This window comes from Solenopsis invicta, chromosome 6 (assembly GCF_016802725.1).
Source record: "Solenopsis invicta isolate M01_SB chromosome 6, UNIL_Sinv_3.0, whole genome shotgun sequence".
Taxonomy (NCBI): domain Eukaryota; kingdom Metazoa; phylum Arthropoda; class Insecta; order Hymenoptera; family Formicidae; genus Solenopsis; species Solenopsis invicta.
The window spans coordinates 12,302,499-12,446,677 of NC_052669.1; the positions used below are offsets into that span (position 1 = coordinate 12,302,499).

The window sequence follows — 144,179 nt, forward strand, 5'->3', positions numbered from 1 at the left end:
GATGGCGCTGTAGATGTTTCTTACTAAAGTCACTAGATTTATAAAGTACCGCAATCATTCCGCCATTTTGGCTCCAACATGCGGCACATTTAAAATGTGCATATGTGTATAAATGTATTTAAATAAGAAAGAAAATCATAAATTATATAAATTAATTTTATTTATAATGGTTCTTATTCACATATGATTTTATTGCAACGCTTTTACTACTATATGTGTTTAATATGCGTTAATATTATATATGCGTATTCTGTATGCGTTAATATTAATATATTTTTTTTAAGATAAAATGGATGCGTGCTATAATAAATGTTTTGATAAGTTTAAAAACAATATTGTGGCATGATGGCACAAAGTCTGTACGACAATTATTTAAAAACATTTCAATAAAGTCTAAAGGTTTTAATTTATTCGGAATTAGGCATGTTTTTAAACGTTTAATATCGTTTCATTTCTTAGAGTACAACAATAACACAACAGATCTAACGCATCTCACGGAGTCTCACGGTAAATAATTGCACTTAATACATACATACATACGTAGATACATACATTATGAAAGTGTGCACTCTTTACACTTTCCGACGCCCTTTTGGCTCCAAAGCCTTATACATTGAGTCTTATGAATTGCGGTACTTTATTAATCTAGTGACTTTATTTCTTACAGCCTAAAAGAGCCAACTAGCAGTCCATATTTATATAGTCAAAAGGCTTGTTTTCTATTCTTGCACTAGACTGCACTGGAACGTTCCTTCTTGTTTTCACTAACTTTCAAATATATATCTATTTCACTTTAAGTGCACACTAATTCAGGGAGTTCAGGAACAGAAAACAAACAGAAAGCTCGGTGTAAACTAGGCCCAAGAGACAACATAGGTTACGTTCCGTTTCACGTTTAATGCGCATGGCACATTATTTTATCCTTGTAATTCCCCAAATGTTAAACAAGGGCAAACTGATACATCATGCGCATCATGCGTGAAACGGAACGTAGCCATAGTGTACTAACCGGAGTTTTTAAGATATAGAAAATGTTAGGGAGAGAGTTAGGAAATGCTTCAACCAAAAAATTAAAAAGAGCACGAGCGTTATTTCTGTAAAAGGGGCAATAGAAGATAACATATATGCCCTGATAGCCACTTGTCTGTGTTGTTGCTCTAATGTTGTTGAAAACAAAGGGCATTAGTTTTCAGCAAATTTAGAACAAGGTGTGTGTCTCATTTCTCTTTGGTTTGACATCATATGAATTCAGCACGTTTTGCTGCCAATATGTTGCGTATTTGCTGTCAACGGTTTATCGCTATATATAAAGAGCAACATGAGAGCAAGTTGCCAACAACATGTGTTGAGTCATAAATTTCAGCAAAAATTCAACATGTCGAAAACGGTTAAATATATGCTTTGTACTTTTTTTCAAATATATAAAAAATAAATAAATAAATCTTTTTTTCTGCTGAATTGTCACCACCCTGCCAAAAATGTGCAATAAAATCGATTAAAAAAAAGTAATCCGAATCGATCGAGATTTCTACACCAAAAATATGGTATTAAGACCGATTGAAAATAAGATCGGAATCCAGATAGATTTATTAAAACAGAATACATTAATGTAAACTTAATAAATGTTTAGTTTACAAAAAAGTATTTTTTATATCCTTTTCGTTAAAACGAATTAAATTTAAATTAAATATTTAATTTATGTACAAGATTAAATAACAATACAAAATGTTATTCATGTAAAAATGTAAAATTTTATGTGGAATAGCGTTTTACACACAAGCCATGTTTGAAAAGAATGAGAGCGAGTATTTGTCTCGAGCTTACAACAAGCAAGTCCTAAAAGCTTACGGAAGTATAAGCTGAGGTGTCCGCCGCGGTGGCACCTAGCCATAACGCCTGTGGCCGCACTTGACTCACGAGAAAATCTCCCGCGGCGTGGCCGCCTAGCGGTGACGCCAGCACTTATTTGTTAAATTCATTTCAATCCGATCTGATAGCCAAGTAAATAATTAATTTACTCCTGTTTATTTATTACATTACACACGCTCGCGCAAACACACAAGCACATACGCACACGCGTGCATACACACACAAATCATTTTCGACATTTTAATTGACTACAAGACAATAATTAATATATTTAATGTTTATAACAAATACACGACAAAAGCACAGCATCATTATCTTTTTTTATTATTGTCACGTTGCTCTTATGTTGTTGAAAATGATTGATAAAACAAAATGTTTTCCACGAATAGAAGTCATTTTGTTGGCAACAGAATAAGCAACAGTTGCTTTCCGTTTGCTTTGAATCTGCTGACATAAAATGTCTCAAATCTGCTTTCATGTTGTTGAATATGTAGGACTTTGCGTTAAGTTTTCAGCAAATACACAGCAACTAGTGGAAAATTCATGCTCAGCATTAAGTTGCCTGATTTTGCAAAACATGCATGGCTATCAGGGTGGTTAATGTCCTCCTTGCCTTCTCCGCAGTAACAGTATGCTGTGTGAACAATCCCTGATAGCCACCTGTCTGTGTTGTTGCTGTAATGTTGCCGAAAACAAAGGGTATTAGTTTTCAGCAAATTTAAAACAAGGTGTGTGTCCCATTTGCCTTTGGTTTGACATCATATGAATTCGGCACGTTTTGGTGCCAATATGCTGCGTATTTGTTGTCAACGGTTTCTCATACAACACAGAAAATTCCAGCAACATTGCAGCAACGTTGCAATGTTGCAGATTGCAATGCAATATTACGAAGACATTGCAGAAACATAAATTAACAATATGCCTGCAACATCACATGGCATATGCCAGTAATATTCTAGAAACATTGCAATATCATAATTTTTTAATAAAGTAGTGGCAATAAAGAGCCAAAGCAGAATATTCGCGTATAATAATATATTAATTTAACTCATCTATAATTATTCATCCGCTTTTAGCAAACTAAGGACGGGCGACGTTACTAAATTTTCCGCTGAATCTCTACATTCCCTAACAATATAACTGTCCATATATCGACTGTAAGTCGACTCATCCAAGTCAGGCTTTCAAAGTTGACTGCAAATCGACTTTGCATAGACGTCTGCAGACATCCTTCAAATGTTGACTCTAAGACGTCTAGAAAAAGACATGCGGTCCAGTGGTGCTGTGTGCATCATCGTATTGTTAAGAAACATAAATATTTATATCAATAGATGAAATAGGTCCATATATGAAGAAACCTCGATCTACAGCCCAATGAACAAACAATATTTTTTAATTGTTTTTTTAATAAAAATTTTTTTATATTTAATTTAATTATTGTATTATATCCCTTACGGAAATAAACTATTGGAAAACCAATAATCACTATTGACTTACAATAGTGATTATTCATTCTCTAATAGTGTTTATGTAGCATCTAATGATTGGATTATTCGCAATAATCGTTTCCTAATAATTTTTGAATGAGTGATTATTGATTTCATAATGAGATTATTTGCAATAATCATTCCTCAATAGTTCTTTTATGGAATAATTATTGATTTCATAGTCAGGTTATTTGGAATAATCACCAGCACACTACTTTTAATAGTTAATATATACATGATTATTAGTTGACTATTCACAATAAACCCAATAAGAACTGGATTATTTTATACGTTTATTAAAGTATGGTATAAAACAGCAAGTATGGTATAAAACAGGTATAAAGTATGTGGCAGATATGTATATAGTGTAAGCGGCGAAACGCAGCGGCCGCCCGATGGCGCCAGTTCGCGGAGACGATCGCGAGATTCCCGCGCGTTCGCGCTGTGCGTACACCGATCGAAACGTCACGTCTTCGTCACCGCGCGTATCGACCAATCTGATCGATTGATCATCGACCATCCTGCTCCGGAATTCCGGAGTAACGAACAGCGGCGAATACTCTTGGTTCCGTCGGCGTTGGAGCAAGACGCTCCTTTCGCGAGAGTCCTGTCGAGTCGATTGTCGTCCTATAAGGTCTGTTAAACGTAACGTCTGTAAGAACTCGTCTGAATAAACGGGAGTGAATCTGAAGTGTGTGTCGATCAGTATCCTGCTCCTTTTTCCCGAGCATCCGATTACGGTAAGGAGCCGGTTAAGCCATCTTGTCAGTGGAGCACGCGGTCTCGCTCGCGAACCGGAGTAGCGCGAGTGCGGGGCGTCCGCTGCCGTGTCGTCGTCGTCGTAAGTAGCGCGGTCGTCTCGGATCGAGGAGAGCAATTCGGGCGCGAAAATGAAATTAAAGAGGATAAACTTTCAATAGGTAAAACGGTTTTTATACGTTAGTGCAATATACGTAATCGTTTATAATAATCGTTCTTATTACATATGTATAATACGGAACGTATTTTATACGTTGAAAAATGGTTTATAAAATACCAGAAATGTATTTACGTTTATAACACGTATAAAAATACTATGAAATACTATCATATACTAATTGAACGTTTTTTAAATACGTTTATGATTTGTAAAAGTTGTCCCTTTAAATAACGTATCAAAAATAGGATTTAATATCCAGGTATGATATACTTTTTAAATATGTTAATAAAAGTTTAAGCGTAAATTATATTTGTACGTTTTTATTGCAGCAATATTTAAACGAATAATAAACGTATTTTATACACATTCGGTATAGCTAATTAAAGGTTTATTGAAAACGTATATTATTTATGAAATGAAAAACATTTATAAATCATTTCAGAAATACCGAATACGGTTAAAATTTAAGACATTCAATTATTAATAGTTATTTTACACGTAAAAACATATTACGGTGCTCTCAAAAATCGAACGATTTGCTTTGGTTTTAAGTCTCAAACATAGACTTTGTACTATGTCTATGCTCTCAAAATTTTTTCGCGACACCAGCCTTCGCGGCTTGCGCGGCTTCCACTAGGTGGCCATGCCGCGAGGGATTTTCTCGTGAGTCGAGTGCGGCCACAGGCATTATATCTAAGCGCCACCGTGACCGTCATTCTAAATCGCACTTCAGTGAAATTTTTGGTAACTCATTGTTGTAACTTCAAGACGAATTTTGCTCTTGTTTTTTTTTAAATGTAATGTATGTGTGGTTCGCTGTTCTACATAAAATTTTATATTTTTACATGTAAAAATAACAATTTGTATTGTTATTAAATCTTGTACATAAATGTTTAATTCAGATTTAATCTTTATTTAATCCTTTTGAACGAAAAAGAAGAAATATTCTTTTGGAAACTATAATTTATTACGTTTAATTTATTGATTTATCAATACATATTTTATATGACTATATAAATCGTAGTGACTATTGGGCTCAAATAATTTTTCAATAGTTTTGTGTAATAGTTTGTCCCAATAAACTATTGCTATATATTGATAATTATTAGTTAATTAATTTATTGATTACTACCACTAATAAATTATTAGTCAACTGTTATGCATTTTTTAAACATAAAAAAACTACGCACATTTTTAAATTCACGAGCAACTAATCTTTTTTTATCTTCTGTATCTGGCATCTTTATTATATTTGGAGCAATATAATTAAAATATTTCATAACATTTGTTATAATAGAATGAAAACCCAAATAGCACACAATATTTATGATAAATATTAATAAATATTTATCATAAATATTTTTATAAATATTATAGAAATATTTTATACATATTTTATATACATATGTCGGAAAAAGATTATAAAAATCTTTATCAAAAATATTGTTAAAATATTTTCTAAAATATTGGTCGCGACTTGGATGAGTGACCGCTTCGGAATTTCTGAAAAAAATTCCTAAGAAACTGGAATTTTTTTGCGAAAATTGTTTTTTAAAATAAAGAAATATTGTTTTACTCACTGAGATTATATGGTGTAATATAATATTTATGCGGATATTTCAAACATTTTCAAAATAATTATCATAAATCATAAATATTTTTGAAACATTTATGATAAATATTTATGATCAGTCTAATCTACGGCCATAAAAACATTTATTAAATGTTTTGATAAATGTTTATAAAATATTAAAATAAATATTATAAATATTTAGTAAATATTTTATAAATATTTTGTGCTATCTGGGAAGTAGATTCTGCTACATTAAATCTAGATACAATGTCCCGTATCACACATTTGTTTTCTGCAAACCTGTAAATATAATATTATTAAATACTTATGTATATACATTAATTACATAAATATATAAAAAACATACCATAAGAGGGCTAATAGCTGTACATCAATATTTATTGTTTTACGCCCACCATGCTCTGTTGTTGTATATAAATTTCCAAATTTAAATACATATTATTTAATATATCGAACGTGCTTCGTTTCAAACAAAAATGTCGCTGAAACTGATAACAGATGTTTTAAATCTAAAATAACAAATATTTAAAATATGTTGAAATTTCGTATAGCATACCTCCTTGTCACATTATTCCTTAATAATTTCCATCATATTTTTTATTTTTGAAATATTTTCACATTTCATTAATATTGTCTTTATTTCTTCATCGCTGGAACTGCTTGAACTATCTAATAGTTCGTCTAATAACAATATTTTTTTAATCATATTTTTGCCATTACATACGTTGTATCAATTTTGTACTAAACTATAATGCTCAATGCACACAGCACGCGTCAACGCGTTACGCGAGGCGAGGTAGCCAATCATTTTTTCGCTTTTATGGAAAGAAATAAGAAAGCAAAAGAATGATTGGCTATCCGCCACGCGTAACGCGTTGACGCGTCCTGTGTGCATTGACCCTAAGTACGGAACGCACTGAACCGCACTACCGAAAATCTCGGTGCGGTTCAGTGCATTCTGTACTAGTGTAGTGCGTTCAATCAAACATAAAAGTATCACTGAACTAGAGTAATGCAATTCAATCGAACACGTTTTTACTAGCATCTTTTTAGTGCATTATCAATCGAACACACCATAGTTTCTGAACCAGTGGAGTGCACGTCAACCGAATACAACACACTAGCCGTTTGTTTTCTGTTCCTGAACTCCTGAATTAGTGTACACTTAAAATGAAATAGATATATATTTGAAAGTTAGTGAAAGCAAGAAGGAACGTTCCAGTGCAGTCTAGTGCAGGAATAGAAAACAAGCCTTAGAAGAGGGCGCACTCAGTGCGCACCAGTGCGCACTAGTGTATCCAATCAAATTCGCTATTAAATTTATGATTATTGTTGGCTTGCAAAGATCAGCAGAGAGATTATTTTAATTTCTTGTATTTTAATTATTTATAAAATAATTGTAATCATCCACTACAGCACAGAAAGATTCCAGGAACATTGTAGAATGATTTCATTGAAACATTGTAATATTGCATTTTGATTGCAAAACGTTGCTGCAACATTGTTGGAAGACTGCAGCAACATTAAGATGTCCGTTTTTTGAAATATTGCATTGGAACATCCCATTTTTCCAAAATATTCACATAAATATTATTACACCACGTAATTCCAATGAACAAAACAATATTTTTGTAACATTAAAAAAAAACATTTTTTGCAAAAAAAAATCTCGTGAATATTTTTTGGAAATTTCCAAGCGGTCACCCATTCAAGTCGCGACTTTGGTGAACGTTGCTTGACTTCCGTGATCGCTGCGAATTGATCCCTGATGATGACTTGTAAACACTTTATGCTGATATGTGTTTATAACTGGTAGATCAGGTTAATACACGTTATCGAAATAATGATATATGTATAATTACAGCTCACTATTTATATAAACAAATATAAAGTTATAGTTTTTTTTACTAATTTTGCAAATGCAAAATAGCATCTGGAATAACTTTTCTGTTATTTGTTTAAATAAGAATATAATTAGAAAATATATATCAATATAATACAATAATTAAATTAAATATAAAAACTTTTTATTAAAAATACAATTAAAAAATATTGTTTATTCATTGGTCTGTAGATCGAGGTTTCTTTATATATGGACCTATTTCGTCTATTGATATAAATATTCGGCGGGTCCCGATAGCGCACATCCCGATAGCACACAAACCACTCACAATGGCAGATGCCTAGAAATTTTCCGTAGGTTGGGTTAGATAAGTCAAGTTGATTGGTTGGTAGGCTATCGGAATGTGCGCTATCGAAACCCTCCCCTTAGAGTCAACATTTGAAGGATGTCTGCAGACGTCTATGCAAAGTCGATTTGCAGTCAACTTTGAAAGCCTGACTTGGATGAGTCAACTTACAGTTGATATATGGACGGTTGTACTGTTGGGGAATGTAGAGATTCAGCGGAAAATTTAGTAACGTCGTTCGACCTTAGTTTGCTAAATGCGGATAAATAATTATGGATGAGTTAAATTAATATATTAATATACGCAAATATTTTGCTTTGGCTCTTTATTGTCACTACTTTATTAAAAAATTATGATATTGCAATGTTTCCGGAATATTACTGGCATATGCTATGCGATGTTGCAGGCATATTATTAATTTATGTTTCTGCAATGTTTCCGTAATATTGCATTGCAATCTGCAACATTGCAACATTGCTGCAATAATGCTGCAATTTTCTGTGCTGTATGGGTATATGGACCTATTTGTCTATTGATATAAATATTAAAAAATTATGATATTGCTATGTTTCCGGAATATTATCGGCATATGCCATGAGACATTGCAGGCATATTGTTAATTTATGTTTCTGCAATGTCTCCGTAATATTACATTGCAATCTGCAACATTGCAACATTGCTGCAATTTTCTGTGCTGTATGGGATGGACGAGATCCGGTAGCACACGGTGCGATAGCACACCAACCAATCATCTTGACTTATCTAACCCAAACAATAAAAAAACTCTAGGCATCGGCCACTGTAAGTGGTGGTGGGCTATCGGTCCCGTGCGCTATCGGGATCCGCCCGTATGGATTATTGATTAAAATATTATTTACTAACAATAATTTTGATTTTAAAATAGAAATTAAAGAGCACAAAAACTTCCAAAGACTGAAAATTAACTGTAAAGTTTGTTTGTAGGATAAATTTTTTGATATTGTCACTATTGATATTTTTTTAAAAAATCTTATTTGATTTTGTATGAAATAAGTATGAAATTATATTATAATAATATTTAATAAAAATCTAGCATTTATAAACATGCCAGCTAAGCTATTGTAGCCTCTCCAACTACTTAAATAGAATAAATTTTATCATGCACTATTAGTGCACATAAACGGATATAAACTAATTTACTTACAATTAATTATTTAAAATTAAGAAAAACTTTCGATTTTTAGCTTCACGGAATTTTTGGAAATCCATCTTTTGCTGAATTCCTATTTTAAAATAAAAATTATTGTTAGTAAATATTATTTTAATAATACATGATTAGAATTATTTTAATAAATAATACGTTATTAAAATTATTTTATAAATAATTAAATTACAAGAAATTAAACTAACTTCTCCGATGGTCTCTGCAAGCTCCCCGTAGGGGTCTGGAGTCGTTTCGGGGCCTCCCGAGGCTCTGCAACGACTCCAGATACAGGAATTGGCGTTCCTGCGGTTCCCGAGCTCGCTAGGGGGTCTGCGGTCTCTCGTAGGCCGTAGACTCAGGGACTTCAGCCACCCTGGCGCCCCAGCTGGTATACCGTAATCCGTCACGTGCTGAAATTACGTGCGGGACGGACCGGTGGCCCGGGCCTCACCGCCCGGGCTGCGAGGAGTAAACCTCTATAAAAAATCCAAGGGTGGCGTCCGTGGCGCGGGGGGTCGTTCCGTGTAACAGCGGGGCGCTGCTTCGTGTCTCGGGCACCAACGTATTTAGTCGGTTGGTAGCGTTGCTGCCGTGGCGGTGGTGCCGGTCCGGTGTGGTCCCGGGCGGGCGCTTGCGCTCGTCCGGGGCCCCCCCGGGCCGTCTCTCCCGTCTTGGTGGATCCGCCTACCCATGTTGCCTCGGGCCGATGGTCCCCGGACATCGGCCTGAGTAGGCTCCGGGGCGAGGGTGGGGTTCCCTTCGTTAAAAAAGACCCCATTATGAAAACACACATGGGTAGAAAGAATAAGAAGGTACCGCCCAGGGGTGAACGGACACCCCAGGGCCGGCACGGGGGGGCTATTGTCCCGGGTCCCCCCCTGTCGTCATCGAACGACGGGCGGTCGAGCGGAGTCGACGCGGGCTCCGCCGACCATAGGGCTACCGCGGAGACCAGGGTCTACGATCCTGAGTACGACCCTCGCATCGCGTACTCGGCTTCGCGATGGAGGTACCTGCGGAGACTCTTCCGCATGAACTACGGGTACGACCACGTGCCCACAGATAAGGAGCTGTGGGAACTACACATTTTCGACGTGGAGTGGCGAGACCGGGAATGGGTGGAGTACTGGAGCTCGGGCGAGTCCGGGCTGACCGGTTACTCCTCCACCGACGACGAGACACAAGTCCCCCTCTCGGGGAGCGGCGGTGGGGTTGAGCCGGCTCGGCGAGCCGTGGCCCCTCCCCCGCGCGCCGAGGAGGGGACTACCCCGCTGTCCGGCGGGGGCCCAGGGTGGAGCCGGCCGATAAGGCCGAGGCCCCCGTGCCTCCCACTGGGGAGACGTCGGCCCTGTCACCCGATGGAAGCCGCGAGGCGGAAGTCGGTGGACGGGGCCCTGTTTGCGGGGCGCGTCGGGCGCGCTCCCTGTCTCCGGGCCGGCTGCCCGGCGGACGCCATGAGGCGGATGCCGGTCAGCCGGGCGTGGGCGGGGGCGACGTCGGTCGCGCTCGCGCTCGCCGATCCGCATCCGCGGGGGTGGCCGGGGGAGCGAGGGTGAGCCTAGCTCACCCGATGAGTCTCTTCCGGGCACCACCGTGGATGTGGACCGGCCATGTGATGAGGAGGTTTCGACCTCTAGGGGCGCGACAGAGGCGGTCGCCCCTCCGCCTGAGCCTCCGGAGGAGGTAGTGGTCACACCGGATATCCCGGGCGTGCCCTCCGAATCCGGGACTCAGCGCGGGAGGAAGCGGGCGCGTGGCCGTCCCCGGCTCGATGGGAGCGGACCTTTCAGGTCTCCGTCTCCCCTCTCGGACGGGGCGGACATTGAGGACCGCCTCCATGGAGTGCCCATGGAGGGTTTTCGCGCACGGCGGCTTAGAGCCAATGTGCTAAGAGACTCTTCGGAGGACGAAGATATGTCGGGGGGGTCAGATTCGCGGCCTAGGCAGCGGATCAAGATACCCCCGACACTATTTACTCCCGAACAGCGTCGCGAGCTGGATCGGGAGATCGGCGTCATCTCTCGCAGCACGACGACCGACCTGGCCGGCTTGGCCGACGGTTGGCTGCGAGAGGTGGAAATTGTCCGGAACAAGTGCACCAGGCTAGGGATGCATGGTGCCTTGTCCGGACAACTGAAGAAATGCACCCATCTCGCCCGAGAAGCGGTGATGACCCTGGCCTATCGGGCCATGGGCCGCCTCGGGCGGGATGAGGGGCAGGAAGATGTCGCGGCAGCGGTGCGCGAGGAGGAGATAAGGTCCCTCCGCGCCGAGGTCGCGGAACTACGGGGGCAGCTGGGGGTGGCGAGACGAGCACTTGTGGGGCCCTCGGCTGCGTCCCGGAGCGACGGGGTGGACTCATCCTGCCCCCCGCCGGCCCTGGCATCCGTCCCTGTTCTCGACCCCTCTTCTTTCGAGGAGAGGGTGCTTGGGCTGCTGGGGCGGATGTCTGGGTCGATGGGGGAGTTGGAGAAACGCCTGGCGCGGGTCGAGGATGAGGCGTATTATGCCTCCTCCCCGGCTGGCGCTGGTGCGAAAAGAGTGAGGGGTGGTCGTCGGGGGGACAGGGCTCCGCGGGAAGAGCCCCCTTCCCCCGAGCCACCCAGCGGCCCCGCGGACCCGCCCGCTCGAGCTCCGTCCACGGACGGACCGAGTTGGGCGACCGTGGTGGGCCGCAAGGAGAAGAAGAGGGCTGCGGGGGGGGCGCCGACGAAGAAGTCGGTCCCCGCCCCCGCGCCCTCGAAAACCGGCCGCGGGCGCTCCCTCCCACGACCGGGTGTTGCCGGTGCTGGTGCCTCGGCGGGGGCGGGTGCGGCATTGCCGCCCCCGCCTCCGCCGGGGTCGCAGCCCGGTAAAAAGAAGAAAAAGAAGGGGCCGAAGGGGGGTAAAAATGGGGGGGGACGTCTCGTGCGGCGTCCGCTGCCCCGGGTGCGGTGGGGAGGCGGATCCCGCGCTCCTCCGTGGTGGCAATCACGGTGGAGCCGGGGTGTGCCTCCTACACCGAGATTATTAAGAGGTCCAGGGCGGCGATCAACCTGGGGGACGTATTCCCTCAGCCCACCCTGGGCCTCAAGTTCAGGGTATCGCAGGCCGGGGGTGTCTTGCTAGAGATCCCCGGCGCGGATAGTCGGCCGGCGGCGGAGCGCCTCGCGGCCGAAATGAGGCGGGTGGCTGGGGGCCCGGGGATCCGAATAACCTGCCCTATGCGTAGGGTGGGGGTTCGGGTGTCCGGGTTCCTGGACTCCACCGAGCCGGAGGAGGTGGCGGTGGCGCTGGCATGCGCCGGAGCATGCAGCGCCACTGATATTGTAGTCGGTCGAGTTACTCGCGGCCGCCGGGGCATGGGCTCTGTGATTGCGCAGTGCCCGGTCGCGGCGGCGGCGAGGCTCGCCAAACTGGGGAAAGTGGCCCTGGGTTGGGCGGCTGCTCGCGTGGAGGCGCTTAAGGCGCCTCCACAGCGATGCTATCGCTGCCTGGCTCAGGGCCACATGCAGCACCGGTGTCCCGGTTATTTTGACCGGTCCCGGTGCTGCTTCAACTGCGGCGGGGAGGGTCACACTCGGGCTCAGTGCGCGAATCCGCCGTTCTGTCCCGAGTGTGCCTCCCGCAACAGGGCAGCCGGCCACCGACCGGGTGGCGCGGGCTGCCCCAAAATACCCCCCATGCCTCGGAGGGCCGGGGGGCCTCCTCCCTCCTCCCCAGATCTGGGGAGACAGGAGGAAATGGAAATGGAGCGGCCTCCGTCATCGCCGGACGCTGACGCTGCCCGCGGCGCTCAGGCCGTTGGGGGCGACGGTCCGGCGGTGGCCGAGGCCGCCAAGGGGGGTGCGTCTCCCGCGGGCGGGGTCCCAGTAGATGGGCCCCCGGCTGCGGTGGATGCTCGGCTGCCGGGGTCCACCTCGGACACTTCGGAGTCCGGGGAGGAGCCCCCGCCGCCCAAATCGCGCGCGGTCGATGAGACCGGCGCGCCCAACGCAGTCAGCGTGTCGAGTCACGCTTCCGGGGAGAACCTCCCCGTGGCTAGGGTAGTTCTGTCTCCCCTCCCCCGCCAACTCCCGCAGAGGGAGCGGAGGGGGAGTAAGGCCACGAGGGAGGCGAGGCCCAAGGGAGGCGCGCCCAGTGCGCCCTCCCCGGGGCCGCCCGTCCTCGGCAAGGGGAAGCGGCGTTAGTGCCGTTCCTCGGGTGCCCGTCCCTAGCTGCCCCTAGCGCTCGGGGGATGCGACGGGACGGGGCCCAGGCCGATGGGGCCCGGCGCCAGGCGAGATGCCCCTCCCTGGCGCCCGGCCCGGCCACGCGAGCGCCGTGGACGGGAGGTGGTGGGGCGGGCGGCGGCGACCGCTCGTCCCTGGGCGTGGGGCTCGCACCGGCGATATGTCGGGAGCGGCCCCATGGCCCTAAATGGGCGCGGGGGTGCGTGATGCTTCGCTCCGCATCCCCGGGGTCGGGCTAGGCCCTACCGGCCGACGTATCTCGGCTGGGCCAGCAAAGCCCGACTCCCAACCCGATGAACTGGCGCGTCGGGGAGCTTCATGCTCCGATCCCCAGTGGAGGGACGTTGGCGTATGTCTCTACAATCCCGGTCCCTCCACGCAACGGGGCGAGATGGGCTCGGTGGGTTTTTAGTGGGTAGGCGGGCCGGGCCTCGCCAACTTTCTGCCGCGCAAGCGGTCTGTGCCGGCGAGGGGTACCGCGTCCCGAGTCCCACACTCCCGTGGTCTAGCCAACCCGGGGTACTATGAGTATTTTCCCCCCGTTAAAAAAAAAAAAAAAATGCTCTCTGCAAGCTAACAAAATCACAAACACAACTTTTATTACAGAACTCAGCGTAGTTACCCTGATAGCCATGCATGTTTTGCAAAATCAGGCAACTTAATGCTGAGCATGAATTTTCGACTAGTTGCTGTGTATTTGCTTACGAAAACGTAACGCATAGTCCTACATATTCAACAACATGAGAGCAGATTTAAGACATTTTATGTCAGCAGATTCAAAGCAAACGGAGAGCAACTGTTGCTTATTCTGTTACCAACAAAATGACTTCTATTCGTGGAAAACATTTTGCTTTATCAATCATTTTTAACAACATAAGAGCAACGTGACGGTAATAAAAAAAGATAATGATGCTGTGCTTTTGTCGTGTATTTGTTAAAAACATTAAATATATTAATTATTGTCTTGTAGCTAAATAAATGTCGAAAATGATTTGTGTGTATGTGCGCGCGTGTGCGTATGTGATTGTGTGTTTGCGCGAGCGTGTGTAATGTAATAAATAAACAGGAGTAAATTAATTATTTACTTGGCTATCAGATCGGATTGAAATGGATTTAACAAATGAGTGCTGGCGTCACCGCTAGGCGGCCACGCCGCGGCAGATTTTCTCGTGAGTCGAGGGCGGCCACAGTCGTTATATCTAGGTGCCACCGCGGCGGACACCCCAGCTCATACTAACGTAAGCTTTTAGATCTTACTTGTTGTAAGCGAGACGAATACTCGCTCTCATTCTTTTCAAACGTGACGTGTGTGTGGAACATTGGTCACATAAAATTTTATATTTTTATATGTAAATAACAATTTGTATTGTTATTTATTCTTGTACATAAATTAAATATTTAATTTAAATTTAATTCTTTTTAATGAAAAGGATACAAGAAATACTTTTTTGTAAACTAAACATTTATTACGTTTACATTAATGTATTCTGTTTTAATAAATCTATCTGGATTCCGATCTTATTTTCAATCGGTCTTAATACCGTATTTTTGGTGTAAAAATCTCGATCGATTCGGATTACTTTTTTTTAATCGGTTTTATCGCACATTTTTTGCAGGGTAGTGACAATTCAGCAGAAAGAAGAATTAACTTATTTATTTTTTATATATTTGAAAAAAAAGTACAAAACATATATTTAACCGTTTTCGATATGTTGTTGAATTTTTGCTGCAATTTATGACTCAGCACTTGTTGTTGGCAACTTGCTCTCATGTTGCTCTTTATATATAGCGATAAACCGTTGACAGCAAATACGCAGCATATTGGCAGCGAAACGTGCTGAATTCATATGATGTCAAACCAAAAGCAAATGAGACACACACCTTGTTCTAAATTTGCTGAAAACTAATGCCCTTTGTTTTTGGCAACATTACAGCAACAACACAAACAGGTGGCTATCAGGTTAGTGTTACCAACTTTATTATTAAAAGAAATATTTTCAATAGAACTTTCGGAATACACCCAGTGACCTAGTTTACATCGTTAAAACTTTGGTACTCGTATTAAGTTTGGTGCGCACCAATGCTTTAATACAGCCCTTGTTTACACCGAGCACTTGATACGTGTACTAACTAGTAATTTTCTATTAAATTGTCTTGATTTCGGCAATAAATTTAAAAAATAGTATATTAAGTTGGTATAATATGAATCAAGATAATTAAATATATGGATTATGTATACACGTATTGTCGACAGTAAGATAAATTAATAGAAAGTTACGAGTTAGTACGCGTATCAAGTGCTCGATGTAAACTAGGCCACAGGCTCGTTTACATCGAACGTACTAACGTTTCTTACACAACATTTTTTAATATGTATCGTTTCAGAGAGACCAAATAAGATTACTTATCATAAGAACGGTCAATTAAGATTATATTCAATAGGCCTAATCCGCTACAAAATACGTTTCAGTGTTTATGGCCTAGTTTACACCGAGCACTTAATACGCGTACTAACTCGTAACTTTCTATTAATTTATCTTACTGTCGACAATGCGTGTATACATAATACATATATTTAATTATTTTAATTCATATTGTACCAACTTAATATACCATTTTTTAAATTTATTGCCGAAATCAAGACAATTTAATAGAAAATTACTAGTTAGTACGCGTATCAAGTGCTCGGTGTAAACAAGGTCAATATCATTATTTGTATTATTTGGTACGCGTATCAGTTTGGTACGATACTCTTGCTTGATACGTTCGTACCAATTTGATCCAACATCGTTTACATCGTGAGTACTAAAAATTTAGTACGAATTTGATACAAATATAATGCTTAATACGCGTATCAAGTGCACGATGTAAACTAGGCTATTGTGAGTACTAAAAATTTAGTACGAATTTGATACGAATATAGTGCTTAATACGCGTACCAAGTGCACGATGTAAACTAGGCCAGTGTGTGCCAAAGCCTTCAAGCTAGAGGTCCTCTAATCAGAGTCGCGACACGAAACAGCTGTTTTGATTGGTCCGCCATTTCTTGTCAATTCCCGCTTCTTTTCGAATACCTATATTTATACAAAAATTCTAGAAAACAATACCAAGCAAAATATTTGTTTATTTACTTATATTTACGTTATTTTTTAATTCAGGTATATAAAAAAAATTAATATTTTTAAATGTTCTTAAAATTTATTTAAAAAACTTGTAAATATAAAATATATTAAATCTATGACTCAAATGCTATGCATAGCCATAGATTTTGAATCATAGATTTAACATTTTTTGGCAGTGTATTTTTCATGACAAATTTTTAACCTAAAAACGGCAAAACTTGTAACCATTTTTGCATATAATTTATGACAATTTAATATGTGGTTTGTTTTGACTTTACAAAATTTTTAACTAAAAATAATTTATGGTTAACTTTTTTCATGCTATTAAAATAATTACTATAATGACGAAACATTTGTTCAAGTTTTATAAAAAATTGAAACGTTTTAATATTAACGAAAATCCATACAGCACAGAAAATTGCAACAACATTGCAGCAATTTTGCAATGTTGCAGATTGCACTGCAATATTACAAAGAGATATTCACAGAAACGAAAATTAACAATATGCCTTCAACATCTGATGGTATATGCCAATAATATTCCGGAAATGTTGCAATATTATAATTTTTTAATAAAGTGGCAATAAACAGCCAAAACCAAATATTTTTGTATAATAATATATTAATTTAACTCCCCTGATAACCATGCATGTTTTGCAAAATCAAGCAACTGAATGCTGAGCATGAATTTTCGATTAGTTGGTGTGTATTTGCTGAAAACGTAACGCATAATCCTACATATTCAACAACATGAAAGCAGATTTGAGACATTTTATGTCAGCAGATTCAAAGCAAACGGAGAGCAACTATTGCTTATTCTGTTACCAACAAAATGACTTCTATTCGTGGAACACATTTTGCTTTATCAATCATTTTCAACAACATAAAAGCAACGTGACGATAATAAAAAAAGATAATGATGCTGTGCTTTTGTCGTGTATTTGTTAAAAACATTAAATATATTAATTATTGTCTTGTAGCCAAATAAAATGTCGAAAATGATTTGTGTGTGTGTGCGCGCGTGTGCGTATGTGACTGTGTGTTTGGGCAAGCGTGTGTAATGTAATAAATAAACAGGAGTAAATTAATTATTTACCCAGATAGCCAAATGATTGCAAATTGTCGGCAACTTGCAAATATCGCTCATAACCCATACAGCACAAAAAATTGCAGCAACATTGCAGCAATGTTGCAATGTTGCAGATTGCAATGCAATACTACGGAGACAATGCAGAAACATAAATTAATAATATGCCTGCAACATCTCATTGCATATGTCAGTAATATTCCGAAAATATTGCAATATCATAATTTTTTAATAAAGTAATGGCAATAAAGAGCCAAAGCAGAATATTCGTCTATAATAATATATTAACTTAACTTATGCGTAATTATTCATCCGCATTTAGCAAACTAAGGTCGGGCTACGTTACTAAATTTTCTGCTGAATCTCTACATTCCCTAACAGCACAACCGTCCGTATGTCGACTGTAAGAGTCGATTCATCCAAGTCAGGCTTTCAGAGTTGACTGCAAATCGACTTTGCATAGACGTCTGCAAACATCCTTCAAATGTTGGCTCTATGACGTCTAGAAAAAGGTATGCGGTCCCGTGGTGCTGTGTGCATCATAGTATTGTTAAGAAACGTAAATATTTATATCAATAGATGAAATAAGTCCATACCCATACAGCACAGAAAATTCCAGCAACATAGCAGCAATGTTGCAATGTTGCAGATTGCAATGCAATATTACGGAGACATTGCAGAAACATACATTAACAATATGCCTGCAACATCACATTGCATATGCCAGTAATATTCCGGAAACATTGCAATATCATAATTTTATAATAAAGTAGTGGCAATAAAGAGCCAAAACAAAATATTTGTGTATAATAATATATTAATTTAATTCATCCATAATTATTCATCCGTATTTAGCAAACTAAGGTCGGGCGACATTACTAAATTTTCCGCTGAATCTCTACATTCTCTAACAGTACAGCCGTCCATCGACTGTCTATCGATAACTAAATATCGACTGTAAGTCGACTTATCTGAGTCAAGCTTTCAAAGTTGACTGCAAATCGACTTTGCATAGACGTCTACAGACATCCTTCAAATGTTGACTCTAAGACGTCTAGAAAGAGGAATGCGGTCCCGTGGTGCTGTGTGCATCATAGTATTGTTAAGAAACATAAATATTTATATCACTAGACAAAATAGGTTCATATATGAAGAAACCTCGATCTACAACCCAATGAACAAACAATATTTTTTAATTGTTTTTAAAAAAAATTTTTTTATATTCAATTTAATTATTGTATTATATTGATATATATTTTCTAATTGCATCTTATTTAAACAAATAACAGAAAAATTATTCCAGATGCTATTCTGCATTTGCAAAATTAGTAAAAAAAACTATAATTTTATATTTGTTTATATAAATATTTTGCTTTATTTATACATGTTTCATTTTTTCACAGGTCATCATGAGGGATCAGTTCGCAGCGATCACGGAAGTCAAGCAACGTTCACCGGAGTCGCGACTTGGATGGGTGACCGCTTGGAAATTTCCGAAAAAATATTCCCAAAATTTTTATTTTGCAAAAAATGTTTCTTAAAATGTTACACAAATATTGTTTTGTTCATTGGAATTATGTGGTGTAATAATATTTATGTAAATATTTTGAAAAAATGGGATGTTTCAATGCAGTATTTCAAAAAGCGGACATCTTAATGTTGCTGCAATGTTGCTGCAATCTTCCAGCAATGTTGCAGCAATGTTTTGCAATCAAAATGCAATATTACAATGTTTCAATGAAATCATTCTGCAATGTTCCTGCAATCTCTCTGTGCTGTATGGGTATATGAAGAAACCTCGATCTACAAACAATATTTTTTGATTATTTTTTTAATAAAAATTTTTTATATTTAATTTAATTATTGTATTACATTGATATATATTTTCTAATTGCATCTTATTTAAACAAATAACAGAAAAGTTATTCTAGATGCTATTCTGCATTTGCAAAATTAGTAAGAAAAACTGTAATTTTATATTTGTTTATATAAATATTGTGCTTTAATTATACATATTTCATTTTTTCGATAACGTATATTGACCTGATCTATCATTATATACACATATCAGCATTAAGTGTTCACAGGTCATCATGAGGAATCAGTTCGCAGCGATTGCGGAGATCAAGCAACGTTCACCGGAGTCGCAACTTGGATGGTTGACCGCTTGAAAATTTCCGAAAAAATATTCCCGAGATTTTTTTTTGCGAAAAATGTTTTTTAAAATGTTACACAAATATTGTTTTGTTTATTGGAATTATGTGATGTAATAATATTTCTGTAAATATTTTGGAAAAATGGGATGTTTCAATGCAATATTTCAAAAAGCGGACGTCTTAATGTTGCTGCAGTCTTCCATCAATGTTGCAGCAATGTTTCGCAATCAAAATGCAATATTATAATGTTTCAATGAAATCATTCTGCAATGTTCCTGCAATCTCTCTGTGCTGTATGGGAAGTTGTCAGCAAAGCAACAGAAGAGGGTATCCTCTTTTCAGTATGTTTTTGTCAGTAATAATTTTCAAAATATAATAATGACAAGTTTCCAATAATCTATTGGCAATAGACTTTAAACTCAGTTTTCAGCAACTTGCTGGCAACTGGCGCGCAACACGTCAAGAATCCTTAAAATCTAAACAATGGGTAGGAAACAATTGTTGCTGTTAGGTTGCCCTCAGATTGCAGACAATGCAAGAAACTTGTAGAAAATCCGTCGGCAATCTGATGACAACAATTTTCAGCAATTTGTGAACAACTGACGTGCAACATATTGTGTTTTTAAATTGCCATCATGTTATAAACAATAGGTAAAAAGATTTTTAATCCTTTTCATATCCCTTCTAGAAATTCCATGTAGATCTTGTTACAAAATCTGTGTCATATCAAGACTTATGTTCAACAGATAGAGCAGATTGGTGAGCGCTTAGTGAGTTCTTAACATTATTGGTTTTTACCTTTAGTTCTTCGCTGAATCTAGAAACCATTCATAATAAAGAATCACTGAGCGTTCACTGATCTGTTTTGTCTGCTAAGTAATTTTCTGTATAGGTATTCTTAATATATAGGTATTGGAATTTAACACAGGTTCCATAACGCGATCTATATGGTACTCATAGAAGGAATATGAAAGATATAAGGATATAAGGATTGTACAGCAATAATAATTAAGCTAAGAATTGAAGTTAGAATTATTTTGTGATAAGAATCATATATTTGAAGATTCTGTATACAATAAGCCAACATTTTACTTTTGATACTTATAATTTGAACACTTGCTGTATAGACAGAGACAGTATTAGAGAGCATGAAATAAAACTTTACACTACATAAAGTGACAATGTGTATATATTATATTATACATATTATATTTTTAAAAAGTATTAAAACTAAAAACAAAACAAAAAATACTTTAATCAAATTGAAACAATAATATATAGGGTGTCAGGTAACTACCGTCCGTGGTTTCGTGGATTGATAGATCAAGTAAAACTGAGCGGAAAAGTCCTGTACCATTTTTTAATATTTGTCACAGTTAACGAAAAAGAAATTAATAAAGTCTGCGAATAAGCGCGTATCACCGCGCGCAAGGACCGCCCGCCGGTCGCCGAGACGTAGGCAGCCGCGGCTGTAGGCGCGCCGCTGTGCCGTGAGGAGGGAAAAACAGCTACTTCTTTTCCCTCCTCACCGCACAGCGCCGCGGCTGCCTACGTCTCGGCGACCGGCGGGCGGTCCTTGCGCGCGGTGATACGCGCTTATTCGCAGACTTTATTAATTTTTTTTTCGTTAACTATGATAAATATTAAAAAATGGTAAAGGACTTTTCTGCTCAGTTTTACTTGATCTATCCCAGCCAGAAATGATTAGTCGAATCGACGTCCATTCGACGTCGATAACATTGGTCGATCGACGATCGAAATGTGTAGTCGATTCGACTTAAAAATGGGCTTAAATTTCGACCAGTCATCGACAAGTCAATTTGATGTCGATTTGATGTTGAATTAATACTAATTTCCAGCATGAAATGACCTATCAAATCGACATCGAAATAATATCATTTTGATGATTTTGATGTCGAATCGATGTCGAATTGACGTCGATTTTGTCATCATTTCTCACTGGGAATATCTAGAGATGAGATTATAACAGGTAATATTAACATGAACTTGAGTAATATCGAAATGCTATTTATTACTGTAATATATTACTTTAATATGTGAATAAAATTTTAGTGAAAATATAAATGCATATGTGTATTTGCCAAACAAAATGTAATTAGAAATGCTTATCTGTTTCTTTGAATTTTGTATCACGTCTTCCAAAACTTTCATCATCTTGTTTTTTATATAGAGCATTCTTTAACCATTGCCCTATGTATAATGATAAATCCGTAACAAATACATTATGTCTCTTGTTATGAATTGCGCCTAGAAATAAAATGTTTTGTGTAAAATTACTAGACACAAATAAGAAATATTTGAAAACAAAGTATTTTCCTACTATTATAAAAAATACAAATAAAATTTATAAAGTAATATGTATTCACCTATAATCACTTCCCACAACAGTAATTTGCAAAAAGGTCTCTTTTGATTGCCATCGCCTCGAAAATTGTATTTACATGCAAGAGAATTACTAATAGCTGCAGCCATAACTGAATACAATACTTCACTATCATTCACTTTAAATTCTTCTTTGGCTTTTACTTTCATTTGTGAAAAATAATATACCTAATATAATAATGTAAATAAAAAAAAACATTATTTAACTAGAACAAACTATTTCACAATTAAAACATAAAATCAAATCAACATTGTAAAATATTCAAAGACCTTTAGCTCTTGAAGAATACACCAATAACAGTGAGCGCTCACTCAACTGTAAGACGCAACCATTCGAGAGACACAATTGCAATTCGCGCCAAGTCTAAAAGCGTAGCGTAAGTGATGCATACTTATATTGCCGTACGCTGCCGTTCGATAATAGTAATAGTCGTAATTTATCAACCTTGTTTGCACGATAACGTGGACGCATTTCGGGAATATATTTAATAATAATATAATAATATAATAATATAATAATAAAAAAAATAATAAAAAAATCTTTTTTCTCATTTTACATAGAAAGCTTATAAAATTTGACAATATTTAAGGTTTTTAAAAATTCCTTTAGAAAAATTTCAAATATGATGAATTCTTATAATAATTATAAATGTTAAAAGATATAAAAATTATTATAAATATACATGTGTATGAAAAATATTAGTGCAGCTTAGTGATATATTCATTTTAAATGCCCGGGAAAAAATATTTTATATATAAAATACGTCCAAACATAAATATATACGATTACATATACTTACATGTAATTTATATTAGTGTTATGTATCTTTATATGTAAATAAATATACATATAATTATATAAAATTGTATATAATTACATATAATATAATTATATATACGGACATATTTTACATATAAGTGTACATAATTATATAATAATATATAAAAAAATTTTTCCCGAGTGTCATTCTTTTATAACAAATGTAACAATTTTTAAGATCCATTTATTGCTATTAAAAAGTTGTTAAATCATGCAAATGATGTATGCATCTCTACACAATTTGCAGATCAAGATTATATACAGGCTATATGTTGATTTAATTGTGTATGCAAAAGAACACATATCGCATTCCGATATCTCGACTTTTTAGTGCATAAAAACAATGTAATAAAAAAGTAAAATATATACTTTGCCTTCCAATTTATGTTGATCTACGTAAAATTGAATAAAAGTTGTAACAAACCGCCTCCGCGCGACCCCCCCGACGGACCGGTCATCGTCCGCAAAACGCCGGCCGAACATCCGCCGAGCGTCAAACGAGGCGCTACGCGCCGATAAACGACTTCAAACGCGCCAATGCGAGCAGCGAGGCAACCGCACGTCGCGGTGACCGCGCCGCGCACGCGCACCGGCCCCAAACCGGCACGCGCTAGCGACGTGCTCACTCGCCTCCGTCCGCCCACCACGCAACCGATCTCGAGCGGCGGGGACGCTGGCTCCGACACGAACCGAACCGCCACCGAACGTTCCCGACGTCTCGAGATGCGGGTATAAAAGCGCCGGAGCAGCGAGATGCTGCGCTTCTTCTCCGCCGACTGCTCGGACCGCTACTCCGCCGACTAGTCTCCGAAGAAGTCTCCCGAGGTAGTCCTGGGGTCAAGTGTCTTGGCCTCTGTCGAGCGTTCTCGACGGCTACCGCTCTCGTACCCGTCTCTCCTCGCCGAAGCTGGGCTCAAGCGTCTTGGGCTCAGGCAAGCGTACTTGCCCGACCGGCTTTCCTCGACACCGATCCGATCCTACCGCGGCGGCTACAGAAAAACGGGGTAAAGCGTCTTTGCCTCCGTCGAGCGTACTCGACGTAGCCGTCGCATCCTGCCTGCGAGCGAGATCGCAACATAACAGCTGCGGATTTAAAGGGACGCTCGGCCGAGCGCCGACCCGCACCCCGCTTCCGTGCTGACGACCGCGAAAAGCCGAGCACGCGAACTTGAAAGGCCGAAAAACACGAGGCCGCCGGCGCACCGAAAAGAACGCCGACCGCGTAAACAACGCACCTGCCGTGTGAATAAGCGGCAACCGCGCCGACGACGTTCCCCGCGCCGAAACCGTTGCCCGACGGTATTCCCGATTGCCGCGATCAAGATAGCCGTCACCCCGCGCGCGATACGGCCGACGACGTATCGGCGGTGACGCACCCTCTGTAAATACTAGCTTTAAGACAATTGTATTCGTCCCTTCACTCAATAAAACTTGTACATAGTTTACACGTTCAAACACACAAGTCTAATTCTCTCTTAACCCGGATCGTGCCCTGGAATTCCCGACGAGCTACGTCCGTGCGCGATATCTATCCAAGAAAAACGGGTTGTTACAAAGTTAATAGAAATTTTACAAAAATATTCGCAATTACTCAATAAACAATTTTTATGACAAAGTAGAAAATGATAAAAATATTGACTAGTTTTCGACCATTTATCGACGCATCGACGTCGAATCGACGTCGATTCGACTAATCATTTCTGGCTGGGTATCAATCCACGAAACCACGGGCGATAGTTACCTGACACCCTGTATATTTAACAACATAAAAAAGTGTTATTGTACAAAGTATACAATGAAAACGAAGCAGACGATTTATATAACGCAGACATTGTCTGCGTTATATAAATCGTCTGCTTCGTTTTCAAGACGTTTGCGATTACCGATATTCTCCGGATTCTCCTCTCTGAACATGTTTCTTTTTTTTTGCTTAATTACCCGAAGAGATTCTGAAACATTTTCTTGTAACAAATTTCGAGTTGGTGATGGAAAACTTGAATTTTGTAACACTGCTTCTGTAACAGAGGAGTTATAAAATATATTTATTAAGATTATAATTTTTTATATATAAAAAATTTTATTTCCTTAAACAAAATGTCGACTTCTTATTGCAAGCATAAACTTTGTTAGACGTTAAGGTCGTTTAGGCTAAAAATTTGAAAAACTTGATTTTTTATTCTTTGCATTTTTTTAAGGAATAGAGTTTTGAAAATGTATCAGTGACATCGGATTACCGATACTTCCGACATTCCCAATTGATCAGCTTTTTAGCCAGGAACGTCATACATTATATATACGTACTGTATATTGCTTGAATAAACTTGCTTTTATATAGTGATAGCTTTTTCTTCTTTTCATTTTCCCACCACGTAAAATGTTCACTAATTTCTTTAGAAAGACTCTCGGTCATGCAATAATGCACACAATCCTTTAGCGTATATCCGCCTAACCATTTAAAGTAGGCAACCTGAAAATGATCAAATTTAATGTGCAGAATTATAATAAATATGAACAATACATGTAGAAGTGAACGGAAACTCACGATCTCATTAAAAACATTTTCATTATTTTCGAACTCTTGAAACGCTTCGATCGACTGAAATGGTAGAATTTGCGGCTTTATTGGCATTCGGTGCTCTATGTGGCGTGAAATAATATTGTTTAATTTTCTGCAAACAAAAATGATATGTTATCTTACAAATGTACCGTTATGACATTTAAAGGGGTATACCTATGCTCTTCAAAAACTAAAAAATATAGTGTTTTTCATGATTTTTCATTACAATGGATTGGTGATTTTTTAAATGAATTAAATGTATTATTAAAAACAACGTCGTATATAGTAGTAATATTATCACAAATACAAAACATTTTTTTGATATGTTTTTTTAATTACTTTTTTATGCTTTTGAAATTAATATCTAAGCTTCTGAAACCTTACTTTGCTTTGTAGTTAGCAAAAATATTTATATAACATGACAGCATTTCATAAATTTTTTGATAATGTAATAAGTAGTTGAGAAATAATTCAATGATGATTAGTCAAAACTTACTGCAATTGTCGGTCTACTTGGTCAAAGCGTGCATTCAATTTTCTGTACATATAGAATACAAATATTATTTGTCGAGCGTACAATGCGTTGCATTGATGCCTGGGGTACCGATTTTAGGGACCACGTTTCTTTCTTGGTTATTTTTACATTCATGACCGAATGCTGCGGTAATCGTTGACGCAGCATTCGGTCATGAATGTAAAAATAAAAAAAGAAACGTGGTCCCTAAAATCGATATAATACCACAGGCATCAATGCAACGCACTGTACACCCAGCGTCATTAATTCTGTTCCTCAGAAAACTTTCCAAAGTGAGAAGTCTCCATCTTTTTTCATACTTGCACTTCTTGATTAATGAAACAAGTAGAGCTTATTGTTCTTTACGTTAATCATGAACTGTAAATATGTAGAAAGATAGCGACTTCTCAGTTTGGAAAATTGTCCGAGGGACAAAATCGATAACGCTGGGTGTACATGTAGAATATAAATATTATTTATCGAATATTCTTTATAAAATATATGAATCTTCATACATTTATGCATCCTTCCTGTACTGCCATATTGAATGTGTTTCTTCTCAAAGCATTATTTTTTATTGATTCGCTGACTGGTAGATTTTCGGAAACTTGTATATTTTTTTCAGTACGATTACTGAAGGTTATTGGAACATTGGTTGGCGTTTCATTAGACTGGCTGCTTAAGACCATTGGACCGTAGGCTGGTGTTTCATAAGACTGGGATGGCAGGTAGCTCGTTGTCGATGTTGCGATCACTGGCAAAACAGTTCCTGGCTGAGCTTGCATGAAAGAATTTCCACTTGGACAAAATGATTCTTCCGTATAATTTTTTCTATTATCTGTATACTGCGCATATACTAAACTAGATAAATTATTTGAATTGCTTACTGATGTAGATGGGACAGCATTTGGTTGAAACGTTTGTAGAGGAGCGTAATGAAATCGTTCTTTGTCCACCTTAACATTTGACGGAGCTAAAGTTGTATGCTTTTCGCAAGCGGAATGAACACCAGGTTTGGAAGAACCTTGTCCTTTATCCGAACCCAACGATTCTGTTTCGGAAGAACAGGATTCAGAATTTTCCGAATCCCTTGCTGTGTCGTTGGTTTGCATTTTTTTTTATATCGACGATTTTTTTATATCATGGCTTAGCATTTGTTCCATAGACTGTTCATCACATTTTTTAGATCTTTTATATTTGTTAGAGTCACTTGAGGTGCGTTTGTACCGTCTGGGCGGTTTTATAGGTCGCTTTGGATGCTGTGTACAACTGAAATAACAATTTTATTACAATAATATTTTAGTTGCATTGTATACATAAATAATGTGAAAAAATATAACAATTAAATTGTCAATAAAGTTTGTAATAAGACTTCATGGTTTACGCTACTGATTTTACGTAAACGAAATGAGTACATGCAATTATGAAATATTCAAATTTTTAGCATTACCCGGGAAACAATTTTTTATATATGATTATACATAATTATATATAGATCAAATATGGCCATATATAATAAAATATATATAATTATATACAATGATATGTAATAATGCAAGATTTGGTATATAATTATATATAAGTAGTATGACTATGCCGGTTCTAACTACGGAGTAACGAGGGGGGATGAGGTGCGCGGGGGAAAATGTAGGTGCGGCGGGACTTACCCTTATCTGTTTACATAAACAGTGATAACCGTTATCTATTTATGTAGATAGTAATAACCGTTATTTGTTTATGTAAGTAGATAGGGGGGGATGGGGGGGGGACCCTCATTGCTTCCGAGTTAGAACCGACATAATATATATAATTCGCGGGCCTGACGTCACCGCAGGGCAATATCGCGGGCCTGACGTCACCCTTGAAATTCGCGGTGATTATTCGCGGAACTGTCTTTTGTCGCCGCCGCCGCCGCCGCGCGAGACAAAGGATATATATAAAAATATTTTTGAGACTCACCTTCTTCACTTGCCTCCACCCCCATCGATAGCGCAGCGGCCCGCCGTCACCTTTCTGCCGCTGCCGCCGCCACTACCCCGCCGCCACCACCACCACCCCATCACCACTCCACCACCACTCCACCACCACCACCACTAATTATGTCTTTCGTCTTTCGTCTTTGTCCTCCTTCCCGCCACCACCACTAATAGTCCTCTTCCCCCTCCTCCTCGTGGAGGATGAGTTGTACCGTTGAAATTATATGTATTAATATAAAATCTGGTAGAATAGAGAAAATCTCGTAGAGGTTATTAGCGTAAAGTTGGGCTCCTTCCTCTTCTTCTTCAGCTTCCTCTTCTTCAGCTTCCTCTTCTTCCTCGCTTTCCTCGTTGTATACAGGAGGAGGAGGAGGAGGGGGATGTCCGTTTAGGACAGCTCGTGTTGTTTCAAGCACTTCGCGTAGAATATCGTTGGGGAAGCGGGAGAAGAGATTGTGCAGGTACTCCTGCATTGATTCTTCTCCAAATTCCATATTTATTATTATTACTTTCTATTACGCACTTAAGATCACTCACTTGCGGCGAAGTACCTCACGGATTGAGAGCACGGCTACGACTGAGGAACAAAGGGCTGCGAGAGAGTCCTCCGTCGCAGCGCGTATTTACAATTGCGGCGTACGTTTCATCTTAATCTTTGACCGTCATTCAATACTTTTTGAGAGTAGACGCAACTGTATGCTGATTAATGCAATATATATCGTCACCGTTGCCTTTTTACCAACACTGCCGCCACTACCGCCGCCGCCACCACCACCACAACCACCACCACCACCACCACCACCACCACCACCACCACTATTGTCATTGTTGTCCCCGTCCCCGACTTCCCCGTCCGCGGCTTCCTCCGCGGCTTCGTCCTTGTCCTCGTCCTCGTCCTCGTCCTCGGGGGGAAGAGGATAGAAAAAATATTGGATTGTCATCCCCCTCCTCCATCATGTCTACTTCTTCCTCCACTTCTACCATCACCACTTCCTCCTCCTCCTCCTCTTCTCGCACCACATTTTCTACCCGGATCTGTTGGGCTTCCTCCGCATCCTCTATCAAGATGCGTCGGGATATGTCCCAAAACATCATCACAATAAATGATGGGAGTAAGGTGAAAATGTTAAATAAATTTCTAATATATATATCGTCTTGAGGAGGAGGATGTCCGTGAAGGACGGATTCCGCGGCAGCGATAATTCTGTCCAATGTATGGACGGGGAGAAGACAAAGAACTCTGTGCAGGTAATCCTGCATCAACTCAAGTTCATTGCAGAGTTCTGAATTCATTTTTAACTCACTTATCACTCCCGATAGTATTGAAGCGAGAGCGCGATCAAGACTGAAAAGCAAAGGGCTGTGCGAGAGCATCTTCCGTCGCAGTGCATATTTACAGTTGCGTCTAATCTCAAAAGTATTGTATGACGGTCAAAGAATAAGATGAAACATACGCCGCAACTGTATGCTGGCTAATGTATACAATATCGTTGCCAGCACAACTCACCACCGTTTGTCACTCCTCGTTCCGAAAAGTATCTATCTTTTTTTTATATTATATTTTATATTATATACTGTCTCTCGATAGAGAAGCCTGACGTCACTTGACGCGAGACCACCGTTTTATAATGTGGAAATGATGAGAGAAAGTAATTTCTGAGCGTATGTTTAAATGCATTTATTTTATTCAGTGTACAATGCATCGTGTACAATAATATCAATAGCATAAGCAATTAATTCACACTCGATCTGCGAACTCTTATCATAAGATTTGCGCAACATATGTATAGCTTCGCGTTTATTCACGACACAATTTTGACGCAAAAAGTTTACGAAATATTTAAATTTCTCAGTCACGATAGCGATGCTTTGATATAACGTAAAATATACATGTTCAATGCAATGCTCCAAGGTCCGTGGATTGGCGTTGGAGGGGAAGGAAGGTCGTTGCATAGCCGCCATTTTCGAGACAGCGAGTCAGTGTTAGTGTATGTACGTAGATAGTAAGGTACTACAGCTATTAGTTGTGTGAGTGAGCGAGTGTGCAGTAAAAGTATGGCCGCCGCCATTTTCGTTCCACATCGTTGAAGTGGATGCAACGACCTTCCTTCCCCTCCAACGCCAATCCACGGACCTTGCAATGCTCTAGCTCGTATAAGAATAGCACGGTTGCAGGCTTGAGATAAATACATGCATTGTGCAACGTTAATTTAACAATACTTTGTTCGTTCAGTTTAACAAGTTGCATGGTAAGGTCGTGTATCGTTAACGATGATGTTGTCTCCGTTGACTGGACGAATCGCTCGATGTCAACACGTTTCTCGATCAGAGTTCTCCATGTTCTGTATGGTAGAATAATCCGGTTGCAGCGTGTATCGCCGAGCGATATCTCCACAGAGCATGAATCTGATGTCACGCTGATGTCAATATCAATCCATTTGTAGGATGTTAAGGTTAACGAGAACTTTCTGCCTAGAATGCGCGGCGTATACCGCAAATCTGAAGACGTGCTGAAAAGAAATGGAGATGAGTGAAACGTACAATAAAAAGTAATTGAATAAAAAAATATAATTTGTATGTATACAATGATACTTACGGTTTATCACACGTTTCAATCGGAACGTAATAAAGTGCCATTGCGCTTATTTCAAGAGCGTTGCGTTGTCTAAACCGTTCGAACGAGCAACTGATGCAAGACTGATTGCAAATTGTGACGCTTCTTTTTTGCGATTAATGTTACTGAAAGTTTTGAAGAAGGAGAAGGGGAAATCCCTCCCCTCTTTTCAGTAATTTTTTTGTTATCACTAGAACATGTCACGACACGTTTTTTCACGGTCCGTTGCACATGACGTATTTTTTTGTGATTAATGTTACTGGAATTTTCTAAGAAGGAGAAGGGGAAGTTTCCCCTCTTTCCAATAATATCATTGTTATCACTCGAACATGTCACGACACGTTTTCGCGGTCTGACAACGTGAAAGAAACGTATAAGAACGTAGATGAAATAAATATGATCTGTTTTCAAATACATGATCCCCGATATGTGGGGGTAGATTGTTTTTCGCAAAACGATAATGATTCAAGACAGGTATCAACTGCGTGACTTACGTGAATCAAGCACCCCAAACGTGAGAGGCAAGGGGACTCACGTGAATCAAGCACCCCAATGGGATGAAATTCTCGTCACGTCCACGTCGTTCATTCTGGATAATGCTAAGCACGGGAAAATGCATACAGTCAATCTGGACATGATTGATCATCAAACATAATCAATCCAGTTAATAAACAAAAGCAGAGTACATAAAACTTTGACTCCCCTTTTCCTCCCCCATACACATACGCATGCACGTATGCATACACCCACACACAAGATTAAATCCGACTAAGTAACCACCACATGGTACATCTTGAGTAATGCTGATGCTGGCGGTAGTGTAACTTTCAAGCCGCACAACTCGGAAAGTAGTCAACGAAAATAAACATTCTTATAGTGTTTTGGAAAGGTCTTGACACCAGCTATTAGATTCTGGAATCAAAAATAGGGTGTTCCATTTAAAAAACTTAATGTGATTTCGATCTGACCTTGGCGACGCCATCCAAGGTCAAACTGATAAGATCATTGAATAGATCTTTTGAAACCCTACAACTTTCGTCTGAACATATTTTTGATTGTCCTAATCCTGCGAAGAGAAAAGGGGTGTACGGGTGGTCTGAAACACCCTGTATATAATAAAAAATATATATTATGTTGAACTATGTTTGCAAATTTCTTTGTTTCATAACAATGTTTTTCTTATCAAAATCATTTTTTATTATTATTAAATCATGACTTTTACTTGCATTAAAGAATAAATAAGATTTCGTGATAATAGCTTTTATGCAGCACTTACGAAGCAATACTGTATACTAGATACTGGATACTAATAAAACTTAGAAATAAATTTATTATTTTTTTAAGAAACTATGATTTTAAGAAATCGTAATAACGTTTTACATTTTAATATTAACATTATATACATTTATATTTAAATTATTGATACTGTGTATGTATACCTTGTATGTCAGATAGGTAACATTCATCGTGCCATTCTTGATGACGCTCCATCATTGTAGGCTTGGTTTTCCCAAAATTAGCTGACGAGATGCCGGACAATTTTTTAGATTTGTGTTGCTTTTCTACAAAAATTTAAATAAAGTTACAAATAGGATTTCCAAGTGAATATATATACACATAGCTGTATTACTCAAGTCAAATAATTTTTCATACCGTTCAAATCATTGATCCGTTTCGGAGTAGAGTCTACTGCAAAACAAACAAAATTATACACAATTGATAGCAATGATGATTGTTATAATTAGAAAAAAAGTGACCAATCGCAGTCAAATTTAAAGAGAATATTTGACTGTAATTTATCAATTCTTATTGCTTGTGACTTATAATACTAACTAATAGCTTACTGTAGAAAGCAGTGTTGCTAGGTCTACCGTTTTTTCATTGTATTATTTATAATAATAATAACTTTTTCTAAATATAAGTTTTATGTATTACATGAAACTTCTGAAATTTATAATCTACCGCTTTAAATTTCAAATCAACCGCTTTTTAGACGTGATACCTACTGGTCAATTTCTCAATCATATCATAAGATCCTGACAACACAGGTAAAAAAGCCTTTACATAAACTTACAAGTCTTTTCATAGTTGGATGAGAATGTAGCACACTTATTCATTTGTGATTGTGATGCCTTGGTTAAATTACCTTCGCATCGTTGCTTTGATTTAATGTACGAACATTTTGGTAGGGATATCGTGGAAAATGTTTTTGGTGTATTTTCTGCAAAAATTAAAATAAAATTAAGAATAGTATCATCAATAAAAATATATGATTAATTCGTGCAAAACAACCCTACCTATTGTATTACTGTAAGTGTTTATAGTTACATTTTCAAATAATAATTTGGTAATTATGTAGAATATCCCCACCACCTCCGATTTTGATAAAATTAGACTCATTCGACGCGTTTTTGCCAGAAATGAACAAATCTGGCAAAAAAAGTGTCGGATTTCCTCGCAAACCGAGATATCACGCACTAAAGTTGACAACTATTAAGGTTAGGATATCTGTCACACCGACCAGATGTAACTAATTTTATTAAAATCAGAGGTGGTGGGGGTATTTTACAAAATTACCAGTGTTTTTGATATGGATGATTGTAAATGATGTCTTACCTTTACGTTGTTGGGAAATTGGTGGCATATTACCTGTAATACAGAAATTGATATATATAATGATCAGAAAAATAAAAAACCACTTTACATATAAAACTAGTTTGCTTCATAAAGATTCAAAAAATATTTGTTATAAATGACAGCTCATAAGATATTTCAATTAAAAGATATCTTATGATATGTTAGTTATACTACGAACATTCTTTAAATCTTTATGAAGCAAATTGTTTTATAGGTTTTTTTATTTTTGCATTAATGTAAATTACAAATATATGTATCACAAATAAATAGTAGTTTCTTTTTTAACTTACAGGAACTGGCATCAGAGGTGTCAGACTCATCGGAGGAGAGTTTTCTAGCTTTTTTCGGCCGTTTGGATGGTTCATCAAATGCAGCACGCATAGCATCAGTATCAGCATCCGATGAGATATCTGCTGATTTCTTCTCGATTTTCCGAGCTCCTTGAAAAGAATCTGTCAAACATAATGTAACACATATGTATGTTTAATGCAAAACATTATTTTAAACCACACATATTTTTAAAGTAACATTTTTTGCAAATCATAATGCAGAAACGTATAAATCTGTCAAATTTAATAATCTAATATAATTCAAATACTATGCGTATGCAAAACTTCATGCCTGATTTATCATTAAAAATCATTATATATTTAGCATGAATTTATATGCACTCATTTAATATAATATTTATTGTTCTAGATACATAATGTGTAACTCAAATGGGCCAATCAACTGTTTGTATGGAGTTAAACTCCATGTATCGTTGGGCTGTATTTTCTTTGATATTGCTGTGGTGACAATGATACCTTTCGGTGGCCACCAAATCACTGAATCGCTTTCGAAGACCCATGAGTTGGGTACAACAGAGCACCACTCGTCGCCAATAACAACGTACCACACCTTTACAAATAACATTTTTAGAGCAGCATCAATACGTTCATTATCTGTACTTCTTATAACATGCATATTTTAATACTATAATATGAAAATAATGTGAAAATAGTATATAATGTTACAAAGATCAAGCTGTTATTGAATTTTCTATTCAAATAATTATAATTTTAACAATAACGTATGTACAATATATATAATATTTTACTTTTGTTTTTAATTGAAATTAAAATTTGTGATGTAATAAGGGAAATACGAGGTATGTTGAATCATTTTCAAAATTCATTTGGAATGCTTTATTTTTTATTAAAGAAACTGGCCACATTTGTAAGGCCGATAAGCCTGTAACAACATATATACCTAAATTTCCTGAATCACAAGGATAATTAGGTAACGTTGAAATATTTGTAAACTTTTGACCAATAATTGTTGGAATTTCACGATAATAACCAATATTCGAAATGCAAACAATGCTTGTGATATTGTTTTCCTCGATGTAGCAGCAGTTATTATATTTTTTTGTTGTCAAGACAAACGAAGAAAATTTTATTTGACCATGTGCGTTACAGCAACCTAATGGTAAATTGATCTTTTTCTGCAGCTGAGGATACTGCTGATTATAAAACCGCTGATTTTCTGCAGGAAATAATGATTGTTCATTTAACCTGTTACAAATTTGTTGTAACGGTTTATCAAATTTTCTGAGAAGTTTTTTTAGAGTGAAAAGATAGTTTTCAAATGGGAAAGCACTAAAAGAATCTAGGGGTCCCAATCTTTTTGCATCAGCAGGTAAATGTATTAAAGTATGCATGTTATAAGTAACATTTTGTGGTCCATACAGAATGCTCATGTTTTGAACAAAATATACCAAAAGATCATGTGCATATTCGTTGTTCCTTTCATAATCGTCAATGCTACATAAAATTCTCATCGCACAATTTAAGGTATTAAAATGTAGATATTTTTCATTAGGTAGCACATTTCTAAGAACCAGCGGTTCTAAATATAGAAGAAAAGTGCGATGTTGAGTCGCTTTCCATCTGTGAAAATCATCCAAATCAAAATATTTTCGAGCGAATTCTGTTGGAATACATTTTGACACAGTTTTCAGTGCATCAGACAAAACATTAAGATGACCTTGCATCACTCTGGAAATTTTTGATCTGTCTAGCCATAATTTCAGAAGTTGCTTGTTTATACCGAGACAAGAATTATGCATGTAGTCTACAGGAAAATGACTCACCATTGGAACTGAAATCACTTCAAATGGCGATAAAACACCTTGAAGGTGATGTTCAGGTTGCGATCTGTTAATAAAATCAATATCGGTTCGGAGTGGAGCATTAGTATCTAAAAAAATCATTCGTCTATTTATTGTTTCGCCCGTTACAGTGCATTTCCCACAGGCAAAGTGTCCATTGTGCGATTTTGTGCAAGTAACATATGCTCGAGCTGGAGCATCACAAATGACAGCACGGATATTGATTTGTCGGGGCTGTTCGTTGATAAAGAATCCATTGTTTTTTAAATTTAAATATTCATCACAAATGGTTGAAGAAATTCGCATAAAGGAGCTTTTTGGTAACCATGATAAACACCGATGACGAATGGTGCAAATGGCAAATCAGAAATCCTGCCTAAAATCGGCCAAAGCTGACTCTTTGAGCTTTTCGAAATTGGTAAGCCATCAATATTTATGTCCAAATGAATTATATCCTGATAATTAAAAGCATGAGGAAAGCGACTACCAATTGATGTAAGCGCTTTTAATAAGCCGTAGTGAAGATACTGACCTTTGGAAAGAGTTTTAATATTATGAGTACCTGGTCTTGGGGTATTCAAAAGTGTTCGCGCATCCCGAGGTAAATCATTATGCCCATGTCTTGACAGAATTTGTAATAATGATGTTAATGCATTTTGATTAATTTGAAATTCATTTGCCCATTTACACAGTTCACCTGCCAAAGGCAAATGCATATTTTCCGGATGCGGGTTAATTTGAAATTCGTCATCACTGACGATGCTTGTGTCGTATGATAGTAGATATAAGGGGCCGGTTCTAACCCAATTTGGGGTGGGGGAAGTCACGTGACACGGGAGGAAGAGTGGGATGGGGAAGGGAGTCCCCCCCCCCTTATTAATTAAATTAATTAAATTTATATTAATTTTATATCAAACTATTAATTAAATTAATTATATTTATATTAATTTTATATCAAACTAATAATTAAAATAATTTTTATATCAGATTATTATTTAAAATAATTTTTTATATCAAACTAATAATTAAAATAATTTTTTTCCAAATTGTTATTTATTAAACTAATTTTTAATAAATTAATATAAATTTTTATTATGTTTATATTAGGTTAATATTAACCTAATATCAATTTAATATAAATTTTATATTAATTTATTAAAAAATTAGTTTAGTAAATAACATAATTTGGGAATAAACGTATCACTCTCTCTCTCCCTTTCCCCTGCGCGTTCTCACTCGCACACGTTACAGCTATTGTACATGGTTTTCTTTTTCTCTCGCCCGCACACATTGTTCTCGCTTGAATATGGTGTGACTAATGTTTTATCTTTTAAGGGACAATAGTTGAATAGGAAAGATAATATTGAAGACATCGTTACAATATTTCAATTTTTTTCTTATTTATTTGTCATGTAATGCATCATGTACAATATTATCTAAAGCGTAAGCTAACATTTCACATTCTAAAAGCGAAGTTTTATCATATTTTTCTCGCAAGAGTTTTGCCGCATCGCATTTATTATTAACATAATTTTGGCGTAAAAGGGTTACAAAATGTTTATATTTTTCGCTCACTGTATATGTATATTGATATAAAGAGTAATATATATGCTCGACGCATTGTTCGAGCTCAAACAGAAAAAGTACAGTTTTTGGTTTCAAATACATGCAAGTATCGCGTAATGTTAATTTAACAATATTTTCATTACGCAGTTTAATGAGTTGTACAATAAGATCTTGAATCGATAATGCTGAGGAAGGAGAAGTCGACTGCACGAGTCGTTCAATGTCCGCACGTTTCTGGAACAGTGCTGTCCACGTTGCATGAGCCAGAATTATTTGATTGCCTCGATTGTCACCAATAAGTATCTCCACAAACGATGTTGGTCCTACGCTGATTCTAATGTCGAGATATTTATACGCTGTGGACGTCAATGCCAATCTCCTCCCCAAAATGTGAGGCGTATACCGTGGCAATGTTCTGTAAATAAAAAAATATGGATAAGTTAGTTGCAAAAACGGAAACAAAATATAAAAAATGTATAAAAATTATAAATACTTACACTTTTTCACACATTTCGTCCTGTTGAAGCGGCACGTAGTAGTCCATCTTCTTCTCGTATATATTTTTTTCTGAAAGTTTTCAACTGTTCACTGAGCGACTGATGCGGTAGAGTTTTTCTTGCTTCCTTTTTATTATATAATCCCCTCCTTTATTTTATAATCCCCTCTTCTACTTTGTAATCCCCTCCATATATTTAATAAAATAAATTTTTTACGACACTTCTTCGTATTTAGTACAGATTATCATAATGAAGGTCCACTGATGAAGTTTCATTATGTCAGAAAGCTTGCCATGAATCACATGGTTGCGTGTATAAAGCTTTGAGATTGTATCATGATCACAGTTACTATTATAATTTGATATGTCTATAAATGTATGATAATTGTATCTACCATGTAGGGAACAGCAAAACAATCTATTCTTATCTTCGCTGTAGTCTCACAAGGGGAGACTACAACGTGATACCAATCGATTTTGTCGAAACTCCGTGTATCGATAGAGTATTATGTCAAGTGTTTCAGGGTAAACGGATAAGACGCACTTCTCAAGCGTTCGCGAGAATATCGAGATTAAAGAACCCCAAGCGCTATATTAACACATGGTGTAGAGCATAAAATCGAAGAGCGCGTAGCTCAGCGGTTAAGTACTAGACTCGTAACGGCAACGTTGCTGGTTCGAGTCTCGATATTTTTTTTTTTTTACAAGGAAATGTAATTATTAACATATTATTAATATATTATTATTAATACATAAAACTTACAACATATCTGTATACACAGTTTTTAAAAGAAGTGTTATCACCGTATGTAAAACATGAGAAATTTCTTTTATTAATAGATTCGTGGGGCGGTCAAACAAATCCTGCATTATATGATGACATTTTTCAAGATGATAACAATGTAGGAACATGTACAATTAAAGTTATTCCTCCAAAATGCACACCGCTATGTCAACCGTGTGATGTGTACTTTTACAGACAAGTTAAAAATCTTATCAAGCGCCTACAAAATTGTTCATTTTTAATAGAACAAAAACGTGAAATAGCGTCTCGTGAAGATTGCATCAAAATTCATGCAATTGTACATCACCAACTGTCTGCTCCTATTTTTGAAAACATGTTACGATATGCATGGTTTGCATCAAAATTAACAGATGAGAGAGAAGTTTTCATGAATGTCAACGAAGTATGTTTTCCGTTAGACATTTTAAAAAAGTCATGCGATTGTAAAAATGTAGGTTTTATACGATGCGCACATTGTCGTGCGAATTATTGTTTCGCTTGTTTTTATGATAAATATCATCCTTCAACATGTACTGTTCCATCTACTTCCACCGATGAATAAAATATGTTTTACATTAATTTTTTATGATTATTTATTTGCATAGCACTGACCATTTACTATTATTTTACATTTACATTTATTTAATTTTTTCCTTCGTAATATGTAGAAAAATGTGCTTTTTTAATATGCAATGAATGAATAAAATGTATTTACATTTATTTTCTGTGTATGTATTAATAATAATATATTAATAATATGTTAATAATTACATTTCCTTGTAAAAAAAAAAAAAAAAATATCGAGACTCGAACCAGCAACGTTGCCGTTACGAGTCTAGTACTTAACCGCTGAGCTACGCGCTCTTCGATTTTATGCTCTACACCATGTGTTAATATAGCGCTTGGGGTTCTTTAATCTCGATATTCTCGCGAACGCTTGAGAAGTGCGTCTTATCCGTTTACCCTGAAACACTTGACATGATACTCTATCGATACACGGAGTTTCGACAAAATCGATTGGTATCACGTTGTAGTCTCCCCTTGTCAGTATTCCTAATTTATAGAGCTAGCAATATCACATCGTACATTCTGGAAAATTCTTAAAGTGATATCATTTAAACGTAGAAATTTCTCATAGATATTACTTATTGAAAAGAAAATCTCCAAAGAAGTTTTATTCAACTTAGTCATAGGAAGAAAAAATAATGGAAAATCTATTGTACCATTTTATCTTCAGATAAGAAATCAGCTCTTTTTAAAATTGATATGATTTATCTTTATGGGGTGCTTTTCAATGCAGACCCCCACAAAACATGAAATGGCATGTGAATATCTGCTTTTAAAAGAAAATTTTAATAAAATTGTAAAATGCAAGATAATATACTATTGCAATGGTTTTTAAAATAATATTGTATTATATCATTTTATCTTGAGATAAGAAATCAGCTCAGATTAACATAACTTATTTTTATGGGTTACTTTTCTATGCAGGCCCTACTATAAAACATAAAATTATAATGATATATGACTATCTCTTAAAATTAATAAAAGCTGAAAAAGATTTGTTCCATGTCGAATGTTATCTTTCTGAAAAACATTGAACTTATTTTATCTTGACAACGTCAAGATGAGTCATACATTTTTTCAAAAATGTGTACTTTAATTGTCCTAACTCAGTATAAAACCGAGAAGTCTGAGTTACTCTCGGTCAGTTTTGAGTTGAAAGTTTAATGAAAAATTCAGCAAGAAGTTTCATCAGAAGATCAGTAAGAAGTTTTGTGAGAAGTTCTATAAGAAGAAGATTTCAAATGTTAGTTTTTCTTTTTTTCTCACGAAGATGGAACAAGAAGAAAATATAGTGCTGTAAGAGGAAATAGAAGATGAATTAATGGATGATTTTGATGATTTTGATGAAGATTTTGACGAAGATTTTGAAGTAGAAGAAGAAGAAGAAGATTTCGACCACGTTCTTTCTGACGATTCCAATTATGAAAGTGATACTGATGAAGAAACGTTTGACAAACAGCTTCAAGGAGGAAAGTTTCAAGATTTCAAACAGACAGAGATAAACACCTTTGATGACTCTAAAAAAATGTGCGTGATATATATTTTTTTCATCGAGAGAGACTACCCACATCATAAATACTGCTCCAAATGTGTAGTAAGTTTGCGTGCAGAATTTGAAGGTGCCTGTGCTGTTCGTAGACACAGGATTCGCAAAGTTGCAGATATTTACAAGAGATATTGTACAGAATGTGACACTCCGTTGTACCAAATTATGCCATGTAATTTGTGCTACATTTGTACAAATTGAACTATTTAAAAATTATATATTTATCAGTGTTTATTTTTTTTGTGTGTTTTTTTTTCTCCGATTTATTCAAAAATGGAGCATCTCGAACAAATGGAACTTCAATTATTGGAGCAGTGCCGTGCTATTACTACCTTGGTGCAGTGTTTCGCGTGGCTGCAACGATGTGAAGAGTGCATCGAGCAGCTCGAAGAACTTAGTCGCGCTAAGCGTCCTCGGCTCACCGTTGGATATAGACAATCTGTGGTAGCGAGGATCGCGCGACTCGCGGGTGAAAAGACTCTGTTAGAGAGACGTTTTGTGCACGTTGGTAGTGATTACGCGGGTACTAGTGATAACGCGGAAAGACTCGTTTGGCGAGAAATTGATACCGCGTTTAAGAATCATGTTCTGACCGGTGCGGTAATTAATTCTAAACACATTGAACCGCGCCAGTTTTTTGAAGATGCGCGGGAAATTGTGATCAAGCGAGTTGGGGATGCTATACGAGAACATAATAGTGTAAAAGTGAACACCGTGTTCACTGGTGAGTTTACGAACATTTGTGGTGAACGTGACAATAAAAATGTTGCCACTAAAAACTGTGAACTTTATCACACTTTAAATCTACACGAGTGGTACGAGCAACGCGTCATTGAAGTCACGTTAGCGATGATCGATGAGTTCCAGGAACGTGATAGCGGATGGAAATTGTTGCGAATCTTAAATTTGACGGTGAACATTAACAAACATAATCCCTTGCACGCGGGGTGTAACATCACATTACCACGTGAAATAATGCTGAAACGAGCAGTGATCAACGTGAAATCTAAAGACAATGCGTGTTTTGTGTGGTCAGTCGTGGCTGCTCTGCATCCAGTCGAACGTCATACGGACCGAACATCTTCTTATCCACATTACGCCACAGTACTTCACTTCAACGGTATAGAGTTTCCAGTGGCGCTAAAAGACATTGCAAAATTTGAACGTCTGAACAGTGTCTCGATCAACGTGTACAGTGTCGAAAAGGAAGGAAAGAGTTTAAGCGTTCTTCCGATACGGCTCACCAGCGACAAGAAAGAGAGGCATATCAACTTGCTGTACGTACAAGATCCACGAAACGATAATCTTGGCCACTATGCGTGGATCAAAAATCTGTCACGCCTCGTGGGCTCACAATTAAGCAAGAAACAGCATAAAAAATACATTTGCAATCGGTAAGTATAATCATAAGAAGAAACGCATATTTTTTGTGTACAAAAAAATATTTTAAAAGTATTTAAAAATTGTTTCTTTATTTTTTTCACAGATGTCTGCACTACTTTAGTTCCTGTGAAAAATTGGAGGCTCACACAGTGGACTGCAAAAAAGTGAATGACTGCGCCATCCGACTGCCGAACGAGGAGGACAAGTGGCTTGAATTTAGTAACTATCGCAACAAGGAGCGCCTACCATTCATCGTGTACGCGGATTTGGAGTGTGTTCTGCGTAAGATGGATCCAGATAGAGAGGCATCGTATCAGCATCATGAGGTATTCAGTGTAGCATATTACGTGAAATGCTCGTATGACGATGCGTTATCATTTTATCGGTTTCGTCGTGGTAATGATTGCGTTCCATGGTTCATTAATGAATTAAAAAACTTAGCACATAATGTAAATAATATTTTATCGACTAATGTCCCCATGGAATTAACACGAGACGATTGGGCAAAACATAACAGCACCACGCACTGTCATGTTTGCGAAAAACCGTTTGCGCTGAACGACACGCGGGTACGCGATCATTGTCACCTTACCGGTCGTTACCGTGGCCCTGCCCATTCAAACTGTAACTTAAATTATAAAAATTCACATTGCATTCCCGTAGTTTTTCACAATTTAGCTGGTTACGATGCTCATTTTATTATTAAAGAAATTGCTACCGCGTTCGAAGGCGGGATCGATTTGCTGCCTATAACAAAGGAAAAATATATTTCTTTTACTAAACATTTTAAAAGCACCAAGAATAAAAAAAATAAGACAGGCATAAAATTAAGATTTATTGATTCATACAAATTTCTCGCTTCTAGTCTTGATAAATTAGCATCATTTCTAAACAAAAATAAACTACGGATAATGCAACGTGAATATTATAATTTATCCACAGCAAATTTTGATTTGCTAACGCGAAAAGGCGTCTTCCCATATGAATACGTTGATTGTTTGGAAAAATTAGAGGAGACCGAGTTACCACCGCGCGATTCATTTTTCAGTACATTAACAGGCGAAACGGTGTCGGAAAACGATTATGCACACGCCGTTAACGTGTGGCAGCGGTTCTCCATCCAAACGCTCGGAGACTATAGCGATTTATATTTGAAAACCGATGTATTGTTATTGGCCGATATTTTTGAGAACTTTCGCGACAGTTGCGTTATCAGTTACGGACTCGATCCCGCATATTATTACACATTGCCCGGTTATACGTGGGATGCAATGTTGAAATATACACAAATAAAATTTGAACTACTGACGGACATTGATATGGTATTATTTATCGAGCGCGGTATACGTGGTGGTCTAAGTCAATGTTCCAATAGATACGCACAGGCCAATAACAAGTACATGTGTTCGTATGACCTATCGAAACCGTCGTCGTATCTAATGTACTATGATGTTAATAATTTGTATGGTTGGGCAATGTGTCAACCATTGCCCTACGGTGAATTTCGATGGATCAAAGACGCTGAGAACTTTGACGCGAGCGCAATCGCTCCGGATTCGCCTATGGGTTATATTCTCGAGGTGGACTTGGAGTATCCGCAACATCTCCATGACATGCACGCCGATCTACCGTTCTGTCCGACGCGCGATAAGCCGCCCGGAAAGCGGCAGGATAAACTTCTAGCGACGGTTTATGACAAAAAGCGTTATGTCATCCATTACCGCAACTTGCAGCAGTGCATGCGCCACGGTCTTCGTGTAACAAAAATTCACCGCGTACTACAATTTGCACAATCTCCATGGCTTCGTAATTACATTCAGCTAAATACAGATTTTAGAACTCATGCAAATAATGAATTTGAGAAAAATTTGTATAAATTAATGAATAATGCGGTATTCGGTAAAACTATGGAGAATGTGCGTAACCACGTCAATGTAAAATTATTAACTAAATGGGATGGACGGTACGGTGCGGAGGCAATGATTGCGAAACCGAATTTTCACAGTCGTAGCGTCTTTTCGGAGAATCTGGTCGCGATCGAATTGCGTAAACTCGAGGTGAAGTTCAACAAGCCAATTTATATGGGTATGTGTATACTCGACGTATCCAAGACATGCTTGTATGAATTTCATCATGAATACATGGCACCATTGTTTCGCGAGAAATGTAAAATTATGTATACGGATAGTTTAATATATAACATTGAATGTGATGACGTATATGAAATTATGAAGCGTGATATTAATAAATTCGACACGAGCGATTACGCAGTTGAATGGGTGCGTTCCGTTTGGACGCTTACACGCTTTAAGCACTTATAAGCGGCGCTTTCATCGTTCCATTTGGCGCTGTAAGCGCTAACAGATCGTTTAATGACATCATCATTGACGTCATTATTCCCGCTCAAATACGCTTTTTTCATCGAGGTAAGGCAGCAAAAGCGCGAGCGCTCACTTTTCAAATGTTTCAAGTGAAACGTGAGCCTTTACGCTTATTGCTTCCTTTAACCTCGTTGGAATCAGAAAAAAAGATTTTTCTGATTCGAAATTAGTATTAGTTCACCGCTATTTGTGGCTTATATATTTACTTGTGAGTTTGTTTGAGACCAGGTACGTGTTTGTCCATTACAAAATTTTTGCAAGATTGCTGATGGAATCACTTATAAATTTGTGTTATTCCACTTTTGTTAAGATTCCTCTTTTATATTTTGATTTCATTTTTAGTCTTCGAACTATCGAACTTGAGAAAACTTCTGTGGGACAATTCTGTGAAAATATGGCTTCTGATAAAGTAAAAATTTTTTTACAAGATGCAGAGAACAATGAAGTTTTCTCTATTTTAGTGACTCCAGAGGAAGCAAAACGTTTGGAAACAGGTAAAGTTAAATTATTATGAAATTAATATTGCAAAATATTTAAAGTTAAACAATTGGCTAATTCCATCACGCCCCGACTGCGCGATCCGTGTCGGCTGATACAGAGCTGAAATATTGATTTTATGCTCTTTATCACGCATTTACAGCTTTCGCACACTTAATATTTAATAATGTTCTTAATATTTAAAAATGTAGAAGATATTTGTAAATCATGAAAGATGAAATTAATATCGCAAAATATTTAAAGTTAAACGATTGGCTAACTCTACTCAACTCCTGAAGGTTCATTTACCCACCACCACTCACAGCGGCCGATGTATAGAGATTTTCCATTGGCCAAGCGTGTGAGTGATCTGTAGGCAAGTGAAATAAAATTTAGTTTATAAATAAAGTTTAGTTTCTATATATAAAAAAAATAAAAATGAAAAAAAATAACAAACTCATAACTGCTACTAATAATAACTACTAATATTATAACTCATTATATTCCCGATATTAACATTATTATTATTTTTTTTAAATAGATATAATTTTTGCAACTGAAAAATTAAATGAGGCAAAACATAATAAATATGGTAAGTCAAAGAAATTTGTCAGCTTTAATAGTTTATGACATGTAATATAAATAAAATATTTATTTTACAAAGATATTTATGATACAATTATTTTTTTAGATGATAACAGCGTAAAAAATATTGGAATAGAATCTTCATCACGTGACCAGAATGAAGAAGTTGGAGGTATTTTTCATAAATTTTTTAAACGCGTAAAATTTTTAAATTTTATAAAAAAAAAATATTTACAGCTTTTAAGTGGCCGCACGAAGCCATTCTTCTATTAATAGAAGAATATAAACTAAGGCAAACAGATTTTACCAGCGGAAAAAGTTCACAGAGGAAAATATGGGCTTCAATTGCAGAAGAAATGAAAAAACATGGGCATGATGTAACTGGACCGCAATGTTTGTCGAAGTTTTCCGGACTCAAACGCACATACAAAAGTATAAAAGATAATAATAAAAAATCAGGATCAGGAGCAAGAATGTGGCCATATTTTTCTGTAAGTTACTATTAAATTAATTAATATGCAATATAATCAAATAACTGTTTAAAGCTTTGTATACAATTAGCCCAAGATCTCGGATAGAAATTGAATTAACCAATCGTATTAATAATAGAGTAATAATAATAGAGAACTATAAATAAGAATATTAATTAATCATTTAATTATATTGAATATTAAGAGGCAGTTCATGATTAATATAACGACTAGAACTTATTGGTTGTTACGTTAATCATAAACTATAAGTATGTAGAAAGGACTTCTCAGTTTGGAAAATTTTCCGAGGAAAATATTTGGAATATTTTAATTTAATTTTAGAACATGGATGAATTATTACATTCTAAACCATATATGTCACCGTTGACGACTTTGTCTTCAACGGGAAAAAGGACTGAAAAATCTTCAGAATTTAATAGCATAAGTGATACATGTAACGATGTAGCTGGACCAAGTAGTAGTAGAGTTAACTTGGACGATGAAAAGCCAGTGCATAGTAAGTTTATACCTATTGTCTTTTATGTTTTACTTTGTAATTTTTTTTATAAAATGCTATGTACAACGGGTAGGAGTCTTTTGACTACTTTGCAATTAATCACCAGCCACACTCATAGTGCTTAAACAGTGGAAAAACTCTAGGCACCAGCTGCTGTGAATGGCTGTGGTCAATTGCAACGTGGTCAAACGGGACGTTCTGATATACAACATAAGGACAAGGCAAAGCAATAGGTGTGAATCCTGATTCATATAAAAAAAATATGTATTCTGAATCACACTGTTTTTTAGTAATGTTATGTGGAAATATTTTTATTTTATGCAGAAAAATCTCGGCAAATGTCAACTGTCGAAAAATATATAGAAGATCTTCGACAAGAAAAAAAAGTTTTAGAAGACGCTATGGAGAGACGTCACAGAGAAGTGATGCAGTCACGCGAACAATTTCTCCTTTCTATGGAAAAAATGCTCGAAATTATGAGCAAGAAGTAATTAAAAAATTCGAAAATTTAAAAAGTATGATGTTTAAAATAATTAATAATTATGAAAAAAAGTTTAAAATAAAATAGGGGTAATAATTATAAGTAATAGCGATAAAAATTAGAATAAGTTTTTCATTGTGTGTTCTATTTGTGTGAATTTATTGAATAAATCAATGTAACTAATTTTGTTGCACCTCTTTTGTTGTTCATTTTATTCAATGTATATATTTTATTTTAATTGCAAGTAAACCGAGTTCCTTTAACCGAGAATATACACCTCTACGAGATATACACCAAAGCCCAATCTGTTCAATCTGACCTTTTACTTTTTAATTTTTTATTGAATACAAGAAACGCCAAGACAGTTTTACAAGATGTTATTTATAAGTTTATTTGTAATTAAAAATAAACATAAACAAAAACATAAACATAAAAATTTTGATTAAGATCATATATCTTATGCATTTCGAATAATTAAGTTATTGCAAATTTCATCTCTCTTTGTTTGAGCTCTATTATTATTTCTTAAGTCTCTTAATGGATTATTATGTGGATTATTACATTGATTATCTTCGCATATATCAATTAAAAGATCATGGTTTAGCAAACATATGTTATGTAAAACGCAACAGGCAATAATAAATTCAGGAATTAAATCAACTCGTTCCATATCTAGAATTGATAACAAGCTTCTAAATCTTCCTTTTAATAAGCCAAATGTCCGTTCAATAACCATTCGAGCAGATGAGTGGCAAAAATTATAATTTTTTTGTCTATTTGTGAGATGTCCATTATCGCGATATGGTGTAAGCAATAAGCATTCATGAAGAGTATATGCTGCATCACCTACTAAGTGACTATTATTAGGAAACTTTTCAGGATCTTCCAAATAATTATAGACTTCAGACAAACGAAATACTCGTTGATCATGGACAGAACCAACATTTCCGGCATAACAATGAATAAATCGTCGCTCATGATCACAAATAGCCTGTCAGTAACAAAAACTTAATTATAATTAATTATATAACTGTATAACTATTATTTCATAAAAAGTATTAAATTAACGTAAATTACTTGTAATTGTATACTATGATGCCCTTTTCTATTGATATACGTTTCGGGACTGATATGTGGAGCAGTTATATTTATATGTGTGCCATCTGTGGCACCTAACACTTTAAGAAAAGCACTTGTTGTAAAAAATCCCTTCATTACATCTTCTGCTCTGTTACCTTCTGGCCATGTAATAAAAAGAGGAGATAATTTGGCAATTGCTTTAGATACTCTTCTTACAGCGCGTAACGCTGTGGCTTTACCCACATTGAATTTTTCACAAATTGATCTATAAATTATTAAAGAACATTATGTTTACAATTAAATTGTATTTACAAATTAACAGACAAGTATAAATATTTTAATGACGTACCGATACGAATCTGGTGTAGCTATTTTCCAAATTGCAATAAAAAACTGTTTTTCTGCAAATATACTTTTACGTCCACTCTTTGTTCTTAATAATGAAGGTTTTATTAAATTTTATATCAAGTTAAATGTACTTCGTTTCATTCTGATGATAAACAAAAAGAAATTAATTTGAAAAATAAATGTATGTGATGCTTATCGGAAAATGGTGGAACTGGTAAAGTTTAATAATAAGATTTTAATGTTTTTATTTATATAGACAGAAGCATTAAAATCCTATTATTTTACGGGTTCCAAAAATTACGACCTGCATAATCTAACCTTTATAGCATCTACAATTCAGACTTTACTTTTTAACACGAAAAAAAGGGAAAATATCTATTCGAAAAATTTAATTTAAAAGAACAGGCTTATTTATATAAAAATAAGACGTACCTAAAATGTGATTTGAATAACTCATCGTTGTATAATGGTATAACCTTTTCTACATAGTTTTCTAGCCGTAATATTGAACGTTTGCAATATTTGTTAAGATATATAATATTTATTAATTCTTCATCATAATGCAGATAACTTTCGTCGTCAAAAAATAATTCTAATGCAATTAACATCAAACATAGCAAACATAATTCATACGACGGCATTTTGAAATGTATGCTCACGCAGGCTCATCAATGCTCACGAATCAAAAGAAACGATTTTACTTAAGCGCGTATAAGCGCTCAAGCGTCAAACGGAACGATTGAAAATAGCGCTCAAAAGCGTAAGCGCTTACAACGCGTGAGCGTCCAAACGGAACGCACCCAATGTGTACGGTATTCCTCTCGCTAATAAAAAAGTGCCGGGGCTAATGAAAGATGAAAATAACGGTCTGATTATGACTGAATTCATAGGGCTTAGAGCAAAGATGTATGCCTTGCGCGTTGATGGTAAAAAAGATACAAAGAAAGTCAAGGGAGTTAAGAGTAACGTTGTAGCAAAATCGATAACTTTCAATGATTATACGCGATGCTTGCAGGATGAAATTGAAATGACGCGACAACAGTCATGCATAAGATCTAAATTACATGAAGTATATACCGTGCTTGAAACTAAGATTGCTCTAAGTCCATACGACGATAAGCGATATATTGTACCCGGTTCTACTAACACTCTCCCATGGGGGCATTATAAAATACCTCAATAAAACACTTAATTTGCATAATGTATATATTGCAAACATTATAAATAAAATACTGAATTTTTTTTTAATATGTATGTATATATTGCGAACTTTACAAATAAAACACTAATTTTTGTAAATATTGCAAATATTATAAATAAAACATTTTTTTTATAATATGTTTTAGAAATAAGCAACTCATTTTGTATTTTATATCTTTATATATTTTAATAAATGTAAGCACAAAATGCTTTATAATGTAATAATATGTTTATATATAATTTATTTACAACACACTATCCTTATGTATCCAAGAATTATGTGATTCATCGAATCCCAGCCATTTCACATAAACCTCATTTCCACTTTTGCGCAACACTTTTTCAACAAGATACACATCAGGATTAGCGACACGATGCAACTCGTATTCGTAGAATCCTCCGGCAACAGGTTTTCCACGGTAGTCTTCCAGGAGATACGTCACAGGATTTGTTTTCTGCACTTTGATGATTCTAAACACCTCCGTCGTCCAATTTGGTGTGTAACCTTTCTCAAAAGTTGTTTTGAATTTACTCACACGTACCGAATCACCCACTTTGAATCGCGCTGATTTGGCAATCTTAGGGTGGTTGTACACCATGGTTAAGAGTTTTTCAGCATTTGTGGGAGTAACATCGATGGGTCGCATACCAATAGTTCGGTGCTTTCTCATATTGTACTCCGATAAGAGACGTGGCAACAAATCGATCCATTTATAGCTTCCATTGAGTGTAAACTGTTTCCACATGTTGTTCTTCAACGTACGGTTGAACCGTTCGACCACCGACGCCTTCATTACAGAGTATGTAGAATAGTGATTAATGTCATGTTTTTTCAAAAGTTCTTGCACGTTTACGTTGTAAAATTCTTTTCCCATGTCGGTTTGCAAATTTTTTGGACATCTTCCATCGCCTCGAATTATCTTTGCTATCGCTGTAGCCATCTCAGTTCCACTCTTAGTTTTCAACGGCACGGCCCATGCATACTTGCTCAGCACATCGATAACGGTGAGAATGTAGTGGTAATCTTTGTTAAATCGCGTATAAGGACGCATCTCGACCACATCTGCCTGCCACAGATCATCGTATCCGTAAACTATGACATGTCTTCGCGGGAAATTTTTTCTTGCAGGGGAATGCAGTTCTTCCACCAGCCGTTGTTTCTCGGAACTTTTCTTCTTAGACATGTTTGATCACGATGTATGACACACGAATGACGCAGAGATATGATGTTTACTCTCTCTTCTATTTTGTCTTATCAGAAAAAAGCGTCATTATTTCAGGCTTATGTAGCGCAGTTTGTATGTTATTTTGGAACTCTATCATCCTCTTCTCGAATTCTTCCTGTCGATTTATCAAAATTTGTATGCTTTGTTGTATCGTTTGTTTGCAGCATCATCATCGTCCACAGGTAGAGCTACACGTCGAATCTTGCGCGATCTTGCATCAAAATCGGTTGCGATCACGCAAAGAGCATTGTCACGCACGTAATTTCTGAGTGATCCATTCCATTGGTAGTATGGCTCCGCTCCACTTTTTCCGAGTGATATTCCAAACTTGTTTATTGGCATTTCGACGTTGACTAAATGATTTTGTATCGTGCGGTTTTAATTTATAATAAGGCCGACCTCGCAAAGTTCTTCGATTATTGACAGAATCTCATTATCATGAGCGTTGTTGCCAGCTCGACGAGAAGCGTCGAGCAATCGAAGGCGGTCCACTAGTTCGTTAGGATCGTCCCAATGAACGTAATCGATCTTGTTATCAGTCAACCTCATGGTGGATGATATCACGCCTTTACCCTTTTTTGTACCCATAAGCGGAGCGATGATTTGCTTATATTTGTATCCCTTGTTACCCATGATGGGATTATCGGCGCTCCAACTACGTCTATGAGCATTCGTTTTTAACAGTATATTTTTATACGTTTGTTTGTCATCCTCGGTAATAATAGCTTTATCGGGAAGTCTCTTGAAAATCAACTCGTATAATCCTGGTGTACCATTGTACTTTACTTTACCTATGATTAATTTGTCATCTTTGTTGATGTCAAATCGTTTGTCTCCGAGCCTCATACCATCTTTCCCGAAAAATACACCGTACACATAATCAACCTCGTTTTGTTTGTCGTTAGCAAAGAGCAGATCCACGTACTTTCGTCCCAATGGTCCCAGCTGACTATACAACACATCACGCTCTTCTGGTAGTTGCAAAGCCTCTCTGACAGACGTTTCAAATGTAGATTTCATTTTGACATCTTCTTCCTCCGGTATGAATGGTAGTAGTGGTGGGTTTTGCGGTTTTATCGGTGTAGATTCAAACGTTGGTTCAAAACTAAACGTTGATGAATCCAAGGTGTCCTTGTCGTCGCCATAGTCATCATTCAATTGTATCTTGCGTTGCTTTCTTGGTGGTGGTGTTAATTCAAACAATCTATCACTATTACCGCTAAACTCATGTTTTCTTTTAATGATTTTTTTCGCAACATTAGCTTCTTCCTTAACATCTTTCACGACATTGACTTCTTTCTTAATTTTTCTTTTCACAGCATCAATGACTTTTCTTTTAATCGGCCGAGAGTTCTCGGTGTCTTTAACAAAATTAATATTGTTCTTAATTGGTTGAGATTTCTCAGTATTTTCAACAATCTGTTTTAGAGGTTCGACGATGGGTTTAAACTGTTTCTCCAACGCTATATCTTCCTCTATTTTACCAGTTTTCAAAGCATGATATTTTTTACGAATCAAATCGCTCGTTTTTGCAATCTGCTTTGCTATTCTCTCACGATCCTCGATACTGTTGTTGTTGTTCATATTGGAGGAGAAACGTTGCTTACTTAACGTATCGTCAACAACTAACCACGTTACGGTACCGCATAATCGTTAAATCCTTTTCTGTATCGCCCGTTGTTAAGCGCACTATCCTTGTCTATTACTAGGAATCCATACTTTTGTTGCCAACAAGTACTACACAATTCACAAAAATCTTCGTACGACATGTCGGTGTTTACATGATCGTTGTATACATGTTTGAGGTTGGTACCATCTTGTTTGAATAAGATTAACAAATTCGCATTGTCACGTATAAGATGTTTCGGTATCTTTGCATACGTCTGACAGAGATAGAAGCTGTCAACATCCATGTGACGACCCATTGCAAAGTACTCTTTTATAACATCTTGCTTGTCACATGCCACGTCATCAAAGATAAAAATGGAATTTGGAAGCGCCTCGTTCGGTGGAACGACGTCGTTGTTGTTGGAAAATGTAAAATAACCAATTTCATCTATCGGTGTCAATAAGTTCTCCAAGTATTGATATTTTGGTTGTTGCAGTGATTTTGAGTACACATACACGTTCTCGAAGCGCACACCATGTGGACTTTCCATTAAGCTTATCAACACGTTTGTCTTGCCACAGTTTGATGGACCACAGATGATACCGCGTATAGAAATCGGTAACATGTTTCCATGCTTACGCATCTTTTTCTCAGACATTAACTGTATTTTATCATCAAAATTTATCACTTCAATCACCTGCAACTGTCGCACGAACCGCATATTTGTTCTCTCTCTTACACTCTCTCTCTCTATAACGATAAAAAAGAAAATGAAAAACGATACCGAAAGCTGGCCTATTTATAGAAGCGCGTTGAGCGAAAGAGCTTAGTATACAAAATGTTTTGTGTTGGATAACTGCTACAGACTCAGTTTAACGATTGATAAAAAAATTGTGTTGAATGTCGAAGAAACGTAAAGGTTGTGGCTTATTGAACAGCGCGATAAATGCACTTCCTTTCGAATTGCATATCCCCGGATGTCAGTTTTGCGGTCCGGGAACGCATTTAGAAAAGCGATTGACCAGAGGCGACCGAGGCATTAATCCGTTGGACGCGGCGTGTTGTGAGCACGATATAGCCTATTCGCAAAGCAAAGATCTCGCTAAACGACACGTGGCCGACGATATACTCGCAACAAAAGCGCGAAATCGCATTACTGCAAAAGATTCGACTCTCGGGGAGAGAGCTGCTGCTGTAACCGTTTGGGCAGCTATGAAGGCTAAGACAAAACTCGGCATGGGTTTGAAAAAAAAAAAAATGAAGAAGAAAAAGAAGGCAACGACGAAAAAACGAATACTTCCGGTGGCGAAACGCGGTGGTTTCCTACCAATTCTACCGTTGTTGGGAGTCCTTGGTTCAGTTGCTGGTGGAGCGGCGGGAATCGCAAAAGTGGTTAACGATAATAAAGCGGCACAGCGTCAACTGGAAGAACTGAAACGCCATAATCGTGTCATAGAAGGTGGTGGAGTTTATCTTGCTCCATACAAGCACGGACGAGGAATCTCGAGAAAAAAAAAACGTCAAAAAAGAAGCATTAAAAATGCCAAAGGGTGCGACTACCAACGTACAACTGCAACAACTGGCAAACTGTATACGCATTCCATATTTCAGAGGTGTTTTCATGCGTACCACCTTACCAACAGATAGAGTATATAGAAACGAGAGCGGTATCGTGAATTTGGACAATGCTAAGGGACCTGGCACTCATTGGGTGGCGTATGCAAAGAGAGGGAATCGCGTTATATATTTCGACAGTTTTGGTAACCTTCGTCCACCGAGAGAATTGGTGCGACATCTAAACGTCACACAAATTGAGTACAATCGCATGGCTTATCAACGTTACAATCAAAACAATTGTGGACAACTTTGTTTGCAATTTTTACAAACCGTTGAAGATCAGTTTAAAAATTGACATTGCACTGCTTGAAACTCAGTACTCGCTCAGACATGTCACTGACGTTTACACTGACAGGCAAAAGTAGCATCTTCGCGGTAAGCTACTTTCCAGCCGTAGATTTGAGCGACGATGATTACGAGCTCGGCTTGACAGACTTTGAAACCTACTACACAATACCTAATGTAAACTCATCAAATAATAAATTTTACTATGACAAGGATGATAAGGAAATTATCATTCCCGAAGGATCGTATGAACTGCGTGACATAAGCAAGTATCTGAAACGTGCAATTTTACAATCTCATCATCTTGATGTCGATGGTATTTCAATTGCAACGCCGGTTGTCCGCGGTGATATGGTGTTCGATGACGATGAGAAAGGAGAGTTCCCGATAATGATCCGCGCAAATAACAATACGATGAAGAGTGAGGTCAACTGTGCCCATCAAATAAATTTTACCAAACCCAATAACATTGGCTCGCTGCTAGGATTTTCATCGAGTCGTATACTAGAGCCTCAACAGTGGCATGAATCAGATGCACCGATAAATATTATCAACGTAAATATTATTCGCGTAGAATGCAATGTAACCACGGGGGCATACAGCAACGATAAGTGCGTGCACACGATACACGAGTTTTCACCGAGGGTGCCACCAGGATATAAGATATCGGAAACGCCATCACAGATCATTTACTTTCCAGTCATCGCACGGAGCATTTCAGACTTAACGATTCGCATTGTGGATCAAGACGGTCGATTGCTCGATTTTCGCGGAGAGGAAATCACTGTTAGACTGCACGTACGGAGACAGAGACGATAACGTGACATGCTCGTGTTCAACGAGCAGGTAAAACAATCAAGAAACACAAGTTATAACAAAGAGACGACAACGACGACGACGTCAATCAAGAATATTCAATTGTCTGGCAAAAGGAAACTCATCACATCAAACATACAATTTTTGAAATCATTGGGATTCACTGTACGAAATGGTTGATATCTTGAACGTTAAAGGTGAACCGATCTTTGACGATCGCATCATCAAGATGGAGACTCACACGTATAATCCGTATGCTAACACGACATTTGGGAATAGCGATGAGATAAGGATACCAATACAGCAGCAAGATTTATATACGTTACCGTGTGAAAGTTTTCTCTACATCGAAGGAAGATTGACGACAAAGAATGCAAATGCTAATACGCCAGTGCTTGGTTTTAATTGTGTAGGGTACATGTTTGATGAAATTCGATATGAACTCAACGGTGTGGAGATTGATCGCTCTAGAAACGTTGGAATAACTAGTATGATGAAAACTTATGTATCAATGTCGGAGTTAAACATAAGAAATCTATTACATGCTGGATTTCCATATGGGGATAGAATAGAAACATTTGATGGATATTTTAATTTTTGTGTACCGCTTAACGTGCTATTGGGATTTTGTGAAGATTACAAACATGTAATAGTTAATGCTCGTCATGAGTTAATTTTGATACGAGCGCGCAATGATAACAATTGTCTTGTGGGAGATCCAGCGATGGAACCGAAACTTGAATTATTCAAAGTGCAATGGCGTATGCCTCATGTTATGTTAAATGAAGTCAACAAACTATCCATGTTGCGAACCTTGCAGAGCGGGCGATACCTGAGTGTGAGTTTCCGTTCATGGGATCTATATGAGTATCCCTTATTGCCAAGTACGACGAAGCATTCCTGGGCAGTTAAGACTGCAACTCAGCTAGAAAAACCACGATATGTCATTTTTGTTCTGCAAACTAATAGAAAAAATATTATGAGAGCTGACAAGAGATACCTCAATACCAGTAAAATAACCAATGTAAAACTTTATCTAAACTCTGAATTTTATCCTTACGATGATCTGAATCTAGACTTTGGTAAAGGCAAATATGCTCTCTTGTATGACATGTATGCACGTTTTCGTCCGTCTTATTATCAACATAAATGTTTGGAACCGATGTTTGACGTAGCAGCATTTAGATCTTATGCTATGGCTGTCATTGACTGCTCGCGACAAAACGAGTCTATTAAGAGCGCTACAGTTGATGTGAGATTGGAATTTGAATTGAAAGAGAATGCACCGGCAAATACTAGCGCCTACTGTCTCATTATACACGATCGCGTGATTGAATATTCCCCATTGACCAACGTAGTGCGCAAAATCATGTAAAAATACTGCCATATAAAAATCAAGATGTTTTGTAATAAGAAGCAGTCTCGAAAAATTACTCGTTATGGTCGTGCCAACATTTGTAGACCTGCAAGGTTTTATTGTTAGAAGAAGATTTGTCGTGAAGGAAGTGGCGGTATTGAGACAGAAGAACGTTCTCTCACATTACATTTTTACAAATTCTATACCATGGGACGCATTGCTAAAATCCGAAAAGTCTTGCGTTTCTTGGTTGACTGCTTATCACCATGGATTGCAATGGCACGATGGGATGGTCCCGTATTGGATGGCGAAAGATCTGATTACGAGAGCTGTGTATGGAATGATAAAGAATGATGACATTGATGGTGACGACAGCGATGACGACAATGAAGATCTTGTATATGTTAAGGGATATGAAAAACAAGAGTGGTTGAAGGATATGCTGGATGCTGATGCGAGAGATAATGTAGTCATCAAGACCATGGATGCTGATTATGAAGACATAGAATCTTTGAATAAATTAGATGCTACTAACACTATGCAATGTGGAAAACATGTTAAGAATTGCGCATTACAAAATGTATTTAAAATGTATAATTGGTGGTCACAACGCCAAAAGAAAAATAGTAATATTTGAAAAAATAAAAATATAAAATACATAAATATATATATTTTTTTTCTTTCCCTACCCCGATAGTTAAGAATCAATAGTGGTATAATAATGATTCAATAGTAGTACGATTATGGAACAACGCGGTTCGATAGACGTTCGATCATGGAACAATGTGGTTTGATAGACGTTCAATTGATGTTCAATTATTGATCAATGTGGTTCAATAGACGTTCGATCATAGAACAACGCGGATCAATAGACGTTCGATCATGGAACAATGTGGTTCGATAGACGTTCGATCATAGAACAACGCGGTTCGATAGACGTTCGATCATGGAACAATGTGGTTCGATAGACGTTCAATTGATGTTTAATTATTGATCAATGTGGTTCAATAGACGTTCGATCATAGAACAACGTGTGCGAGCGAGAACAATGTGTGTGGGCGAGAGAGAGAGAAAACCATGTACAATAGCCATAACTTGTGCGAGCGAGAGCGCACAGGAGGGAGGGAGACAGAGAGAGACAGAGAGAGAGAGAAAGAGAAAGAGAGAGAGTGATAGAGAAAGAGGGAGGGAGAGAGAAAACAATGCGTTTATTCCCAAATAACTGTTATTGGCTAAACTAATTTTTTAATAAATTAATATAAAATTTATATTAAATTGATATTAGGTTAATATTAACCTAATATAAACATAATAAAAATTTATATTAATTTATTAAAAATTAGTTTAGCAAATAACAATTTGGAAAAAAAAATTATTTTAATTATTAGTTTGATATAAAAAATTATTTTAATTAATAATCGAAAATAAAAATTATTTTAATTAATAGTTTGATATAAAATTAATATACATATAATTAATTTAATTAATAGTTTGATATAAAATTAATATAAATTTAATGCGAGCGAGAACGCGCAGGGGAAAGGGAGAGAGAGAGTGATACGTTTATTCCCAAATTATGTTATTTACTAAACTAATTTTTTAATAAATTAATATAAAATTTATATTAAATTGATATTAGGTTAATATTAACCTAATATAAACATAATAAAAATTTATATTAATTTATTAAAAATTAGTTTAACAAATAACAATTTGGAAAAAAATTATTTTAATTATTAGTTTGATATAAAAAATTATTTTAAATAATAATCTGATATAAAAATTATTTTAATTATTAGTTTGATATAAAATTAATATAAATATAATTAATTTAATTAATAGTTTGATATAAAATTAATATAAATTTAATTAATTTAATTAATAAGGGGGGGGGCTCCCTTCCCCATCCCACTCTTCCTCCCGTGTCACGTGACTTCCCCCACCCCAAATTGGGTTAGAACCGGCCCCTTATATCTACTTATGATGAAACACTATTAGAATTGTGTGTGTCAGAGTGACTAATATCTGATGAAGCATCATTGACCTGCATCATATCTGATTGATCTTCAATCTCATCAAATTCTAAAGCCAATGAACATGATGAACCAGCGATTGGATTATCGTCAACATTTGGAAGTACAGCCGGCTGAGAAGCTACTTCACGATCCAAATTGTAAGAAAGTAAAGTTCGCCGGTTTTGTTGACGTTTCGACAAATTAAAAAATTTTTTGAGCATTTTCAAAGACAATAAATAATCTTAATAAACGTACAAAACCTACAAAATTAGTCTCTGACTTTATTATTTTAAGTGTGAAATAACACGCCTTTAATTAAAATTTAAATGAATTGTATTACAAAAAGTACACACCATTTATAGTTGACTTGGCACCGACTCGACACCGTCACGTGCTCCGGTTTCCCAATACACACATTTGTTATTTTACTCCGGTTTGTCTCTCTCTCTCTCTCTCTCTCTCTTTCTCGTTCACAGTACTGAAAATGAAAGCAAATTGCAGTATTGTACTTTTACAAAAGACGACTGGCTTAATAAATATAGATTAGCTTTAATATACGATTCTTACACACGAACCAAACTCGGCACCGACTCGACACCGCTACGTGCTCCGGTTTCCCAATATGGCACACGTATACTCCGGTTTCCCAATATGGCACATGTATACTCCGGTTTATCTCTCTCTCTCTCTCTCTCTCTCTCGTTCACAATACTGAAAATAGAAGCAATTAAATTAACACTGCAGTATTCTAGTTTTACAAGAGACAACTTAATATAAATTAGCTTTAATATACTATTTAATTCTTACACACGAAATGAAATCGGTGCCGGCGAGCAACAGCACACAGAGAGTGAGTCTGTTTCTTTTTTACTCCGGAAACGATGAGCTTCGAGCACGCGCAATGCGCCGATGGATTGGAGCAATCGCGCGTAACTCTCGGCACTGAACGGTGGCGTCATCGGCCGACCGATTTTATTTGTCGTTTACAAATATAACTGCACTGTTAATTTAGCAAATGCTAAAAGTAATTAACTTATAATTAACTTTTATAGTTGCAATTTTAAAATGTCTTTTTCAAGACGTCTTAAAGTCGACATTTGAAAGACGTTTGCAGACGTCTATACAAAGTCGACTTGCAGTCAACATTTTGATGTTAATCATGTTCAGGGAAATCGTATTCTCTGCAGTGTCATTAGAATGCATGAATGCTTATCTTATTTACCGAAAGATATAAGAACATTATGTACCCCACGCGTTTTATCCAATTTATTGATAAAAGTAAGCCCCGGTGAATATCTGCACATTGGTGTTGAATAAGCTTTGTTACGAACACTGACACTTACTCATCCACAATTAATACCTACTATACTATATTAGAAATTGACATCAACACCGATGGTGCGCAACTAGGTACACACGGAAAAAATCAAATTTGGCCCATTCAATGCCGAATTGCCAACATACCTAGAAGTATGCCGGAAATAATTGGCATTTATAAAGCACCGTCAAAACCTCACAGCGCTAATCAGTTTTTTGATACTTTTGTCAATGATTTCAACGATGTAACACAAAGTGATGGAGTGAAATTTCAGAACAAGATAACCCTGATAGCCACTTGACTGTGTTGTTGCTGTAATGTTGTTGAAAACAAAGGGCATTAGTTTTCAGCAAATTTAGAACAAGGTGTTGTCTCATTTCTCTTTGGACATCATATGAATTCAGCACGTTTTGCTGCCAATATGCTGCGTATTTGCTGTCAACGGTTTATCGCTGCACATAGAGTAACATGAGAGCAAGTTGCCAACAACATGTGTTGAGTCATAAATTTCAGCAAAAATTCAACATGTCGAAAACGGTTAAATATATGTTTTGTACTTTTTTTCAAATATATAAAAAATAAATAAATAAATTCTTTTTTCTGCTGAATTGCCACCCTGCCAAAAATGTGCAATAAAATCGATTAAAAAAAAGTAATCCGAATCGATCGAGATTTCTACACCAAAAATATGGTATTAAGACCGATTGAAAATAAGATCGGAATCCAGATAGATTTATTAAAACAGAATACATTAATGTAAACGTAATAAATGTTTAGTTAAAAAAGTATTTTTTATATCCTTTTCGTTAAAACGAATTAAATTTAAATTAAATATTTAATTTATGTACAAGATTAAATAACAATACAAAATGTTATTCATGTAAAAATGTAAAATTTTATGTGGAACAGCGTTTTACACACAAGCCATGTTTGAAAAGAATGAGAGCGAGTATTTGTCTCGAGCTTACAACAAGCAAGTCCTAAAAGCTTACGGAAGTATAAGCTGAGGTGTCCGCGCACTTGAGTCAAGTGCGGCCACAGGCGTTATGGCTAGATGCCACCGCCTGTGGCCGCACTTGACTCACGAGAAAATCTCCCGCGGCGTGGCCGCCTAGCGGTGACGCCAGCACTTATTTGTTAAATTCATTTCAATCCGATCTGATAGCCAAGTAAATAATTAATTTACTCCTGTTTATTTATTACATTACACACGCTCGCGCAAACACACAAGCACATACGCACACGCGTGCATACACACACAAATCATTTTCGACATTTTATTTGACTACAAGACAATAATTAATATATTTAATGTTTATAACAAATACACGACAAAAGCACAGCATCATTATCTTTTTTTATTATTGTCACGTTGCTCTTATGTTGTTGAAAATGATTGATAAAACAAAATGTTTTCCACGAATAGAAGTCATTTTGTTGGCAACAGAATAAGCAACAGTTGCTTTCCGTTTGCTTTGAATCTGCTGACATAAAATGTCTCAAATCTGCTTTCATGTTGTTGAATATGTAGGACTTTGCGTTAAGTTTTCAGCAAATACACAGCAACTAGTGGAAAATTCATGCTCAGCATTAAGTTGCCTGATTTTGCAAAACATGCATGGCTATCAGGGTGGTTAATGTCCTCCTTGCCTTCTCCGCAGTAACAGTATGCTGTGTGAACAATCCCTGATAGCCACCTGTCTGTGTTGTTGCTGTAATGTTGCCGAAAACAAAGGGTATTAGTTTTCAGCAAATTTAAAACAAGGTGTGTGTCCCATTTGCCTTTGGTTTGACATCATATGAATTCGGCACGTTTTGGTGCCAATATGCTGCGTATTTGTTGTCAACGGTTTCTCAGTTTCTCAGTCACATTTGTCAACAGTTATGTTAGACTGACTTAAGTATAGTATTATTTTTTATAAATATGACTATGGATATAATTATGAATGTGTCAAGGTAGTCCCCCCCAAAATATGTCCTTATAATAGCCCATTTATACAATTCCCGCCAAAATGTGTTCCTATAATAGCCCATACGTACAATTCCCTCCAAAATATATATGTTCCTTCATTAACCCATTGTTACTAATAAATACATATTCATACCCTTGATATACAGTATACAGGTTCAATCGTTTGTAGTTTTGAGAAAAACGGTTCAAAGATAATTGTTAAACATAACTATATATTCAACTTAAAATCAACATTGTTAAAAGGTTTGAAAATAAAATTAAACACTTTCTAGCATTTTAGAAACGAATTACGTTCATAACTTTCATTTGTTGTAAATTGATAACTCGGTTGCAAGAATAGCATGCAGGGGAGTTGCACCTGTCAACTGTTATGTTAGACTGATTTAAATATTTATTTAATATAAATATGACTATGGTTATGATTATGAATGTATTAAGGTAGTTCCCGCCAAAATATGTCCTTATAATAGCCCATTTATACAATTCCCGCCAAAATGTGTTCCTATAATAGCCCATACGTACAATTCCCGCCAAAATATATATGTCCCTTCATTAACCCATTGTTACTAATAAATACATATTTATACCCTTGATATACACTATACAGGTTCAATCGTTTGTAGTTTTGAGGAAAACGGTTCAAAGATAATTGTTAAACGTAACTATATATTCAACTTAAAATCAACATTGTTAAAAGGTTTGAAAATAAAATTAGACACTTTCTAGCATTTTAGAAACGAATTACGTTCATAACTTTCATTTGTTGTAAATTGATAACTTGGTTGCAAGAATAGCATGCAGGGGAGTTGCACCTGTCAACTGTTATGTTAGACTGATTTAAATATTTATTTAATATAAATATGACTAAGGTTATGATTATGAATGTATTAAGGTAGTTCCCGCCAAAATATGTCCTTATAATAGCCCATATATACAATTCCCGCCAAAATGTGTCCCTATAATAGCCCATACGTACAATTCCCGCCAAAATATATGTCCCCATATTAATCCATTGTTACTATTAAGTACATATTTATGGCCTTAAAATAGATTGTATAGGTTCAATCGTTTGCTGTTTTGAGAAAAATGGTACCGAGATAAATGCTAAACATATTGTAAGTTTATTTTCAAAACGTAAATATCTGCAATAGTGATGTAATTGAACAACAGTTAGAAAGTACTGAAGACCTTAGCGAATTTATAATTATTACCATAGTCATATTTATATTAAAGAATTCCATATGTAAGTCAGTCTAACATAACAGTTGACAGGTATGACTCCCCTGCATGCTATTGTTGCAACCAAGTTATCAATTTACAACAAATGAAATTTATGAACGTAATTCGTTTTTAAAATGCTAGAAAGTGTCTAATTTTATTTTTGAAGCTTTTAACAATATTAATTTTAAAGTGAACATGTAGTTATGTTTAATAATTACCTTTAAACCGTTTTTCTCAAATCTGCAAACGATTTAACCTGTAGAGTCTGTATCAAAGGTATAAATTGTATTTATTAGTAATGATGGGTTAATGTGGGGACATATATTTTGGCGGGAATTGTACGTATAGGCTATTATGAGGACATATTTTGGCAGGGATTATACGTATGGGTTATTATAGGGACATATTTTGGCGGGAATTTAATATATTCCTAATTATAGTTATAGTCATATTTATATTAAATAATTCCATATTTAAGTTACTCTAACGTAACGGTTGACAGGTGTTACTCTCCTGCATGTTCTTGTTACAATCCATTTATCAATTTGCTACAAATAAAAATTATGAACGTAATTTGTTTTTAAAGTGCTGGAAAATGTCTAATTTTGTTTTCGAAGCATTTAACAATGTTAATTAAAATTTTTTTAATAAACATTAATTTTTAATGTTACATGAATTGTATTAAATCCATTAAAATTTATGAAAATGTATCGAATTATATTGAATCTGAAATAAATTTAATTACCCACCAATATTGCTTACAATGATTTTTCATAGATACGTAGTTGAGAGTAAAGTACAATACCATTCCGGGTATTTTTTTACATGGATGGCTACTTTTGTGGACTTTTAAATTAAATTTTCGAAGTCCTCAAAATTACCCATACATGCAAAACGGTTAATATTATGCAAAATACAGCATAATTACTATCTATAACTATTAGGTTACTTTACTGAGGTCACATTATATTGATTTAAACAAAAATTTAATTTTATAGATCCATGTCTTTATAATAGCCCATAAATGAATATATACATGTCTTCATATTAACCCATTGCTGCCAATAACTAATATGTCCTTGAAATAGACCATATAAGATAAATCGTATCTATTTTTAAGAAAAACGGTGTAGATGATTGCTATATCTATCTATACTAACTAAACACGATCTAATCTTTCTAATTATATGCTTATAGATAGACTTTTTAAAATGTCCTCAAAATATACCAAAGCTATATATATATATATAATTATATAATATGTATTTATATATAAAAGATGCATAATTATATGTAATTATAATATATACAAAATACGTATAATTATATCTATTTTAATACGTATGGACATATTTTATTATACATATAATCATATGTAATTATATATATATTTATATATAATTACATATGATTATATGTATAATAAAATATGTAATTATATATATATATATATATATATGGGGCATTCTCCGTCAAAAAGGCCACCCCTGCTGCCCATTTCAATTTTTGAGATAAAATGTTCGAAAAGGGCTTAAAATTTTCGTTGAAATGTCTATTTTTCGATGCCGTTTGGCCTTTTGGAAAATTCAAAATGGCGGACCTAATATCACGGCTAGAATGAAAAAAGCCTTTGAAAAAATACATAATAACGTGAATAAATGTGCAAGATATGACGTAGCAGAGGTCTAATCCTTATGTGTAAGTGTGTGAGTGTGTGTGAGTGTGTGTGTGTGGGGGGGGAGGTGGGGGGAGGGGGGATACGCGCGCTCATACGCGTGCGTGTATAAATGAATCACGTAAAAATCCTTGCTCAACATGGTCTGGCTATCAAGACATTTGCATATAAAATTTCGAATCATTTCATTATTCTTGTCCTGAAAAAGTACGTCACAAAAAACCTACGGTACAGAAAATATTGTTCTTTAAAAAACATTTACTCCACAGAATAATAGTAAGATTACTTAAAATTACTTTGAAACTTATACTATACTTATATTCCTCTGATCTATATTAGTCACTTTAACTTTTATGTTTGAAATGCTTGATTTACGCGAATCCCTTAGCCTCTCACATTCGGAATGCTTGATTTACGTGAGTCCCCTTGCCTCTCACATTCGGAGTGCTTGATTTACGTGAGTCCCCTTGCCTCTCACATTCGGGGTGCTTGATTTATGTGAATCCCCTTGCCTCTCACATTCGAGGTACTTGATTTACGTGAGTCCCCTTGCCTCTCACATTTGGGTTGCTTGATTTACGTGAGTTTCCTTGCCTCTCACGTGTGTACGTGTGTGCGTGTATGTGTATGTGTGTTTGTATATGTAGATAGATGTTTCATGAAATATTTTTTTATTTTTATCCTATATTTCTTACTTTTGTTCTCATAACTGCCATAGTATTCCATTTGTATCATTGGAATACCTTTTGATTAGTACTTTATTCTCGTCCACAACTATAAACCCATGATTTTTAAGAATTTGCGGTACAGGCGGTGCAGTTTCAAATCTCTTCTTAAGTTTTCTTTTTACCTTCTCATGGTCAGTTTTTTATAAATAAAAAATCTTTATGTTCTTGAAATGTTTTTTAGCCCAATTAAAAAGAACTTGAGATGTTAGTATTGCATCCTGTGGTTTAGCAACAAGACTTGCTTTATATGCCTCTCTTTTGAAAGTAGCACCAATGCCATCATAAGCACTTTTACCGTGAGCAGTCGCACTGTAATGCCATTTTGCTTGAATATTGAAATCATGTTTATGATGCACTAAGTTAGCAATCTGAAATTTATTTTTAAAATGCTGTTTCGCCCCATCCGTCATGTATAATACTCTTTTAAGATTTTTGACATTTTTTAAAATCTCTGGAATTAATAATGTTTGTACAGTGTAAACGGCAGCGGTATCGTGTTTCAAACTCTCTAATAAAAATACATTACTCTTGTGCTTCAATTCAGAATTTTCTTTATAATAGTAAATAACAGGAAACACAGTACACTGATCATTGTTGAAGTGAAATGCTTGTGAGGCATTTTGACAAACATATGAATAGTTTTCAGAAAAATCAAACATGACAATTACTTCATCTACACAAAGATTCTCTTTTTTTCTGAAATGAAAAGCATTTGTTGTTTGGCGATAAATGAATGAGATTTCAGAATTTGTAATTTGTTGCATAACTCGTTTATGAACTCATCAACTTTTAACTGTTGCGTTAATAGAGTTGATCGATCAGTTCCGGTCCATAAAGAACATTGAACATGGGAAATGACATGAATCGTCCAATAGTTTAGAAAGCTTTGTAGAAAGTTCGGTAGTACCTGGGCATTGATCACATTTATCAAGATAGCAATCAGGATTCGATTCCTTACATATAATTTCATTCAAACAATCTTTATAATTGGAAAGTGGCTTGTCTATATTTTCTGTTAGTTTCCGTACATCAATTGCATCAATCATTAACTTGACATTTTCATGGATTGTGCAAACACAAACGGAATGTGTTCCAGAAGCCCCAGGGAGTATGCAATTTCTAGGTCTAAGTTTAGCAAATGTACTAAAGCTAACATCATATTTTGGGTTGGATTCTTTAAATAAGGCATGCAGTTCTTTTAAATTTAATAGTAAAAAACGTTTTTGCACTATTATCCGTTTATTATTATTTATTAAGGAAATGGCATTCTTCATTCCAGGCATAATCCTGCTGTTTATATCACTATTATAAAACTCAATTACTTCTTCAACAGTAGTTTGCGGTAAAACTTTCCTAACTCTTTTAGTAGTATCAGCTAATATGCCATGGTTGAATTTCAATTCCTTAGATTTTTTTGCTAAATATCGTGATGCACCAAATTCTTTTACTATTTTTCTCACACTCCAAGACGACGGAGCTATAGTGAGAATTCGCATCCTTAAAGGATCATTGTGTTTCAAGGTGGAAAATTTTTGTTTAAGACCATCAAGCATTTCTTCCAGTTCAATTTCTCTAGGTGATCGAATGTTATCTTCATTATAAGAAATCTCTGAGTTATCAATATCCATTGTTAATGAGCTTCCATCACATTCCATATTTGTGACACAATCATTAGATTCATCTAAAGACATATCAACATATTTAGTCCTACTTTTTTTCCTACATGCACAACAAATTTTAGAATTAGTCGGTATCTCAGGAAATTTGTCCCGAATGAATTTTGGTATCACTCGTAAATCTTTACCACAATGTCCTTTTTCACCAAGTTTCTTGAATGGATTCATACATCTATCTGTACGAGATTTAGCCGACATTTTTTATTTTGGATGTGGTACAGGTAAGAGATAATTGGAATAATTGTAGAAAAAGTAAAAGTCGATAAAGAAGAGACAAAAACGTGAGTTGAATATTCTATTTAACATAAAAAAACTTATTGATTGACTGAATTGCAAACTATAATTAATTAACTCGATAAATTCTGTGACTAATAAATGTATTGTGATGAGGTTCTCTAATCCAAAACAAGACGAGAAAATTTGAAAAATGAAAAAATATTGCTGTGCCTTTTATTCCATATGTGTAATTTTTTATGTACGAGATATAAGCACTGCCACATCCATCTAGCGGCGATACCGCGTACTACTTGCAGGTGTACGACTTTAAAGATAGATCTTTTGGGTTCATGCAGTGAATATGTCGTCAATATATTCGATTGACTTGTTCGCTATCGACTGTCAATCTTATGTATTTTGATCAACAGATGCTGCTGCATTTTTACGTGATGTTTGCTAACACTATTTGCAATAAAAAAACTGCTTGGCGTTTGTTAACAGTCTGTCATCAATATGTTCGACATTTGCTTACTGTTAACCACTCTGTCATATATTTTACCAAGATTATTGCATATTAACAAAAGTGTGCTACCATAATTGACTATAACAAAGTATGTTTTCTGTTTGCGGTTTTTCTACTAACTAATCTGTTGCCAACATTTGCAATTGTAAAAAATGTTATGAGGGATAATATAAGTTTCAAAGTAATTTTAAGTAATCTTACTATTATTCTGTGGAGAAAATGTTTTTTAAAGAACAATATTTTCTGTACCGTAGGTTTTTTGTGACGTACTTTTTCAGGACAAGGATAATGAAATGATTCGAAATTTTGTATGCATTTTGTATGGTCTTGATAGCCAGACCATGTTGAGCAAGGATTTTTACGTGATTCATAGGACATGAATTTTCTGGATATATAACACAAATTGAAAATTCTATTACACGAATTGCTAAGTCGTGTAATTGCTGCTAATAATATCATAAATGCAATTTTTATGATTTTTTCTACTGTAATATTTTCTATATTGCTAAAATTAGAATGTTCTGTACTATTTATAATATTAATGATCAGCCTTATTAATTTATATTGCCATATTTAATGTATCTCCTAACGTCTATTTAGATCCCAAATGCTTTTTTTTATTCAGGGATAGGTAAGGCTTTAATTATTTCTCTTAGTAATTTAGCTGAGCAAGATCTAGGATTAATTATTTATTAAATCAATTACTTAGCAGCAATTACACGACTTAGCAAGTCGTGTAATAAAATTTCTCTCCCCCCCCCCTCTGTCTGTCTGTCTGTCTGTCTGTCTATCTATCTCCCTTTGTGTGCGTAGGCATGTGTCTAATTTTTTATATTTATATTGTATTACCTTGTGTGTTATTACTGGCGGTGGCGTGCTCGTGATCGCGGCGCCCGGTGTCTCATATTTTGCGAGTATCCCATGAGACACGGCGTCGGCATACGCTGGGATACTCGTTTGACAAAATATATCTTGGAAGACTACGTTCCGCCGATGGTAGCAGCGGTGGCGATGATGACGGCGGCGGCGGCGGCGGTGGCGGCGATGATGACGGCGGCGATGATGACGGCGGCGGCGGCGGTGGCGGCGATGGCGATGCAGGCGGTAGTGGCGGAGGCGGTAGTGGTGGTGACGGTGGCGGTGGCTGTGGCGAAACATGTTTTTTTTTTGTATCACCACAGCCAGCGCATTCAGCCCTCGAAACTAATCGTGAAATGACGCCTTCACTTTTTGCTGAAATACAAACACAAACATTAAAAATTAGAAAAAGATAAAAAAAGATTTATTTATAACTCGACTTCTGAGAGGATTCCTTCTTCAAAATTTTACTGGTAACTCTAATGTTATTCCAAAGGTGTGTGCAAATTTAAAAAAAAAGGACTCTCTTAGAAGCCGAAATACAAATTATTGAAGTCGACAATTTTCAATTCATAGTCCAGTTGTATTCGAGCGAATCGATCAGCGAGAAGATACCGCGAGGCGAATGTCGCGGATGATGAGAGATTTAACACGCCTCGCCATTTCTTCTCGATAGCTTTTTGTCTCGCTCGTGTACAACTCGGGCACAGGCACAAGGCTCAAATAAATTTATTTTTTTTTTTTATTGTACAGTCGTGGTCATTAGAGTTGCAACACTTTTTCTTCGATGGATTTTGGAATGTAGACTTGTTCATCGAGCGGCAAACGTAATTTGTTCTTACGTGCAGATTTAACAAATTACGTTCGCCGCTCGATGAGCAAGTCTACATTCCAAAAACCATCAAACAAAAAGTGTTGCAACTCTAATGACCGCGACTGTGCACTACTATATATGTAGGGTAAGGTCTACTTACATTTCCTCGTCGTCATTGTCGTCTTCGTACGAAGTGTGCCCTCTCTTATGGCCTCTTTTGATTTCCCTTTCTGCATTTTCTTCTTCAGCTCTCTCTCTCTCTCTCTCTCTCTCTCTCTCACTATCACTTTCCCCTTTCACTTTCTCTCTCTTTCACTCTTCTCTTTTTAATCTCACTTTTATCAAATCACACTCGTAAAACGGTTCACCACAAAACGTGGCACGTGGCGGCACGCGAATGCAAGTGTGACTGCCACGCTCTACCTTACCCCCACCACTGCGCAAGGAATGCGCAATCTCCTAGGCCCGGCGAGATTCATGCTTACGTATTGGCGCCCTTTAGGTGAACTATTTCAAAAACTTGCAGCCTCTGAAGTCTTGTTTGTCATACTTGTAATTATTCTTATGTAATTTTTACAAACATTACATACAATTTTTGTAAACAATTATCAATTATTGTACCCTAACAAATGTGAAGCATTATTCACGTAGACGGCCGAGAATAAACCTTTGCCTAATATCTAGGAAACACTTGTGTGTCGCCTGCATCAGGATGTACGTTCCAAAGTGTGCACTTGCAAATATACTCGCAGAGACAGTATTGTGATGCACCCATTTTCATTATAAAAATGTTAATAAATTTTATTCTAGTATTAATTACATTTATGACATAAAAGAGTAGACTTTTCTTGCATTAATAAAAAATAGTAGTTCTGAAAATAAAGATTTTTAATTTGTAAGCTTTAAAAGTTTTTATTTTTTGTTTCTTTAGTTTATAATTTTCAGCATTCATTTTTACAAGTTTTTAGTAATATTTTTACAAAAGGAGATTTTTATGCAAGAAATGTTTTTTTAGACTCTTGTAACAAAACGCCCCTCCACCTCGCGCGCACGGCCACTCCGCTCCGTCCACCCGAGCAATACACCGGCAGACCACCACGTGCACGCACCGAGATAACCTGCCGTTGCGATCACGCGGCAGCACGCGCGCCGCCCGTGGCGTTCGGCAACGCTCCCACTCCGGACCAGCCGACTGAACGCACGGATTGGTCCGCCCAACCGTGCGTTCGGATATATAAGCCGGCAGTGGGAACACCGAGGACAGATCTTCCCGGTCCGCCGAATCCGACAGGTCGAGTATCCTCGACCGCACTCCGACTCCCAAGAGGACGAGAATACTCGCCTCATCCTGACTCCCCTCGACGAGCATCCTCGTCGTTCCGGCTAGCCGAGTATCCTCGGCTAATCCTGTCATACCGAATACCGTACACCACCAATCACGGCGAGCATCCTCGCCGTAGCCGAGTATCCTCGGCTAATCCGGTCCTACCGAACACCGTACACAGCCAATCACGGCGAGCATCCTCGCCGTGCTCCGTAGCCGAGTATCCTCGGCGAATCACCGCCCACGACGAGCATCCTCGTCGAGTCCGCAGGCTGGGTATCCCTAGCCAATCCCATCCGTCCTCTCCCTCAGGGAAGAGTCTCTCGTAACCTAAAGCCTCGTCAGGGCATCCGCGTCCTGACGAGAACTTCGCCTCTTTTTGCACGAGGCGGCTCGGGCGAGACGCGGAATCGTCGCCGACGCTCCAATCCCGCGTTCCGCGACTCCCCGACCACCCCGGACACCGTGTCCGTTTAAAAACACCGCGTTTAGTTAAGTTCTTATTATGTATCTTTTGTAAGTAGATTTATTACGTGTCGCTTTACCATTTCACCCGTGTTATTACGGACATCACAATTTGATTCTTTTAGTGTAAATGTAATCCCGGCTCTCGCTTAACGTTTTCATCGAGCAAGCGCGTCGTCGTACGTGCACCGTCACCCAAACTAGCGATTCCGACAGCTCAACGGCGATTGGCCGCCGCGACTACCGCAAGCCAATCGCGTCCCCGCTTAGGCTAGGTCCACTCGCCACGAGGCGCTAGACTCAATAAGCCATAAGGCTATGTGTAAATATTGCAGCTAAATAAAGATCTCACATGTTTGTCAGCTAAATACCGAGTGCGATTATTATACCGAACCCGACCAATCCGGCGAGCTCATCCGCAACCGTATCCTGACACCTACCCGAACCGCACGAAAACCACCAGCGTTACATGGCGCCCGAACAGGGACCGTTTTGAAACAGATAATCGCACCCGGAAATAAATGCCTCTCGCCGAGTGGACCGAACAGCTACCGCGAGACCAGCTCGAGTTGTTAGCTCAAACGTATCAAATAGAGGCAACCGGTACACTTGACGAGTTACGATACCGCGTAACCCGTCACTTCCTTACGATGACCAATCCGAACCAGTCCGCCGGCGCACCTGCGCCGGAAACCGCAAGCCCGTCCCCGCCGGTCACCGGAAACGAGTCCCACTCGCATAGTAAGACTATGAATCAAATACGCAAATGGGGTTGCCACTTCGACGGTCGCGACCCTCTGTCATTCCTAGAGCGCGTAACCGAACTACAGGAAGAATACCAATACACCGACAACCAGATGAAGGCCGGACTCCCAGAATTATTAAAGGGGGATGCTCTGGCATGGTATCGGAACGAGCGAGAATCCTGGGAAACGTGGACCGACTTTACCAGCGCCCTACGACGGCATTACCTACCGCGACGGTACCAAGCTAAGCTGATGCGCGAAATACAAGAACGCCGACAACAACCCAACGAGGCTTACGCCAAGTACGCGACCGCCCTGCTTACGATGATGCGGCGCGCCGGGGGTTTTACCCAGGCAGAAAAGGTAGACCGCCTGTACGAGAACCTGCGGGCAGAGTACAAATTGTACGTACGCCTGAACGACGCCACGGACCTCGCCGACCTGGCCGACCAGGCCGCCGAGTTTGAAGACATCTCCAGGGCCCGGGAGAATGAGATCCGTGCCGAGGGGAAAAAGGTCAACACCGCCACTTCCGCCGACACCCCGCCCTACGACCGCGCGACCGCCTGCTGGCGCTGTAAACAGCGCGGGCACAGCCGTTTCGAATGCAGGAAACCCGCACGCAAATTTTGCTCGCAGTGCGGGAAGGACGGCGTTCTCACGAAGGACTGTCATCCTCGGGCGGGAAACGCCGAAACGGCCGGGGATACAACCACTCCTCGGCCCAAGTCCGCATAAAGTACACACCACGACCCCATGTACCGGTCCGCCTGGGACGACACCGGATTTCCGCTTTGCTAGACACCGGGGCCGAAGTATCCATCATCAACCGACAGGTCGCCGGGTACGCCAAGGAGATGCGGATATGGCCACAGGAACAGGAGGAGGCAATCCACCTAGCCGACGGCACCACTACCACCACGCCCGGCCGCGTCAAACTCCGCCTCCGAATCGCCGGCCGGCAACTCGAACACACTTTCCAGATCCTTCCGTCCTTAGACAGCCCGATGCTCATAGGAACCGACCTATGGGCCCGACTACAGATCACTATACCCCCGCCACCTCTCCAGCTCCGCAAAACGCCACCCGCGGCGTACTCAGTGACCCCGGGCATGGTAAGACGAACCGCACAAGAGGAGCGGGAGCTCCAAGCCTTCCTGGCCAGGGAGTTGGCCAAGTTCGAGGAGGTGCGAGGGCCGACCGACCAGGCCAGCCACCACATCCGGCTAAAAACAAACGTACCGATCAAACAACGGTACCGACCGCGCAACCCGGCGATGCAAAGCATCATCGATGAGGAGGTCCGCAAAATGGAAGAAGCCGGTGTTATCGAGCCATCAACCAGCGCATGGAGCTCCCCGGTAGTGATAGTACGGAAAAAGGACGGGAAACACCGTTTCTGTATTGACTTCCGGAAGGTAAACGAAGTCACCGAGCGGGATGCGTACCCCCTACCGCAAATCCCCGCCACACTGGACAAGCTGCGCGGGGGCCGATACCTTACTACGCTCGACCTACAGCAGGGATATTGGCAGATTCCACTCACGCCCGATAGCCGGCCAATCACCGCCTTCACCGTTCCGGGCCGGGGCCTAATGCAGTTCACCGTCATGCCTTTCGGACTGCATTCGGCTCCGGCGACGTTCCAACGTTTGCTCGACCGGATCCTGGGCCCCGAATTAGAACCTCACGTGTTCGTCTACCTAGACGACATCATCGTGACCAGCGCAACGTTCTCCGACCATCTACAGCACCTGCGGGAGGTTTTTCGGCGACTACGCCAAGCCAAGCTCCGGTTAAATCCGGAAAAATGCCAGTTCTGTCTCAACGAACTTAAATACCTGGGCCACATAGTGGATGGCCAGGGAATCCGCACCGATCCCGATAAGGTTCGCGCCGTCGCACAGTGGCCAACCCCGACAAACGTACGACAAGTCCGACAATTCGTGGGGCTCGCATCATGGTACCGCCGTTTCACACCGAGCTTTTCCGAGACCGCCGCGCCACTCACCCGCCTCACGCGAAAGAACGCCCGATGGACGTGGGGACCCGACGAGGAGGCCGCTTTTTGCGAGCTCAAGCGAGCGCTCACCTCCGCACCCACCCTCCCGTGTCCAGATTTCTCGCGCCGGTTCGTCCTTCAGACGGACGCCAGCACGTACGGTCTTGGCGCCGTCCTCTCGCAGCACTTCGACGAGGGGGAACGCGTCATCGCATACGCCAGCCGGTCGCTCAACGGCGCGGAGAAAAATTACAGTGCCACCGAGCTCGAGTGCCTGGCCGTGGTGTGGGGCATCAGGCATATGCGTGGTTACCTGGAAGGGTACGAGTTTACGGTCATCACCGACCACCAGGCCCTCCAGTGGCTGCGCCGCCTGGATTCCCCCACCGGCCGACTCGGCCGATGGGCCCTCGAGCTCCAACAGTACACGTTCGACGTCCGGTACCGCGCGGGAAAACTCAACCGAATCGCCGACGCGCTCTCTAGGTTGCCGGCCGTGTGCAGCAACCAGGCGCACCCCGTATGCCCGTGGTACCGCCGCCAGCTTCTCCGCGTACGGGAGCGACCGGGGGATTTCGCGGACTACACAATCCGAAACAATCGACTGTACCGCCGTATACTCCATTCGACCAATTTCAAGGACGAACCGGCCGAGACACAATGGAAGCGATGCATACCTCGCGACGAAAGAGGGACCGTGCTGGCACGGGTACACGACCACCCTGCCGCCGGTCACCTTGGCATCGCCAAAACCATTGCCCGAGCCGCGGAGCGTTACTACTGGCCAGGAATGTTCTCTGACATCGCGCGTCACGTACGGGCGTGCGCCAGTTGCCAGGCGCACAAGAGTGCCCAGGTCCGACCGGCCGGACTGATGCACGCAACCCACGTGGAGGCGCCTTGGGAACAGGTCACCACGGATCTAGTGGGACCCCTCCCACGGTCCACCAACGGAGCTGCTTGGCTGCTGGTCTTGCAAGACCGCTTCACCAAATGGGTAGAGCTGGTGCCGCTGCGGCGAGCGACCGCCACCGCCATCGCCCAGAACATCACGGACCGCGTCGTCTACCGCCACGGTTGCCCCGAGATCCTAATCTCCGACAACGGGACACAGTTCGTGGCAGGGCACGTGCGCGAACGGCTGCGCGACCTGGGCATCCGCCACCGGACTGCTCCAGTACACGCCCCTCACTGCAATCCCGTCGAGAGGACCAACAAGACGGTCAAAACCATGATCGCGCAATTCGTGGGCCGGGACCACCGCCGCTGGGATCAGCACATCACGGCACTGCAGTTCGCGTACAACACCGCCGTCCACGACGCCACCGGCTACACGCCCGCTTACCTAAACCACGGGCGAGAGCTCGAGACGCCACCACGGGACACTGACGGGAGACCCACACCGACAGCCGCTCCAGCCACCAACCAGCGACGACTCCAGGAAGCATACGAGGTGGTCCGAACAAACCTCGCCCGAGCTTTCAACCGTCAAGAAAGGTATTACAATTTGAGGAGACGGGCATGGAAACCCGCCATAGGAGACATCGTCTGGAAGAGGGACCATCCCCTCTCGAACAAGGGCAAGGCCTTTAACTCGAAATTAGCCCCCAAGTACATCGGACCGCTGGAGGTCCGAAAGATCCACTCGCCAGTCGTCGTCGATCTGCGGGACAAGCACGGTAAATGGCATCGTCACATACATGTGCAGGACCTTAAGCCGGGTCATCGGCACGAACAGACCCGAGGAACAGACAACGCGGAGACGGACCATGAGGAAGCAGACGACGCGGAAGCAGACGACGCGACCGCAGACGACACGGAGATGGACGCCATGACAGACGACGGCGGGACCGACAAATCCAGAGCAGACGACGCCGACGATGATGCTGCAGGAACAGACGACAGACTGGCCAGCAACGGGGCTCGTGCCGATCACGCCCGGACGGCGTGACTACCGGAAGGGAAGGAGCTACTTCCCCCAATTCAGAACGATATATAAGGAGGACCACCGCAACCAGGAAGCAGCAGAAAGATCCGAATCCATCATGGAATCCGACCTGGACGCAATCCTCACCACACCGGCCAACGACGCCGAGTTCGAAATCATCTGGCAGAGGATGATGCACACCACGCCAGCCCCACCGAACCTGTTCCCGTCGCCGCCACACCGACGACCAAGTCCGACAACCACGGGGACCTCGGAAAACTCCGTGCGCAGCATCCCGCCAAGGTCTCTCCGCACGCAACGCCGCTCCGACGGTCGGCGAAGCTTGCCCGTCCTTCAGGGGGCATCACCAACCGCCCCAAGGCGTACAAGACCGGTCACTGCCATCCGCGCCCCGCCGCCAGACCTGGTACAAAGGGCCAAACCTGCTAAGCGCACTCCCGCACCCTCGACGAGCCGAGCAACTAGGCACCCAGTGGTTGGCGTACGGATACAACGCTCGACGGCGACCAACGCGCGGAAACTGGCTGCGCTACTGGCCGAACCACCACCGATGCCACGACGGGCCAAACAACTGGATAAGGAGACACGGCAGGAGCGAACGCGTCGCCAGCTGACGGCGCTGTTCGGGGACCCGTTGTCGGACCTAGAGGACGACAACGGGGCTGCCACCGTCACCACACCTCTAAACTGCGCAGAGGGAGCCGACCAGCCTCACCAGAACGCAATCTCCACGCCGCCGGAAGAGATCTCCGCAACACCGGGGCCAGCCATCGCGGGAACCACCACCCAGCAGACCGCCGCCAGCGAACCCACCGCTCCGACACCGGTCTCGCCAGCAGACGCCAAGGCCTCTAAAGCACCGGAGACCGCAGCCACCACCAAGAGCGGTGCACGCCCGGACCGACCGCCAATACCGGTGCGAGTCACCGACGACCTAACAGTGCACGTGCCATACTACGCGGCCACGATTTCGCGAGTATACAAAATCCGTCTCGCCAACCGCCGCTTCACGCTTCGTTTCGGTCGTGATGGCCAGTGCCACTACGTGCGGGAATTCCCGGCGTAGTGGCCAAAGTTCGCCACTCACAAAGGGGGGGGGTGATGTAACAAAACGCCCCTCCACCTAGCGCGCACGGCCACTCCGCTCCGTCCACCCGAGCAATACACCGGCAGAACGCCACGTGCACGCACCGAGATAACCTGCCGTTGCGATCACGCGGCAGCACGCGCGCCGCCCGTGGCGTTCGGCAACGCTCCCACTCCGGACCAGCCGACTGAACGCACGGATTGGTCCGCCCAACCGTGCGTTCGGATATATAAGCCGGCAGTGGGAACACCGAGGACAGATCTTCCCGGTCCGCCGAATCCGACAGGTCGAGTATCCTCGACCGCACTCCGACTCCCAAGAGGACGAGAATACTCGCCTCATCCTGACTCCCCTCGACGAGCATCCTCGTCGTTCCGGCTAGCCGAGTATCCTCGGCTAATCCTGTCATACCGAATACCGTACACCACCAATCACGGCGAGCATCCTCGCCGTAGCCGAGTATCCTCGGCTAATCCGGTCCTACCGAACACCGTACACAGCCAATCACGGCGAGCATCCTCGCCGTGCTCCGTAGCCGAGTATCCTCGGCGAATCACCGCCCACGACGAGCATCCTCGTCGAGTCCGCAGGCTGGGTATCCCTAGCCAATCCCATCCGTCCTCTCCCTCAGGGAAGAGTCTCTCGTAACCTAAAGCCTCGTCAGGGCATCCGCGTCCTGACGAGAACTTCGCCTCTTTTTGCACGAGGCGGCTCGGGCGAGACGCGGAATCGTCGCCGACGCTCCAATCCCGCGTTCCGCGACTCCCCGACCACCCCGGACACCGTGTCCGTTTAAAAACACCGCGTTTAGTTAAGTTCTTATTATGTATCTTTTGTAAGTAGATTTATTACGTGTCGCTTTACCATTTCACCCGTGTTATTACGGACATCACAATTTGATTCTTTTAGTGTAAATGTAATCCCGGCTCTCGCTTAACGTTTTCATCGAGCAAGCGCGTCGTCGTACGTGCACCGTCACCCAAACTAGCGATTCCGACAGCTCAACGGCGATTGGCCGCCGCGACTACCGCAAGCCAATCGCGTCCCCGCTTAGGCTAGGTCCACTCGCCACGAGGCGCTAGACTCAATAAGCCATAAGGCTATGTGTAAATATTGCAGCTAAATAAAGATCTCACATGTTTGTCAGCTAAATACCGAGTGCGATTATTATACCGAACCCGACCAATCCGGCGAGCTCATCCGCAACCGTATCCTGACACCTACCCGAACCGCACGAAAACCACCAGCGTTACACTCTAATCTTACTTGGAATTATTATTCTTTTTTTTTGCTAATCTTGTCGGTGTGATTATGAGCTTTATAATAAGCTTTCATCTACGAGAACGCTTCAAAGCTATACTAATATGAAGTAATACTTATATAGTTTTACATAAAAAATCAGAAATATTTAATTTTACATACTTCTACTTTAATATACGTGAAAAAGAAAATGTAAATGACTTTACTATGCTTACATCATAAACTGTATTACAAAAAAAATTATAACGTTTTTATTAATGCAAAAGGGGGAATCGCAGTTACACTGCGATACCCTCGGGGGGCCCAAGCCCGAGGGCGGATTGTAACATCTCAGTAGCCGGCAGCGGATAGTACACCTGAGTTAGGCCGGCACGGCGGAACAGGAATTACATCCTGGAAAAAAAGGCCTATCTATCGTGGCCTATGCGGAAGACGACAGTAACGGCGGCGGCGGCTGGGATCGAACCCTGGCCCACGACGTGACAGTCCGACGGGCTAACCGCTACACCACTGCGTCTTGCCGCTGGTCTTGTCTTCAATTTGGTTATTTCTGTTACACAAGCAGCTTCATACGAAATTCTATTTCTCAGTTTTTCATTCTTACACAAGTTTATGTTTCTGTATGTAAATGACGCTTCATAATGACAATATCTAACATATTGATTGTAACATTTTTTAATTTCTTTCTTTCAAACATAAATAGATAGACAACTTTACGCGTCTTCGGTAACGTTTCAGAAAAAATAAAAATTATTCCCCAAAATAATTTTTCACGCATGGCACACGCAAAATATAATAGCCACATTTGTTCAATATACACATATATGAATATACAAATACATATATATATATATATATATATATATATATATATATATATATATATATATATTGGCGAGTCGAGACGGAAGAGGTAATGTGACAACACGGTGTTTGACCAATTACAATTTAAGATAAAAGAGGAAAGCTCGAAATGAAAACATACCGCTTCCGAACATTTCCCTTCACCTCACCGCCGCGCACGACCCACGTGTACAGCGGAGGAAGAACGGAGCAATTAGATTGCGCTTCATTAACTGAAGATAAAAATCGATGAAAAATGCATATCGATATACCAAGTCTTGCAAATTAAACAACATATTTTTTATAAAAATAAACATAATAAAAGCATGATTTCTCTCGCATAACGTAGTCACCTTTGTTACAAATTTATACATGTTATAAATAATTATAGAAAACGTTATTTACTATATATATATATATATATATATATATATATATATATATATATATATGTATTTGTATATTCATATATGTGTATATTGAACAAATGTGGCTATTATATTTTGCGTGTGCCATGCGTGAAAAATTATTTTGGGGAATAATTTTTATTTTTTCTGAAACGTTACCGAAGACGCGTAAAGTTGTCTATCTATTTATGTTTGAAAGAAAGAAATTAAAAAATGTTACAATCAATATGTTAGATATTGTCATTATGAAGCGTCATTTACATACAGAAACATAAACTTGTGTAAGAATGAAAAACTGAGAAATAGAATTTCGTATGAAGCTGCTTGTGTAACAGAAATAACCAAATTGAAGACAAGACCAGCGGCAAGACGCAGTGGTGTAGCGGTTAGCCCGTCGGACTGTCACGCCGTGGGCCAGGGTTCGATCCCAGCCGCCGCCGCCCTTACTGTTGTTCTTTCGCATAGGTCACGAATAAGCCTTTTTCTGTAGGATGTAATTCCTGCTCCGGCTACTCAGGTGTACAATCCGCCGCCGGTCCGTCGGGGGTATCGCAGTGTAACTGTGATCTCTCCTTTTGCGTTAAAAAAAATGTAAAAAGAATTTTTTTTTTTATAAATTCAGTTTATGATATTAAGATAGTAATTGTAAAGTTTTTTAACATTTTCTTTTTTTCCATACATTAAAATGTAAGTATGTAACATTGAATATTTCTAAATTTTTATATAATTAAACTGTATAAGCATCATTTCATATGACTGTAGCTTTTGAATCGTTTCCGTAGATCAAAGGTTATTGTAAAACTCATGATCTCACCAACAAAATTAGCCAAAAAAAAAAAAAAAAAAATTTCAAGTAAAATTGGAGTATAAAAAAATATTCATGCATGGAATTCTCATTTTTCCAAATATTACAAAAGCTCATTTTTAAGAAATATTACAAAAAAACAAAAATAAATAATGAAAATTATAAACTATATGGTAGAAAAACTGTAACTACTATTTTATGTCATAAATTTAAGACAAGAATAAAATTTATTAACATTTTTATAATGAAAATGGAAGCATATACCGTCACAATACCGTCTCCCCAAATGTTTTTGCAAGTGCATACTTTGGTACGGGAGTACATCCTGATGCGGACAAGACGAGGGTATTTTCTGGTTGTAAATGTCATCGCGAAGCAACACGCCGCTCGTCGACTTCTCGCGCGGGCTGTTCGTCTAACCGCCCACCGGGAGCGAGAGAGTGCGAACGGGTAACGTGTAGAGCGACAAGGATAGCGTATCGAGGCTCGCGCGTAAACAGTTGACAAGTCGCGAGTCGCAAGGAAACGTAGCGTGACACGCAGTAACACGAAAACAGAGCAATCGTGTTCAAAGCGTTTTGTGACATAACAACACAGTATTAGTGTACAATTAGTGTCACTATCATGGTGCGACTTTATAGTGCCAAGTGTAGGCCTCTATATCGGCGTAGGCTTTCTCTGAAAGCCTGGAGAAAGAGGTACGTATACTTTATTCACAATAATTGTAATAGTATCAATAATAAATACGGTGATGATACGTCCTTTATTCTAAAGTTCAGTTTCCTTTATTTCGTGTAATGGTCTTTTAAATGTATTGATTTTCTCTATACTGCTTCGTCTTTTATTTTAATCTGTTGTATTTTACTTGTTCTTTCTTACACGAATTTCGTTTGTAATTAGCGTTTCAATATTCAATATACTGAGTTTTTTTACACAAAAATTTAAATAATTGATAAATTTAGTTGTTTAGTGGAAACATGTAGAAACGAAAAATAATAATTTCAAATTTGTTCTATTTTCTCGAAAAAAATATGGTCACTGTAGTTATATTGATACCCATGTATATTTTTTGAGTATGTTTTGTTATGTTCTTATTTTTATATTTTTATGTCACTAATATTTTACAACTGTATAACTATAAAATTAGTATTGTCTGTAAAAACTTGACAACATATAGATGAAAGTAATAAAATAATAATCTGAAGCATCTACTCAGATAGGAATGAAAAAATAAAAATCAGAAGCGTTTGCAGATGGAACTAAAACAATAAAAATCAGAAGCGTCTGCAGATGGAACTAAAAAAATAAAAATCAGAAGCGTCTGCAGATGGAACTAAAAAAATAAAAATTAGAAGCGTCTGCAGATGGAACTAAAACAATAAAAATCAGAAGCGTCTGCAGATCGAACTAAAACAATAAAAATCAGAAGCGTCTGCAGATGGAACTGAAAAAATAAAAATCAGAGGCATCTGCAGATGGAACTAAAAAAAATAAAAATCAGAAGCGTCTTAATATAAAAGTGAAAAATTAAAAATCTAAAATATCCATAGGTGGATCGGAAAAAAATGAAGCGTCTATATATACATGTATAGACAGAAATATATAAATGGAACTAGCAAAATAAAAGCTTGAAGTGTCTATTTAGACAGAACTGGCAAATTAATAATTTGATGCGTCAATATTTAGACCTGACTAGAGTCTATGGTATTTATAACTTTTTAAATAAAAATTGGAAGCATTTATATTTAGATGCAATTAGTAAAATAAAAATAAAATAAAAATTTTAACCGTTTATTTAATTAGAAGTACAATACAATTTGAAGCGTCCTTTTAAATGGAACTAGATGAAAAAAATTGAAGCATCGATATGTATTTAGATGGAACTGTAAAATAAAAATTTAAAGCGAAAAATCTTGCAAATGAGATCGAGAGCATATTCTCACGCAATATATATGTTCACTGTCATCCTTAATTTTTGTCCGGCAAAAATCTAGCTCTCTCTCTCTCTCTCTATATATATATATATATATATATATATATATAGCATGTAATGCAAATAATTATTGCCCTATACGCTTATAATTGTGTGAGCGTACATATGTTCATATGCTTATACGTACATATGTAGAAATTTGTTGGGTACTCGGAGATGCGTCAAAAAGCCGGAGCCTTTCTCTAACTCAAAAAGAGATTTGACAACGTGGTGATAAAATCGTTGATAAAGATACATATGTTTACGTTTTACATGGTACAAATAAAGTAAAAAATTACTCATGAATGCTAACGAGCGCGAACGATAGTCTTGTTGCACACTCCGCGACGTTCATTGCGGGCAAGCGAGACAGAACATTCTGCACACTTTGCGACCGTGAGTGCGAGCGAGCGCGAACTATAGTCTTGTTGCACACTCAGCGACGTTGATTGCGGGCGAGCGAGATAGATAGAACGTTCCGCACACTTCGCGACACTTGTGTGTTTACTTGTATTATCTAAACCTATATAGTACTGTATGAAATTAAAAAAGTCGGTAATTTATCATTTGAGAAATTATCGACTTTTTTAATTCCGCGTAAATGGCAGCACCTTCGCGTCGGAGTTCGGGCTTCACTATAGCATCCTCTTAAGAGCCTCGAATATCTCGCTCGGAGATTTTACGGCTTTCCGCGGCATGTTGAGTGACAATTAATCATAAAATAATTAATCGACAAATTTTAAAAAGGAAAAGACAAGAAAAGTATTAAAAGAACAAAAGAAAGAAGAGCTAAAAGTGTAAAGAGAAACACGGCCTTATTGGACACGGATGCTTTTTCGAAAAAAAAAAAGTAAACACGGTTGCTTATTGCACTACGCTTTCGCTAATCGCTGCATATAACGTTCAACAGTAACCTAGCTATTAACAGCGAGGCTGAGCAGTGCGATTGCTTATATAATCCGCTTCCCCACCTACAGCCGTCCCACCACACGTTGTCTGCCGTCGGCGATCATTCGCCGATGAATGCCGAAGAATGTCGGAGGATGACGAGCCGAACGGTCGACGGATGCCTTTCCTCCGAACTTCGACGTCGTTCGGCTCGTCGTCCTCCGGCATTCTTCGGTAATCATCGGCGAATGATCGCCGACGGCAGACAACGGGTGGTGGGATGGCTGTAGGTGGGGAAGCGGATTATATAAGCACTCGCACTGCTCAGCCTCGCTGTTAATAGCTAGGTTACTGTTGAACGCTGTTATATGCAGCGATTAGCGAAAGCGTAGTGCAATAAGCGACCGTGTTTACTTTTTTTTTTCGAAAAAGTATCCATGTCCAATAAGACCGTGTTTCTCTTTACACTTTTAGCTCTTCTTTCTTTTGTCCTTTTAATACTTTTCTTGTCTTTTCTTTTTTAAAATTTGTCGATTAATTATTTTATGATTAATTGTCACTCAACATGCCGCGGAAAGCCGTAAAATCTCCGAGCGAGATATTCGAGGCTCTTAAAGACTTACATATCTTGAATGATAAAGGTAAACCGTTAAATTTAACGCATTCCGTTTGGAAGGAAGCATGCATTAAATTAGACAATTCCATGTCCAAAAAATACATATTCTTATATGTATCACAAAACAGACGCGATTTATTAAATAAATTATGTAATTATCATGGCATTACGATTCGTGATATTTCTACGTCAACTAACGATAGTAATCAGTCTAATTGGTCCATGCAATCCTCAAATAACGTTTTCCCATCCTTACGCACTACCATTCGTTTATCATATGAAACATGGATAAAAATAGCACCAGTGGATGTTGAATATAAAAATCCTTCTTACAAAATTTTAAATAAAGGCTGGGCAGATGTAATCGCTGCAGAAATATGGAATGCCTTAAAGGTTCCTTGTGGTTTTTCATTCAAAAATGCAAAAGTTAATGATAATATTGGTGAACTATTTCTTAAATTATGGGGAAAGTGTTCCAAATGCGGATCGATTATTAATGCGTACAGTACTGAGAAACCAACAAAAAATGGTTTGGATATTTATGTATCGACTAGTGATACTACGGGCGTGAAACATACAAAAAAACGACAATTACGTGGTGCTAATAAAGCATGCGTTGTAAAAGAATTATGTGCATCATCAACATATGCATGGAGAAGAAAAAAAGCAAATGAAATAATGACATTTGGAAAGGTAGAACCAGCGCATTTGTACAATGAAAATGTCTTACGTAAAGCTAAACAGTTAGAAAATAATCGAGAGTTAGGACTAAGTAATATCTCCGATCCAATTCTATCTATTGTTGAATTAAAATATAAAGCCGAATTCGCCAGTTTTATAAGAGAAATAGGCATAGATAAACTTTTTATTATGTATTGGAGTAATGAACAAGTATTCTTATACAGACAGTTTAATAAACAACAAAATAAAACAGGTACTTTAAGTATAGATGCAAGTGGTTCATTAATAAAACCTATTAAAAGACCAGATGGTTCGTCACATACAATATTTTTGTATCAAATCGTAGCTCCTTTTAATGGTAAAATACTTTCAGTGTGTCAAATGATTTCAGAAAAACATGATACCAACATGTTATCTTTCTGGTTACGAGAATGGTTGCGTACACCTGTTCCTTATCCTTCTGAAATTGTCACTGACTATTCTCTTGCGTTATTAAATGCAATTAGTCTTGCATTCAACGATGTAAATTTAAGTACATACGTCGATCAATGTATGAAATTTTTAGAAGATTCTGACTGTGTACAGAAACCAAAATGTATCATACGCATTGACATTGCACATCTAATAAAATTAGTTTGTCGATGGAAATGCTTTGAAAATAAACATATGCGAATTAAATATTTTTACGTACGCTGCGTTAGTCTTTTAACAAAATGTATAGATATTGATAAATTTTGCCAAATTTGTCATGATCTCTTAATCACATGTATTTCCGACACCGAAAATATAATTAGTGAAGAAAAAAATAATTGTTTTAGTGCACAACAGAGATTAATTCAATTAATTAAGGGCGACGAATTCTTATACGATACTGATTGTGAAAAAAATCCTTGTGATGATAATTTTATGATTGAAATAAATAACAATAAATGCGGTACAAAAGTAATGAACTTTTTGCAGCGCATTCAATCAGAAATTGAAACAAGTAGTACTGAAGGAGAAAGGCCAAATCCATATTGGTGTCCTGAATTCGCTAACAATTTACTTAAAATTGCGAAACATTTTCTTTTATGGACAGAACTAATGTCGGCACAAACAGCATCTTCTGCCTGCAGCGAAGAATATTTCAGAGAATTAAAACAATTTGTTTTTAAAAATAAATGCATACGTGCTGATAAATTTATGGTTACGCACATTAGAACACTTACAGGTGCCATAAAAATATTACACGCCACTGATTCACAGACTGAACATAATAATACTAAAAATTCTGACAAAATCAATTCAAATGAATTTATATCTCCTGTTTTATGTAATATCACAACCGATAATGACGATTGCAATATCATAAATATTTCAGCTGCAAGTTCGAGAAAATCAGACATATCTTCAATCAATCAGGACAAAAAATGTGTAACAATTGCTGACGTTTTATCTATATATTTTATCGATAACAAAGATATTGACATAGAGGATATATCTAACACGAATATTATAACTACTGATGAATGTACTAACTTAACAAGTCACACTTACCTAAATGAAAAAGAAAATTGGAGAGGCAAAAACAAAAGTCCTAAGAACCGTGGCACGTATTTAACTATTTGTCCAGATATTGAAAGCATTCATAAAAAACCAAAATTTACTAAAACTGTACCATTACTAGAAAATGGTAGTACTTTAGGCCCAGTGATACTTGAAAAGAAACCTGTGTCATTAATAAATACATGTCCTTTCGATGCTATTGGGCAGACACTATTGGTTGCGTATTACGACTGGGCAAGTTTTCATCTTTATTTAGAGCGAACAGAAAACGACACATTTCGTTTCATAAAAGAATTATCAATATATGGACCATCTGTGAAAATATATAAAGAGAGGGCACTGATATTAAATAAATTCATTACGCCTCTACGTGGAACAATAGATTGCAATTACAACATCTCCAATTTAGTGGCTAATCATTTATTACAAAACGAATTTTCATGCAAAATTAATATCAACTGTCTCCACTGTCGATATACGCGAGAAAACAAATACAACATTTTAGAAATTAACCAAAATTATTTTACACAGAGTATATGAATGCTTTGGAAGGCGTTGTAAATGAGCAATATTCTTACAACAATAAAAAATGCACTCGTTGTAACGAAAACAACATCGAACATTTCGTTATTTGCGGTCAGCTTCTGTTTATAGACCTAGAATGTTTACAATCAACAGATCTCGCAAAAAATCTTAATATATTTAACTGGACAGGAAAGTTTACATTAAATGAAATACCGAATGAAATTCAATTTCATAATACAGTATACAGACTGCTTGCTGCAATAGAATACGAAGGACAAAATAATGAGAACACAATGGGTCATTATATAGCACATATTCGAAGACTAACTGGAAAATGGGAAATTCATAATGATCTCTGTCGAGATATCAAACCATTAAACGCGTCAAAACGCGTAACACAACAAAAAAAAAAACATATCACTTCTAATTTATATAAAAATATAAAACAAATCAATTACAATATTCCATTACAATAAAAACAACACGCATAATAAAAATAAATAAAAGATACAAAAATAAAACTGAAAAAGTAAAAAAAAATAATTAAAATACTACTTTCAATATACACAAAAATATGAGAAAAATTCATAATAACAAAACATAAATAAAAACAAACATTAAAAAAAATTTTAAAAATAACAAAAATACCACAATAAAAAATAAATATGATAATATGCACAAACTACAAAACTCAATGCAACTTCCTCATATAACACATTTAAATATCAGTACCATTAACATAATGAAATATTTCTTTAACTTTGGTACAACCACCCACTTGAAAGTACAAACGAAACGCGCGGTGGTACAATCGGTTACAAACGATTACGAAACAGCACCCGCTTGCGGACTTCGAATATCTTGAAAAATGGCGAAGTTTGCTCTTACCCCTATTTTGAAATTGCGATACAATCACCCCCTTAGGGGTGCAAACGAAACCCGCGGTAGTACATTCGGGTACAAACGATTACGAAACAGCACCCGCTTGCGGATTTCGAATATCTTGAAAAATGGCGAAGTTTGCTCTTACCCCTCTTTTGAAATTGCGGTACAATCACCCCCTTAGGGGTACAAACGAGACCCGTGGTGGTACAATCGGGTACAAACGATTACGAAACAGCATCCGCTTGCGGACTTCGAATATCTTGAAAAATGGCGAAGTTTGCTCTTACCCCTATTTTGAAATTGCGGTACAATCACCTCCTTAGGGGTACAAACGAAACGCGCAGTGGTACAATCGGGTACAAACGATTACAAAACAGCACCCGCTTGCGGATTTCGAATATCTTGAAAAATGGAGAAGTTTGCTCTTACCCCTATTTTGAAATTGCGGTACAATCACCCCCTTAGGGGTACAAACGAAACGCGGTGGTACAATCGGGTACAAACGATTACGAAACAGCACCCGCTTGCGGATATCAAATATCATAATGTGGGGTGCTAACATTTTTTGAATCCTCTATATTTTTCAACCCCTTGAGGTACAAACGGAAAGAAATGTGGTACAAACGAGTACAATCCAAACTTAATTAAATGCATATTTATAAAAACTTTTTTCTTAAATTCGGGTGCCAGGTTCACATAGATAGATATAAGAGTTAAAGAAAATCTTGATTTTTGAATTGCTCTAATTCAATTTTTATTACTTCCTGCATTATTGTATGTGTAATGCGCATATAATATCTCTTTTCTAGTTTTTCTAACCTAGGCTGTAAGAATTTGCAGAAATCGTGTTCTTCACTGCGCAGTTGATCGATCAATTTACTTAACATTTGTTCAAAACTATTATCTTCACGCATTCGTTTTGGGTCTTGCGGTTCTATTGATATGCTCCGACTACGTTTATTTCTGCTATCCGACACAGATAAAACCGGACTCAGCAGACCTAATGAACCAAGACAACTTGGTGAAACTCTCTCAGATATATATGTTAACGGTGAATTTGATATTGATGGTTGTGGTTTTGTTGATGTGGGCAAAAGACAAGTTGATTTGACAGTTTGTTCTGTAACAAAAGAGAAAAATACATAATAAATACAAAACTTTATTACCTTAATTTAACAATTTTTATTTCATAATTGTCTTTAATAGATTAATACTGTTTCGTACTACATCGCATTTGATTTATATCTCCCGCGCGAGCTACGTTTCCCTAGCCAAATTCCCGCCTGACTACGGGCGCTACCATTCGCTCTGCCGCGTCGCGTGTGCTCGTAGCTGTCCGCTCTCTCTCTCTCTCTCTCTCTCTCTCTCTCTCTCTCTCTCTTGGCGCTCGCTGCGTCCGCCGCCAGCGCACAAGAACGCACCCAAACGTTTTTCCCACTTAAATCTGTATCATTCTTCACTACTCGGCACCACCATCACCACGTCGCAAGCTGTACTGCGAGATCGGCTCGTTCGGTTGTGATAATAAACTACATACGAACCAGAGAAGGAGTACTTCCTTCTCGAACACGCCCGACTGCGAGAAATACGTCGCGAATCACAATCGCGTGGACGGCATTGTTGCCATAACAAAGTTTTGGTCTTTCGAGCCGGATCCTCGCCATATTGGATCTGCATCCAGACAGCCGAAAGCAAGGAAGTCGGTTTTGACAGTGGTCAGCAGCGTCGAGACGTGCCAGTGGAGTGCTTACTCAAGCCCAGTGCCGTAACGATGAAGTTAACCTACGTGCACTGCGAGACGGTCGTCGGTCGCCAGACCAGCCGTCGTCGTATCGAGTCATTCGGCCACGAGTAAGCGAGACGGTCGTCGGTCGCCAGACCAGCCGTCGTCATAACGAGTTATTCGGCCACGTGCAGCACTTCGAGGAGGAAGGACAAACAGCGCTCAGGCGTGGCCACGAGAGTCATCGAGCAGCACAAGGCAGCATCAAAGGCGAGAAAACGAGCGTTCGCCTTTCACGAAGACCCGCAAGAGGAACGAGGGCGCATTTCGGAGGACTTCAAGGGCGACCAAGCGCCATCTCCTTGGTCACCTCTCCCGCCGCATCTGAGAACTTCGCATCATCAAGATCGCGTTCTAGAATATCACGCTTTCTGTAACAAGGTAAGGGCGGCTAACAAGCGTGGCTGTTCCAATCGAGGGATCATTTTCGAGTAACAGTAAGTCTTATATACCGTTTCAAAATGCCCACTGAACAAGACATAACCTCCCAGATAACAATTTGTGACGGTTCACGTCACCCTCACAGCGTGATATCACGTATGCGTGCAACATCGCAGTCATATTGCCCTATCAATGTGATAGCGGCACGTGTGCGTGCATGGAAGGTGGCATTATGAAGTCATGCGTGAGAAGATATATGAGTGATCGAAAAGAATATTTTATATATTCTATCGTTGTGTATGATTGTATATTTATCATGGTGTATTTTTCATGGTGAGAATTGATATCACCCTCACGTGTGATACTCACACGTGCATGCACCAACGCAATCACTTTGCCTGCACAACGTGACGGAATAAAATATGATCAAAATATTAAATCGTCATGCATTTTACAATTTTATATAATTTTCTTATTAATATAACAATATATAAAAAATATATATTTTAGTATCATAGGAAACATTTTATATATGATTTTTTTGTAATTTTTATTGCTAATTAATAAGAAATTATAGGACAAATACAGTTTCTTTTTTACTATAATTTTTAAATAATTTTCAATATGAAATTTATATATAACATACATAATTTATATATAATATAGTTTTATATTATATACACATAATACATATAATTTTTTATTTAATATATTAAATTATTTATCTATTTATTTATCTATTTTAAGTATTTTCAATTTTAATTATGAATTTAAAAATATTACGTATTATGTAATTTACAAAATTGTGCTTCCTTTTTTAACTTTTAAATTTTATCCCATTTTATTGTAAGGCAATATTACTTTCTAAGTTTAAACTTGCGCGCATATTTATTCTGAACGCACCGCAGTGACTGTGAAAAAAAGTTCCATTCGCCGGTTGGCTGCGTGTACAGTACATACTATACATACACTGATTGTGCTTAGGATTTTGCTCATGCAATCCTATTATAATTCGTTAACTATATTGCAGAGTGGAAGGTTGAACAAGTCCGTACCAATTAAGAAAAAGAAGAAAGTGATTGGAGGGATAATTAAATCATTTGGAGGTATGTAGATACATGTTTATTATTGTATGTTCGGGTAAATGTTAAGATTACTCCCACCTCCTCCGATTTTTAGGTTCATTCGACGCGTTTTTGCACGAAATGAACGAATCTGGCAGAAAAAAGTGTCGGACTGACCCGCGAATCGAGATATCAAGCGTTAAAGTTGATGACTATTTAGGTTAGGATATCTAATCTAACGTTTGACTACGAAGATATTCGATTCGCCAGTCAGATATTCGGAAGAAACGTATACTTGTAAGTCGCGCTAATGGCGATGAAGTTTGTTATATCACGTTAATAATAATAATAATAATGTTTGTTATATACCGTAATAACAATAATAAAAAATATATATATATATAATTAGTGTACGTTTTTTAAAATAACCCTATGTATAATTTTAATATTTTTATTTATTATTTTATAATTTAACAATAAAATAAAATTCATATCGTTTGCACGCGTGTGGCATTCACGTGTGTAGACGATATGAATCTCAATTGGTGCACTCATATCAGATTCATGTCGCCCGCATGCGTGCGGCATTCACACGTGCGGGCGATATGAGTCTCAAATGCGGACATATCTGCATGGTTCTGTGCAGGCACACTGTGACGATTATTACGCACACGTGCGCGCACCGTGCACTCATTATGCAGGCATTTTGTTATCTGGGGCAGTGTCCGGTAAAATTCGAGAGCTTATTAGTGTACCCGGTCCCTCACGCAGTCTCGCGTCGCCATCGCCGTCAAGTGTATCCGACACACAAGACTCGGTAGTGCATGTACGATTACGAAGTTAAATCTGCCGACCTTCAGCGGGAAATATGACGAGTGGTTCCCATTTTTTGACGCCTTTAATTCAATTAGCCATTTAAATCTATCGCTCAATAACGTGCAAAAATTACAATACTTGCGTGCGTCTCTTTCAGGAGAAGCCAGCGACGTCATCAGCTCGTTGGAAATTTCGGACATCAATTACGAAGTGGCCTGGAGGCTATTAAAAGAACGGTATGACAACAAACGTGTCATAGTGCATACACACATGTAACGCTGGTGGTTTTCGTGCGGCTGCGGGAGGTGTCGGAATACGGTTGCGGATAAGCTCGCCGGATTGGTCGGGTTCGGTATAATAATCGCACTCGGTATTTAGCTGACAAACATATGAGATCTTTATTTGAATATAGTATTTACAAGTAGCCTCATTCGCAGATTGTGTCTAACGCCTCGCGACAAGTGGACCCAGCCTTAGCGGGGACGCGATTGGCTCGCGGTGGTCGCGGCGACCAATTGCCACCAAGCGGTCGGAATTTCGAGCGATGGTAATGATAAGCGCGCGGTGACGCGGGGGCTAACGAACGCGCTAGGCGAGAGCCAAGACTGAAGTATGAAACAAGAATTAATAACCGCGAGAGTACGGATGAGCCGGTAAAGTGACAAAAGATAATTCTAACTTAAACGGAGACATAATAAGAGCTGGAGTACTAGAACTACGAAATTATAAGAATACAAAAATAACTCTAACTTAAATTAAATCGCGTGGTTTGAAACGAACTCGGTGTCCGGGGAGATCGGGGAGCCGCGGAACGCGGGATCGGAGCGACGGTGACGATTCCGCGTCTCGCCCGAGCCGCCTCGTGCAAAACGAGGCGAAGTTCTCGCCAGGACGCGGATGCCCTGACGAGGCTTTAGGTTACACGAGATTCTTCCCTGAGGGAGAGGACGGAAGGGATTGGCTAGGGATACCCAGCCGGCGGACTCGACGAGGATGCTCGTCGTGGGCGGTGATTCGCCGAGGATACTCGGCTACGGAGCACGGCGAGGATGCTCGCCGTGATTGGCTGTGTACGGTATTCGGTACGATAGGATGAGCCGAGGATACTCGGCTAGTCGGAACGACGAGGATACTCGTCGAGGGGAGTCAGGATGAGGCGAGTATGCTCGTCCTCTTGGGAGTCGGAGTGCGGTCGAGGATACTCGACCTGTTGGATTCGGCGGACCGGGAAGATCTGTCTCGGCGTTCCCACTGCCGGCTTATATATCCGAACGCACGGTTGGGCGGACCAATCCGTGCGTTCGGTCGGCTGGCCCGGAGTGGGAGCGTTGCCGAACGCCACGGGCGGCGCGCGTGCTGCCGCGTGATCGTCACGACAGGTTAGCTCGGTGCGCGCACGTGGCGTTCTGCCGGTGAATTGCTCGGGTGGACGGAGCGGAGTGGCCGCGCGCGCGAGGTGGAGGGGCGTTTTGTTACATCACCTCCCCCCTTCGTGAGTGGCGAACTTTGGCCACTACGCCGGGAATTCCCGCACGTAGTGGCACTGGCCATCACGATTAAACCGGAGCGTGAAGCGGCGGTTGGCGAGGCGAACTTTATACACCCGCGAAACCGTGGCCGCGTAGTAAGGGACGTACACGGTTAGGTCGTCGGTGATCCGCACTGGTAGAGGCGGTTGGTCCGGGCGGGCGCCGGTCTTGGTCGTGGGTGTCGTCTCCGGTACTCGGGGGGCCTTCGTGGCTGCCGGTAAGGCTGATGTCGGAGCGGTGGGTTCGCTTGCGGCGGTCTGCGTGGCGACAGTTGCGGCGACTGCTGGTCCCGGCGTTGGGGAGGTCTCTTCCGGCGGCGTCGAGGTGGTGCTCTTATGAAGCAGGCTGGTTTCCTCCGCGTGTCCTGAGGCGCGGTGGCGGTGATAGCCCCGTTGTCGTCATCCAGGTCCGACAACGGGTCTCCGAACAGCGCCGTTAGCTGGCGGCGCGTTTGCTCTTGCCGTGCTCTTTTATTTGGTCGGCCGGCTCGTCGTGGTATTAGCGGCGGTTCGGCCAGTAGTGCGGCGAGTTTCCGCGCGTTTGTTGCCGAAGAACGCTGTACCCGTACGCCGACCACTGGGTGTCTGGTCGCCCGGCTCGTCGAAGGCGCAGGGTTGCGCTTGGCGGGTTTTGCCCTTTGTACCAGATCTGGCGGCGGCGCGCGGATGGCGGTGACCGGCCTTGCACGCCTTGGGACGGGCGGTGACGTTCCCGGAAGGACGGGCAAGCTTCGCTGACAGGCGGAGCGGTGTCGTGCCTCGAGAGACCCTGGCGCGATGTTGCGTGTCGAGCGTTCCGGTGTCCCGGTGGCGGTCGGACTTGGTCGTCGGTGTGGCGGTGACGGGAACAACTTCGGTAGGTCTGGCGTGGTGTGCATCATCCTCTGCCAGAGGATCTCGAATTCGGCGTCGTTGGCCGGAGCGGTAAGAATTGCGTCTAGCTCGGAGTCCATAGCGGATTCGGTCTTTCTGCAGGTTTCTGGTTGCGGTGATCCCCTTTATATATCGTGCTGGCTTGGGGGAGGTAGCTCCTTCCCTTCCGGCAGTCATGCCGTCCGGGCGTGATCGGCACGAGCCCTGTGGCTGGGCAGGCCGTCGTTCGCTCCTGCATCATCATCGTCGGCGTCGTCTGCCCCGGATTCGTCGGTCCCGCCATCGTCTGTCATGGCGTCTACGGTCGTGTCGTCTGCTCCTGCGTCGGCTGCTTCGGTGTTGGCTGCTTCCTCACGGTCCGTCCCCGCGTGGTCTGTTCCTCGGGTCTGTTCGTGTCGCTGACCCGGCTTAAGGTCTTGCACATGTATGTGGCGATGCCACTTACCGTGTTTGTCCCGTAGGTCGACGACGACCGGCGAATGGATCTTCCGGACCTCCAGCGGTCCGATGTACTTGGGGGCTAATTTTGAGTTAAAGGCCTTGCCCTTGTTCGAGAGGGGATGGTCCCTCTTCCAGACGATGTCTCCTATGGCGGGTTTCCATGCCCGTCTCCTTAAATTATAATACCTCTCTTGACGGTTGAAGGCTCAGGCGAGGTTCGTTCGGACCACCTCGTATGCTTCCTGGAGTCGTCGCTGGTTGGTGGCTGGAGCGGCTGTCGGCGCGTGTCTCTCGTCTGGGTCTCGTGGTGGCGTCTCAAGTTCCCGCCCGCAGTTCAGATAGGCGGGCGTGTAGCCGGTAGCGTCGTGGACGGCGGTATTATATGCAAATTGCAGCGCTGGGATGTGCTGATCCCAGCGGCGGTGATCCCGGCCGACGAATTGTGCGATCATTGTTTTGACCGTCTTATTGGTCCGCTCGACGGGGTTGCAGTGAGGAGCGTGTACTGGAGCCGTCCGGTGGCGGATGCCCAGGTCGCGCAGTCGTTCGCGCACGTGCCCTGCCATGAACTGCGTCCCGTTGTCGGAGATCAGGGTCTCGGGGCAACCGTGGCGGTAGACGACGCGGTCCGTAATGTTCTGGGCGATGGCGGTAGCGGTTGCTCGTCGCAGCGGCACCAACTCCACCCACTTGGTGAAACGGTCTTGTAATACCAGTAGCCAAGCGGCTCCGTTGGTGGACCGCGGGAGAGGTCGGTGGTGACCTGTTCCCAAGGCGCTTCCACGTGGGTTGCGTGCATTAGTCCGGCCGGTCGGACCTGGGCACTCTTGTGCGCCTGGCAATTGGCGCACGCCCGTGACGCGCGATATCGGCGAACATCCCCGGCCAATAGTAACACTGCGCGGCTCGAGCAATGGTTTTAGCAATGCCGAGGTGCCCGGCGGCCGGGTTGTCGTGTACCCGTGCCAGTACGGCCCCTCGTTCGTCGCGAGGTATGCATCGCTTCCATTGTGTCTCGGCGGGTTCGTCCTTAAAGTTGGTCGAATGGAGTATGCGGCGATATAATCGACCGTTACGGATTTCATAGTCCGCGAAGTCCCTCGGCCGCGCCCGTACGCGGAGGAGCTGGCGGCGGTACCACGGGCACGCGGGGTGCGCTTGGTTACTGTACACGGCCGGTAACCTGGATAGCGCGTCGGCAACCCGGTTCAGCTTTCCCGCGCGGTACCGGATGTCGAACGTGTACTGTTGGAGCTCGAGTGCCCATCGGCCGAGTCGGCCGGTGGGGGAATCCAGGCGGCGTAGCCACTGGAGGGCCTGGTGGTCGGTGACGACCGTAAACTCGTACCCTTCCAGGTAACCACGCATATGCCGGATGCCCCACACCACGGCCAGGCACTCGAGCTCGGTGGCACTATAATTTTTCTCCGCGCCGTTGAGCGACCGGCTGGCGTATGCGATGACGCGTTCCCCCTCGTCGAAGTGCTGCGAGAGAACGGCGCCAAGACCGTACGTGCTGGTACGACCAACGGCGTCCGTCTGGAGGACGAACCGGCGCGAGAAATCTGGACACGCGAGGGTGGGTGCGGAGGTGAGCGCGTGCTTGAGCTCGCGAAAAGCGGCCTCTTCGTCGGGTCCCCACGTCCATCGGGCGTTCTTTCGCGTGAGGCGGGTGAGCGGCGCGGCGGTCTCGGAAAAGCTAGGTGTGAAGCGACGGTACCATGACGCGAGCCCCACGAATTGTCGGACTTGTCGTACGTTTGTCGGGGTTGGCCACTGTGCGACGGCGCGAACCTTGTCGGGATCGGTGCGGATTCCCTGGCCATCCACGATGTGGCCCAAGTATTTAAGTTCGTTGAGACAGAACTGGCATTTTTCCGGATTTAACCGGAGCTTGGCTTGGCGTAGTCGCCGAAAAACTTCCTGCAGGTGCTGCAGATGGTCGGAGAATGTTGCGCTGGTCACGATAATGTCGTCTAGATAGACGAACACGTGAGGTTCCAATTCGGGGCCCAGTATTCGGTCGAGCAAACGTTGGAACGTCACCGGAGCCGAATGCAGTCCGAAAGGCATGACAGTGAACTGCATTAGGCCCCGGCCCGGAACGGTGAAGGCGGTGATTGGCCGGCTATCGGGCGTGAGTGGAATCTGCCAATAACCTTGCTGTAGGTCGAGCGTAGTGAGGTATCGGCCCCCGCGCAGCTTGTCCAGTGTGGCGGGGATTTGTGGTAGTGGGTACGCATCCCGCTCGGTGACTTCGTTTACCTTCCGGAAGTCAATACAAAAACGGTGTTTTCCGTCCTTTTTCCGCACTATAACCACCGGGGAGCTCCATGCGCTGGTTGATGGCTCGATAATACCGGCTTCTTCCATTTTGCGGACCTCCTCATCGATGATGCTTTGCATCGCCGGGTTGCGCGGTCGGTACCGTTGTTTGATCGGTACGTCTGTTTTCAGCCGGATCTGGTGGCTGGCCTGGTCGGTCGGCCCTCGTACCTCCTCGAACTTGGCCAACTCCATGGCCAGGAAGGCTTGGAGCTCCCGCTCCTCTTGTGCGGTTCGTTTTACCATGCCCGGGGTCACTGAGTACGCCGCGGGTGGCGTTTTTCGGAGCTGGAGAGGTGGCGGGGGTATAGCGATCTGTAGTCGGGCCCACAGGTCGGTTCCTATGAGCATCGGGCTGTCTAAGGACGGAAGGATCTGGAAGGTGTGTTCGAGTTGACGGCCGGCGATTCGGAGGCGGAGTTTGACGCGGCTTGGCGTGGTGGCAGTGGTGCCGTCGGCTAGGTGGATTGCCTCCTCCTGTTCCTGCGGCCATATCCGCATCTCCTTGGCATACCCGGCGACCTGTCGGTTGATGATGGATACTTCGGCCACGGTGTCCAGTAGAGCGGAAATCCGGTGTCGTCCCAGGCGGACCGGTATATGGGGTCGTGGTGTGTACTTTATGCGGACTCGGGCCGAGGAGTGGTTGTATCCCCGGCCGTTGCGGCGTTTCCCGCCCGAGGATGACAGTCCTTCGTGAGAACGCCGTCCTTCCCGCACTGCGAGCAAAATTTGCGTGCGGGTCTCCTGCATTCGAAACGGCTGTGTCCGCGCTGTTTACAGCGCCAGCAGGCGGTTGCGCGGTCGTAGGGCGGGGTGTCGGCGGGTGTAGCGGTGTTGACTTTTTTCCTCTCGGCACGGGTCTCATTCTCCCGGGCCCGGGAGATATCTTCGAACTCGGCAGCCTGGTCGGCCAGGTCGGCAAAGTCCGTAGCGTCGCTCATGCGCACGTACAATTTGTATTCCGCTCGCAGGTTTTCGTACAGGCGGTCTACCTTTTCTGCCTGGGTAAAACCCCCGGCGCGCCGCATCGGCGCAGGGCGGTCGCGTACTTGGCGTAAGCTTCGTTGGGTTGTTGTCGGCGTTCTTGTATTTCGCGCATCAGTTTAGCTTGATACCGTCGCGGTAGGTAATGCCGTCGTAGGGCGCTGGTGAAGTCGGTCCACGTTTCCCAGGATTCTCGCTCATTTCGATACCATGCCAGAGCATCCCCCTTTAATAACTCTGGAAGTCCGGCCTTCATCTGGTTGTCGGTGTATTGGTATTCTTCCTGCAGTTCTGTTACGCGCTCTAGGAATGACAGAGGGTCGCGACCGTCGAAGTGGCAACCCCATTTGCGTATTTGATTCATAATCTTACTATGCGAGTGGGACTCGCTTCCGGTGACCGGTGGGGACGGGCTCGCGGTTTCCGGCGCGGGTGCGCCAGCGGACTGGTTCGGATTGGTCATCGCGAGGAAGTGATGGGTTACGCGGTATCGTAACTCGTCAAGTGTACCGGTCGTCTCTATCTGATAAGTCTGAGCTAACAACTCGAGCTGGTCTCGCGGCAGCTGTTCGGTCCACTCGGCGAGAGGCATTTATTTCCGGGTGCGATTATCGGTTTTTAAAACGGTCCCTGTTCGGGCGCCATGTAACGCTGGTGGTTTTCGTGCGGCTGCGGGAGGTGTCGGAATAGGGTTGCGGATAAGCTCGCCGGATTGGTCGGGTTCGGTATAATAATCGCACTCGGTATTTAGCTGACAAACATATGAGATCTTTATTTGAATATAGTATTTACAAGTAGCCTCATTCGCAGATTGTGTCTAACGCCTCGCGACAAGTGGACCCAGCCTTAGCGGGGACGCGATTGGCTCGCGGTGGTCGCGGCGACCAATTGCCGCCAAGCGGTCGGCATTTCGAGCGATGGTAATGATAAGCGCGCGGTGACGCGGGGGCTAACGAACGCGCTAGGCGAGAGCCAAGACTGAAGTATGAAACAAGAATTAATAACCGCGAGAGTACGGATGAGCCGGTAAAGTGACAAAAGATAATTCTAACTTAAACGGAGACATAATAAGAGCTGGAGTACTAGAACTACGAAATTATAAGAATACAAAAATAACTCTAACTTAAATTAAATCGCGTGGTTTGAAACGGACTCGGTGTCCGGGGAGATCGGGGAGCCGCGGAACGCGGGATCGGAGCGACGGTGACGATTCCGCGTCTCGCCCGAGCCGCCTCGTGCAAAACGAGGCGAAGTTCTCGCCAGGACGCGGATGCCCTGACGAGGCTTTAGGTTACACGAGATTCTTCCCTGAGGGAGAGGACGGAAGGGATTGGCTAGGGATACCCAGCCGGCGGACTCGACGAGGATGCTCGTCGTGGGCGGTGATTCGCCGAGGATACTCGGCTACGGAGCACGGCGAGGATGCTCGCCGTGATTGGCTGTGTACGGTATTCGGTACGATAGGATGAGCCGAGGATACTCGGCTAGTCGGAACGACGAGGATACTCGTCGAGGGGAGTCAGGATGAGGCGAGTATGCTCGTCCTCTTGGGAGTCGGAGTGCGGTCGAGGATACTCGACCTGTCGGATTCTGCGGACCGGGAAGATCTGTCTCGGCGTTCCCACTGCCGGCTTATATATCCGAACGCACGGTTGGGCGGACCAATCCGTGCGTTCGGTCGGCTGGCCCGGAGTGGGAGCGTTGCCGAACGCCACGGGCGGCGCGCGTGCTGCCGCGTGATCGTCACGACAGGTTAGCTCGGTGCGCGCACGTGGCGTTCTGCCGGTGAATTGCTCGGGTGGACGGAGCGGAGTGGCCGCGCGCACGAGGTGGAGGGGCGTTTTGTTACACATATTAGAGCAATCATGGAGCTTCCGTCCATGACCAAAGAAAATTCCTGCGAACTGAGGCAAGTCGCGGATGGCGCTTCCAAGCATATACGTGCTCTTCAAGCATTAAAGCGTCCAACTACTCAGTGGGACGACCTCCTTGTATACATATTAAGTTCTAAGCTCGACGTAATCACCTTACGAGAATGGCAGTCTTCACTACCGGGCACGGACTTCCGACTCTAAAGCAATTCACAGAGTTTATAAATCACAGATGTCAGGTTTTAGAAGCAACGGGCAAGTCCAGCATTATTTCTACCAAAAATATTAACACACGTTCTCAGTCAAATACGAAACGTCAAGCAGCTTGCGCCGCGACAATCAGTTTTAAATGTAATTATTGTCAAGGCGATCATTCAATTTATAGTTGCCAAGATTTCTTGGCTCTTCCAGTTTCCCGCAGGAATTCAGAAATTCGCAGTCGCAAATTATGCACTAATTGCTTACGCTCTACAACGCATAATGCCAACAAATGCCCATCAGGCAGCTGTAGAACCTGCAAGGCAAAGCATAACACACTGCTTCACATTGCAAACCTCTCAAACTCACAAAACGACAAGGAGAATCGCGAGAATTCATCTCCTGCAGACCCTACAAAGGCATTAGTTACACATACAGCTAGTCTCTCAGACAGAAGGTATGCCATGCTATCTACTGCCATCGTATACGTTTATGATAGTCAAGGGTCACGTACAACGTGTCGTGCGTTGTTAGATTGCGGTTCTCAGGCAAATTTCATCTTAAGAAAATTATTAGATAAGCTAAATTTGAGACCAAAATCTCTAAATCTATCCATTTCAGGTATTAAGGGCTCTACTACTAGATCCACTCAGATTGTTCGTCTGAAGTTACAGTCTCGTCTAAATTCATACTCAGTCAACATCGAATGCATCGTTAGTGAACAAGTAACAGACAATTTTCCTGCATTCACAATCAACCGAAGCTTCTTCGACATCCCCCGCAATCTACGCTTAGCAGATCCTCGCTTCTACGAGTCTTCGGAAGTCGACCTGTTAATTGGCGTTGATTTGTTCTGGGAGTTGTTATACGTGGGACAGGTGCAATCTTCGCCGAGGCACCCAACGTTGCAGAAGACTCTTTTAGGGTGCATTGTGGCTGGTAGAACTAACAGCACCTCCAACGCCCCGCGGAGGGTACGATCATTCCACGCGGCTATAACTAATTCGCAGTTGCATGATCAATTGGCCCAGTTCTGGCAACAGGAAGGCAACAACAGTAGTTCTACTCACACTCTTGTGGAAGCACAGTGCGAACAGCACTTCATAAACAATGTGACGCGGGATCAAAACGGTAAATTTGTTGTAAAGCTTCCGGTTAGGGAGCAAGTCATTAGCAGAATCGGAAATTCGAAAGAAATCGCGTTAAAACGTCTACTAAACCTTGAAAAACGATTCGAGCGCGACACTAGTTTAAGAGAGCAATACGTAGAATTCATGAACCAATATCGGTCCTTAGGTCACATGAAGGTAGTAAACGCGCAGCCTAATGAAGATTCAATATCGTACTATCTACCGCATCACTGTGTCTTTAAAATGTCCGATCAATCCCCAAAGATTTGCGTAGTCTTCGATGCATCGTGCAAGAGCAGCACGGGCATCTCACTCAACGACGCCCTCATCACAGGGCCAGTCGTACAGCAGGATTTAATGTCCATTCTAATGCGATTCCGTACGCATCGTTACGTCATCGCAGCCGACATTATTAAAATGTACAGGCAAATTTTAGTAGATCCATCTCAAACAAGCTTGCAAAGGATATTATGGCGCGATAATATTTAAGCAGAAATCAAAACATATGAACTAACAACAGTTACGTATGGTACTTCTTCAGCTTCATATTTGGCAACACGATGCCTTAAGTACCTTTCAGAATTATACGCGTCAACATTTCCAGTAGGTTCAAAATGCGTAGAACGCGATTTTTACGTAGACGACTTGCTCACAGGAGCAAACTCGATTGCTGAAGCAAAAACTAAATGAGACGGTACAACTGCTACACCTAGGTTCTTTCGTACTCAGTAAATGGGCATCAAATTATCCGCAAATTTTAGAAAATGTGAACAATCAACGAAGCAACTCAGTCACCATTAGCGACGGTTCAAGCCCGCGTATTTTAAGAATTCTGTGGAATCAGGCAGGAGATACATTGCGTTTTTCTTACAAGGCCGAAGCAAACTCTCACACTGTATCCAAGCGCACGATACTCTCCGAGGTTGCTAGATTATTTAATCCGTTAGATCTTCTCGGACCCGTGGTAGTTATCGCAAAAATAATTCTTCAGGAATTATGGCAAGCAGGTTGTCAATGGGACGAGTCCGTCCCTCAAACTATACAATCGCGTTGGTCAAAATTTAAACTACAATTGCCAGAATTAAACAATTTACAGATTTCACGGTGTATAAAATTTGCCGCAGAGCCACATCTCGTGCAGATACATGGATTCTGCGATGCCAGTGAACGTGCTTACGGCACGTGCATCTACGTCCGAACGGAGGACGGCGGTAAATATCGCATTGAGCTCCTGTGCTCGAAATCTCGCATTGCACCTCTCAAGGCTATCTTGTTACCAAGGCCAGAATTATCCGCTGCGCTGCTTTTAGCACAGTTATTAGAAAAGGTTCGGGAATCAATCGACCTGTCGTACATGAACATCTTACTCTGGTCAGATTCCACAATTGCTTTAAACTGGTTGACATCACCTTCTCGAAATGGTCGGCCTTCGTTGCCAACCGAGTCGGCGAGATTCAACGTCTAACAAAACTAGAAGATTGGCGACATATCTCATCTTCAAACAATCCCGCGGACATGTTATCGTGTGGGCTCGATCCTCGCGACCTAACAAACGCAACTTTGTGGTGGCACGGCCCCGCATTCTTGCAATATGAGCAAGAGCGTTGGCCCAGTGGAAGGTTTTCTCAGCTAGGAGATGACATTCCCGAAGGACGGGGAGTCTCCGTAGCTATCGCCACATTCGAGTCTTCAGTAATCGACAAATTGATGAGTAGGATTTCTGATTTAAACAAGATGTGCATTCTAGCTTATTGCCTTAGATTTTACAAAAAATATCGACCAATTACATTGACAAGTTTTATCTCTCATACTGAGATATCTAACGCATTGAATATTGCATGTACAGCAGTACAAAGAAGTGCATTTTCCGGTGAGGAAAAAAACATACAAAGCACTGAGCAAGGGCAATCCTATCAACACATCTAGTAAAACGCTATCTCTGTCCCTCTTCATAGACGAATTTGGCCTCATCCGAGTGGGGGGTAGGCTTCAAAATTCTAATTTGCAATTTGAGGCACGGCATCCCATATTGTTGCCGCGCGAGCATGACTTGACGAAACGCTTAATAAAGTATGAGCACGTGCGTAACATGCTCACCGGAGTACAAGCCACAATGGCCGCGGTTAGGCAGCGGTTTTGGCCTCTCTCGCTACGCTCGAGCACGCGAAAAATTGTCCGTGATTATTATTGGAGTAGTTCGTTGAGGGTCGGATGAGAGGCGCGATCGCCCAATCAGAGACGGGCGAACGCTCGGCGAATAGGAGTCCGAGACTAGCAAGAGCGGCTCGAAAATACGCGTGTCCGGCTTCCGGACTTACTTCGTGTTCGGCAGTCCATGAGAGAGCACGCGATCATCTTACAACTCACGAAACTGAACAAACAGTTTTTTTTGTACAAGAAACGTTTCCTAATAAAGTTCACTTTTCCATTACCATTTTTGTTAAAAATTGAAACACGCGAGTGAACATTTCATTTTCAACCTGCTCAATAATTCTCCTCAGAGACTCTTTCTTCACATCCATCAATCGTTTCCCTCAACGGGTTATGGGCCCAGTCACGCTGACTGCGAGGCGTTTGCGGAAACGAGTGTGAATCGTTGAGTTGTCGAGCGTGCGAATGCGTCGCGCGAAAGAGAAAAAAATCGCGAGTGAGTGAAAACGTGGTGCGCGCGAAGCGCCGGTAGAGACACGTGAGACTGCAGGGGGCGGCCATATTGGCATCGTGTTCGCGAGTGAATTCAAAGCGCTGTGCGAGCGAAAAGTAATCCCCGATAGCTGAAGCGATCTCAGTAAAGAATATCACGAAATTCGATGGTACGGATTACCAGAGCTGGAAATTTGAGATGCGGACGTTATTTATGGCCCATCGGTTATGGGATATCGTAAATGGCTCGACGCCGATGCCGGAAGCGGGGGCCGCGCGTGAAACGTGGTCAGTACAGAACGCGAACGCGATGTATTTGTTGAGCTCGACGCTCGAGCCGGAACAAAAGAGGCCCATGTTAACGTGTGAGAACGCGTGTGAAATGTGGAAAAAATTAGCGCGAATACATGAACAGAAATCAGCATCGAATAAGCTGTTGCTGTCGACGCGTTTATACGAGTATCGCATGAGTGCGAGCGACTCAATAACGCAGCATATTACAAAGGTGCAAAATATGGCAGCGCAGTTGCTCGACGTGGGCGAAACGGTGACCGATACGGTGATCATGGCGAAGATCCTGGGGAGTCTGACGCCGAAGTTCGCGAAATTTCAGACAGCGTGGGACAACATGCCGCCGGATATGCAGACGTTGCAGAATTTAGAAGAGCGGTTGCTTCGAGAAGAAGCAAGAATGACAGAAAACGACGAAAGTGAAAGTGCGTTCGTGGTTTCAAAGAAATCGAAAGAAAAGTCGAAATCGAGAGTGAGTTCGCGAGAAGCGAAAAATAAAAAGGACGGTAAAGACATTCGAGACAGAAAAGATAAAAAGAAAGTGCGGTGTTTTCGGTGTCAGGGGCTCGGACATTTTGCGCGCGAGTGCAAAAAGGACAAAAAAGAGGGGAATCGTGGTACGAGTGAATCGAGCGATTGTGCCTTTGTTGTCGAGAGCGGGAAAAGCGGTGCCGGTAAAAGCGGGTTCGGCGAGATACCGACAGACTTGGCGCGCGAGATACTGAAAGCCGATAAGAAAGACTGCTGGATTTCCGACAGCGGAGCGTCACAGCACATGACGTTCCGACGCGAGTGGTTGCGAGACTTTCGCGAGTTACCGATGGGAGAGCACGAAGTCGCCCTCGGAGACGATAAAGTATGTTATGCATTGGGAGTTGGTACAGTCGACATCGAGAAGTTCGTGAACGGGAAGTGGATAGCATCGTATATCAAGACAGTTTTTTACGTACCAGAACTGAAGAAGAACCTATTTTCGGTCGGCGCGTGCGCGAGAAAGAAAATCGGGGTGTATTTCTTCGATGAATACGTGAAGTTCGACAACCGAGGTTTCACCGCCGGTTACGGTGTGATACAAACAAACAATTTGTATCGGATGCTATTCAAAACAAAGTGCGCGGAGGACGAAAACGAAGCGAGCGTTGCGAAAACGAGTTTTCTGGCGTGGCACGAGCGACTCGGACACGTGAACGTACGAGCGATGCGTAAACTGGTGAGCGAGAAGCTTATCGACGGCATCGAGATTACTGATGGGGCGGAAGATTTCTGCGGAGCCTGTCAGGAGGGCAAATCCCAGCGGAAGGCGTTCAAGAAGACGCGCGTGCGTGCTGGCACAGAGCCCGGCGAGGTCATACATTCGGATGTGTGCGGGCCGATGTCAGTGGAATCGATCGGAGGATCTCGATTCATGGTCGTGTTCAAGGACGATGCGACGAATTTTCGGTACGTGTATTTTCTCAAACACAAGAACGAAGTCCTAGAGAAGTTCAAGGAACTCGATCGGCTCATAAAGAACAGGTTTGGAAGAAACATACGTGTGTTACGATCGGACAACGGTCTTGAGTACAAGAATCGAGCATTCGATGAGTACACGGACAAGAGAGGTATCGAGCGAGAGTATACGGCCCCGTATACGCCCGAACAGAACGGGAAAGCTGAACGGGACAATCGCACGCTAGTTGAGAGCGCGCGTACGATGCTGTTGGCGAAGGGACTTCCGAAGAACTTGTGGGCAGAGGCTTGCAATACAGCGGTGTATTTAGCCAACCGAGCCGGTGCATCGAGCATGAGAGTGGGTGCAACCCCGTACGAGCTGTGGATGGGCGTGAAGCCGAATCTGCATCACTTGAAGATATTTGGTTCAGAGGCATACGTGAATGTGCCGCAAATAAAGAGGACCAAATTAGACGCACGAGCGAAGAAGATGATCTTCGTGGGATACGATAGCACTTCGTCAAACTACCGTATATTTGACCCGGTGTCGAAGAGAGTGTCGGTGTCACGCGATGTGACGTTCCGGGAGACGACCGGAAGTGTGAAGCTGTCAAAACCAAAAGATGCACGAGAAGTGATCTTGCCGAAGGTCGAGCGAGAAGCTCTAGTTCCGGCGGAAGGCGACAGCTTCGACGAGGAAGAAGAGGACGACAAAGTCTTTGAGAATGCTGTGGACGACGAGCAGCGCGATGAAGGTCGACAACAGGTCAATGAGCCAGTGCGAAAGCTCCGAGACAGGAGTTTGATCAAGAAGCCGTCGAGGTATGATGCCGAAGCAGCGGAATGCGATATTCCGATCACGTACCGTGAGGCTGTCGAGTCCAAGGATGCAGGAAAATGGCGAGAAGCCATAGACTCCGAGCTAGAGTCGCATGAGAAGAACGGTACGTGGCATTTAGTCAAGAGGGATCCGAAGATGAAACCTATCGATTCGAAGTGGGTCTTCAAGAAGCTCAAGAACGAGAAAGGAGAGATTCGTCGGTTTAAGGCACGGCTGTGCGCCAGGGGCTTCATGCAGGAGAAGAACATCGATTACACGGAGACGTTCTCACCGGTTGTGAGATACGATTCGTTGCGAGTGCTTCTCGTGGCGTCGAAGAATCTCGAGATTGCACAATTCGACGTGCAAACGGCGTTCTTGTACGGAACTCTGGACGAGGAAATCTACATGGAGACACCCGAGGGACTCAACATGGATGAAGAAACTCGAGAAGAGCAAGTGTGTCGACTTGTAAAGTCACTGTACTCAAGCAGTCACCGAGATGCTGGAACCAAAAGTTCAGTTCGTTTCTGCGAGAGTTCCGGTTCCAAGAAACATCCGCGGATAAGTGTATATTCGTGGGAGAGGTAAATGGCGAGACGGTTTATCTCGCTCTCTTCGTCGATGACGGGCTAGTCATCGGAAGAACGAAAGGAGTCATCGAAGTCGTGTTTCGGTACTTGAAACGAGCATTCAAGATCATGGTCGGAGATGGAAGTCTATTTGTCGGGACAAAAATAGAGAGAGATCGAAACAAGAGGTCCATCTTCGTGCACCAGACTCTGTATGCGAAGAAGATTTTCGAGAGATTCGGGATGTCCGAGGCAAAGTCGGTGAGTGTACCGAGCGACCCGAATACAACGTTGCTGTCGGTGTCGGAGAACGACGAGGGGATCGAGAAGGTTCCATACTGAGAAGCTGTTGGATCGCTGATGTTCTTGTCGATTGTGTCGAGGCCAGATCTGGCATTTGCTGTAAACTCGGTGAGCAAATTCCTAAATAAACACAATCGGGAACATTGACAAGCTGTAAAACGCATCCTATCGTACGTCGCAGGGACGATGGACTACGGAATCGAGTACCGAGGAAGCGAAAACGACGAAATAACCCTGGAGGGTTATTCGGACTCCGACTACGCACGCAACGTAGAAACCAGGAGGTCAACGACCGGCTATGTGTTCCAAGTGGCAGGTGGGCCTGTCACATGGGCGAGTCAACGTCAAAAGCTCGTGACGTTGAGTACCACGGAGGCAGAGTACGTGGCGGCGTCCATTACCGCACGTGAAGCTGTGTGGCTGAGAAAGCTACTTGAAGAAGTCAACTGTCTCAGCCAGGGGGCAACGACAGTCTACGTGGACAATCAAAGTTCGATTCGTCTGGTGAGGAACCCAGAGTTTCATAAGAGAACGAAGCATATCGACGTCCGATACCACTTTGTCCGAGAGCGAGTTCAGAAGAAAGAACTCGAGGTCAACTATATCGAGTCGGCAAAGCAGAAAGCCGATATCTTCACGAAGGCGTTCCCAAAGAATCGTTTCTGTGAGCTGAGAGAAGAAATCGGTGTACGAGAGCGACCACGCACGAACGGCGGAAGTATTGGAGTAGTTCGTTGCGGGTCGGATGAGAGGCGCGATCGCCCAATCAGAGACGGGCGAACGCTCGGCGAATAGGAGTCCGAGACTAGCGAGAGCGGCTCGAAAGTACGCGTGTCCGGCTTCCGGACTTACTTCGTGTTCGGCAGTCCATGAGAGAGCACGCGATCATCTTACAACTCACGAAACTGAACAAACAGTTTTTTTTGTCTGTACAAGAAACGAGTTTCCGAAATAATAAAGTTCACTTTTCCATTACCATTTTTGTTAAAAATTGAAACACGCGAGTGAACATTTCATTTTCAACCTGCTCGATAATTCTCTTCAGAGACTCTTCCTTCACATCCATCAATCGTTGCCCTCAACAATTGTATAACTTGCTTTAGAGCCAAGCCCATTCAATCAGAAGCGATAATGGGTTCGTTACCGGCAGGCCGTGTCACAGTATCAAGGCCATTCTCGCATTGTGGCGTCGACTACGCCGGTCCCATAGTATTAAGAGAGGGCAAACGGCGAAATGCCCGCAATAGCAAGGCGTACGTTTCAATTTTTGTATGCTTTTCCTCGAAGGCAGTCCACATCGAGTTGGTAAGCGATCTTACTTCAAATGCCTTTATTAGCGCATTACGACGCTTCATTTCACGAAAAGGCAAGCCAGTCTGTATGTATTCTGACAATGGGACTGCATTCGTGGGAGCTTACAAGCTCAAGGAATTTCACGACCTCCTCAATTCAGAACAAGCACAAACAGACATAAAACGATTTCTACGAGAGCAGGAAACCTCATGGAATTTTATTCCACCCAATGCGCCTCACTTTGGAGGACTGTGGGAGGCTACCGTAAAATTGGCTAAGCATCACATGTCAAGAATTATCGGGAAAGCTCACCTCACTTTCGAGGAAATGTCTACAGTGCTAAGCAAAATTGAGGCGGTCCTGAACTCGCGTCCGCTCACGCAGCTGAGCACTGATCCGAATGATCTATCGTTTCTTAGCCCTGGACACTTCTTGATTGGAACAGCCATGAATAGCTTCCCTTGCCACGACATATCCGATGTAAACGAGAACCGATTAACGCGCTGGCAGAGAGTCGAACAATTGAGACAACATTTTTAGCAAAGATGGAGTGTCGAGTATCTCCACTCTCTGCAAGAACGCTCCAAGTGGAAAATAAGCAAAGGCGAGCAGTTAAAGCCGGAGCAATTGGTTCTCGTAAAACAGCAAGGCCTGGCACCGATGCAATGGCTGCTAGGGCGAGTTCAAAAGGTTCACGCCGATTCCGACGGCGTCGTGCGAACAGCCACCGTTCGTACCGCAAAAGGCTCGTTTGTGAGACCCTTATCAAAATTAGCTATACTACTAGTAAATATATAAGTTGTAACAAACCAAGCCATAAGGTATTATTCTTTTCGCTTTTTCATTTTATGTGCTATTCATGTATAATGTTAACTAAGCATTTGCGCATAGCTTTAACTAATTTAACCGGAGTCGATCCATTTGCGTTACAGTCAATTTTTGTTCTTTTTTGTATTGTTTTGAAAGCACGTCCTTTCAAGGGGGGCGGCACGTTGTTTCGTACTACATCGCATTTGATTTATACCTCCCGCGCGAGCTACGTTTCTCTAGCCAAATTCCCGTCTGACTACGGGCGCTACCATTTGCTCTGCCGCGTCGCGTGCGCTCGTAGCCGTCCGCTCTCTCTCTCTCTCTCTCTCTCTCTCTCTCTCTCTCTCTCTCTCTCTCTCTCGGCGCTATCTGCGTCCGCCGCCAGCGCACAAGAACGCACCCAAACGTTTTTCCCGCTTAAATCTGTATCATTCTTCACTACTCGGCACCACCATCACCACGTCGCAAGCTGCATTGCGAGATCGGCTCGTTCGGTTGTGATAATAAACTACATACGAACCAGAGAAGGAGTACTTCCTTCTCGAACACGCCCGACCGCGAGAAATACGCCGCGGATCACAATCGCGTGGACGGCATTGTTGTCGTAACAAATACTATTAATTATTTAAAAATTTTTATAGTCTCGAATTATGTACATCACATTTTAAACAATAAGTTATTAGTTATTCTTTAGTAACATAATTTTTTACGAGTATTTAAAATACAATAATATAAGTATATATAATATACATACTTTGTATTATTGTTGTTTCACAAGGTTGCGAAGATGAAGTGGGTGAAGTTAATGGCACAAATTTCGATTTTCCATGACTTAAAGTTTCGTTGCAATTGTCGATCTTTGCAAGCAAATCCGCTTAGGTTGCTATGCGTTCTGCATTAAAAGTTAATGTATATCAATAAAAGCTGTTTTAATAAAAGTGTATTAATTAAACGATAAATTTTTGGAAGTTATCAGTTCAATGATAACATTAAATAATTAAATTATTAATTTTATTTTCTAAATTCCATTGATGGCACAAGAAATTTTATATGATGATAAAATTTCCATTTATCAGGTTTTTGGCAGCTGCACTACCAGTGGTAACATACATTTTTGTTTCCTGTTATTTCCGATGAAATGTATTTCAAAGAATTTTCCATTTTTTTTGTAGTATTTTTTAACCCTTTCGCTACGGCAGTGTCGTCCGCCGAAGTACCGTCACTGAACGAAAGCTCGCGCCAAAAATATGCACAGTGCGTGTGGTTTCTGTATATACAGTTTTCTTAGTTTTAAATAACAACTGTGGTGAATAAAACAATCATTGCTCTAATGTAATAAATATATTTCCTTTTTTAATATGTAAGGACCTACAAAATTATTAAAATACAAAATTATAGGTAATATATGTATTTATATAATTTCAAAATTTTAAGATTAAATGTTTAATATAATATATAATGAAACGCAAATTAGTTTATATATTAATATGTAAAGACTAGTAATATAATTCTGTATGATATGTTTTGAAACAAGGATCTATACATAGGCCAACATTACAATCTTTGCACTCATATCGTGAATCGGATCTTTTATCATTTTTACTACAAATTACACATCTTCGTCTTCGGTTTTTTGGCTTACAAAATGTGGGAAAATGCCTCTCTGTTAACCTCATGGGATTAACAGAGCGGGTCTGCTTTGACGTCGAGTTACGTTGTGATGGTACTTTGCGATTATTTGTTTTATTAACGCCAATTGAAATTTTGCCATGGATATGGTTTCTCCCCGATTGTGCTTGTACAGACAATATGCATTCCACACACAAATATCTATGAGGTGGAAGAAAAATTTACGATACCACTTTAGTGATTTCCGCGTTGAATGGACAGTACTTATTACCATGTCCACCTTGTCTACTATACCCATTGACTTATTATAGTCTATGACGCATACAGGCTTCTGGACACTCTGTTTCCCTCCATTTTTCGATACTGCTGCAAAATCTGCAGTATGCATAGTGGAAATCATATAGACTTCTCTTCTATCCATCCACTTCATCGCTAACAAATTTTTTGATGTACGAAAACATGCCTCTCCTTTTTTCAATCGCTCTTCCATCTTCGGCATTCCTTGTCGTCTTTTTTTCACAGTCCCGCATGCATTGGTACAGTTATCGTATAAAAAGTTGAATAATGCTGGACTTGAATAAAAATTGTCTATGTAAAGTGTGTGACCTTTCCCTAAGTACGGTTGCAAGAGTGATAAAACTATTGCTCCCGACTTTCCAATTCCCGTAATTGGACTTTCTATAATTGTTGATCTTCCGGTATAAACTATTAGGTCTTGGACATAACCTGTTTTGCAATCACAGAGCATATACGATTTTATGCCAAATCGATTCCTTTTCGAAGGAATGTACTGCTTGAAGGACAGGCGGCCTTTGTATAACAACAAGCTTTCATCAATGCAAACTTCTTTATAGGGATGAAATGCGTCACTGAATGATTTTCTCAACACGTTTATTAGGTCTCTTATTTTATGTAGACGATCATCAGTGCGCCCAAGTTGACGGGTAAAATGTATCATCTTTAGTAACAAAAGATAGCGATCTCTGGTCATTATTTCACTAAAAATATTACTTCGTAAATATTTATCTTTACTCCAGTACTCGTGTAACGTTAGTTTTTTGTTACGTGTCATCAGTAATGACAAAGCAAAAAAACAGTATAGTTCGTCTAGTGTCGTGTTTTTTTGGGTATTCACGTTGTTATTGCTCTTCTGAGCCCAATAGTAATTTGTCTCATCTACAATGTATTCTACAAGCTCTTGAGAAATGAATAGCTCAAAGTAATCTATAATTTTTGAGGATCTGCGTATTTTCTTTCTCAGTCCCGAATTTCTTGAGGAAAATTCATGAATCTTTGGTATGAAATTTTTGGATGTCCATGTTATGTTGTACTTGGTGTCCGTGGCATTATCTTCAATTACGTCTGTTTCCGATTCTGATGTGCTGCATATATTTCTTCGTCGTCTTTTACACAGGTGGAAATTATTTTCATTTTCTGAATCGGATACCTCATTTTCAAACATAATACTTTTTTTACGTTTTATATACATTCTGAAAGGGCCGAAACTATTTTTGTAAATACATTTTCAAACAAAACCCTAACCTAAAAATTCTAATTTTTAACAGATTAAGAATTATACCTTAAGCCGATGTATTCCTAATTCCTGTAAAAACCGTACATGAAATATCGCTTTACTGTCGAATAGATTCGATAGATTATTTGGCATAAAACAGTAAACGATTGTTTTGATGTTTGTATACACATCATTTGGATGCCGCATATATGCGGCGCTCGTACCCACAGGTCGTCGCGTGGATGCCGCATATATGCGGCGCTCGGCGCGAAAGGGTTAATCTACACCTGTGTCAAAAATAATTAATACTACATATGCGTCAAAATTTTATAATTTATAGAATTCTATTTTGTTGTCACAAACTTAATAAATAAAAAATGTATTTACCAAAAAGTACAGCTATTTCTTCCCATGCTCGCTTTGTAGCATCAGGTTTTTTGAGTCGCACATCTATTCTCTGATCCCAAAGACAAGGTCTTTCACGAATTTCTGTTATGAGAATCTTCTCTAACAGCTCTGAATTTTCAGAAACTTCACACGTTGTGTTTTTCAAAAATAAAATTAATTAACTGTATTGAAAATTAATGTATAGAGACATAATATATACAGTTATTTTACTAAAGATAAATTTAATTAAACAATTAATTTAATAAGCTAAATACTTACATCAATAATTTCTGAATCATCAAAATTCATACTAAAATAATTCTGCTCCTCAGAACCTATTTTCTGTTTTCTGTACGCTCTGTTACACCGATAACCCATGTCTTTTCAGCATACGTCCAGACAATCAACAAAGTAAAATGCACACCTGCCCGATAACACACGCCCCAAAACAGGAGCGTATATTATTGGGCAGGTGCGCATTTAACCTAGCTTTATTTCATGATTATATTCGAGAAGGTGATCCACTCTATCGTGGAAAGTTGCAAACTCATGTAAAACAGTACATCTGTAGACCTCGTTTCGCTCGCGAGGACAAGAAGGAGGTGGCCCCCTTCCCCCGGATGCGAGGTCGCCTGCCATGCGGACGACACGCTGATCCTGGCTGGTGAGAGCTGGGGCGCCGCACGTGTGAGGGTGGAAGCAGCTGTAGCCCTGGTCATGAAGGCCATAACTGCCCTTGGATTGGAGGTGACACCCGCAAATACCAAGGCCATGTTCTACGACCGGTTTCGGTAGAGGCCACCTTCAGTCACGACGGTAAGGGTGAGACAATCCACTGTACCAGTGAGCCGCCAGATGAAGTACCTGGGGCTCACTCTGGATGGGACTTGGAAATTCAGCAGGCACTTCGAACTACTGGCTCCCAAGATGAGGGAATGGCGAACACGCTCGCGCGTCTTCTCCCCAACCTAGGAGTCAGAGTCTATTGCCTGTACGTAAACACCGTTCTATCAGACCCTGTACGGAGCAGCGGTCTGGGTCCGCACAGTGACAAAAAGCAACCGCACCCTGTTGCTTCTGCGTAAATCGCACAAGCATGTGATCGACAGGGTAGTGCAGGCATACAAGAGGGTGTCGTATGTGGCGTCGACGGCTCTAGCGGGCGTTCCGCCGATAAACCTCTTAGCTCTTAAGAAGGCGAAAACATACGGCATTCCAGACAGGTGCAAGCGGAGACGGAAACGCGTATCTATGTGAGGGCCGCTCGACACATTAGAAAGGAAGAGCGAAAAAGGGTCCTTAGCCTCTGGGCGCAGAGGCTGGGTGACCCCCGCTCCTTTGGCCACGTGGTTGCCGAGGCCATCCAGCCCATCCTGCCCAAGTAGGTGGGGCGGGAGCACAGTAAGCCCATCTACTGCTTGACACAGGTGCTCTTCGTACCTGTGTCGCATAAAAAAGGAAGACACCGTGGTGCCACCACTGCAGAGCAGACAGGGACATCACCGTCCACACTCTGTCGAACTGTCCGGCATGAGCTGTGGAGAAGCAGCTCCTAGTCGATGTCCTCGAGGGGATGGAGCTGTCCCACCATTCCCTTATCCGAGGAAGAGAGTGTGGAAAGCAATCTCTTCTTTCTGCGAGTCTGTGATGTTGCAGAAGAAGGAACAAGGAGTGAAGAAGGAAGAGGGTTGTGCCTGGTGCGCTTGGTGGTACACGCGGCAGGCGGCGGCCCCAAGAGGCGGACACGGCACGGTCGCAAGGCAGGAGCAGATAACCTCGCCCATAGGCGTACGGACAGCGAAAGGACGAGGTCACCATAGCACCAAGGGCTACATCGCGGCTTTTGTCTGCTTCGTAACTCGCGCCATGTACCTAGAGTTGGTCAGCGACTATTCGACTCCAGCTTTCCTTGCGGTTTTTCATCGCTTTACAACCAAATGCGGCATGCCGTCGATTACAGCGAGCACGATCTTTATCGAAGCCGATCAAGAACTGAGGACGGCTTTACAGGCTGCCGGTGCGGAAGGCGGCCCAATCGCCAAAGCCCTGGTGAATAACGGCACGGAATGGCGATTCCGTACCAGCGGCGCTCCACTTTGGCGGGCTAGAAGAAGCCGGGGTCAAATCGATCAAGCACCATCTCCGTCGGGTGGTTGGCGAGGGCTCCTTGATGCACAAAGAGCTCTTCACGTTCCTAACGCGGGTTGAAACATGCCTCAACTCGAGGCTTATGCAGCTAATGTCAGACGACCTGGACAACCTCAGCAATTGACTTCAGGCTACTTCCTGATCGGGAAACTACTGGTCAGCGCCTCGGAGCCGAGTTTGGAACGTGTCAACGAGGCTCAACTTTGTAGATGGCAGATGCTCCAGCAGATGACCTGTGGTCCCGTTGGTCAAGGGACTACTTGCACACCCTACAGGCTAGGAGAAAGTGGACTAAGAAGAACGAGGCCTTTCAGGTTGGCGAGCTCGTCGGCATCCGGGATGAGCGGCTACCGCCATCACGTTGACTGATGGCGCAAATCAAGGCGTTGCACCCCAGGCCTGACGGGCGGGTGAGAGTGGCCCAAATCCGTACCGCGGATACCACCTTCACGAGGTCGCTGGTCAAGTTGGTGCGGCTGCCCGTCGAGGATAAAAACCAGAGAAAGGTCATAATCATTTTTCGTCGCAAGCGACGGAGACGGGCGAAATGTTTAGAGTCCGTCAAGATTTAAATTTAAAATGTCTTACTAATTTGGTATGAAAGCCGCGTGACTTGTGTTCACGATATTTCGACGGGTCGCTCTCGTCTCATCACGACATGATCGTTTCTTCCCGTCATGCTCGCTCCGTTTTCACGAAATTTCTAAGCGCGCCGGGAATAGCAGTCGACAGTTCTGACACGATTAACTGCGAAAAGTGAGTAATCCGAATCCGAGTAATACATAGACAATTTCCGTTCATTCAAATCCTTATCTTTAGTTTCAATTTTACAATTCAGTTCCATTACATCTTTATTTCTTTTGTTGTAATTCAGTTTCTGTCATTCTCATTTAATATTTCAGTCTTCTTCACTAACGAATTTTTTTGTGCATCTTCAATAAAGACATTAAAAACAATTTACAAACATTTAAAACTTTATTTTGTGACTACCCCGCAAATAGATCATTTTGCAAAAATGGGTGCTGAGGAACCTGCCGACAATAAAATAGAAGTGCTTATTAAAAATCTCACAAGTATATTTAAGAAAGATGCATGGAAGAATACACAGAGTAGAATAATCAATGAATCCAGACACAGAGGAAACTTTTATTTTACTAACCTTTATGATGGTAACAGGAAACAATATGGTTTAGAGAATGTAATATGGAGAGATACTTGTAACATTAATTAATAGATCGAACCACTACAATTTAAATGTCACTGGCAAGGAAGAATACGTAGAGAGTGAGATACGAATGCGGGTACGAGATAGAGGATATCGACCATGTTGTATGGAGCTGGCATAAATTTGACGAGCAGAGAATGAGGTTAAGCAAAATATTGTGGAGGGAACGACTCGAGGAAGTGGAGAGTGTTTTCGATATCCTAAAAACGGAAGACTGGAGAAAATTTGGATTCATATTCGACTTTATTATAAAAGTGGAAAGAGCCATATAGAACTTGGACTTGGGAGTGCCAGTTTAAGATTTAATTTAAGGCACTCAATATCGCCGCCTTCGCGTTGTATAACCGCAGTAACCGTTTCGGTTGGTTGAATACGCGTGTCCATAGTGGGACACAAATAAAAAAAAAATGTATAAAAAGGTATAAAGTTCAGTAGCTAACTTCACAAACTCTACTATAGCGCTGTTTAGAAGCATCAAAGTACAACTATTTCTATTCGAGAACTTGAATCGAGAACTTTGATTTCTAACATTGTGTACACAAGGCTTAAGACACAAACTCAGAGTGATAACGAGTATTAACCCTTAAACACATAAGTGGGTCTGAGAGACCTCATATGAAGTTTCCAACACTTTCTGTGTGAAGATAGAATGAGATAGGAGGTTCGAACTAGGACGTAATAAAAGTTTGAACTTTTCTCTTTCGATTGATATAATTGATTAACTTTTTTGGTTAACTAGAATTCGGACACCACGGCAGCAAAGTTTTATTAAGGTCAATGGAACCCATATAGTGTGAAACTTTCTGTGAGTAATCTCATGTAAAAAAAACTGGCCAAAACACGTTCAAACACATCCGCACGCGTATATTACTCTGCCTAAAGTTAAAATACTATAATATAATACCGTGAAAAGAGGACTTCTGCATAGAGTCTAAAATATATTATCAAACACATCAATTTTCAATTTTAGACACTTTGAATTAATCAAAAATACCTTATATTTGCCTTGTTACGTAAGTATATTTTTTAATAGAAATGGCAATAATATAATTTTTTGGAAAGTATGACTCTTTAGCTTTAAAACGCCGTATTGTAAAATTCTTACAAGTTTTTGTTGCAAATATATAATTTGAAAATAAAGTGGATTTTTAGAAATCCAAAAATACCTCATACGAGGTGTGATCAAAAAGTAAGGTGATTTTTTGAATTTCGCGCGCTCTGTACACTCTAATTTCAAAATTTCTTTTTGTGTTGGTACACTCGTCACGATCATATGTTCACAGTTTTGACTATATAGCATGTGTTGTTTTTATGTGAGAGGCATAAAGGTTAGACTCGTGTTTGCGTGCTCGGCGATTTTTTGCTGTTGAAAATAAGCAGAGAGTTTGTATTATTTTTTGTGTAAAAAATGGTATTAAGTGTTCAAAAACTCTTGAAATGTTGACAGTGGCGTACGGTGAGTTAACTTTGAGCAAAAAAATGTTTATAAGTGGTATAAGTTATTCCAAGAGGGCCGAGAAAATGTTAACGATGAACCTCACTCTGGACGCCCCAGCACGTCAAAAACCGACGAAAATGTTCAGGAAGTGAAAGAAATTGTGTTGAAAAATCGTCGAATCACGATTAGAGAAATAGCTGATGATCTTAACATATCGTTTGGCTCATGCCAATCAATTTTAACGGATGTTTTGGGTATGACACGTGTGTCAGCGAAATTCGTTCCAAAACTGCTTAATTTTGATCAGAAGCAGCGTCGCATGAACATCGCCCAAGACATGTTGAACGACGTCAATGATGATCCTGATCTGCTCAAAAGGGTTATAACTGGTGACGAAACATGGGTATATGGTTATGACGTTGAAGCCAAAGCCCAATCATCCCAGTGGAAGAGTCCAGGAGAGCCAAGACCGAAAAAGGCACGCCAAGTTCGTTCGAATGTAAAGGTTTTGCTCACAGTTTTCTTTGATTACCATGGCGTTGTGTATCAAGAATTCCTACCACAAGGTCGTACAGTAAACAAGGAGTATTACCTTGAGGTTATGCGGCGTTTGCGTGAATCAATAAGAAAAAAACGTCCGGAAGTGTGGAAAGAAAATTCATGGATTCTGCACCATGATAATGCACCTGCGCACACGTCGTTACTAGTGAGTACTTTTTTAGCTAAAAACAATACTATCATCATGCCTCAGCCACCGTATTCACCAGACTTGGCCCCATGCGACTTTTTCCTCTTCCCAAAATTAAAAAGGCCTATGAAACGAAGATTTGCGACGATTGAGGAGATTAAGGCTGCATCGCTGGAGGAGCTCAAGGCAATACCCAAAAGTGCATTTCAGAAATGTTTTGACGACTGGAAAAAGCGCTGTATGCACAAATGCATTGTATCAGAGGGGGATTATTTTGAAGGGGATATCATAATTTTGGATGGATAAATGAATATTTTTTTATAAAAATGAAAAGTCACCTTACTTTTTGATCACACCTCGTATTCTCCTTGTTATATAATTATACTTTTTAAAAGAAATGATAATACCATAATTTTTTTTGTAATGTATGACTCTTTAACTTTAAAATGTCGTATTTGATAGTCTTTAAAAATTTTTTGTTGTGGAAATATGACTTTTTAAAGAAAAAGTGCATTTTTGAACAATTTCTCATTTTTGCTTAATGGTTTTTCTTTTATAACTTCACAATAAATTATTTTTTGACAATACCGATTATGCAGTCACATTTCTGGTATTCTGAACTTTCATGTAAAAAAAATTGTTGAAAAAATGTTGATTGGAACTAAAGTTATAGCTTCTCAAAGTTGAAAATGTCTCCCAGAACCGAAAATGTGTTTACGTATTTTACGGGATCGGTATGTTTAAGAGTTAAAGTAATTTTTCTAATATTCCAAGTATTTATTCCTTTCGCCTCCCTGACACAGGCTTTTTCTAATTTCCTGGCGGTTTCCTGACAATCTAGTTTCCCTGCCTTACGTATGTAACGCATTGATTTTTTCTAAAATGATTTCTTCCAGTCGCCAAATAATCAAAGCAATTATAATTATTAATAGTGATTAATATTAATAAACCGTTCGTTCGTGAATCAATCAAGTGCGTGAAAGTGTTGATACGTAATACAATTTGTGAAACAAAATCTGACTTATTTAGTTACTTTAATGTGGAGTTATCATGTAATCTCAATCCTATTATATGGAAACGTGTGATCTCAATCCTATCCATGATCATATGATTCATCCTGTCTGTTTTAAGTTACATCTGTATTATGAAAACATCAAATCTTTAGGTAAGACGTAGCAAATGAGTAAACGTTAGAAAGAGAGGGGGGGGGGGATAGAGAAGGAAAAACACATGTGTATAGAAAAATATTTGTATGTAACATGTAATCGATCGCAGCGTGCGTTTGTATGTAATCGCCCGTTTTGGTCTGAAATGCGCGAACTATTTCTCTTTATAAGAAAAGTAAGCCTCAGATAAAATTTTCGTAAAGGAAAAGTCGTCTTAAAATTATGTGAAAAATACGTCTTTACTAGGGTCGTTCTGAATCATCCTGTATAAAAAAAATAAAAAATAGATATAAGCGAAGCACGAAAAATTGTAAATTTCACATTACGTAATAAGTACAGCGTTAATTAAGAAAGACAATGTATTTTATTATTCATTATTATTCTCAGAGCTTTACTTAATATTAATTTATTAAAATAAACAGTTGATACGTTGTGTGGCATTAATAAAATTTAGAAAAAAATTGATGTTATGTCCTGAAAATTCTAGTACTCATGATTTTTTATCTTTTTAACACTGTTTTTCTCAAAATTGATGTGATACTCAACTTTGATCGCCGAATTCGATTTCAATGATCAAAAATTCACCGAAAAAAATTTTGCTTATTTAGAGTCCCAAAAAGGCCTATTTTTACATAGCTATATTATTTTGATCTTTTTCGGTATTCTTGTATATATGCTAAGTTCTGGTTTCTATAGATTATAGATGAAGAAAAATGTGTAATCAAGAAATATAAAACCTTTTAAGCAGCATTCATAAATATATATTTATTCTTTTTTTTATAATCCATATAATTAGAATTGTGCACATATGGGTTAGTAATATATATATATAAGTTACATAATTAATAATAATAAGCAGTTATAATAATGTTTCTACTTACAATAGTCGTAATTGAAATCGTATTAGTTAATTAGAATAAATCAGAATAAATCATCAAACATTCCAATTATCAAACATTTTACTGTCTAATGTCTACTCAAATAAAAATGCACATTAATGGAATGTTTTTAATAGGGGCATTTTCAAGAATTTGTATACATTAATTTATAAAGCTATGATTATATATGTAATTACATTGTTTAATATTTTTCACAATGTGTATCTTAGTATTTTCTGTAATAAATGATTGCTTTTCTCACAAATATCCAAACTTAAAAATTAATTTAAAAAGTAATGATAATGTACTTTATAGTATTTTTCAGTGCATAATTCACAGTCCAATTTAACATACTACATCGATTATATTTGATAATTAAAATAATAATTGATATTTAGCTTTTCTATATTGCGTCGTTATTTTCAACGATTTTTGAACTAAACGACCAACGATGAAACATTAAGTGTTATATGTTGTATACTTCATTTTGCATAATAATTCAATTATATTGCTCAGGTAGTACATAAGAAATATCATCCCACGGATGGCGGTAAAGTCCTTGTTTTAATCTTTTCTGATCCATGTAATGACCTGAAAGAAAAATTGTGACTGACTACGTTTGTACTATTTGTTTACATAATGCGTATAATTCATTTCAACTTATCTGAGATATAATATAACAACAATATCATACAACAATATTTATATGTATTAATAATATGTATAGCATTACTACTGAAATATTACACAAATATCGTAGTTATACTAAAATGAATGATAATAATATAATAGTGACTTATCACAATTGTATTATTATAACATTTATGTAATACTTATATAATATTTTGGAGTATTAGATCATTTTAATATTATAAACATATTTTTATATTATAAATATATTGCAATATATTACAGTATTGCATTATGCTGTGAGATCCTGTGTACAGTAGAGTAATATTAGATATTAAGAATGAAAATTTAAATTTTAAAATTAGTTTCCTCAATAACCATTATAGAAAAATAATAAGTCATGTTGCATTTTGTACAGCACATTTATGTCTTACATTCTATTCATATCCATTGTTATGTTTAATATGCATTGAGAAAACTAATTCTAAGATTTCAATTTGTATTCCTAATATCCAACATTCCCCTACTGTGCATAGGACTTAACAATGTAACTGTAATATATACTTCTGCAATACATTATATTTTTACCATAATTGCGTTCTGAAATTTACTGCTAGTACTCAAAATCTAGTATAGGTAATGTGAACTATAGATTTTCAGACAATGTATATTGGAATGTAGCCAATATTTCAATATTACTACAATATTTTTGTAATATTATATGTTATGTAAAAATATACATAAATTCATATAAGTATGTAAGATAATTCATACAATCATACCGATAAATCCTATACTTCGACCAAGAACGAACAAACTATTTATGGCACCTATTTCGATATATTCTTGCGCTTCCTCTCTTGTAAAACTGCCGCTGTTCCGCAGCATATCAACAAAGGAACAAGCAATAATACCGTCCACATTAAGAATTAAATTAGGCTTTTTGCTGGTTGTTATTTTTTCAACTTCTAGGGCATATTCGACTAAAGGTTTCGCCGGAAAATTCTCCAATACAAATTCCTTGATGAGCTTTACACGCATATCTGGATTGTTGATTGACTTGACACGATGGCCAATACCCATAATCAGTTCACCTTTCTTACGTGTATTGTTTACAAATTCTTGCGGATGTAAACCGGTGTCATATGCTTCAGAAAACATACGAGCTGCGCCATCTAAAGCACCACCAAAACGGTCTCCCTACGGATTAAAGGTTCATTCAAATAATAAACAAACACATTTCCTAATGGAAAAATTTTAATAAAATTTCAATGACTCTTGTTTCAATTTTATAGTTATTTTGAAACAATAATAAGTGAAAATAAGACCAATGAAATAGTTAAACATAAATTAAGAAAAGCCATTATCGGTCTTACAGTAGTATGCGTATTTTGATGTTTAATAATTTTTATTTACTTTGTTTACAATACAATCTCTATAAATAATGCGCCACATATTTGTCAGTACTGAAATACAGTATTGAAACCAACTTCAATTAAAGACTGTATTTCAAAATCAATGAATATAATGCGCGTAGTTCATGGAAGAAGGAGTTTTAACTTTTGTCTACAAGAGTCACCAAAAATTATTAAATTAGATCCGTCAGAGACTATTGCATGATCAATATTGGCTTTTCTCACATTTTGGAATATTTTGGTCAGTAATTTCATCAAAATTTCATTAAAAATTTATTAGGTTCAATAAAATATCATTAATTCCATTGTGGAGCATCTGCGCTTTTGTTACAATTTTATAAAAAATACACGATGACAATTTCAAGAAAATTTCCTTAAATTTTCTACTAAATAATAATAATTTTTTATTAAAATTTCTTTACATTTTCATTAAATTCTTTTTAAATGTTATCTTTTTTTCAATAAACACAAAAAATAATTAACAAAATAGAGAAAAGACGGCGGTTGTAAAATATTTGAGGCGGTGGAATATCTCGTATAATATTTCGTATAATTCGCGTTGAATTCTAAAAGCACCTGTCAAAATTTCGTTACAGTCTATTTCGACATTGTAAGATAGTTACTGGTCATTAGTGTTTGCAGTGTTTTTTTAAAGCTGAATTTCAGTTTTACACATAGCAGAAATTTATACAGGTGTATAATTTGTGTGTAATTTTTGAAAAGTATGTTATAAATTAATATTTTTAATTTTATCAATAAGTTAAAAGGTCAAAAAAGAATAAAAATATAGATGTTAATGCAGAAATAATTATACTATAAAAGTATACATGTACGTTTAGGGCTTATTTATCTCTTATCAACATGTGGTAGTTTACATTATTGAAAAAATTTTTGATTGAAATCGGACAACAATAGTCGGCTTATCCGCAGTTTAACGCAGTAGTGTTACATTACTGAAATACCGTGAAAAATTGATTGGAGTCGGACAACAAAGGTCAGCTTATCCGACCCCTGATTTTCAGGTTGGTGCTCACCGGGCATGACTGCTTCGGTGAGTATCTGCACAGAATAGGACGGGAACCCACCAAAATGTGTCACCATTGCGGGGCTCGGGTGGACTCGACGAACCACATCCTGCTAGAATGTCCAGCGTAGTAGGGTGCCCACCAGGACTTACTCCGGACCCTGGGGATGGAAGACGCAGACTTCTCCCTGGAGAGTACGGTCAAGGCCATGCTCTCCGAACAGAGGGAATAGGGAGCGGCGCTCTCTTTCTGTGAAGACATCTCGCGGAAGGAGAGTGCAGAAAGGGAGAGAGAAGCCTCGGATGCTCCTCCCTCGCGTAAGAAGAGCGGAGGGGAAAGAGCCCGGGCTCCGTAACCCTCTCCTGGTTGGGGGAAGACATGGGCGCGTCTCGCGTCTCCCCCTCCCTCCCTGAAACTAATCAGAGTCGCAAGAGGCAGACGGGGCGTCTGCACCCATTGCACGCAACTCCAGCGTGGAGGAGATCGTTGCATAATGGTCCCGCAAGGGCCTCCAAGTAATTAATAGGGTGACTTCCCTCCGGGCGGACTAGAGCTCGAGAGGCACTTGTTGATTGAAATGCCTAGCGATCCCGGGGCGCCCCCCCTTCATCCTTGCAGGATAGACCAACATGGGATTTTAGCCGGTAGATTCCGGCATAATCTCTCCCTCTGCTCCAAGAAGGGAGGGGGGGGGTGAGGATTTTCCTATAATAAAAAAAAGTCGGCTTATTCGCAATTTAACGCTTATGATGACAAGGTTGTTTTTCAATTAACCATCCTGTTACATAGAGACGAAGACGTGGATGTGTATCTTACAAATAGAGATGTGTGTGTCAGCAGTAATCCGCCTGTCACCGCAACAATCATTGCGAATAATAATAACGTATATAACAACAGAAAGAAAAGAATTTAAGGCAAAGCAAACACTTTCGATTTTCACACAATAACAACAACTTGTCTCCAAGATGAGAACGCAAAGACTCTCAGTCACAAAAATAGAAAGGCTATCCTACAATGAACAGGATGATTAATCAAAAAACAACTTCGTCAACGTAATGGTTAAATTGCAGACAGGTCGACCTTTGTTGTCCGATTCCAATCAAATTTTCACGGTATTTCAATAATGTAACACTATCATTAAACTGCAAATAAACCGCTTATTCTTATCCGATTTTAATCACAAAGAATAACATCAAATTTGGCCCATTTCTTGGACCTCAAATTTCAAACTTGCTTTTATGCCAAATAGTATTATATAATGGAACATTAATCCCACAGAAATTTTAAGATGAGCATAAATGCGGTTCCGGAGATATAAAGGGTTGAAAGTGATGATTTCTCATAACACAGGACGCCGTTTATAGACTTCTTTTCTTTGAATAAGTTACCATTTCTCATGTATTTTTGCGCGCGGAACACAAATCTGATAAGTAAACTGCTTTATCACCTCAGATTTTTTAAAATGTGTCAAAAATGATCATTTTTACTTCACCATGGCGTTAAAAAAAATCTATTTCTATCTATCTAAAAATTTATCACTCACATTAAAAAAGCACTTCAATCTGTGAAAGACAAGAGGACTCAGTAAAAAAGCATCTCGATCCGTGAAAGGCAGTTTCACGTGTCACTTCAACTCTATCTATCTCGGTGGGTTTTCATACTAGACAAAAACTAAGATCATATTTCAATCCGGGATAAAAATCCATAAGAAACAATGTTTCACTTCGTTATATATACAGGATGTCAGAAAACTAAAACTTATGCTTTTGTGGGTTGATAGCCCAAGTCATACTAAGAAGAAAAATCCTTCACTATTTTTCATTATTCGCAATAGTTATCAAAATAAAAATTAGTAAAGTTCGTCAAATAAGTGCGTATTTTTCCTACGCACCGCACGCGGAAACCGCCCGTCGCCAAACCATAGGCAGCCGCGGCAGGTGGCGTGGTGAGAAGGGAGAAGCAGCAATAGCTGTCTTACCCGCGCCGCCTGTCGTGGCTGCTTATGGTTTAGCAACGAACGAGCGGTTTCCACGTGCGGTGGGTGAGGAAAATACGTGCTTATTTGACGAATTTTACTAATTTTTATTTCGATAATTATTGCAAATTATGAAAAATGGTAAAAAACTTTTCTTCTGAGTATAACTTGCTCTATCAACCCACGAGAGTATAAGTTTTAGTTTTCTGACACCCTGTGTATATATATATATATATATATATATATATATATATATATATATATATATATATATATACAGGGTGTTAGAACACACACATCCACACACACACACACACACACGCACACGCACACGCACACACACACACACACGCACACACACACGGTGTTCCTAAACCCACGATAAATATTTTAATAACAGATTCTTTGGAAAATTTTAAGATTGTAATACCAGAAATACAAAAATTGTAATATCAAAATGTTGAGGTTATAATAATTTTCAAATGGGAACAGTTTAAAGATTACGAATGACGAGGCTAGAATTTCGCGCGATCAGGGATGGCAATGTGCTTCCCTGAACGGAATGCCTTTTACAATAATGAAATTATTGTAAAAATACGCAATGATAGTTTTATTAAAAATTTAATTCTGTTTATCTGTAATAAATTTAATATAAAATCAGATAAATATTTGTACATAATAGTTTAATAATTATGTCAATATTGATGTGTCAAATGTAAAAATTGTCAAAATGTCTATCATCGCTTATTTGGTTCATACGACAAAAATCTTTATGTAAGATCGACCTATAAAGAAATTTTTTTATCATCCTCACGTTGCTGTAAGAAGATACGCGGAATTATATCCGCATCAAACAAGACGTCCGTCAACAAACGTTATACTTGCGGCAGCACAACAATTATACGATACCGAAAGCAACCTGCCGAAAAAAAATGATTGTAGTAGACAACGCAATCAGAGAAACGTTTGTACTGTGGAAACAGTTCTTCGTGCTGTTAAACAAGAGCCCGAAACTAGTATTCAGGTTATTGCTCAAGAGCATAATTTCTCTTATTCCATAGTACAAAAAATTTTAAAAGAAAAAATGCACGTTTACCATTACACTCGCGTGCAAGATTTACGAGAGGAAGATTATCAACGAAGAAGATTCTGTGAAAATTTTTTAAGAAGAGTAAACGAGAATCCGCAATTTCCTTCTCGTGTGATATTTAGCGATGAAAATCCTCGAGTTATTCGACTTAAAAGTTTTCAAGTTCGATGGAAAATTAACGTCTAGGCAGGAATTATGGGTACGAATATACTGGGGCCAATTATTCTGCCAAAGATCCTAAATGGAGCATCGTATAAGGACTTCTTGGTAGAAAATATTCCAGATTTTCTAGAATACCATTTACTGAAAAGAATAGAATTATATTTCAACAAGACAGTGCTGGACCTCACAATGCCAGAGTTGTTACGGACTATTTAAACAAACAATTTCCTGGCCGTTGGATGGGCCGATATGGCCCAATACCTTGACCTGCAAGATCGCCGGATCTGAATCCATTGGACTTTTTCCTATGGGGATACTGCAAAGAAGTTATTTATAAGAAACTTCCTGAAGATTTAGAAGATTTAAATAACAAGCTCTATTATGTTATTTGGGACATCGACAATGATATTCTACAGAAGACTCAAAAAAATTTATTGACACATGAGCTTGTGTCGCAATAAACGGTGGCCACTTCGAACATCTATTGTGAGAAAAAAAATGAAATAAGCAATTAATCCTTTTCAAGGCAACCAAATATTTCATACGTGGAACATTTTCTTACACACAATTCGCAAGGTATTATAAAAAATGAATAAAATACTCAAATTGTATGATATGTTTCATACAATTTTCAACGAAAATTAATGAGAAATGAGTAATGAAGAATATTACATTTGCAATATTTTTAAATAAATTATGTTAATTCTTTATTACTCCTTAACACACATAACTTTTTTAAAAATGTTGCATCTGCAACATTTTTTAATAAATTACATGTATTGATAAAAAATTATTTATACTGTTCCGCCCGCGTCGCGTATGTGACCGTAAACTCGTAGATTTCAAGGTCATCCCAATTTTTGACGGCCGGAAAACTGAGTTTGGTATGAGACAAGAGACAATCGCTCGAGAAACGTGAACCGTGAAGTTGCGCCGCGAGTGCAACGTTTGGGGGGCTCGTCCGGGATGACCGTGAAATCTTCGAGTTCACAGTCACAGGCGCGACACACGGGCGCAACAATATTTGTAATTTTTAATTACCGCGTTCTGATTTTTAAAACGTCAATCACGCAGTGTTACGCGAACAATAAAACTAGTCGACTGCTCGCTCGTAAAGCAAAGAGGATATAACCTAACCTTTTTGTTGTAAATACCTGTTTTGTGTCGTCGTGTAAAAACGTGGTTCTTTTTTTGGGTGAGGTTCCAAAAAGCGGAACCCTCCGATTTGGCTGCAAATTGATATACTGCTGTATTTTGGTGTGCTGATTACGAATATCATAATAAAAGTCACCGACAAGGTCATATTCAAGGTAAAAAATTAAGGTAAAAATCACGTTTTTTTTATTCTTTCACATATATCTCGGTAAATATTAGGCTTGTTTTCTATTCCTGCACTAGACTGCACTGGAACGTTCCTTCTTGCTTTCGCTAACTTTGAAACATCTATCTATTTCATTTTAAGTGTACACCCAAGGACTTTGATTCTGTCCATGGGGAAATTTTCCAAACTGAAAAGTCGCTATCTCTCTACATACTTAAAGTTCATGATTAATGTAACGACCAATAAGCTCTAGTCATTTCATGAATCATGAACTGCAAATATGTAGAAAGTGGTGACTTCTTAGTTTGGAAAATTTCCCCATGGACAGAATCAAAGTCCTTGGGTGTACACTTATTTAGAGAGTTCAGGAACAGAAAACAAACGGATTGATTTCCTAGAAAAGTGTCAAATAAAAAATAAAGCTCTTGAAATTGTCTACAAAAAAGCTTCTATGCATAATTTTCGTAATTGCAACGGTATACGCGTAATCATTGAAAAATGAAATAAAAGGATAAAAAGAAAAATACTGTGAAATTGACGAGTCGTAAGGTCCATGTACGTGTAATAACTATACATACTTACACACACACATACACACGCACACACGCGCACACACACACACACACACACACACACACACACACACACACACACACACACACACCCGGGGGGGGGGGGTTTAGATAAGTCGGGGAGGGGCTGTACTCCTCTCCCGCCCAAACGTTTACTTTTCAAGCAAAACGTGTGTGTGTGTGTGTGTGTGTATAAAATAGATTTTTAGATAGAAATATATTTTCTTTTAACGCCATGGTGAAGTAAAAATGATCATTTTTGACACTTTTCTAAAAAATCTGACTTGATAGAGCAATTTGCTTATCAGGTTCATGTTCAGCGCGCAAAAATTCATAGAAAATAGTAACTTTTATTTAAACAATAGAAAAGAAGTCTGAAAACGGCGTCTTGTATTATGAGAAACCATCATTTTCAACTCTTTATATCTCCGAAACCGCGCTTATGCTCATCCTAAAATTTCTCTGGAATTAATGTTCCATTATATACTACTGTTTGACATAAAAAAAAACTTTGAAATTCGAGGTCCAAGAAATGGAGCAAAAACAAGTCTTTTTGATATTACTCTTTTTTTCAATAATGTAATGTAATCTGCCACATGTTGATAAGAAGCAAGTAGCCCGAAACGTACATGTAACGTTATAATTATATTGCTATATCAACAGCCATATTTTTGCTCTTTTTTAACCTTTAACTTATTGACACTGCGTATGCACATATAGAGCTAGAATCATTCATTTATTTTTAATTTTAGTTTAAGTTGAAAGTTTTAAATGTAAATGTTAAATAATATTATTGAATTTAATATGTATTATTATGTGTCTATAAATTCGGCAAATAAAGTCATGTTTTATGTGAATTGTGGTTGTGGAATATGGTCGTCTACCATATGCGTTACGAGCGTCGCCAAGCGACGCATGTGTCGTGAGTGTTGCAACTGGTTACCATCAATAATCCATGGTGGAAGTAGTATGGTGTGTGCACAACTTGAAAACCACGCCGCTTTTCGCAGATGCCACGAGACTTACAGCCCTTGTAGAAAAATATTACTGAGCACTACTAATGCGTAGTAGTATTTTGAGGTACTACTGCACCATTACACTATTGCACTACAACACTACTACACTATTGCTACTGTAGTGCAGAAGAGTGCAGTAGTTTTCAATAGTGCTAACAATAAGTAGTGTTAAGATTTTCTGTAGCTCTTATTATTTTGTTTTGTCATAAGTTGTTTTTAATACATATTCAAAAAAAGTTATGTACATATAATTGCGATTATTATCACTCAAACACATTTTATTCAACAATACATTCACATGTGAAATAATAAAACTTTATATGATCACATTTTAATATAATCCTAGCAAATGTCTTATTATTCATCTATGCAAGTTTACATGTCTTTGTGAAGTTAGCACCTCATTTTTCTGCACCACAAGTTTTTATGCGAGTTCTATTTGCACCCTAAATAGTTCTAGAGTTCCTGACCGTTTATAACAATAGTTCCGCCAAAATAACATTAAAAATAATAATTTGAAAATATGAAGTGCCAATTTTGCGTAGCACCTCAAGTTTCATTAAAATTGATTTTGACTATGGAATTCTATAGTTTTCGAAGAGTTCTAAAGTTCTCAATAAGTATAAACTATAGTTCTGCTCACTAAATATTAAAAAAAAATTATTTAACTTTTTGTCCGCACCTCAAGTATCGAAAAAATTGTTTTTGACTATGGAATTCTATAGTTCTCGAAGAGTTCTAAAGTTCTCAATAGATTACATTAATAGTTCCAACCTATATACATATATATTTAAACAATTTTTAAATCAGCACGCTGGCACCGCACTACAAGAGTAAAGTACCATCTTGTTGAGAGTTCTGGACGAGTTCTTGACATTTTTCGATAGTTCCGCAATAGTTCTAAAGCTTTCTATAGGTTTCGTCACAAGTTCTCGCTTCTAACTAATTTTTAATTTTTAAACCCGCGAAATGGCACCGCATTACAAGAATAAGTACCATCTTGTTGAGAATTCTGGACGAGTTCTTGGCTTTTCTTGTTATTTCCGCAATAGTTCTAAGCCCAGAACTCGCAACAAGATGGTACTTCACTCTTATAGTGCGGTGCCAGCGCACGGGTTTGAAAATTAGTAAAAAATGATTAGAGGTGAGAACTCTTGACAAAACCTATAAAAAGCTTTAGAACTATTGCGGAACTATCGAAAAATGCTAAGAACTTGTCCAGAACTTTCAACAAGATGGTACTTTATTCTTGTAGTGTGGTGCCAGCGTGCTGATTTAACAAATGTTTAAATATGTATGTATATAGGTCGGACGAGAACTATAGAATTCTGTAGTCAAAAACAATTTTTTCGGGTGCTGACAAAAAAATTAAATAATTTTTTAAAAATATTTAATAAACAGAACTATTGTTTATACTTATTGAAAATTCTAGAACTCTTCGAGAGCTATAGAATTCCATAGTCAAAATCAATTTCTTTGAAACTTGAGGTGCCACGCGAAGTTGGCACCTCATATTTTCAAATTATTATTTTTAATGTTATTTCGGCGGAACTATTGTTATAAACTATCAGGAACTCTAAAACTATTGAAAGTGCAAATAACTTACATAAAAACTTGCGGTGTAGAAAAATGAGGTGCTAACTTCACAGACAGTTTACATAAGGTTTGTTATCACAATGATATACAAACTAATCAATCCAGCTAACAAGACAACGTCGAAAACATAATTATTTTCAAATCGGTTGTACTGTATTGTATCAGTTGTATTATGTTTTACCAGAAATTTTAGATTCACAATTCAATTGGAAAATTGAAAAGCATAATTCAATTGAACTCTATAGACCTCAATCATTGTACTATACAACTGATTTGAAAAGTATTATGTGTTTCAAAACGGAAAATGAAATCGTGGCATTCTTCGGCTTGGCATTCTTGGGCGGTTCGCCCATTTCGCGGGATAAGGCCACCTCCCTGGAGGGATCTTCTCGCGGTTCCCGTTTTCTGCGCGGATTTAGCGACGCAAGTTGTTCGTTTTCGGCTTCTTTTTCCTTTTTCTTCTTCGAACTTTCGGAGCAACAATACGCATTTTGACCGTATGCAAGTTTTCCGATAACTCGTCAATTCTCTAAGATCGCGATCGCAAGGCTATACTCATGCGAGTAATAGTTTTAGTAATCAAGTCAATCGACAGTGCGATTTCGCGAGTGAGGAAGAAGCCGGAGCAAACACTCGCGTGCTCCGAACCGGCTCGCGTCGGCCTTCGTTTGAGAGCGTCACGCGTCGATATCGTGTTACAACGCGGTAGCAAACTCGCGCTGGCCGCTGTCACTCTGAAAATTCTCCGGTTGGCAAAAATTGAACAGTAGTGATTTCCATAAACACGCACTCCGCGATCTCAAGCGTGATAGAAATTTGTGCATAAGATCTCCGGTGGCGAGATCTCTCGACGCGCGCCATTGCGATCTACGGTGGCGAGATTTCTTTAAGCGTGCCTTTGCTACGTAGCGCAGATCTGTGTCGAATCTAAAGATCATACCACTCTGGTTATAATTATTTGTAATTGTGGGAATACTTGTGAATATATTTTGATAGTCTGACACTCGTGAATTCGCATAACAATTATTTCGTTGATCTCGATCTCCTACGCCCCATAATCGTCACGATCCTTATCGTCTTGTACGAGACGAGTACCGGCACCTACTTTGTTTATCTCTTTTATCCTTTATCCCTCTACCCGAAAAACGAAGTGCGGCGATCTACGATCGAGCGTGCACATTATGTTTTACTAAAAAATGCAAGTTCCAAAACACAATTCAATCTTATTAAACCAAACAGAGCTTTTTAATAATTTTAATTGGACATTTTCAGCAGAAAAGAAAGAATGATATATAACATCTCTATAAATGTTTAAATCATATGCGAACTAATAGAAACGATTAAGATACGACTAATATTTATAAAACAATTATAATAATATTCAAAAATTCGATTTATGTAATTTTAACAATACTTTTATTAGATACACGAGGAAACCTAACCTATGTCAATATGATAAATCATTTACTGACCTTTGATGAAAATTTACTGCTCTTACATATTGAACACTCAAAAAACTAAATACTACAAACAACCATTTAAAACTATGTGGTCACTGAGTGAGAAAATCAAACTTACATCAGCACGGCATCATAAATTCCAATATGACGAGGTTAATAACAAGAACTTACTGTAGTACAATGTAGTAAGTTAACCCTATCATTGTAATAACCCGCACAGCACTTAATATTGCTGCAATATTGCAATATTGCGGTAAAATTGCAAAGATATATTGCAGTAATATTGCTATAATATCTAATGTCCGCAAAAATTTATCGCAGTAATAATACTGCAATATTTCAATAATATTACTGAGATGTTGCAGTAATATTCTTTAATATTATATAATACTAAAGAATATTACAGAGATATTGCTGTAATATTGCTGCAATATATTGTATCCGCAAAAAATTGTCATAGGAATATTACTTACTGCTACGTCTCAGTAATATTGCTGTAACATTACTGCAACATATTATGTCTGTAAAAATTTGTCGCAGTAATATCACTGCAATATTTCAATAATATTTCTGAGATATTGCGATAATATTCCTGTGACTAATTAATATTCCCAAGCGGTCACTCATCGAAGTCGCGACTCCGGTCAACATTGCTTAACCTCTAAGATCGATACAAATTAATCCCTCGTAATGACCTGTGAACATTTTGTTCCGATATGTGTATATAACTGATAGATCAGGTCAATAAACATTATTTGTTTAAATAAAAATGCAACTAGAAAATATATGTTAATATAATGCAATAATTAAATTAAATAAGAAAAAATTTATAAATTATTTCTATAAATGTTTATTTTTTTATTTATCACAAATATTTATTAAAATATTTTATAAAATATTTTAGTAAATATTTATTTTTTGTTTGGCATAAATATTTTAGAAAATATTTTAATAACATTTTGGATAACAATTTTTATAATTAATTTTGTTATAAAATATGTATGAAAGATTTTTATAACATTTATGAAAAATATTTATGACGAATATTTATTAATATTTATCATAAATATTGTGTGCTATCTAAGTATATCATATTGCAATATTGTTGCAATGTCATAGCAATATTGTAATGTAAAATATCGCATTCTAATATTTCTGCAATATTACTACAATATTGTAATGTGAAATATCATATTAGAATATCACTGCAATGTCATAGCAATATTATAATGTGATATATTGGATTTTAATATTTCTACAATATTACTGCAATATTGCTGCAATGTCATAGCAATATTACAGTGTGGTATATCGCATTCTAATATTTCTACAATGTCACTCCAATATTACAATATCGCTGTAATATTACTGCAATATCTTAATATTGCCGCAATATTGTTGCAATATTACGGCAACGTCCAAGCTTTCGAAATACGCCTCGGTTTCCGCGATGGCGTCCTCATTCGATGTAAATCTCTTTCCCTGGAGCCACCGCTTGAGGTTTGGGAATAGATAATAGTCGCTGGGGGCCAAGTCTGGAGAATACGGCGGGTGAGCAACCAATTCGAATCGTAATTGGTCCAATTTAGCCATCGCTTTCAAGGATGTGTGTGACGGTGCGTTATCGTGATGGTACAGAACTTTTTTCTTTGCCATATGGGGCTGTTTTTTCTTTATTTCATCGTTCAATTTGTCCAATAACGCTGCATAATACTGTCCTGTAACTGTTCTTCCCTTCTGCAAATAATCGATAAAAATTATGCTATGCGCATCTCAAAAAACAGAGGCAAAACCTTCCCAGCCGAGCGTTGGTCTTTTGGTCGGCTTTCGTGGCTTTTCAGCCACTCTGCAGTCGCCTATTGGACTCAGGCGTATGATAATGGATCCACGTTTCATCCATCGTCACAAAACGTCGAAAAAAGTTCGCTCAATTACGCTGCAGCAACGACAAACCAGCCGTTGAATCATCAACGCGTTGCTGTTTTTGGTCGACGGTCAGCAAACGCGGCACCTATCGCGCAGATAACTTTTTCATATCCAAAACATCATGCAAAATGTATCCCACCCGTTCTTTTGAGATGCCAACGGCCTCAGCTAACTGGCGCAACTTTACGATCACTCAAAACGATTCGATGCACTTCCTTTACGATTTCCGTATTCGTAGCCTCTTTTGGTCTTCCAGAGCAAGGTGCGTTTTCGGTGCTTGTACGACCCATTTTAAATTCACTAAACCATCGATAAATTGTTGTTCTCGAAGGAGCAGATGCGGGATAACATTTCTTCAACCATTTCATTGATTGTTCAAAAGTTTTTCCCAACAAAAAACAATGTTTGATCAATATGCGATATTCCTGTTTTTCCATTTTTTTTACAAAGGCGAAGACAAAGGAAGCGACACTTAAACTGTAGCTTGTAAACGAATAAACAAAATGTCATGAAACTTCAACATAAACCAGTGACAGATGAACCTCTCGAAATAAATCATGTTCATTTTCTAGTGGCACCACGTACTGAAAAATCCCGGGACTTTTCAGCCTGTGTAGTAGTATTTTTGTGCGGGATTACAATAATTACATGGATTACAATTCCTAGCCCGTGCATCTTTTTCGTAAGGAAAGTGCAATAGTGTTCAGTATAGTAGTGTAGTGGTGCAGTAGTGCTGTAGTACTTCAAAATACTACTGCGCACTAGTAGTGCTTAATAGTATTTTTCTACAAGGAAAGCCGACCAATTATTAAGTATTATACAAAAAACTAAATTTTTGTTGATTAGGGCGCGGATGTTCGTGCACGATACTGTGTCCCGCGCGAAGAATCGCTGCGTGCAAGTGAAACAAGTGCTCGCTGAGGTGGCATTTCATTTTTCTTCTGTGAGCACATCGTAAACTTTTTTATCAATTTCAATTGACATTGAAGCCAATTTTTCGTGCAATAATTTGGACATTTTAAAGAAATGTGTTCTTACGCGTCCTTGAATTAACACTGAAAAAATTATTAATTATTACTATATTTGATAATAATTAATACTTGATAATAATAATAATTATCGATATGTTTTAAGTTGATTTCCAAGGCTGGATTTTTATAATTTTATTATAATCTTTTTCTTGTACACAAAAAACTTTTTCGTGCTTTATGTTTATTTTATGTTTACATAAAGTAGGTCACATTATACAAGATATATCGAATACGGATAAATTGGTAAACATCGGGTTTTCTCGTAAAATGCAGCGAGCACTCGATTCACTCACACGCAGCGCTTCTTCGTTCGCGACACGGAATCGTGCACAAATATCTGCGCCCTATTGATGATATCATTATCAGGTTGCTACAACTGCTTTGATTGCATCTTTGTCACACCCTATATGTACATTGTGTCCTTTCCTCTGGTACCTAATACATATCAATATGTCTCTCAAGGCTACCTAATGTATCTCTGTGATGAATTAATTCATGCAAATAAAATTGTTGAAAAATGCTTTATAAATTGTCATGGTGACTACTTTTCTCAAGAAGATTATGTAATACAAAAGCTAATTCCCGCTAAACATGAAACCTTAAGGGAACGTTGCCTAATTTAGTGAATTTGTAATGTTTCATATGTAGAGATAATTAACAGATCCTATAACGTTTAAAAGTAACGTTTTACTCTCACTAGTTCGTGGAACGTGTCAGGAACATTGCATTTTTACCTTAAATGTGATCTTTTGGAACGTCACAAAATAAACGTTTTGTGACGTAACAGTAACGTTTCATATAAACCGTTTTCTTTGCAACCTTAAAAACATTACCTCAACGTTATATGTACGATGTTTGTGAAACATTCATTTTGCTACGTTTCTTCAATGTTTTCTTTGAAACATTAATTTTTACACATTCAAAAACACCACAGCAACATAGCATATGCGACATTTTTAATTTTGAAATATTTTCTTAACCTGCATTAACGTTGTTACATCACTGAAAGATTTAAATTTGTTAACTATTCTATAGCAGCAATAATGTATTAAGACAGTCTTGAAATAAGAGTCGACTATAAATACCGGCCTTTGAGTCAATAATTATATTGTATTATACATTTGAGAAATAAATTTTCAAAAAATTTTGTTTCAATTTTTAATAATGTATTAAATATTTTTATTAAATATTTTCTAAGTATTTCTTTTTATAAAATACTTGTTTAACCCTTAAACACGTAAGTGGGTCTGAGAGACCCCATATGAAGTTTTGAACGCTTGCTATGTGAAGACGGAATGAGATAGGAGGTTTGGACCAAAACGTAAAAAAAGTTTGAAATCTCCTCTTTCGATTGATATGGTTGATCAACTTCTTTGGTCAACTAAAATTCAAACGACACGGCAGCAAAGTTTTGTTAGGTCAATGCGACTTATATAGTGTGTAAGTGAAACCTTTTTTGTGAGTATTTTACATAAAAAAAGCTGGACAAAATACGTTCGAAAAGGTCGGTTTGCAAATGTTACTCGTATGTACTTTGTCTAAAGTTGGAATACTGTAAAATGCTGTAGAAAAGAGAGTTTTTCCGAAATATATCATGAAACACATCAATTTTCAATTTTAGAAACGATTTAATCAAAAATACCTCATATTCGCCTTGTTACATAAGTACATTTTTTAATAGAAATGACAATGATATAATTTTTTTTTTTTGAAAGTATGAATTTTTAGCTTGAAAATGCCGTATTGTAAAGTTCTTTAAAGTTTTTTGTTGCAAAGATATAATTTTTTTTTTTTTAAGTAGATTTTTAGATGCCCAAAAATATCTCATATTCTCCATGTTACATAATTATACTTTTTAAAAGGAATGACTTTGCCAAATTTTATTTTGAAAGTGAGACTCTTTAGTTTTAAAACGCCGTATTTGAAAGTCCTTAAATGTTTTTTGTTGCAAAAATATGATTTTTTGAAGGAAAAGTGGATTTTTGACCAATTTCTCGTTTTTGCTTAATGGTTTTTCTTTTGTAACTTCACAATAAATTATTTTTCGGCAATGCCGATTGTGCAATCACACTCCTGAGATTTTGAACTTTCGTTAAAAAAAAAAAAAATCGTAGAAAAATATTGATTGTAATCAAAGATATAGCTTCTCAAAGTTGAAAAAGTCTCCCAGATCCAAAAATGTGTTTCCGTATTTTACAGGATCGGTGTGTTTAAGGGTTAAGAAAATTATTTCAATAAACATTTTTCAAATGTTTATTTAATATTTATTTATTGTGTATTTAATGTTTATTCAACATTTAAACTATTTATATTTCAACTATAATTTATGTTAAAGTAAAAAAAAAAAATTTTAATTTTAATTTATTTTACAGAATTATTTTAAATAATGATAAAACAAAAAAATAAGAATTTTTTATATTTAATTTAATTATTGTACTATTTTGTTTTCTGATTGTATTCTTATTTAAACAAATATAACAGAAAAGTTCAGATGCTTATTTGTAAAAATCAGTAAAAAAATTGTATTTTTATATATGTTTATATATGTTTTATCTATATGTGTTTTACCTCTTTAATAACATATATTTACCTGATCTATCAGCGATATACATGTATTAACGCAAAGTGTTCACGGATCATCGCTAGAGATCAGTTCGCAGCGATCATAGAGGTCAAGCAACGTTTACCGGAGTCGCAACTTTAATGGGTGACCGCTTGAAATTTCCGAAAAAAATTCCTAAAAAAAAAACTTCTACAAAGCTGGCATCTCCACAATTAAAAAAATTGAAAATAGAATTCTAGTTTTTCACAGAGAAAACAATTCTCTTTTGATTTAAAAAGTATATTTTAAATAGTTTTACTTACTTAGGTAACGTTTCCCTAACATTGTATTGCAAGTTTTACAAACGTTGCAGAAACATTGGAAATGTGATGTCGCATATGTAAGGTAATTGAATCGGAATATTTCTGGTTGCTTGAACGTTACCAAAACGTTTATGCGACAAAACGCAAAACGTCGGCTATAACGCAACGTTACAGAAACGTCGATGCAACATGATTTTGTTTAGCGGGTTAGACTTGTTAAAGAAAATACTGAATACTATTAATGCATTCCCGATGTAATATTACAATTAATATTTGATACGAACTCGTACATACATACGAGTAGAGAAATAAATAAAAAACAATACGTTCAAAATGATGAAAGGAAAAAAATGAAAAAATTGAAAAAAAATTATGTCCAGGTCTGCAAAGAAGTACTAAATTGTAAATAAATCATATTCGGTGTTTCCTTTATAAGTATAATCACCTTTTGTATTACATTATGGACATGCATTGATTTATGTAAGATATTTATTATTTGTTTTGACTATTGCATGAAAAAATATTAGAGTTTCTTTTATATGCAAGTTATTTATTTCAAGTTATTATCCTTTATTACCCTGTCAGCCAAACGTGAACAAACAGATTATTTGGAGTCTGCTATCAATTTCTGTTGCTAGAAAGGCAACAGATTTCATACAGACTCTGCAATATCTGCGGTATTAGCAAACTGCTGTCAGAAATAGGACAGAAACTGTTGGCATTTAATTCCAGTAGAAATCGAGCAAATAGTGTTGATAAGACTGTTATCAGATTGACCGCAGAAATGAAGCATAACCTGTGCAACACAATCTGATGGCAGACTGGCAGTAGAAATCGAGCACCGCGTGCTGACAAGACCTGACGTCAGATTAGCGGCAAAAAACGAGCAGGATCTATGCGACAATCTGACAGCAGAATGGCAGCACCACGCGAACACGCCGTGCTGCCAGCACCTAATGTCAGATTGGCGACAGAATTAGACAGAATGTGCAAGACCTGCACAACACAATCTGACGGCAGATTGTCAGCACAAATCGAGCACCCCGTACTAACAGGATCTGACGTCACGTTAGCAGCAGAAATCAAGCAAATCGTGCCGTTTTGCATATTTTTAAATTGTGACATCACTCATCACGAATTTATTAAGGGCCTATTTAGACAAATTTGCATAATTGCATGCATAAATAACATATGCATAAAGAAACTGATTGATCCATTTTTTTATGCATTTGCTTAATTATTAGACCAATCAATTTCTTTATGCATATGTTCTGTCTGTTTTTGTTTGTATTCTATACGCTGCAATTTCTATCTGCACCTGCCCGCGATTACGTACAGGAATCTTATTTGTATCTATCCGCATTGTATTTGTCGAAATTTCTATCTGTCCGCATATATAAATAATTAAAATCCATTCCTGGCCATGGTCTAACAAAAATAGTAAAAAAAATTGGAATTAGAAATAGGACCGAAGCATAAAAAAACATTACTGAGGTAAAAAAAACTTTTCAAAATTCAATTTGCAACCAATTGGTATAAACAAATTATTAAAAATTTACTCTAAAAGAAAACTGATTGCGCCAATCAATTCTACGGGAAAAATTACTAAAAAAATGTTGCAAAAATAAATTTTGCAACTAATTTGTTTATAACAATTAAAAAAAGCGTTATATATGTTTCTTGAATCATTTTTCTCGTAAAATCAATTGGAATAATCAGTTTTCCTCTACAGTCAATTTTTAGTAATTTGTTTTTAACAATTAGTTGTAAAATTGATTTTTGTAAGCGTGCTTTTTACGTCAATGTTTTTTTATACTCTGGTACTACTTTCAATTGTTGTTTTTTTGACTATATTAGTTTGAGCAGGAACAGCTGGTTTTAATTATTTATATAATTTATATAGATTATTTTAAAAATATTTAAAGCTAAATAATCAAAGGGCTAGTGAGAATGTTCGGGCGATACTCAACACCTAAGTTTCTTCCTGTTCAAATTAGATTTACTTCAAATATAACTTTTTATTAATGATATCACAAGTGAACGATTAGCTCAGTGTTAGCGTATTAAGTTATCGTCCCGAAATCTTAGGTTCGAATCTCGCCAGTTCGGCGCATTTTTAAAAATTGTAAAATAATGCTTAATCGTAATTAGTAAAATAGAATATATGCAAATTAGATTAATCTATAATAAAAATAAAAATTAAATCTGCAAAAAAACTGGAAAAAAAAATTGTTTTTATAACAAAAGTTTTTGAATAAAAATGTTTAATTTCTGTTGCCAGCGTGACATCGGATATTGTCAGCACGGGTTGCTCGATTTGTGCTAGCAGTCTGCCGTCAGATTATGTTGCGCATGCCATGTTTGAAGTCTGCTGCCTATCTGGCGTCATGTGCTGGCAGCACGGCGTGCTCACCAGATGCTGTCATTTCACTGACATAGAATATCAACAGGTTCTGTCAACAGAGTATAAGTAGAGTATAAGTAGAATTTGTTAAGTTCAGTTGAGTTTAGTCTGCCAACACGTCTTGATCAAATCTGCCGTCAGCCTGTCGACACTGTGGTAACATTTTGTTGACTGGATATATTAGTTTTTTCCTTTATTATTATCCTTCATTTATATACTTTATTATTATCTTACATATCATAGTTCTCGTTAAGTAAAATTGATCAGAAATAATTAATCACGGTTGATACTAAACCGGCCACAAACAAGAAATTTTGAAACCAGCTCTTAGAAATTGTAATAACATTACAATATTCTTTGATTACGATACAAAAGTTTATTTATAAAAACCTGTATTCGCTAGAAATCCGCCAAAGTTCTCAGATTGAAAAGTATGTAACTAATCAACGTTTAGCTTGTACAGAAAAGCGATAAGTTAATTGATTACATAGTCCTCTGACCGAAAAGTCGCACCAAGTTTTAGCATCCTGGAGATAGGAAGTGAGTCTCAATTGCACACAAAATAAATCGAACACAGCAAGTTAAACACCTCCGATTTTGATAAAAGTAGATTCATTCGACACGTTTTCGCACGAAATAAACGAATCTGGCAGAAAAAGTGTCAGATTGCCCCACAAACTGAAATATCAAGCACTAAAGTTGATGACAATTGAGATTAGGATATCTGTCATACCTACGTAATTCACGTAATGTAGCGTTTTAAAAAAGTAAATGCTCAGAAAAGGGAGGGGCAAAGCCCCTCCCCCCCCCCCCCCCCCACGGATTTCCAACCCAACCCACCCCGAATCTAATTGTATAAGTCAAAAATTCGTGATATATTCAACTCGCTGTGTCCAATTCAGTCTGTGCGCAACTGGAACTTCCCTGAGATAGGTCTTAACATTTTCTTTTCAAAATTATCGACATTTTCCCTACGTTTTTTATGTCAAATCCAATATACATTTTATTATAATTATACGATAAGTGCAATTGTACGAACATCCATGCGCGCATACAATAAAAAGAAACCAATAAAATATAAAATGCATGATGTAAGAAACAAGGTGAAACAACGCGCATCGTCGGCGGCTCGATGCGCGGTAAGAGGCGTGGCTCGATGTGGTGAGCCAATGAAATTTGGGTCCAAATATATCCGCGCAATTTGAATACGAAACAATGATATGTAGTCACACGTACTTAAAATGTAGATGTTAAAAAAAATAAATATAAAAATGTAAAAATACTTGAAATTTATTATCTTTAACACAAATTACTGTTTCAATAAACACTGTTGTTATAAACATAAAATACAACAATTTAGCCAAACACATAAGCTCATTCTTATAATTTTCCAAATTTTTTCTAATTCAAGTTTAAAAAATTTGAAATAACAATTATCACAATTTTCATTAATGTACAAAGTCTCAACTTTACCTTCACGCTCTTCTTTTTTTAAGTAGCTTTGAATTTCTCCGATTCACCGATTATTTCCGATTCACGTATAAATACAAGTATAAATACGCTCCAGTACCGGAGCCGTAGCCATATTGAATCTCAAAATTTGGACCCACTTCTGATTGGTCTAGAGTATGGTCCACTGCGCATCTGGTTACTTGTTTCACCTTTCTTCTTACATGATAAAATGCACGTGCGTGCAACAGAAACAATCGCATTCAGTTGGAACAACTTTATGAAGTTAAACAAGGTTGGTACACTTGGGGGTTTCGTGGTTAAAAAATTATAGAAAGTGCACAAATTAAAGAGAGACACTGAGTAAATTGCACACACCATGTCTACTCCCTCCACGCCAGTAACCTCTTTGATAATGTCATCTCTTTAAAAATGTTTCTTATAACATTAGTTGTTAGTATTCCACAACCTCCCGCTATGCCGCAAACGCATCCTTTTTTCTCTCTTCAATAAATTGTAAATTATGTTTAATCTGTATACCCGATAAACTTCTACCTACAGGATGATTGGTAGAACTCTATGGCTAGTAAACAACGGTTAGTTAAAATTATGTCGCGTTAATATTTATTGAATTATGAGGCTTGTTTTCTATTCCTGCACTAGACTGCACTAGAACGTTCCTTCTTGCTTTCACTAACTTTCAAATATATATCTATTTCATTTTAAATGCACACTAATTCAAGGAGTTCAGGAACAAAAAACAAACGAATTGTCAATAAAGAAAATGGTATTCCACAACCCCCTCCTTTCCTCTATAATTAAAACTGTATTACATATTCATTGAAATTTCATCAAATAAATGAAATGTTAAGTTCAAAAGATTTCATTAAAATTTCAGAAAAATTTTTTTAGCAAAGTTGTAAAAAATTAAAATTTAATTTTTCACTTACAATTGTTAGAAGTCCCGAAACAAGAGAACTGACCAAGTCTTTTCCAGCACGTGCGCAAACAATAGTATTGTGGGCCCCGGAAACAGCGGGGCCATGATCAGCTGTGAGCATCAGCGACATTTCAAGAAATTTACAATAGGTCGGAGGTAAACAACGTTGAAACCATAAAAGTGAGACAACGCCTCCGATGCCTACATTTTGCTTCAGAACCTCAGTTACAGGCATACCTGCATATAATAATTCCTGCCCACGTTCATCACAAATTGATGTCATAAATGATGCAGGTTTCCGTATTAAACCAAGTTCCTGTTTAAAATGTAAAATATTATATACATATAATGATGTAATCTTCAATTATGTTAACAAATTATAGTTATATAGGCAAAAATAAGAAAACGCGTAATTTTCAATATTTAATTTTATATGTATACCTATTCATACAGCATAGAACATTTCAGCAATATTGCACCAACCTTACATAGTTTTTACAATATTATTGGAATGTCCTGTGCTTTATAAGCATATACAAAGCCATATGCAGAGCTATTAACAAAATAGAAAAAATATTGTCTGATTTTTTATGGGGGTTTTTCTGGTCACATTTTGTAAAAATTCTTTAACTGAAGCCAGAAAGTACTTATAGTTAATAAGAAAACATTAAAATTTTTTTATTAATTACCAATAAGTTTCTTTAATATGTAAAAAATAATAATATAAAATGAAACTTTGATCAGGTTTTTAATGAATTTTTAAAAAATATAAAATATATATATATATATGTGTGTGTGTGTGTGTGTGTGTGTGTGTGTATAAATTTTGTTGCACTTTTTAACCAGCTACTTATTGCGTCTATTTATATGTAAAATAAAGATAAAATGTAAACTAACAATCCGTTTGTGTTTAAAACGATTACTGAAATATTCTGTAAAGTATTTTGTAGAAAAAAAGGGTATTATGGCTACTGTTGACAATATGGTTATCCCTGTTATCTCCGTTATTAGGAGACATATTCTAACAATTGCATATGAAGTTATTCATTTAGTAGCCCTAGCGTTTTTTAGTAACGCTATAATATGACAATACATAATAAGTGACAATTGTTATAAGGCATTTTTACTTTTGAGCACTTCTAAACTTTTTTGAGGTACACTTTTAACCTTTAATTACTCATACTTCCTTATTATTCTTAAACTTGAGTGTATTATCACACGAATGTACACATACTTGAGTGTTTTTTGTTATTTACCTTTTTATTCGGCTATACAAATTACGAGTTATACAAAGTTAAAACAATAACATGGAATTTCATTAATATGGCTTTTTAAGCAAAATTTTTATATCGAAATATTTCTTCGATAAATCAA

At 39.3% G+C, this 144,179-nt stretch overlaps 7 protein-coding genes and 1 long non-coding RNA gene across 15 annotated transcripts in view; 3 read left to right on the plus strand and 5 right to left on the minus strand.

Moving 5' to 3' along the window:
- Nucleotides 1-24,227: 24,227 nt before the first annotated feature.
- On the minus strand, nt 24,228-30,034 carry LOC113006298. 4 transcript variants are annotated; one of them, XR_005575083.1, is made up of 6 exons: nt 26,999-30,034; nt 26,627-26,865; nt 26,094-26,135; nt 25,583-25,709; nt 25,342-25,507; nt 24,228-25,055 (listed from the first exon to the last, which is right to left on the minus strand). It is a non-coding gene; the product is annotated as an uncharacterized LOC113006298 (long non-coding RNA). The 4 variants fall into 4 exon arrangements; XR_005575081.1 differs by having other exon boundaries at nt 26,627-26,884; XR_005575082.1 differs by having other exon boundaries at nt 26,627-26,889.
- Nucleotides 30,035-31,557: 1,523 nt separating this feature from the next.
- On the minus strand, nt 31,558-70,191 carry LOC105207262. 3 transcript variants are annotated; one of them, XM_039450531.1, is made up of 9 exons: nt 59,104-60,153; nt 58,864-59,007; nt 58,650-58,774; nt 33,629-33,790; nt 33,318-33,350; nt 32,776-32,922; nt 32,355-32,387; nt 32,141-32,263; nt 31,558-31,613 (listed from the first exon to the last, which is right to left on the minus strand). In XM_039450531.1, the coding sequence occupies exons 4-9, from the start codon at nt 33,717-33,719 to the stop codon at nt 31,573-31,575; spliced, it is 468 nt and encodes a 155-aa protein (XP_039306465.1). In that variant the 5' UTR covers nt 33,720-33,790; nt 58,650-58,774; nt 58,864-59,007; nt 59,104-60,153; the 3' UTR covers nt 31,558-31,572. The 3 variants fall into 3 exon arrangements, 2 of the variants coding, with proteins under 2 accessions (XP_039306465.1, XP_039306464.1); XM_039450530.1 differs by having other exon boundaries at nt 32,355-32,390; nt 59,104-59,856; XR_005575005.1 differs by lacking the exons at nt 31,558-31,613; nt 32,141-32,263; nt 32,355-32,387; ... (2 more) ...; nt 33,629-33,790; nt 59,104-60,153 and adding exons at nt 68,475-68,858; nt 69,458-70,191.
- LOC120358044 lies at nt 36,874-38,933 on the minus strand. Its single transcript, XM_039450529.1, has 2 exons — nt 37,554-38,933; nt 36,874-37,471 (listed from the first exon to the last, which is right to left on the minus strand). Exons 1-2 carry the CDS (start codon nt 37,598-37,600, stop codon nt 36,892-36,894), a joined length of 627 nt encoding a protein of 208 aa, XP_039306463.1. The 5' UTR covers nt 37,601-38,933; the 3' UTR covers nt 36,874-36,891.
- On the plus strand, nt 55,097-56,299 carry LOC120358032. Its single transcript, XM_039450455.1, has one exon. The coding sequence runs from the start codon at nt 55,097-55,099 to the stop codon at nt 56,297-56,299; it is 1,203 nt and encodes a 400-aa protein (XP_039306389.1).
- A 5,688-nt stretch (nt 70,192-75,879) lies between the features above and the next one.
- Nucleotides 75,880-76,848, plus strand: LOC120358033 (proteoglycan 4-like). The gene has a single exon (XM_039450456.1). It carries the CDS (start codon nt 75,880-75,882, stop codon nt 76,846-76,848), a length of 969 nt encoding a protein of 322 aa, XP_039306390.1.
- Nucleotides 76,849-92,981: 16,133 nt separating this feature from the next.
- Nucleotides 92,982-93,821, minus strand: LOC120358034 (serine/arginine repetitive matrix protein 1-like). The gene has a single exon (XM_039450460.1). The coding sequence runs from the start codon at nt 93,819-93,821 to the stop codon at nt 92,982-92,984; it is 840 nt and encodes a 279-aa protein (XP_039306394.1).
- Nucleotides 93,822-99,529: 5,708 nt separating this feature from the next.
- Nucleotides 99,530-102,158, plus strand: LOC105207848. The gene is made up of 2 exons (XM_011177492.2): nt 99,530-101,035; nt 101,349-102,158. Exons 1-2 carry the CDS (start codon nt 99,530-99,532, stop codon nt 102,156-102,158), a joined length of 2,316 nt encoding a protein of 771 aa, XP_011175794.1.
- Nucleotides 102,159-119,797: 17,639 nt separating this feature from the next.
- The window catches only part of LOC105207846 (ATP-citrate synthase), a 149,791-nt gene continuing 125,409 nt past the window's right edge, over nt 119,798-144,179 (minus strand). The window contains exons 9-11 of one of the 3 annotated variants that reach the window (XM_039451189.1): nt 142,816-143,121; nt 121,341-121,758; nt 119,825-120,519 (exon numbers count right to left, since the gene is read on the minus strand). In XM_039451189.1, the coding sequence (XP_039307123.1) occupies nt 120,428-120,519; nt 121,341-121,758; nt 142,816-143,121 (816 nt within the window). In that variant the 3' untranslated portion in view covers nt 119,825-120,427. Of the gene's footprint in view, nt 120,520-121,340; nt 121,759-142,424; nt 142,449-142,815; nt 143,122-144,179 lie in introns of those variants that run through there. The other 2 variants (XM_039451190.1, XM_039451191.1) reach the window with 2 other exon arrangements.

Bases quoted from the DNA above. Each gene is read 5' to 3' on its own strand.
- LOC120358034 (XM_039450460.1), bottom strand. From the start codon at position 93,821: ATGGACTCCGAGCTAGACGCAATTCTTACCGCTCCGGCCAACGACGCC.
- LOC120358044 (XM_039450529.1), bottom strand. From the start codon at position 37,600: ATGGACTACTACGTGCCGCTTCAACAGGACGAAATGTGTGAAAAAGT. The intron at 37,472-37,553 runs GTAAGTATTTAT...TTTTATTTACAG, and splicing joins GACGAAATGTGTGAAAAAGT to AACATTGCCACGGTATACGC.
- LOC105207848 (XM_011177492.2), top strand. From the start codon at position 99,530: ATGGCAGTCTTCACTACCGGGCACGGACTTCCGACTCTAAAGCAATTC. The intron at 101,036-101,348 runs GTACAGCAGGAT...ACTTGCTCACAG, and splicing joins CCCTCATCACAGGGCCAGTC to GAGCAAACTCGATTGCTGAA.
- LOC120358032 (XM_039450455.1), top strand. From the start codon at position 55,097: ATGGTTGATATCTTGAACGTTAAAGGTGAACCGATCTTTGACGATCGC.
- LOC120358033 (XM_039450456.1), top strand. From the start codon at position 75,880: ATGGAATCCGACCTGGACGCAATCCTCACCACACCGGCCAACGACGCC.
- LOC105207262 (XM_039450530.1), bottom strand. From the start codon at position 33,719: ATGCGTGCTGCATTTGATGAACCATCCAAACGGCCGAAAAAAGCTAGA. The intron at 33,351-33,628 runs GTAAGTTAAAAA...TCTGTATTACAG, and splicing joins CACCTCTGATGCCAGTTCCT to GTAATATGCCACCAATTTCC. The intron at 32,923-33,317 runs GTAAGACATCAT...TAATTTTTGCAG, and splicing joins AATTTCCCAACAACGTAAAG to AAAATACACCAAAAACATTT.